Source organism: Haliotis asinina, chromosome 3 (assembly GCF_037392515.1).
Source record: "Haliotis asinina isolate JCU_RB_2024 chromosome 3, JCU_Hal_asi_v2, whole genome shotgun sequence".
Classification (NCBI taxonomy): domain Eukaryota; kingdom Metazoa; phylum Mollusca; class Gastropoda; order Lepetellida; family Haliotidae; genus Haliotis; species Haliotis asinina.
Window position 1 is genome coordinate 26,659,566 of NC_090282.1, and position 129,431 is coordinate 26,788,996.

The following is a 129,431-nucleotide window of genomic DNA, read 5'->3' on the forward strand; positions in this document are numbered from 1 at the left end:
ATCGTTTTACTGAGGTTACATGAAAGAGCACTAAGCGTTATGAAATATGAACTATTATTAGCGCATCCTTGGTTTGAAAACAAAGGTTTGTTTCGTTGGTAGGGAACATCTAAATCGATTGCTATGGGGCTTGTCAAGAATTTATGCATTTAACGATGGCAGACCATAACACCAAGATAGGAGAAAATGTGAGTCTTTTCCAAAAAAGAGACTTAGCTACACGTAAGGCGTGAGTTACATCGTCTTATCATTACAGAGACATGTATGCAGTTCTAGAACGTGCATGAAGAAATGGAAGTGTTATACAGAATGAAACAGCCTTTTACACGTATACAGCCTTTGAGCTTTTTCGTTATTTAATATTTTTTTCCATCTGATAGCTTTTACGAATTTGAGGAGAACATGTGTCCAGCTAAACAGTTGTACATCAATACCAGTTATTAAAAGAGATTTTAGGTTTGCTTAGGTTAAATTGAATTGACGCGTGAAAAGTTTTTGGACTTACAAAAATGAATATGCGTTCACTTAAGTTGTTGAACATTTAATGTCTCTTAAAGGTCACATGCAACGTAAAACACAATTTTGCACATTCTGATACCTTTCGGTATGCACTTACCGAAACCAATCATCAAAAATGCCAATTCAACCTATAAACTTGAAAAACCGCGATGAAAAAAGCCCGCGAAATCGGAGTTAAAACGATTCACAAATTTTCCACCAACGTTGGAGAAAAAGTGGTTTCAACAGCGATGCGCTCATAACGCTGGGAAGTGAATAGGTTTTCGGGGCTTGCAACAGTATGCCTGCCCAGGGTATGAGGTCGTGAGCACTAGTCTTGGTAGTGTACACAAACAAGTAAATACTCTACTCGTTAGATAAAAACACGTTGATTGTGAAAAGCAGACACTGTCACAGAAAAAAACTTAATGTCTGGTTTCTTGACACGCACATGTCTTTCTGTCTTTATGCAATGCACAGCTTCAATCACTGACCACATGCAATTTGAAATTAACACCTATCGCTCTTATAAGCCACAAACAAAGAGCCGGCAAATGAACCAGTGACCAATAAACAGGCTTCGTTACACTTGGGTGCACTCCCACTGGCTCTGACTGTGATCGGTATTGAGGCCGGTTCGTTTCGAGGGAGGTAAACCCAAGTACAAATTATTGCACTTTTCAGTTTCGATTATACCCATGTAATTTCATTTATTTGTTTTTTCTTAATCAGCAATTCATTTTATATATCACGAATAAGTGATAACTGTGTTTTAATTCTGTTTGAAGTTTTGCTTGCATATGACCATTAAGTAATGTTCAGCCTTAACACAATGGCTAGTAATAGATATTTATGTAGAAATAGGAAAAGAGACTTATTTCCCGTACAGTATCCAGTCACAGTATCCTCAACATTCACTGCGAGCACAAAACAAAACCTACACAGAAGGTAGTAGTAAGATTCTGAGGGAATCTGTTTGGTCGTCATGTATAGTGACTAAGGTTCAAATCTCGGATTCGAACTCGACGAAGGGATTATCGTGTTATTTTAGTTTGAATTACTAAACAGGATGGCAGAAAGTGTTTTTAAGAATGCATATTGCCACCTTGACAGTTTGCTTACATCAAATGAAAATCTTTCTATGCTTCAGTTGAAGGAACACGGTCCCAGCCCCTGTATGGCAGCTCGGAGGAACTTATCCCTGACTGTTATTGTACCGTGTGTTAAATTCGACGAATGGTGCCCAAATCCAAATCACTGTGTCATAAATTCGGGAAACATGGCCTAAATTTCAACATTTCTTTCTGATCCTGTGAAATAAGGGACCATGCTTCTGGACTGTAACCTACCACATGATATGATAATTGGAAAAAAGAAACAGTATGGCCGAAATCCGAATCACTGAGAGATAAATTCCACAAACGTGAGCTAAATTTCTACATTTCTTTATAATAACTTGAAATAAGGGTTACGTTTCTGGGTCGTATCTCCCTATATGACAATTGGAAGAAACACGGCCAAAATCAGTGGGATTAATTCTAGAAATATGGCATAAAACTTCAACATTTCTTTATGATCATTTGAAATATGAGACCATGCTTCTGGGCCGTATCTCCCCACATTATAATTGGAAGAAACATGGCCAAAATCAATATCACTGTTTGATGCATTCTAGAAACGTGGCCTAAATTTCAACATTTCAATACGAGGGCATGATTCTGAGCCGTATCTCTAACTAGAAGGAACATGATCCAAGTCCTTACACATCTATCTGTGTAAGATGGTATACATCTCCCTGCATGATAATCTGGAGGAAAATGCCCCAAACCACTGTCACTATGATATCGTGTGGGAGTTTCCACATGACAACTCATTTATACATCTAAGTGACAACCAAGAGGGACATGGTACAGACCCAGTCTCTCTCTCTGTGATAACTTGTAGGAACATAGCAGACTTCTACATGGTAATGTATGCACCGTTTTCTCAAAGAAAATGGCCCAAAACGCAATCCCCTTGGTTCCGTTTCACGAAGAGAACGTATTACCTTTGTAACTCCAAATGCATAGACCTGCTTCAGTCCAAGACTTTTATCTTGCAGGAACAGTTCCCATGGTCCCAGAACGCCTTACCAAGTAACTGGGAGACACAATTTACTACGTTGTAGGGGACTATGGTCATTTTCATCAAAGGTTGTGAGGCGCACAGGCTGGCCCTGTGTGTGCTTTGCCCAGTCAACGAGCATACCTAAATGGAGACCATAATATGTTATAGAAAGCAGAAGAAAATGATATCATTCACCACAAAGTTAAATGACATTTTCCTTTGATCGTCGCCATTTAAATTGATGGACGTTCCACAACCGTTAAAATCGGTGCATATTTGGAAGTCAGGCGTTAAACTTAGCCAGCTTTGAATCATTGACTAAATCTCGCTGCAGCCCTGGAAGTGTTATGTGTGATTTAGCACTTTCACAGATTTGAGTGTATTTGCCGCGTTAATTTATTTCACCGTAATTATCAATGCTTGTACAAGTTTTGTCGAATTTCCACAGTGAGATAAAGCAAATAGCGTCGATTGAAATATCAATATCATTTATTCATGTATATACAACACTTTATTCTACTTAATTAGCAAGGTGCAAGTTAAATGATGCGAATTCATCTATGTGCGCATAAACCTGCAATGATCGGACATCAGTGATTAAAATGGCTGGTGCAGAGAGATGTTTCGAAACATGATCACCTAGCAGTTACATTTCAAATCAGGTTACATGTCACACTATGAGCTGTTCTTCATATGTTGTGCAATGAATGAGGCAGATTGCTTTTCTCTCCATTTGTTTCAAATCGACCATAAATGTAACGGCAACATATATATTTTTAGGCCAAAGCACAGGTACACAATGATGGTAGTATAAGTGTGGCAATGTCGAGTGACAAGGACGTTTATATGTGACCATTAAGTACCGTTTGGCGAGTGCGTTCACTAGAAAGCTGAAGATCTTAGTTTAAGTCCGAATAATAAGTCATAAGTGGTATTTGACATTCATACTTGTGTTACCCAGCCTGATGTTTGACATAGAGGATTAAACCTGGTTTTGCTATCGTGGAATATACTGTGACTGAATAGGATGTCTTTGTTGAAGAATTGGGGTGGGTTAGGTTTTAAGCCGCACCCAGCAGTATTCCGGCGGTCTGTATGGCGGCTGTCTGTAAGTAATCGAGTCTGGACCAAACATTCCAGTGATCAATGTCATGAGCATCAACCTACGCAAATGGGATACGATAACATGTGTCAACCAAGTCAGCGAGCCAGACCACCCGATCTCTTTAGTCGCCTCTTACAAGCATGGGTTACTCTAGACCAATTCTAACCCCAGATCTCCGCGGGTCTTTATTGAGGAAGAAGGAAAAAGGTATACGTTACCTGGAATATAGACCACCATGTGGAACTTTTGTCCAGTACCCACTTGGATAAGACAGAGATCCTGTTATACATCAGATATGATAATATCTCCCACAAGACGTACAGATGTCTTTTGAAGTACAAGTGAGGTATAGTATTATCATGTCTTCTTAAGGTTACAAATGAGGTAGAATTTGGATGATATGCTGATATTCTCCTGGTGGGCATGAGATGACGAATGTCACCAAAACGTTACCATCAAGAATATCATCTAATGGCAGAATTCCTGGAAGCAAAACCAAATTAGAAACAAAATTAATAACACAACCGCAAAACAGATAACGAAATGGAAAATGAGTCTTGTACAATTATACCTAAACATCGATATATACCGAAATGCACAAGAACACACCAATCAATACATGACTGGAAGTTCGAGTACTTTTTCGAATCCAGCCTTATCAGGTTTCTCGAATTGGCCATGCTCGAGACTTTGACTGATCTGTGCCTGTGTCACTTCACAGTTTTATCTAATATCGACTTGCCACATCTTCATTTGGATGAAATACTGTTCCAAGAGCTTTTCAACGAAGAAGTGCATCATCATTTGAGAATTTCTTGCAAGCGAACCAAACGCTCTTGATATATAGCACGAATATTTCAAAGACATCAGAAGACCTGGATTCATTAAATAAACATGCACATTTTATGACTTATATCATAACAGATGTTTATTGTGAAAGGTGTAATTGTGTTATTCCCAAAGATAAAAGAGTACGTCTTAATTCCGGAGGCGCATAAACCGACGATAGAGACGCGTTACCCTACATATTTACAAACATCATGAGTACGTCTGAGTGTCTTGACAGTGTTCACACTGGGATATTTGTGTCCGTCTTTTGTAACTGGCGTTCCAACAAAAATATCCCTTGTCTCGTGTCCTTGTGTCTCTGACTGTATCGTCCAGTCGTTCTCCACACGTTGTCTTGATCTGCGTCCAGAATCAGGCGTTCCCCTGCATGATAGACATGTGATAATTCGCATTTACACCTGACATTTACGAGGCTTTTTTCAAAATATTGTATCTCAAACAAGTACTAGATGGCTATTGACCACCATGTTTTCTTTGTCGGCGCGGACCTGAGAGAAGCCAAGTCCTGCGGGCATTCTGATTGGATCCATAAACAAAATCCCGTGAACACTTGGTCGTTATGAGAAACTGCCCGCAGCCCCTGCGTCTTTGGTCAGTATGGATGGACATCACTCAGAGTTTCTTTACCAACACATACTGAATCAAGAATAGACCTACCTCGCGACTGATTTTGCTGTTTTAGGTCTTCAGACTTAGTTTCTATGCACACGTTTTAGTACGATTCTGCCTGGCAAAGGCGTTGTACAACAAACAGTCTACAGCTGGCTTAGAATGTCTAAGCATACATTATCAGGGATTACTAAATTTACCATGTAATTCAGAGGAGGCTGTATCGCTGTACTCAACAATTAGTACCATCTCCTCTTTCAGTCGTTCAGGACATTTTAGACAGCTTTTTCCATTCACTACGTCCTTGAGACCAAATTTAAACATCTCACGGATTACATTATCTGTATCCGAACCACAACGTAACCAGATCCTTGTTTGGGAGAAAATTGCGACAAAGTCGGAATGTTTTTCTAAATATTCCAGTATGTTTGATCGTAAGTGCCCAGCGATTCAGATCACACGTTGTACCACTCTGTCGCATTTCAAGTGATACAGAAGTTAAAGTTCACTTTGAAACTCGTCAGCTCTACATTTCCTTCAATATCATCACAGATGGTACACTGTTTCGCCATAGAATACTGCTTAAGTAAGACGACACTGTTCTAATGTTACTGCTTGATAATTTATCATTAAATGAACTTGTGCATCCCTGTTATTTTGGACCCTTGAGGGAAGTGACTGATTTGGGCATCCCTTCTCGTCCCGGTGGATGTGTCCTTTTCATGCTGCAATCTCCGATATATAATTTTCTGGCTTTAAAAAATGCCTCAATCACTTTTTTTCGTTTACTTTAAAAATGTCGCGACTCTTGAGGCTACACGGCTACCGCCGTCGTGATTCTTGGTCAACGTAGATAAACTGCGTTTAAATCACTACTGTATTTGCAGAGCTCTGGGTAAACCAGCCGCGAGAAGTGATTCGTCATTGGAAACAAGCAATTGATTCTTAACGAAAATCAGCTATTGTTTTTTGTAGTCGACCGTTGCGGTACAAATACATCGTTGTTGCAACAGCTGTGGCTGTTGCTATATCAGTATCGGTGACGCAAACACGAACTAAATCCACAGCCTTGGTTTTGCTTCGTTCCCAAGCACACGAGGAAGGGAAGTTCAGTTGAATGGAAGAACATTTCCTGACAATATAAGACCTGCGAAAGGTCATGTTGCTGTTGACTGTCCACATCGTTAATAATCACATTTTTTCTGTTACTTGTTTTATAGAAACTGATTTTATGTTGGAAATGCCGTTCTTTGTTGTTTAGCTTATGTGTGTGTTTAAGGTGTGTGTGTAAATGAACACTTTGGCCAATATGGAATATCCTTTGGGAGTACAAAGTTAACACACTGCTCATCACTGCTTGCTTCAAACAATGATGCACCCCTAATACAAACCGGACAATTCCTCTAGTTATGGACAAACGTTATGGATGAATAACTTCTTTATTCGGATGACGCGACAACGATACTAGAATCAGGATCGAAACTAAGCATCATCCGAAGAATTTTGTTTTTCGTCCTTGTCTGGTTCACCAACTTCGAAACATGCCACCAAAAAAGAGGACATTTCCCCAGTAGTCTTCCAGAGTAAAATATTCGTCTAAATTATATTTTTATATCTAGTTTCCCTGAAAGAGGTTTTGTTTTACTAATGAGTTGTTCCACCCTACGGAGTTACATTCCATTGCCTAAGGTCAAGTATCAAACAAACACGAAGTATAACCTTTGCTGCAAGTAAAGTTAGAGAGGTAAATGTCTTCACATTTTCTGTGTTCCGTTCACATACATTTCCTCTCTTTTATTTGGAATCTGTTTTGGTGGAAAGTCACGGCTTCCATATCAGGCGCTTAAATTTTCATGTGTAATACATATGGCTATCCCATTATTGAAATGTTGAGAGTAGTCATCTGGATTTTTAAAATGACCATGACTCAGAATGATTTTTTTATCAGAGAAGAATTAAATAGTGTAGATAACAAAAACTGCCAGATAGATGATACGTGTATCCTTCAATTAGTTCCGCCGAGTGCCAAGATGAAACGTGATATTATGACCTGCGTAACATTAAATCCATATTCGTTATTGTCAGTGTCATTTTTTATTCCACTGGTACCGAACCAACATCTGTAACTACAGATGGCAATGGGAACCGATAACTCTGTTAGATCTGTCTATATTCTATCGGACTGTTTTGTCAAGAGCAACCACTTGACTTTATCCACCAGAGACGACATGGCATGCAAATACGTGGCAAATATTGAAAACATGAAACCGAATTGTGGCTGTTTAATGGTGGTATTCCTTCTCGGAGAAGTGATTGACCGATTATATTATGTGTTGCACGCTGTCAGTCACACTTATCGTTAGATGTGTATTGATTACATATCTTCCTTATGCCGTTGTGATATTCCCCCTCTGAGCTCTGGCGGTATTATTTGACAGTCAAAGATATAGTTAACCAGGATAAGCTTTGAACTCATGTCAGTCGGGCCCCTTTAAGAAAATCAGGAATGAAGAAGGCGCACATCTATGACTCCAGTGGCCCTATGCATTGTTCATTAGATGGAATACTACATCCCAGCAGTCATTTAAACTTTTATCGCAAATCCGTTTGTTATTTACTATATGTAAAACTAAATATTCACTGTTGTATCGAAGTATATCCTTGGTCCTCCGTAATCTTTCTTTACTCGGTTGTGTCGAACTTCCGATAACTTGGAGTATGTCAATAGTTCCATTCAACTTCGACACGTCGTGTGTTTTACTGTATTATTAGTATCTTAGACGGTCTGTAAGAGTAAGTACCTGAATTCTATTCACGATTGACAATACTATCACAAAGCAAGACGTGACAGTAGCAAGATCCTAAAAAGATGTCAACAATATCACTGACGCGGCCTTTTAAGAGAACAAAGGATGAAATGAAACAAAGAAGCAATTGACAAAGGCGCCAAACGTGATGATTATCATACGATTCCCTACAGTGTAAAGTGACCTAAATTTTATGTGACAAAATGGGGTAAGCATATTAATCATATGGCATCTCTCTACTTCCATGACCTGTACCTTCCCACTATTAATTACTAGATGTACAAAGTTATGACCTCATAGTGCACAAGTTAAAGCGTAAGTGATTATTAAACTTCTCTTTAGCAACTGAACTTGTTTTTTGTGTTTATACGACAGGTCACTATAATGTGAATGAAGCTGTAATATTTCCTCCCACATGTGATTTTCTTTGTATTCGCTTCTGTCTTGATTCACAAAGCTTTTATCAACAACAACGGGTCGGTCTGTTTGAGACAATCATTTATAATGTAATATGCAAATGGATGTCATTTCATTGTCATTTGCCCATTCATCACAGAGTTAATCTGTCGTTTCATTACTAGAGTCATAAATACAATAACGATGGCCCCTTTAAGAAGACAAAGGGAGCGAGATTGTTCACAGGTACAGCACCACGGCTTATAAGTAAATCAGCCGACGCTCATTTGATATGTTCGGTGGAACCAATTCGGAACTGCCGCCGGCTAATGATACACATACACCAACAAAGCGTTTCGTCCACACACACAGGCCATTTGATCATGTTGTACGAGTGTTTGGGGGTTAATTTCCAGGTAGTAATGGTCAGGTGGGCACCACGTGTCGGAGGTGCTGCAGGCGAGGCTGAAGTAGCTCACACAGGAAACATGGCCGGGGATAAGGAGGCGTGACAGCAGCACATTCTGGAGAGAAGGAAATGTGTCTAGCAGTTGCCTTCATTCAAGGTGATGAATAAATCAGTGTTAGTTTAATGTAACGGATATTACAAGCTCAATTTTATGAAGAAAATTAATTTTGATTTAACCGTGTTGTGACAAAGTTATTCTGACATAAAACAGTGATTACCATTCCGGAATGTGTTTAGGCATGTATGGTGAAATATGGATACATTCAAGTGTATGGCGATTTGAATAAGTGTACACAAATGTCGAGGATAGTATGATAAGGAATAAGGAAATGAGTTGATCTTATGTGTAAATCTACTTTTGTAACCTGACTATGTTTCATGACAAATAACAATTATTTTTTTCTGTTTCTGTAAACATAAGATCGTCAGATTTTGAAAGAACGAGGATCTCAATGCATAGCTGCAACATCACCTGTATCTACCCGTTATATCTCTTACCGCCTATAACCTGTTCGGTTACAGACATTTAGATATTAGGAACATGTGTAGACCAAAAACATATTTAGGTTTCAGATGCAGATTCGGACATATTTATGACAGATAGCACATTCAGGCATTTAGGTATGAGATAAGGTATAGGTTTAGCTTTTTTATGTATAGGGTTTTATAGCCTTTGGTAAGGGTAACGGGCGTAACAATTCTCCCCACTACATGACGAATGCCAAATGAGACAGCAGAAAACACACGATAGCATATGTCTACTGTCTACATGCATTGGCTCCATAGTTAGAGATTACTTGACTTATTGCCACCTTATGGTGCCTAAAGGGGTCAGGTAGAACGGTTTTGCCTTTATACGTTTCTTTGACTATCACCGTGATATGTTACTTAAAAAGGTCCGTTACAACGGTTTTTGTCTTACCTCTTTGACTATCACCTTATGTTACTTAAAGGGGCTCGCTACAGCGCTTTTATCTTTAAAGAATTCTTTGATTATCACCATTTACTACTTGTGCCTATGACGCTGAAGGCCCGGGTTCGATCCCTGATGGAGGCACCCGAGGTGGGCACATAAGTTACGCAGTATCCTTTGACAAGATATTTAAATCCACATTGGTTCAGTTCATATAGCTGTAAAATGGCTACCCGTGAGAATGTACCGGCAATGAGAGTGTTCAGCGCCTAACAGGGTAGCATGGCTGTGTGATTCCCAGGGAGTTGAAAAGGTATCGGAATGTACCATAGTGTCCTATAGTACATAGATGTACATAGCGCCGTAAGCATGCAAGCAAATTGAATGGGTATAAGCGCCATATAAGCTTACTATTACTATCTAAACTATTACTATTGCCGTTGCAACGAGTCAATTCATAGTATCTTAATGGATTGTATGCTTTATCGGTCACAGTGCTGAATTGAAATATGATTAGCGTGTCTTTAAAAATATAAAAAGCTTTGACACTTGAAATAAATGTTTTCAACAGATGACCTACGTAAGTGTGTACAATCAAAGGACGCAACATAACATAGCGTAATGCGATGCCAAAACAAGCGAGCCTGTCACATAATATGGCCAAGTTTAATGTTTGCAGTATTTAACATTTACGGTGTCAGTTTTCTTCTGAAATTTGAAAAAAAATATGCTAAAACATGATTATATCTTCCCCTGCCCGTTGCAATTCAACGATGTTCTTGAACAAGTTCCATCTGAATTAATGAAAAAGTACCCGGAAAACCTTTCGAGATTCGACCAGAGCAAGACTCATTCTATAATCAGCAGGATATCGGAGTGAGTTTTTGCAATGGCAACGTTTCATGAAGTCTCTAAAACACTAGCCTAAGAAAATAAATATGTAATGGTATTATCACTAAGAAGAACTTGACTCTCAACAGCAGCCCGACATGCTGAAGGCATATGTCATTATTATTCGACCAACATGCGAGTGTTCATGAGCAGTTGCATTCCTAGTTCTCCAAGGAGAATGTGACCCAAGCTGCTAGTTACATTGCTAGTTTACACTGTCAGTGAGAAAACAATGTATCTACAGAAGCCATGTAATAAAGCCTGGTTATTCTTGACATGTGTAAAAACAGTCTGAGTGTTGGAGCATTCCAATTACTGTTGCATAATGTGCTGCTAGACATAAGGTTTCAGAAGGTACATCACAAAGAAGACTGAATGTACACTGAAGGACCAAGCAGACGCCTAATGAGCTTGATGATGTATCGTATATCTGTATCTCGTTGATGTTGTAATCGGCATTGTACTCATTGTAGATTTGGTCCTCAAATACAAACATTCATGTGCAAGGCAGTGTTGGAATGCTCAACAACATCTTATCAGGAGCAGCAGCTGCTGATAAGATGGCGTGAATCCACTTCCTGACCTTAAAATGCGATACTGCACATGACAATAACACGTTAATCATCATAAAATTCAAAATTGATACGACAGCTTTTACCAAGTAATTCTGAAGCAAGCCATAATGTTTGATGATGTTGATTATGCTGGGATTTGTTTCCTTTTCGTTTTGTTCGGTTAGTTGTTGGCTGTTTTTGTTGTTGTTTTGTTTGGTATTTCAATGTTCATTTATTGTTAATCACTCATTTAAGTATGTACTTATCTACCTATTTATTTATTTTTTTTATTTATGTGTGTGTGTGTGTGTGTGTGTGTGTGTGTGTGTGTGTGTGTGTGTGTGTGTGTGTGTGTGTGATTTACAAATACTTATGATGTAGACGGACGTTTAGTCGACCATAGCAATACATTTCGTGTGCATGTGGAAAGGCTTTCTGCAATTGCGTCACTTTATATTTGTTGTTCACTACATAAACAAAACAATGCGCGTTGTTGGGGTTGCGTTCGGGTACACTGAGTTATACACAACGTGTCTGGTATATGTGGGTTGAAATTCCAAAGTAAGGCCTCTTTATAACGAACAGATCTGGATTTTGTATCCATCCCACACAACGAAACAAAGGAGTCATTGTCCTGACCCCAATAACTGGCACGTCCATGAATTATCTGACCAAAGTTTCAAATTCAATATTTCACTTTCAAGTGCATGGATAATAAAATCAGTGCCTGAATGCATAGTATTACTCATTTCTATATTCGACCTCAGCGTAAACCTGCCTCTACAATGTCAGACAAACTGCAACAAATGTCTCAGATGTACATGTAATTTAATGTTTTGCGAGGAAAGGTATCTGAATAAGAAAAATGTTGAAACGAAACATTGATATTTCATATATTGAAAGCTCGTTGATCTGGTTCTGGCAGCTTGAGTTTCACTGGATTCGAAATTTATTAAATGTGCTTTCAGGCTGTGTCCGTTCATCCCAATAACACAGCACCCTTGCACCAACATCTGTTCATGGCGTGAAATAACGTTTACCGGACAACGTTCAAAGACGGAGGACACTTCATTCGATGTTCTATTAGTGTAGAATAATCACACGGACATTATTAATGAAATCAGACAGCCTGGACCTTTTGAAAGTGATAATCGGCTAGACACTGGTTGAAACCAGTGATTTGGGTAGCACAGAACAGTCATTAACCTATGTTGTTGTAGTGCATCAGCCTCGACTTTAGTAACACAATGTTAATTCTTGTTTCAGATGTAACACTCTTTAAAAGCTTGTCATCGAAACATTAATTATCATGTAATAACGGTAAACGTGGAAAATTATATAACCACAGGCCTGGTTCGTTTATTGGTTTGTTGTTTAACGCTGCACTCAACAATATTACAGTTATGTGGCGGCGGTCAGTAAACAATCGAGTCTGGACCAAACAATCCAGTGAACAACATCATGAGCATCGATGTGGGATGTGTCAACATATGTGTTAACCAAGTCAGCGAGCCTGACCATCCTATCCCGGTTGTCGCCTTTTGCGACAAGCATGGGTTACTGAAGATGAATTCGAACCCGGACCTCCACAATTACCACACTTATGCAAGTACACGGTACCGTATGAGTAATGGTGTTCTCTGGGTATTGGAGACCAAACACTTGGTTGATCATTTCAGATGTGGATAATGCTTTACTTGATCACTTTCAGTACGAGACTATTGTGCAAATCAAAACTAGTGTGACTTTCCATGCTGGTGCAATTAAATCAATTTCCAAACTAATTTGAAAATCGCTGATTTTTGTCGTAACATGGCCGTCGTAAAAATCCCAGCGTAAATCAATTAGAGCCTGGTAAGCCTGTATGTCACCTACACGAATCAATTTCTTCTGTGACAGACAGTTACTCAGATGTCGCACACACACATGTAATACATGTATCACCTGTTTTGTCTTTCAAATTTCCTGCGCATTATTTGCCTGATTTGAACTCCAGTGTGTGTGAACCGAAAAACAACATGTGATAAGGGTTCTCCTGCAATCTGGACAATCTCGAGCATGCGAAGAATTTACAGGCGTGATGTACATGCACGCCGACAAACTATTAGAAGGTAGTAGATGCACTCGACGTTCTAACGTGTCTTGTGAACAACATTATCTCTTCTCCCAAATCTATTATGTCGTCTATGACATTTCACATCGTTCTTCAGTCAAATCTAATGTTGAATTCCTAAGAGTTTATTCATACCTTTATGAGAATGGCCAAGGTTTAATAACGTGTTCGATATTTGATCGCTTCCAATACTGGAACCTTTCCCACTGATACATGCGTCACCGTTCTGCTCTTAACTATCCCTACATTTCAGTTACAGTTTCATTTTCCTGGGTTACTTTCAGGGTAAGATCTGTGAAGATCCGTGTTAGAATTGATCTTGAGGAACCCATGCTTGTCGTAAGATGCGACTAACCGGAAAGGTTTGCCAGACTAGTTGACTTGGCTGAAACGTGTCATAATATCCCAGCTGTGATAGATATTTTTTATGTTGATCACTGGATTGTCTAGTCCGGGCTTGATTATTTACAGTAATAATATTAATGAGGGGGGGGGGAGGGGGGGGGGGAGGCTTTAAACAACCAAACATTCAACCCTGCCACATAGTGGGCAGATAACGGAAAAATCGTTCACTTTGTGAGATAATCCACATAATTTACATTCGTGTTCACTTTGGTTCATTTACCGAAAAACGTAAAGACACCATTTATATTATTCTGTTTTGTTTCATGTAGCAGAATTTCTTTCTGATTTTCAACGTAATTGTGTTTCATTGTGTTAAATAAGATAATGTTAAAGCTATGTAGCAAATATGATTACTACCCAAATCCAAAATGGCCACCAGTTTTCCGAACGTTTTGATAATATTTCTTGAAATTTGATATCAAAATAGACAGAATCAAAAGTATTCTTCATATTTGCCTTTAATCATAACATCTCTAGAATGGATGATGTAATAGGCAAAAAAACATAATCATTTTGCTCATGAAAATCAAAGATGGCCGCCATGTTATGTGCTAAACAAATGTCAAATGAGGCAAATATGGTTGTTGGTATTCATGTTCATCAAATACACACGGTTAGCTTGGCCAGAAGAGGAGAGGTAGTATTTCAAAAGCAAATTAAAATGAATATATGACACGTTTTATGGGTAACAACGTCTTTAAACAACCTGTCATAAACGTGTCATGTATTCATGTTCGTCCAACTTTGAAATGCCTTTCAAAAATCTAAAAATGGGAGCCATTTTTCTTTCCACAGCTTTGATTATCAGATAATAATCAGTTAATAAAAGGGCATGATTTAGAAGACAAGATGAATGATAAACGATATATTTCTTTCTAAAGAAGAAACTTATTGTGCGTGTAAGGACATATAGACAAAATCATCTAAACCGTGCCTGTTTACCTGAGTCTTTTGATTGATTTGTATTACTTCTCCAAATGATCTGATAAGCGTAATGATCAAGAGTTCCATGTCCAGTGCCAGAGTCCAATGCTGAAGTTAAGGGATTTCTGACTTACGCTTCTCATTTTTCAGAAAAATGGCATTAAGGTTACTTTGGAATAGGCTATACAATATGCAGGTTTGTAGCGTAAATTTACTAGCATTTGTATATGTTTTTGTTTACTAAAATATTTTAACATAGGTCAACCATTTTACTTTCCTAAAGATGAGTTATACATGAATTTGTACCATATATTGTGCTGCAGTAATGCTCTTGTTATCTGCTATTTTCATTTCTCCTGGTACCGTTTTCATGGCAATTAATAATCATACCTAACAAGAATTTACTTAATATCAGTGTCTCAATACCTTTTCACAAAACATATTATACAGTTGTTTATTTATTTATCTATTTATTTATTTATTTATTTCACGTTTGACAGCTATGAAATAGTAAAAAAGCATCGTGAGTAAGTGAATAAGATCGGTTCTTCCACTGTATGAGATGGCTGCCCAAACCGTACCACTGCACCACCAAATGTATCCACACACTACATACGCCATTCAGGATGCCACCTGTACTTCCGCCAGGACGGTTGAACATAAACCGTGACTCATCACTGAACACGAGTGTTCTCCAGCTTTGTAATAGTCACTGGGTATGGTTTTGATACCAATGTCTACGTAGTTGAGATGATGTAATATGTAAGATGATGTAAGATCTCCTGGGACGAGGAAGTCGGTTGTCGGGAAGTCAGATGTTTAGAGGATGCGGTAGTGAGCCTGTACAGTAAATGTCGAAGACAGATAAACCTGTTCGCGTGTGGTCACCCGGGGTCTTCCTGACCGGACGATCATGTGTCGTTCCATGCTGCTGGTGCTGATGGCAAAACCTTGCAATGGTACCCTGGGACGTGTAAAACGTCACCCTCTGACCGAGACTCACAAGCATACACCCAAATGAGCGATCGCATTATTACGATGAGCCTCGGTAGGTCAAGGCATGACTTCACTTCTAGATTTACGTTTCTCAGCTGCCGCTAAAATAATCAGACCCGCTGGTTTTTATTGGGAATGTTGTGCAGAATGTACATGCAGAGGGAAGCGCATGAATTGCATCACATCCATACGTTATTACCTTTATAGAGAAAAACTAACGTTTTAGAGAAATATACCGACCATGCGTTTTTTTTCTTGGCGTTGTATACATTTGATTCAACATAACATACCAGTATCATAACGGCAGTACGGACATGAATATTTTTATGTATACCTTGATCACATGTATCTTATTCTATTTACATATGGATTATATTACTGCAATTTTTTCATATTGCGTTGAAGTATGTCTCTTTAAAACACATTTAGGAATAACTATCATAGAGAGGATAGTCCGCAAAAAACTTCTGAAGAAAACCAGAAATTGTGTTTGATCAGAAGCAGCCACCTTAAAAAATGGCGGCCATCTTAGATTGTTGAGTGGCCAACGCTGTTTTCTTTGAGATGAATCCTTACCAGGTTTGATCCTCGCTTACATTCACAAAACACTCCTGTTTTTTCTTAACTTTGCAGTTTCAGTAACGTTTTTTTCTCACGAATCTGTTCACTTACATATATTATTCTCGGTAGCATGGAATATGATCCTTGTGTCTATGTGTGGTAAAAGTTGACTATAGATTCTTCGTTCCTAATCAGCAGTTCCGTGCTCATCGCCGCTATCGCAAGTAAATGTCATGACACTAAGATAAGTCTTTATCACTTCTTAAATGACTTCGCTGACGCAAACAAAATAACCAAGTGTTTCAAATCAAGGCATTTGACGAAGTTTAACAACAGATATCTCAGCATATATAAGGGTTCATTCACAACAATTTCGCGCCAAATATGCTGAAATGTTTAAATCATGAATGTGACGATATCACCCAGTTATATAATGCTGCATATCATGAGATGAGGGGTTTATTTTGTGTATTCGTCACGTGTTAACTGTGCAACGAACTCTGAAAAAGTGACTGTGATCTTTGGTGTACTGAATCATGAATACGTAGCTGTATTCATTGTCTTGTCTCACCATCATAAACCGTCCATAGGGCCTGATTTTGAGGGTTCAAGGCTAAAGGTGTTGTTGATTTATACGCTTTACTAACCAACTGGCCTATAAGAGCTCCAAAATTGCTGATGCGGCTTAAAGCAACATTCACTCACTCGCCTGACCATAACCTTTCTAATACCAGGCACGAATCTTCCGACAGCCGAAACAATCACTGGACCTCGCGAAGATCATCCTCGTGTGTTATTGTAGTGGAATCACTTCTTCTCGTGCACCAATTAGGCATCCCTCTGATATGATCAGAGCTGTGCCATCCAATTGTGTTTTCTCATTCTGGAGATTGGATTTCACTTCACCTTAGTCAGCTGAGCATGAAATAGACAATTACAAACTGGAAGTTTTCTTGTGATCATTTTGCGATTCCAGCTGGGGTGGGCATTATGAAGTCATAATGTTTGGAGGAGATGTTGACTTTAGGAAAATTGCAAACTAAAACGAGAACCATCGCTGATCGGGTTGTTGTTTAGACATAATATTTTAATTCTCTTATTCTATGACGGGTTGCCTGGAATGGTGCTCTGGTGTTGATTAAATTCGAATGTTAGTGTATATAACATGTTTGTACCATAGCTGATGAACGTTAATGATGGTTTTATTGTAAGGTGAGATGAAGCGGAATTTAACGTGTGTACGTGTGTGTCCATGCGTATCGGGCTTGTGTCTGCTTGTTCTTGTATAGGCGTATGGTGTCTGTTGTAGCCCACTGATATTGCACGCCGCACGGAACCAATTTGACATATACTGACTCCAAACCAGTCCTTGTTCTAACCCATGTGTAAGACAGGGACCAACAAGTACTATATTTCAACCTTCTCATAGATGGGGTGGCTTGGGGGGCGAATCCATTCCAATTTCTGGGCAAAGGGGCCATCCACGGGACCACTCAGACGGTCTCTTCGGACGGAGACGTATCAGTCAATCATTAAAGGTAACTCCCTTATGTTGAACGTACGCTTGCAGCGAAGTAAAAGCTGGGTGCCTGCGTATTCTTTCATCATTACTGTGGCGAAACACTCTATGTGTTACGGTAGATTAGATACAATGGTGTTGACTGTATAATGATTGGCAGTAGAAAAAATTATTTCTTCTCAATTGATCCTGGCGTTACAGCAAATCAAGTTTGATGACTGGCTTAAAAGAAACACCGAGTACACGAGAAATTGGATTTCTGTTTTGTATTGGCAATTAATGGATGGGTGGAGGTAGGCTTACATTGTAGTTTTTCAGTTGTATTAAGACGTGATGACGGACCATGGATCATTGTCGGGATTAAAACAAGATTCGAACCTACTTCTCGGTCAATGTAAGGAACTCAAACTTGCATTGTTAATTATCTTGAATCAAAACACTGGGCTACCTCTGACCCACTCTGGCACCTCACCTCACCTCACCTCACCTCACCTCACCTCACCTCACCTCACCTCACCTCACCTCACCTCACCTCACCTCACCTCACCTCACCTCACCTCACCTCACCTCACCTCACCTCACCTCACCTCACCTCACCTCACCTCACCTCGATCATCTTCGGTCATCATGACCCACGAAGATCCGGGTGGCATCTTTCTTCAGCAACCCATGCTTGTCGTAAGCAGCGACTAATGGGATCGGGTGGTCAGGCTCACTGACTTGGAAGTCTCGATTGTTTAAAGACCGCCACCATACAGCTGGACTAATGCTGAGTACGCCGTAAAACTAAACTCACTCCGTCGGTCATCATGACTATTGCCATGACACTAACAAACACAATCTCCGTCACCATGTTTTACCTCACACGAACCAAACATCAAGATGGCTCAGTGAATAAAGCCACCGCAGCTGCTTGACGTCAGTTTCAAGCATTCATCGAGGGTGTGCTACATCCCAGATTCGATCCGATTATGTCTCCTGGTCTGCCTGGATTTACCGAGGACGTCAGCATCTTTTGACAGCGGCACCGTCGTCTCTTACCGTGAACAGCAGACACTCAGCGTTTTAACTGAAATACCGAAACAGTTCAAAGTCGCATCAACCCCACTTCACACAGACACTTTAGAGAAATTTCAACGAAAATTGATAGGTTGCTGACGAATATTGATAAATTGAGAATCATGATGAATAACATGTTCGTCTTCCCTTGTCACCCAGCTCGTTCATTTTGTCGAGCACTGCGGTAATATTTTTTTATTCATCCATTAATCAGGCATTTAATGAAAGGTTTTAGCTATGCAGCTAGTGTATGTATGTCGAGCTCAGTGACGCACTCCTGCAAGGTCACACAGACCTTCTTTTCTAGTCTTGATGTTAACATATTAACATTCATTGTCATCTCTGAAATGAGTGAAATTTGTAAACAGGTCTGCAAAGACGTTTATATATAGGCAACCGTAGCCCTCGAGCTCATGCATTACTCTAATACAAGAAGATCCAGGCATCAGGAATACCTTTCCTGTATTTTCCATTGTATTGGCTTTTTAAAATTCTAAATATAGAAACATGGCATGCTAGCACCGACTTCCTTCTCAAAACAACCAGACTTTATTGTTCAAACTTCACAATACTCTGTCAAGAAAAGCATGGTTTGTTTGCTTTACCTGACAGAATTCTCTGCACAAAAATATATTTTGAAATATTTCCTGTTTGAAAAATGCAAAACAAGGGTGTTCTGACTTTTGATCTGAAATACCGTTTCCAGTGTCGGCATGTGATCTGTTGAAAAACGCATGTCTTCAAATACAATAAAACAAAGTCAAGAGGCCATTTTTTCTATCCGTCTCTGTTCAGATTTTGCGTTCTGGGCCGTGGGGTAGCTTTGTGATGAAAGCGTTCGCTCGTCACGCCGAAGAACCAGGTTCGATTAACCACATGGGCACAATGTGTGAAGTCTGTTCTGGTGTCCCAGGTGGTGATATTCCTGGAATATTGCCAAAAGCTGCGTAAAACCATACTCACTCACTCACTCGCATTTCGTCCCTAAGGTGTTCCAGGAAGCAGTATGTATTTCGAAACCGTTGTACGTTTGTCGTTAGGTTTACAAAAGTGTCAAACATCTTGATGTATATATAAAACATTACTGCAAAAGATTATCAAGCACTGATTTTCCCCGGAAGCATGTTTCGTTAGATATAGAGAGAAATACCAATGAAATTCATATGAATGGATCACAGAGAATCAGTGATGACACCAATGTCCCCTTTCAGTTAATGCTATTTTGTTAAAAAATGGGATCGCAAACATCACAGTGTTCCTTCTGACAAATATATTTTTAAGTCCAGCTGCATGATGCCTGTGCCTAGATGATTGTTGTTGTTTGTTTGTTTTTTGTTTTTTGGGGGGTTTTTTGGGGGTTTTTTTTTTATAACAGAACCCAGTGACTGATGTTACGAACTCAGTAATGAAATCGGAATGTGATGAAATGCAGTACGCAGCAAGCAAATAAACGAGCCTGACCACCAATTACCTTAAGTCGAAAAGCGTAGGTCTCAGAAAACCACTTCTAAATCAGCTTTACGCCGGGTGAAAACTAAAATCGGACTTAAAGTTTGCACTGAATTCGTTCAGCGTATAGTTGACTTCCATTGATCCTTTAGGGAAGGTGACCCTTTATTTCCAGTGACTGTTTTTAGCATTCTCCATGAGGAACAGCTAATTTTTAGAGACCTTGAAAATCGATAACTTAAACATTATTATACATAAACCCGTGCAAAGCAAAGTTTGTAGTTGGAAGTTTCACTCTAATGAAATAAAAAAGCATTAACGGTGTAAAATCAATATAAAAATACAGCAGTTTTGAAATCAAAGATGGCCGCCGTAAAGGCATACGAAAAAAGTCTTGCGAACCTTGCGATTGGAAGAGAACGTCAAGCTGGGACACGAAAGTAACATCAGTTGAAAAACGTCACATTCTACCCTCTCCCTTAAGAGCCAGTTACAACATGAGAAACAGAAGGTAAATCGACAATTCAACAAAAAAAGCAACAAACCACTTCTGTGTAGCATAAAGTAAGATCATATGTGTTGAAAATGTCTTCACCAGTCATCGTGTATGACAGTGGGTTTGTTTTTACGCCGTTTTTGGAAATATTCCAGCAATATCACGGCACGGTTCACCAGAAATGGGCTTCACACAATGTACCCATGTGGCTGAATCGAACCCGAGGTGACGAGCGAACGCTTTAACCACTCCCCCAATATCCCATTACGTATGCGTAAGTTCGCGGAGCGCTACAGTTATAACAACACACACATACATAGGAAAAGGTTTTCATGGATTAACGAATTTAATCAGATCAGGTACACAGCTCAGCATTCAACAAATTTGAACACTGAATAAACTTTATATCTCGGAATTAAGAACCTCAACAGCAGTTGGAGTTATTAATATCATTCATGATAATGGCTATTTAATATTAAAATGAATTCGTTAAATCATTAGTATTCCAATGATTATAATTGGAACATAAAATGGACGTATCTAAACTGAGTACATGGTATTACGATTTGCATATTTGATAGAATCAATTTTAATTACACGAACACATTATAAATCCTTTTACAATTACGACAATTTGATTTCGACAGCTGCACTAATTGACTCTCTTTCAACAGAATGTGGTTATCGTAAATTCGTTGGAAAACAATTCCTGTGTATGACCATACGTGATAATATGATTCCGCCTCCCAAGCAATCTGTCACGTGCGATTCCATAGTCCATTGGGCATTTATTATGCATCATAGTATTGTTGTTAATTATTAATATGTAGTGACCGCCGGTCCTTTCATCATCCAGGAGCTTCGCTGAACTCAGCTACTAGGAAACAAAGGGGGTAATTTTCTCATGTTATTGCAATCTAAAATCAACTAATATAATTTCTGACTCATTATTATTATATAACCAGAATGACAGAGTATCAGCGGGTTTATCTGATAGACTGTGTTTCCAGTAATGAAATGTTTGTTCGGACTCTCCACGCAAAACAACCTTTCATGTAAAACGTATTCATCATTCCCTAGGAATCCGATATTTCCAACAGTCTGTGATCTATTTCATGTTTCAATTCACACGTTCTAAAGCCATCCAAAATTTTCGACCGAATCTTGTACTTTTCTTGAATTGTTCTTAATTAGCAATGACTCTTAGCATGGATTGTATGTTCAGTGATTGTTTCAAGACCAGGTGATTAAAGGCGACAAAGACTTCTTAAACTCACGCTAGAGATGAAGACTGTCATAAACTCATGGTAAGACATACTAGTTGTTCGGCCAAATGTCACGACCGCTTTGGTGAACGGTTCCTGGAATGAAAGCTTTTTTCTTGCAGTTCCAGGGTCCCTTGCAGTTGCTTCCTTTCATCTTTGGATCTATCCAGATTGAACATGGGAAGGAAGATGACAGTCCAAAAGTTGTATATTTTAGTTAACAAGTAAATAGTTCAGATTGACTGTGCCCAATTGATTACACGGTCCCTCCGACCTTACACCTTTGCACATTGCAATTATAGAGCAAAAAACACCCACTCGCCCGTTCTTTACATAGACTTCCAATAGTCGTTGCTCGCTGTCCACATTCCCCCTGCACAAGTTGACTCAAGTTGTGTGTAACATTTGCTGTTGCTCCCCTGTGTTCTGAAGGTTTCCACTTTTATGCTTTTGGTAGGACCTTTGACTGCACTGCTCGTTCGTTTAGCATGTCAGGGAGACATTTCCTCTGGTTACTGCGATCTGAAGCTAACGACGAACGTAAAACAGAAGCACCAACAATAACGCATCGATTTAGTCCTATGATTATAGTGTATACTAAGGGGATATGTGATAAACAACTGTATATGTCGACACAGTATACAACAAAAGATCAAGAGAAAGTATTCCCGTTGATGGAGGTTGTAGCTTATACCTGTATTAATCTCTGATGAAAGATATATACATGTACAAAGCTATGGGGGAATGATTAACTTCCCATATTGCCTGGCAATACCTTATTGATTCCATAGGATGGCTTTGGCATCCTGGATTTAAGATAACCCGGCTTATGAAATGACGAAAGGGCAGCATTGTGGACTATACGTTGATACTATAAATCTACATCCTTTAAAAATATTTGTTATCATAGGCGTTGCATGCTTGACATCTTGAAGTCTTCACGTGAAATGTTTCATTGACTCAAAATATCACGGAGTGAAATATTCAGCTGAAAGAAGTTAAGGATCAGCCGGTTATTTTATTCGTTCTGTTGTCAAGGGCTTAAAAGCTCACGTGGGCGACTGGGACGGTTTATCTGGTGTGTGGTGGTGTGTGGTCCTGTGCATAGAGCTCAGGTCACAAATCAGTTGAAATTACGCTGCGTTGGGTGTGGAGAGTTGTTAGATGGGTGACCGGGTCTGTCAACTTGACTGATAGTTTCTAGGACTTCGGTCTTGTCCCACAATGAAGCATGTGGTTTCACCTTAAGCGTTTGTTTCAAATTGCCTCTGGTCACCCATCAAAATATGGGTACCCGGCGGGATAGGTCATGCGACTGTAATTATTTCCTCTAGCGCTTTAGAGACAGCTAAGATGTGACGAGGTAATAATGAATTGTCTATTTGTATGCTCTTTGAGCATGCACCTGTTGTAAGGAGTTTTGTGCTATAGACGTACACATTATTATGATCATTATTATCATCTGTCAGGGCATGAAGTTCAGAACATCAGATTCTTTCTTGTAATAGAAGATTAACTCTCGCTATATGAAAGATAGTGTTTCTAAATTTCGCTTGTGTAATGTAAAAATATACTAACCCTGTTTTGAAAAAGTACTCGACAATGAGCTGATAATGATCCTTCCGTGACCGTCAACTTGAACCACATGACAGGTTAATGAAGTTCGATTTTGGGAGGTTCCACAGTACAGGAATCACTCCGATTCTGACGAAACATTACGTCATTATAAAGCAAATCTCCGATCTGTTTATCTATTGGTTGTTTGACAACACATTCATCAAAAGCGTTGGTCCTCAAATATCCATGTCTGGGTCAAACGAGCATGTGACTGACATCATGAGCATCGAACCAGGCATTTTGGTATACGAAGACCAACCAAGCCAATGACCATGGGCTGACCAGATAAAGGAATGACTAGTACTATACAAGCGATTGGGTTCGTACTCTAAGCCCACAAGAATATAAGCATTCGGGTTTTATCGTTGTAAACTCAACTGACATCTCCATCCTTTGACCCCCAAGCAAATGAATATAAAAAAACAGTGTAATCCTCAGATATCATCAGATATCTCAGTCAAGAGATGTCACCGCTGGCACTTATTCGTGTATATGACTGGCTGCATCGTATACGGCAACGAAACAAACAAATATAATCTGTAAGCAAGATATCGACATTCATCGATCTCCTTGTTATCTAAATCTCCCAAACAAATACTGCCCACAGTTATTAGAAGACAGATGGTGTTAATTGAATAATGATTACTTAGATCAAGTCAAACTCCTCAATAATTTAAACTGAATAATTTGCATGGCAATGCTGAGAGCGAAGGTGTTGATGGATATGTTTAGACACTGTAATCGCGATAACGTCCATGGTTTATCATCGACATGTGAAAAGCCAGACTAGACGGTCCTAACTGATCCCATTGTGGGTTTATCTAATCTTAAAGACTATTAACAGCGCGTCGGACGGCAAAATTTCCACCTTTGCCTATCGCCAGATCATAGGTCTACAGAATGTTTGGGAAAAACAGGTATCACGGCTAACAGAGATATCGGAGCTTTCTTGTTGTCTCGAACTGACAGTAAGCCGACGATATGCGAATTAGTGTAAGTCAGGTGACGGTGGTAGGTGACTGATGATAAAGCCCCAATTAGCGAGTAGACAATGCATGTTGCTGGAGAACGCTAGGTGGCTGTCTTTCAAGAACGGTTAAAGTCACGGCGTTCATCGTATGTTCCAAATCATTTCGTTGAATTGCAGGATAGATGCTTGTCTGATCGTAGATTGGGCTTGTAGTAATATCAAATTGTCACTCAAGAGGTAAATTAGAATGTCATTTTAATAATACTTCATAAACTCATTCACTCATTGTCTCGTAACCTGACGTCCGAGTTGGTACTCGCGTTGCATGATTGGAAGTGGACCACTGAAGTGGACAAGATAGAAACATCTTTATCACAATTACGGTACTATCTCCAGCTACAATCATAAGGCGTTCGTTCAGCACTGGATTCAGTGGACACTCGAAACGTCTTTGCAATATCCGAAAGTTCTTAAATTACATTCGCTGTATATCCGATCTTGTTAAAAGCGAAGTCGACTAACATCCTTCTAACGCACCACCACAGTCTCTCAATTTAGGAAACAGTTCTGCCGGGCATCGTTGTAAGACGGTCAACAATTATCCCACACGCAAACGGCCTGACACTTCATAATAGCCATCATGACAGTTTCCAGCAAATACATGCAAGCTCTAGAGAGCCCCGTTCCTCAGCGCTTAGGTTTCCAGGATGTTCCATCCATCGTGAGCTTTACCGATATGTAGTGTTGCTATGGTGTCAGGATTAGGAGCATCCACTGACATTTGCTTATTGCAAGTCTAGAGCATGAGAACCGTTGTAAATTATTATATTCCATAATGCATATAGCATGTTTGGTACACAGCTTTTGTAGAAATGAAATCAAATTCTACATTTTATGTCTCGTCGGTATTGTAATTTCGAATCTACTCTCTACCTACTTATTTTCCCGGGTGATATTTTCACACTATCGAAACGTACAGATATTTTATCGTTACCATAGCGAGAAACATATGCTACCAAAATGTTCGTATGGTGCTTAAATATTACATTAGGGTTCTCTCGAGATTGACAATCGGTGTACAACGTTCCCCAAACAGATACACACATACGCTTATCCATAGTGTCACTTTCCCATTTTCTGGAGATTAAATATTAATGCACTTAAATTCATTCTAACGTCGAATGAAAATACAAGGGAGTGATTAATTTACAGGCCGCGAGCCGTTATTGAATTTGGGGTGAATCTAGTCAATGCTTGGGGCTTTCTCCAATCAATTGGAGCTAAAGTTTTCATGCGGATGTTAGCATAGGAAAGACATTTACTACTCTTTCCGTGAAACAAATTTACAAACTTGTTGACGCATGAAAATTGGAATTTATTGCTTGTGTAAAGAACATGCTCTCGGTGAGAGTTTTGATTTTTCAATCTTGTTTATGTTTCTTTTATCATAGCTGTCCGAGTTGACGGGGATATATTGGAGTTTAATAGTTTATTTAATCAATTCCTTCGATCAACTTGTCTTTATCAAATAGAGACATAAATGCGTTCAATTCAAAATTAGTTTGTCTTCCAAATTCGAGCGTTCAGTGTTAAAACTGTTCGGGTTTTCATAATAGAGTGTTGCACTGAAGGGCGTAGCTTCAGTCAATTATCGCTTTTATCATGTAATGATTATCTATATCATGATGTTCATGATCTGACAATTACATCAGTTTAAATAACGCAAAAACAGGTGTCAGCTTCCTAACTGTGAGTGAGTGAATAACGTTTTCCGCCGCTTTTAGCAGTATTCCTGCGATGTCACGTGGGGGCGTCACACATTGTGCTTTGGTGGGGAATCGAACCAGGGTCTTCACCATGACGAATCAACGTTTTAACCACTAGGCTACCCCACCACCCGCTTCCCTGGATGTTCCCTTTCCATCAGCTATGAACACTGCTATGTTATTAATGACTTTCACAACAATGAAATGTAATGTTTAGTGCATTGATACTAGTGACAAAGTTAATTCATTCACAAGAGCTCTTAATATGCAGTTTAACAATATCTGATTTCTTCTTTATGAAATGCAACTTCAAACACGTTCTATCTATTAAGAGGTGCAATTTTAAACAGCATTACTAAATCGGTGAAAGGCGGTGGTCGCTTGGTGTTGAGGTTATTGTCCTTTTACACATCAGTAAACACGGAAGTTGAAATTAACAACATGCGAGCGATATCGTCCATGTCCGATCTCTCCCAATCAAGATTTCATTTGCCAAATTAAACGTCCACATAATCATAATTGGCCATATTATCACCCAAAGGGAGAAACCCACAGCCGTGGCCAGTTGTGTGGCTTTGAATGTCCTTTCAATTCATGGACGTGAACGCCAGATTAAATAACAACTGCAGCGAATTTAGTGGGCAGATGTGGATTATATAAATCACACTTCAGCCCGTCCCTAGGGAACCTACCCCCAGATTCCACTAGTTTTCCCTTCCTCTGCCCCTATCAATAACAAACTAGCGGGAGAGATACATACGCCACGCAGAGCCGCACAGCTCCGCCTCACGAATCGATCGCTTCCGCGGAACTTGACGGACGGGAGCCGGCGTTTGAAATAGATACAAGGCCAACGCGCGTGTAAGCGCGCAGACTTACTGTTGTGAGAGTTAAGGGGGCCACATGTTTGTCTTTCATTTTCTGTGCGATATGCCAAAGACGTAGGAGGACTATTTACAAACTCGGCTTCGTCCTCTGTTAGCATATTGCTAACCGTGGAACTATTTTGTGAAGGAAACTTTTGTCTTAATCCCCCGAAGTTTACACGAGGCCGAGCAGACGATACTAAGATGCAGAGCGAATTGATGTGAAATTTGTGACGGATTACCCTAACACCTCTCGTTATTGAAGTTATGAACAAGTCAACAAGGCGAGGCTTGAAACATGAGAGAACTTTTCCTTTTCTCCGCTTTGCTGCAATTAGGTAAGTCAATAGACGGGTATTCAATAAACTATCATCGCTTTGCTTAACCCCTTAAACGCTAACCATGACATTCATCTTTAACGTTTGTGCAGCCTTCTCGTTAAAGGAAATTAACCGTGGATCGTTTTGATTCCATGTTCATCATCAATAGTTTGCAATACTCTCACGTTATAGATCTCAGCTCCTATTAACTATTACTTAAGTAGAAATGAACTGCTTTAACATTGCATGATATTCTCCGACATTTCCAAAGCCAATTAAATAACAATGTTAATTGTCAGGTGAGGAGAATAAGGATATAAAACTGCCATAAACGCCGTTTTTTATATCAGTTATTATAATGTAAGATACTTCTTCCATTGCCTGTGTGTTCAAGTGCTATAAGGTTTAATACCGTAACCTTGAACTTAATGGAGTGGAATATCTTCCTGACAATAATCATGAGGAGAAGTGTTATAGATTTGGACATGTTGCCCATTCACTAAACCTTCTCAAAATCGATATATCATACGGAAGTCGCAAAACAGATGACAATGGCCCGCACAAGGGCAACTGGAAAAGGTATTAGTTCTCCACATTAATAATTATCACCACAATCTTGATTTGAGCATCGTGGAATCCAGAATGACGTTTTAATGGTAAATTTGGGAATGCTTTGTCTTACAATAGATAAGACATACTATTGAGATAATATCCAAACTACTGAGAAACGACTGAAAACATCTTGACTGTTCTTATCATTGAGGCGTTATTTTCATACACGGTTAATTAGAGTTGCCGATAAGAAAGATTCCTGATAACATGAAGTGGACACAGAAAGATATTAATATATTGATTACTATAGCATTGAATTAGCCGCGTCCGTCCTCCTCATGAAACAGACATGAATGAGACGATACCCCACGTACATAACAGAGACGATGGTCACGTGTATGAAGCTTGGTGGTGTATATGACACGTTAATGCATCGGTTATTGCAATGTACATGAAACATATGCTGACATATACGTCGAAACCTGTCATTCACATGACATGTTCTCATGTACATAACAAAGTGACTGCTACGAACACGACACAAATGACTGCATGTATCATTAATCATATCTTTTCCATGAAATAAACGAGTTGACTGCATCGTATGTTTATAACATTATCTCTTTGATCGACATTCAGTACATTTGTAGACAAGTCTTACATAGATATAAATCTGTATCGATTAGTGGCCGTGCTCATCTGTGCATATTAGTGGATAGAGGTGAATGATTTATCCTGTCTTTGGACACTTATCACCTCATATACACGTCTATATGAGCAGTATATAGGTCTTTGGACTGCATTTGTCAAACATAACTGACATTTAATTGTCTTACAGGACATACAATTATGTAATACATAATGCTTTGTCGATATACCCAATGAGAAATATTGTAGAAAATATACCTCTGAGGAAATATAGCCTAGTACAGCCTAGTATAATCATTGACTCAAATTTGTTATTATGTTCTGGTATGGTTTCGGCTCTCTCTCTCTCTCTCTCTCTCTCTCTCTCTCTCTCTCTCTCTCTCTCTCTCTCTCTCTCTCTCTCTCTCTCTCTCGATCTCGATCTCGATATTATAATTTATAATGTGACAGAGTACTGTATATATAGCTTAATGAAACTGATTTCACAAGGCTAATATAACCAAACTGCCTAATAAGACATTGTTAAATCAGGTATCCATTTCAATAAAGCGTCAATGTATCATCATTTAAGCAAGAAGCGTGTAACGCTTTATCGGTCACGTCGCATATTGTATTTCTCTTTCAAGCGTCTGGACGATCTGTTACTGACCAGTGGTCAGTCTGTGTTCGTGACATGTAATCCTTGCTGTATTTAGCAGTATTGTAGTCCTAAGTGGGCGACGGATCTTCAATTAAGTTGTCGTGCAGAAACGTGAAAAGTTCTAGTCAGCTCCGAATATATGTAATCAACGTGTCATTCAGGAACGTCTAACTTCTATACGTACAATTTTGTTCTCAGAAAGACATCAAGAACCTTTTCATGGAGAAACCTTCCACCACTGAACTTCTGTGAATGCATGAACCTTCTATAATTGTGTTCACTTAATATTAGAATATTTTGCCGCAATAAAACGCTGAATGTTAGTCATATTCAACAAAGATGCTATCCTTATTGTATATATTCCTATCAAATGAAAGCCTTTATTGTGTATATTCGTAAATCGGTTCAACGCTAAAGTGTAAAATCAATGACGTCAGATGGCAGTAGTGATCAAATTAGAAAAATGAAAACATATTTGGCACATTTTTCATTCAGTGTACTATGTTACATCACCCATATTCCACACTGGTTAGACACCTAAACGTTAACAACTTTACCACAAAACCGGTGACAAATTTGCCAGTGCATGTATAGAAAGGGTATGCTGTCGCTTTTTGTCCCTTCAGTTATCTGAGTATTTAAAGACATCAATGCCAATATTTCAGCAGTGATATCGTGATATCGAACATCCCTATTGACACAATGCTCTGATGCTCATTTGCGTGATGTACATGAACTCATCATAAGACTCTTAAAGTCCGTTTACCACACTTAGTCCGTTACTAACATGGACACAGTGACTATCAAACGGCGAAGGTGTTCCTGTGTACATACTCCACAAGGCAGGGTTTCCATACCTTTTCAAACCCCGAGGACCCGTTCCTCAGCCTCCGCCCATGCGAAAACAAAGATCTTCTATCACAGAATGTTTAAGGACGCTACGTCGAGGCTTGCAATAAGGTATCTGACCTTGCTATCTCAAAATTCCACCACTGACACAAGAATGTTTAACCTTTCCCCAAGAAAGATGTGGAAAAAGTAGCTTAAGAGTAATATCTCTCTGTCAGTTAGATAAACATTGCTTGCTTTCAATTTACACCAAATGTGCCTCACGTAGAGATAACCATGAGGTAATGGAAGACTTAAATAAGGAACATAGCCGCTTGTAGTTTATGTAACCTAATTACAAGTAAATGTTATCACATATATTGAACAGTTATGGTCAATATGCCTGAGTATGGTCTGATCAATCATGTTGACAATTCTGTATCGATTGTCAGACATGTTCATTGGTCATTAATGTCACTGTGAAAACAGACAATCAATCAATGCTGATTATTATAAGCTTGGACTGCGACTGTTATTAGCGTGCAGTGATTGCAACAATACCTTCAGAAAGACACCCGCTCAATGTTCAACAAAAGGTGTCTGGACCGGAATTGGCAATAAACCGTTTTATGGAAACACACATAGCCAAGCTCGCAGGGGATGTAGCCATTGCTCAAGCCTTCTCGAACATACAGAATGATCGCGATAAGGCTGGCATAAAATATATACTTATTGCTGGAACGATTTTGATTTTTTTACCTCTCTGTTTAGTTAATCTGAGACATTCCAGCGTTTTAGTTCTCATACGTAAGGTGATAATTCAAATAACTACTGTATCGGGCCAAAGATAAGGGATTTTTTCTTGGCACCGGATTGCTTGAAAGAAGCAGCTCGAACTATGAAGTCACGGTAGTAGAAAAATGTGATATCCCGATTTAGGTTCTCACTTTTCTTGCAACAAAAACTGAGTACATAAGAAACATCGACCCCATTGCTTCGTGTTGACTCCGCTCATGCTGAGATATGAAGGTTCAGGCACAAGCGTTGGAATTAAACCAACGTTAACCTTCTACATGCTGGGGTGAGATTCTAGATGGTATTTCAAGTAAGATTATGAATATATGCAATCTCTGCCAGTCGGGATCAAAACACCTGTCTCACAAGTGAGACCACTATCTTTCGATGGAAACATCATGTGGAAAAATGAGGTATTTTTCACCTACATTAGACGGATAACTTTCAATGTCCATTCCAACATCTGTGAAAAATATATTAAGGCTGAGACTGCTGTCAAGTATTGTTTTGGATTTTCAAGGCAGATAATGTGATCGTGAATTATTTATGCAACAGTGGCTGGTTAATATTTGTGTTGCTCTGTTGAACCGCTGCTTTTGATGGCATCATTAGTGTGATATATAACGAAGCCCTTTGGTTTTATGGACGGTGTAATATGAAATATTATTATGAATCCATTAAGATTTGATGTTGGAAAACCACTTTGGCAATGTGTTTTGTTCTCCAGTGTAGTGTTTATACGGAGTTCAAGGATAATTGAACGTGAGTGGCTGTTATATAGGCGAGATGGATTTCTGGTAGTTGTCACATTCCCTGAGTGCAGACAATGACATCTTGTCACATGACCAGTGCACCTACCACGTATTTTCTGACACCTTGATATATATACCACAACGTTTGACAAAGGTCATAGATACGGGGTCTTCTCCTATTGTTCAGAAGAAGAAATCACTGGGCAGTGAAAATTCCCTTAAAACACTTTTTTTCTCCCCCTGTGAAATAGTATCCGGGACCAAACGTGATGAACAACTATCCGCTACTTTTGACTCAACGCTGTCTATCTATCTGTTTATCTCTCTTACATTCTATCATCTATGTATCTCTCTCTCTCTCTCTCTGTATATATATATATATATATATATATATATATATATATATATAAACTCATGCAAATGAAGCGCGCACGCACGCACGCACGCACGCACGCACACACACACACTTTTTAAAAACTCTGTATTCGCCCCTGACAATTTATATAATTCTTTAAGTTGGGAAGGATACACCTTCTTATTTAAAAGTAATATGTTTCAAACTCTCAGAAGCATTATCGTTTTAACACAGTTACGCAGATGTGGTTTGGGTAGAATTTTGGAAATGTGCTCCTGGTATTTCTAATGTTTTGCTCGTTACCCTTGGGCCAGATTGATCCTCGTTTTGTTTTGACTGAGGCTGATGTGACTGATGGAGAAGGCTCCAGTGATGAATAGGTTTCATCAATAGGGAGATGCTCTGTAGACAGGCTTCATACTCCCTTGCATACCTGTGAGGACTTCATACATTCGTATACTTGCACAAACGCATATCAAACGTATCCTTGAACAAAGGGAAAGGAATAACCAAGGATGATTTCTGGGGATACTATCTCTCCCTCTGCATATCTGTCTTTCTCTCACCCACACTCTCTCTTTCCCTCTGTCTCCCCCTCTCTTTCTCTTACAGTCGATAAATCTCCCACCCCCACCCCCTACCTTTAAAACACATTCAATATCTCACTCCCTCTGTCTGTCTGTCTGTCTGTGTGTCTCCGTTGTTTGTCCTTATCACAATCACTCTATTCCCCGTCTACCTCCCACTTACAATATGTCATCCCCTCTTTCCATCAAGTCCATCCTCCATGTCCAGTGATAATGTCAACCAGACAACTTTCTCCCAACACGTACACACACAGGGACCATCAGCTTGTATCAACCAGCCATCCCGGCGTTAACGATCTCCAGAGGTGTGTACTCACTGTACGGGGAGTCAGTCAGGTATATGCCTCCAAAACGTACAACAATGGGATATGATAGGGCACTGACTGTAACGTTGAATACTGTACCCATGTGGATGTTGTAACAAGTGAACGCTGAAGCCGGTATGTCACACATCTACCTCTGAGACTTACCGCGTCAAATGAGTCTAGACTGCAATTGGTGCTATATTTCTGAGCATAGAAGCAGCCCTAATAGAAGGATGAGTAATGTTGACAATGAGCACCAAGCACTGTAGTACTGATCGATGAGGTACAGAGAGCAGATATCTTATTACAGACGGAATAGCAACAAAGCTACATCTATACTATTTATGTGGTTTTACACCGCTTTTAACAATATTCTAACAATGTCACAGCAAGTGACACCAGGAATTGGTTTAACGCATTGTACCCATGAGGGGAATCGAACCCGGTTCTTCAGCGTGACCAGCAGATGCTTTAACCATTAGCCTATCGGAGCACCCCTGTACTATACTGTACTTTTCAATTTATAGTAAATTATAAGTCTCTTTGGCAAATCCTATTCGGGCATTTGTGAAAATGCTGACAAATATATAGAAATGTTTCTTCCTCAGCTGCTGAAAGCGTGGGATAATATTTACTTTTTTTCATAACTTGAAACATCTTGGACATTTCATTGTTGATATCAGGTCGGAAGCAGCACTTTGCAAAAGAAGGCTTCAACAAATGGCAAATACGCCCCCTTGTTCTTAAAAACAACTGACTGATGTCAAAGGCACACCTGCCAAGAGAGCTCTATGTTAATCCTTGATTGTGTTTGATGAGATCCCGGGACGAACATTCCTTCATTGTTGTAATACATTCTCCAAACCGCCTCACACAAAATTCACATCGCCACGTTTGTAGAAATGGAAACAGATTGATTTAAATTAGGCGTTTTAAACCTTGGCAACGATTGCCAAATCGTATCCGTCTTGGCGTAATTACAAATCGACAACGTGCAATTGTTTCAGCATCATGTAGGTGTTCTTAAAGAGACGATGACGGAGAAAGTGCCTGAAAGAATTAGAAGTAATCGAAGCAACATTCTATGGGTTCTGGTTCCCCGTGTAGTTCAAAGCTCGTTTTACAGTAATGCGGGCAATAAAAACTCCCCCCAAATAGCTGGCCTTTTTCCATTAGACGCCATTCCGCTCGCAGTCAAACGGCGTATTGTTTAAATGTTTAAGTACTCCAGAGCAGGTTTCTTACGATAAATATTGTCTTGTTTAGTTGCTGTAGCGTCAGTCCAAAGGCACTTAATCTACGGATTTTTCTGTTGAAACAATTTGTCCTCTACTCAACGTACGGACTATCAGAGTATCGCCTGGTCAATTGACAAACCGTTTGTGTGAATAAACAGCTAGCAGGTACACACAGTGTTCAACAACTAAAGTCTATGTAAACTAGTTATTGGTCGTTAGTGTTCTAAGTGTTCAATCACGTCTCATTGATACGCTTACCATTTCTGTATATGTTAAAACCATTATAAAATGAACAAATGTCACGGGAAGTGATTTAGCAGTATAAGCACTGCTTCGATATTTACAGAACGTCAGTTGTAATGTTAATTACGTTATATTGCAATACAAGTATAAAATCGGATCTTTGTTCAGGTTTTCTTTGAAGGATGTTGTTTTTCATTTTCTACATCTCCTAAAATGTTTAACGACGCTGAAAGTAAATAGTCTCCTCCATCAGTCATTCGATGATAAGATCACCTGCCGTATACAGGCGCTAAAGCGGTTTGTACCTCTGAGTCAACACGCTGAGGTTTACAAGATGAGGTTTATGGTAAGCTGGCTGACATCTTCTACAGACGCATGGCACAGACGTGCTTATGTATTTAGTTGTTAGATCCCAAACGTTTCGTTATACCACAAATGTCTTTTGATTGTTGAGGTGCCTTGGCATTGCATGTACTTGTTCCTTTCAGCTGTAGTCGTTTTAGTAAGCTGTCAATTGCACATGTTGAAGTGGTCGGGTAGAAGGTGTAGCATCAGTTCGAGCGGTCAGGAGTAGAAAGACTTACTAGTACAGAAAGACTTACTATTACTACTGCTGCTAATACGCTTAGTATACGTAGCGCCAAATTGGCAGTAGATTTATGTGTTCGTTGTTTAACGCCGCAATAAGCACTATTCCATCTATCTGACGGCGGACTGAAAAACAATCGAGTCTGGACCAGAGAATCAAGTGACTGACAACAACAAATTGGCATGCAATGACATGCTTATCAAGACATCATGTTTGTCCACAAGATCTAATACGACGCCCCTTACCATGGGTGTTGAGTGTTGAAAACTAATTCTAACATTAGAAGTTGTAGCAGTAGTAGTATTTGTATCAGCAGCAGCAGCAACAGCAACAGCAGCAGCAGCTGCCGAAGTAGTAGTAGGGGTGATGGTGGTATTAGTAGCAGTATTAACAGTAGTAGTAGGAGGAGGGTCGATGGTAGTAGTAGTAGTAGTAGTAGTAGTAGTAGTAGTAGTAGTAGTAGTAGTAGTAGTAGTAGTAGTAGTAGTAGTAGTAGTAGTAGTAGTAGTAGTAGTTTTGTTGAAAGAAGCAGTACAATATATACCCCAGTTTCAAGTTGAGGTGAATTGCCAATACCATCATCATCAAGATGTGATGTCTGTATGTGGCTGTATAAGTCTCTGCCCATAACCGGAGAAGTATCTTCGTCGGTCACTCAACAAAGTACAAGCGACAAAAGCCTATCCGTGGTCTTAAGAAATCTGTTCAAAAAGGAAGTAAATAGCCCAACGCTGTATTACCCAAACTGTTCATAACGCGAAGGAACACACACCCACACCTCCATGAGGAAACCCGATATGCCAATATACCTTCCCGGAGTGATGTTGTTTGACAGGTCAAGATGTTAACAATTATCCCCCGCTTAAACCAATCGGGGAGGGAACCTGACGTCAAATGTAGCCGACAACACTCAATGCTACGTTTGGTGGTAAATCATTTGTCTGTTTAGTGCAGTGAATGAACGCACATGGGTATTGTTTATTTGGAGATACTTCAAACGACATGGCTATCGCCGAATAAACAAACTAAGTGACATTAAAGGCCCATTCAAATTAACCTAACCTTAACCGAACAAACGTCCGTAGCTTGAAAGGTATGAATTCGTCTATCAAGATGAATTTCAGCGAATAATGTTTCTTCAACATGTTAGATTTTATTCAAAAGGTTTGCTCATCTGTAACCTGCCGGATCAGTCTTTCCGCCCCTTTAACTGAAAATCAGTTATATAGATTCATGTTCATTTGGTAAAATAATATGAAAATGCGTACAGATGTCTTGTTAGCTTTTGTGCCCTACTGGTACAAATGTCGTAATGATCAATTTGTTATATTGCCATATAATATTTGTTCTCTGCTTCAGGCAATGTCGCTTCATGGTGTTTGTGTTTGTACTAGCTTAAATAAATACTCTGTTCATACGATAAACCTGGTTGCGATCAGACATCATTATTTTTCAATTAGATTAGCAGAAAATTGTATAAATGATTAGGAATTACGTTGTTGTCTAAATACACTTTAGAAGGAAAACAATCAAAAACATTTGTAGAAGAAACAAAGCTTTCTTCCTTTTTTCACGTGCTTTCGACTTTGGTATACTGTTTCGATGTTCCTATTTGGCCCTAGTAGTTTTGAAAAGCTTTGATAAAGTATTTTCATTTTGTTTAAACGAACCTGTAATAATCCCAGTATAGCTCACATCTGGCGCAATGCCCAGGAATGGCCTTACGTCATTCAGACAAGGTATGGCGTTGAATTAACGCTCCCACGTTCCAATGATGGCCCGGAAAAGCATATGCATCGTGTTAAACAACACCAGCTACATCCAATTTCATGTGTTGCAAGAATTTTTAGATAATGCACCATATTATATTTATGGTTCCTTTCCGATATTACCTTGGTTAAATTGCACCCAGTAACGTGTAACTGCCGCGTGTGGTTTGAAATCTGGTATACGCTGTGATCTCTACCATACCGTCACCAGTTGTATGCAGCCGGTCTATAGCTCACCCAAGATGATATCAACACAGTGTACATGTCACCCCCTAGTGTTATACAGTGTTGTGTCTGTACCCCCTCCCAGCATGAGTGTCTCTACCATCACCAGTTGCAGATAAGCAGGGACGATGTCCATATCACCCTGTAGGACCATGTCCTTGGTACATTGCCGTCAATCAAACGCCACTATGGCGACTCACGGGGGGTTGATTGGAGACTGGGTTCCGGTAATGAATGAAAATTAACCGCCATGTAGATTCGAATTGATTATTTTATTGCTTGATTGGATTAGATACTTGGAATTTGGAGTATTAAGCTTTCATGATGAAAGGTAATTTAGAATTAGCACTGGGAAAGTTAGGGTACTTGTTGAAAGTTCGATAGAGAATTATAGACGCGGACACAGTATCCCGTCTCTTCTCTCCAGACATGGGTAAGTCATTGCATAACCACAAACAATATATTCTCCACTCAGTCCAGAGGGAAAGAAAAACACATTATTATAAACGCATCGTTTAAAGTGTTATGATGAATGCGCTCGCGACCTTAGAATGCAGCAGCGTGCATTTTGTGTCACTGTTCAAATGGTATAATATTTACAATGTATAATATTGAACTATCATATAACATATACAAAGGTTCATTCCCATTGATGGCGCCCACCTTATTGTCCTTACAATTCGTTATGGCGTGCTGTAAATCCCTATTCTACATTATCGTGTCCAATTTTTTTACTCCTTATACTAAGATATAGTGTCCACTGTATATCCCCTATGTTACGGTATAGTGTCCTACATAAGATCCTTATACTAAGCTGTCGTGACGTCTGTAAATTTGATAGCACAGTGTCTTCCAATGGTCCTTCCGCCACATAACTGGAATATCGCTGTGAGAGGCGTAAAACTAACTCACTCAGACTCCAGTGGTCCATATGATACATTATGGCATGCTATGTAATGTCCGGTTGAAATGTTTAATGCGCTACAGATTTCTCAGTACATTCCACATGAAAGATTGCAGTGACATTTTTCCTGTAACATGACGAAAAGGTTGCCCAGACATATGAAGGTGCCACATTTCGCTTCTTTCTTGGGAGCAGCCGAGACCCATGACTGGTTTGAATTCATCTTTACCCGATTTAATTTCTAGGTTTGTTAGCTTCATTAAACTCTGAGGCCTGAGACCTATATCACTTTCTCTTAAATTAAGCTGACACAGCTAAACATTTGATCAAAATATATCCAATTAGTGGTTTACTTACTCCTTTCAATAAATTTAAGGTTCCAAGATGTCAAATGCACAACCCAACCTGAGGACCATTTTGGCTTGTCCTCCTTTGACCTTTCAGAACGCAAGACCACCACGACCCACAAATAATATTATTTAGACTGATTTCCTCCAGTTGAAAAGAAGACGTTTTCTGTCTAGAGAATCGGTGAATAGGCCAATCACTTTAGAATGACCTAATTTACGCCAATCTAATTGTGCAGTGACAGTACTCTCGTAAAGTGTGATGAGCGCTTGTGACGGATCTCTGCTGGCAATGTAACGATGTTGAGGTGTTCACAGGGGTCACCATCCCCATCACACCACTAGTTGAATAACGTTCCTAATTTTCTCACACCCTGAGATTGTTTCTCATAGAGGCTTGATATACTACGTGTTATCTGCCATATTTCAACTCTGACTGATGCCATTACTAAATTTGCGCAGCCGCAAACGTATGAGTGATAACGGCTGGGACTGAGCCAAGTCAAGGTTTTCGAATTTGACACAAGAACGATTTCGCAAATTCCGATAGACAAAACTGTAGATTAGATGGTGTACGGTAATGATCAAGGCCACAGACATGCCAAATTACTGTAGACACGTTGTACCCCAGCTGAAGTAGGCGTTGTATCATGTGACCAACGAATAGACTAAATTCACATACATGACTCCGTTGGGAGGGGTTACGCAGGATGTTAAGCTAGAGCGAGAGACATAACTTAATTGAGATGGGATGTACGAGTAATATAATAGCCAAAGCTGGGTAATCGTTATCTTAAACGTACAAAATATGTTCACGGTTGGGTACATTCCGATTGTTATCTCATTCGAAGCTTCCATAATGATAATCGTCATACTCGGACCTGCTGAGGTCTGGCGTCAGTTATACTAGGCCATCGTATTTAAGTCAGAGACAACACTTCCGTGTTGTTCATAATGACTGAAATGTGACTCTTCCTCACCCTGGCTCCAACGTAGGTGGCGCTATCAATATAAGTGACTGTTTCGATCTCACTTTCATTCCGCCATGTTTAAATATAAAATTTTGAATTGTACTATGAAACGAAACACAGGAGTGACGGAGATGAAGATTAGAGATGAGAGACAGTTGGCTTTCATTTCCACTGCCAAACATTACAAGCAACAGTTCTTGTCTCCATCTCCGACTCATTATTGATGGACACGGTCTCATCGTCTCGCTCTTTACAGCTAAAGTACACATCAACGATAACCAGCAGACTCAATTGTACTGGGGTAACGTCCCTTTAACCCGGCTCGTACATCACGCACCTCAACGGTGTTTCTATTCCTTATTCCCGACGGTAAAGGTACCTTTTGGAAATGGTCCCAGGAACTGGTGAATTCAATCTTGACTGAATCCAACATGTTTTCTATAATTCTTCAATTTCAATGTACTAGGTATCTTTTAGCCAACTGCCCCATAGATACTACAATATATTAATTCCACTTGAACTATTTTCAGGAACTGTTCAAAATATCTGCATAATATGATTTAAGCGTTAACCTCGCTTTAATCAGGACGGTTCAGCCTCATGGCGATGTTCATTTAGGGCAAAAGGACTGATGTAGTTACAGTCGCTTTGTAATCTATCAAGTTCTGTTCACCACTGGTTGCAGATGCGTCTTTGAACTAGGGGAATACTTGTATTCTCAGATAAGGATGCATTGTAAAGACCACAACCATATGGGAATTGCAGATTGGTTCACTTCATTATCAAATGTGATCCAGATGTACTGACTTCATTAAGCCATGTTCTGGAAGCGGAAATTGGTGATTGTGCTTTAAATTCCGTGTTCTTTTGGCTGGAAACAGGCATGGGGCAGCGAATTGGACATAAGGTGTTATCAAACAGTTGTGGCGTTCAGTTTAATGAGAACCCTGCTGATATTGATGCCGATTGCTCTTTCTACAAGCCTAACACACCTTATTTCCCTCAAACGCTAGTCCATTCTACATAATCTTATCATTCAATTTACCCAATATATTATTCAAGTGACTGCAATAGAAAAAACAAAGATCAAAGGCGACGTAGATAATTGATGACAATCGTACATTTTCTCTTATTTGAAGAAAGCTGCAAGTAAACAGCTCACGGTCGAATCACCAAGTGGTACTAAGTACCGCGTTGCCCTTGTTGATACAGTTGATGGGTCGACTGGACCTGACTGGGCTTCGTCTGGCAGGGTCCTCAGACTCCATGTTACAATGTCCGAGTAGGTGAAGTGGTTTTACCTCTGTCTAGCACAGTCCCTGTCATCCCACAAAGAAAGTGGAGTAAATTAAGTCGCGGACACTATCAATCTGAATCCAAGTTCATCAATTAGTCCATTGGCTTGCCATCACAACTCTGTCAGTCTTGTTTACATAGTCCGCAGTTTGTGCCACTTAATGAGTTTCCGGGTAGGCGATCTGATTTGTACGGGGATGGAGATCGATTGTTAAAATGGGAGCGAGCCGGTTTGATAATTTGTTTTCCGTGAGAGACAGGAGACCTCCGTGTTGAATCGTATTGACTTATCCCGTGCTTAAGACATCAGAGAGAATCCTACTTACACAAAGAACCACCAGCCACGTTGCACGACCCTGCTTAAGGTAATGCACGTGCATTCGCGTCACGGAGATTATACATGTGACAAGTGACATCTTTTGTGAACTACGGGTCAGCTGGAGTTGAAAGATGACGATGCTATTCATCTGGTGATGTTGGTTAGATCCGGAGGCTAAGGACGCCAAGATCGGTTTACATCAGTCGACACGCATGGCTGATGGATAAACACATGTTCTATCTGCGGTTTGACATAAGGCTTTTCTGGCCGGAAAGTGTTGACACATGTTGGTAATGTCTGTTAAGGCTGGAATTAAGTTGACGGGTTACTTCCGCATCTGCGATGACAAAGCCCGAACCCTTCAGCGTCACGACTACAGAGGGAATCTGTCACATTTACATGTTAGGTCAATAAACATGATGAGAATTATTCGACGAGCTGATGGGATACATTTGTGCATTACATAACAAATCTGATATCAGGTGAATGTTAATATTCATCATGTCCTCAAGGCTAATGTCTCTCAAGGATATTAATATATTATCCCTTCGATAAACATATAGTCTCTGAAATATATATATATAGTTGTGTATTAAGTGGAATAATTTGATTCTATGATGGGAAGTTATGTATTCAAGAATCATTAAATATCTCTAAATCAGGCAGTGGTAATGGTCGAAGAGATGTAAGTAGAATGGCGGGGATGTCTTACAAGGTACAATAGGCTATTGTTTACCACTAACTTTAGTAACTTATAACCGGATAGCCTAGTGGTAAAAGCGTTCGCTCGTCACGCCAAAGAGTTGAGTTCGATTCCCCTCATGGGTACCATGTGTGGCCCATTTCTGGTGTCCCCAGTCGTGATGGAATATGCGCAAATCATACTCACTCTCTCACACTAACCGTAGTTCTTTCGATTAAAATGTACAGAAAATAACCAGATGGTTGTTTCACAAAGCCCTCGTAAGCCTAGTATCTCGTAACTTTTCTCGTTACATTGGTACCTCCTGTGTTATGGTATATGAAGTAGTGATGCTAGGACGAAACTTATGAGATCTTAAACTTACGATAGCTTTGTGAAACGGGCCCCTGGACAGTTCAAACTGATCACCACAGCTTGCTTTATACGTAGCTAGATCCGGGTTAGTCTTGATCTTCAGTAACCATGCTTGTCATAACGGGATCGGGTGGTCAGACTTGCTTGACACATGTCATCGTATCCTAATTGCGTAGATCGACATTCTTGATGTTGATCACCGGAATGTCTGATAAAGACTCGATTATCTAGAGAAGACCACATATGGCTGGAATAGTGCTGAGTGCGGCGTAAAACTAAACTCACTCACTCTGAGGGAGGGAGTTTTAAGCCATTCTGAACGGTATTCTATACAACGGGTAGTTAGCTCGATGTTTGATGAAAATTCTGAAGTGCTGCAAGTCTTAGACATTTACCACTGTGGTGAGACCCAATACCACTGGTCTTGAAGCTGGAACCACATTTCGGAGCACACCGAGGCTCGAGCCAACCGACATAGATTTCTAGGGTGCCCAAGGGAGGCAACTGTGCGTAGCAAATTTTGCGGTCTTTATATGCCCGAGCCACCCATTTCTTGTGTCAATTCTACTGTTTACCGTCAGCACAGGGATAGCGGAATAGCCAGGTTCGATTCCGCACATGAGTACAGTGTGTGAAGCCCATTTCTGGCGTCCCCTTCACGTGGTATTGCTGTAATATTGCAAAAATCTGTAAAACCATATTCACTCACTAACTTCCACATACTGCAGCGAGTCAAACTGAAAGTCTTTTTGAACAGTATTTAGTTACAAAAAAGACGCAAATGAAACCCTCATTCACTTGTTGATATAGATAAACCAACCATGAAAATCTTGGATTCGAACAGACGGCTACTGGCATATCTACCTGGCCACGTTGATAGTTGTAGGTAAGTGCTGTCGTTATATAGCCATTCACGGAACACTGCGTCTAAGAAAAACAGAAAATAGTTCACTGTCATAGCGTATGATTTCAGTCCAAATATTGCATCGTGGTGAAAAACTTGGGATCTACTTCACAGTAACAGCAACTGCGTTGTAATAATGAAAGCATGGATTGTACAATTTGAAACAAATTCTCACGCTGTTTGTGTGTCGATCGCGACTAATAACCAGAGCTATCCGTCTGCAGATGTTTATGGCCAAGAGACCTCGACTGTCTCCCTACACATCCCAGCTTCATAAACAGGAATGTAACTTCACATGTGGCTACCATGTCGTATTGAACAAGAGCGCAGATCAAAATCTGTTTATTCAATTTCTTTACTTGCTTTTATAATGAATAATTTCAGTTTGAAACGGAGCGTAACAATTATGCCTTTATTACAGAGACCGTTTTTGTTATACAGTACTAGTGTTATCTGTTGTTATGAACTGGTTTTGAAATTGGACGAGTTTTATTTGATATGGTGCCTTGTAATACAAATCAGTGACTCAGTATGGGAGTTTTCTTTTGTTAAACACAAACTCCACCAGCTGGAGAGAGAATTTCCGAGTTAACGGTTGGATACTGACAAGAGAAAGGTTTTGTTAGTGAGACTCAAACAGTGTGCATAGTTTTATTTCCAGTTAGTTATCGAATCAGAAACAGTTATTGATTATTTAACTTAATTATCTCAGTGTCAACATGAGATAATCATGTTTGTTTTGTTAAAGTTTCGTTTATAGTGTCAAAATTCGATTACAAACAATCTATTTCCCATTAAAACTGGCGAGAGGCCGTCATGACGGAGATGACCTCACATACAGCTTTTTAGTGCCGCGCATCCTTCCAATCTATAACGCTCAGACAAGAAGATACTGTCTGTACAGGAAATAGTCATTCAAAATCAATAACAGCACTTTGCGAATCGTAATATTTTACATACATGGCATGTTTTGCAATAGACTAAGTATATTTTACCCTTAAAAAATTGTAACATCGGTATTAGTATAATTGAAGTTTTCTAAACCAAACCATACAGTAAGATGACATCATTCTAACCAGCTGTAACTTGTTCAGATTACCATTTGAAAAAAATCCATCGCATCCATGACAACTCAGAGGAATATATTTTGTATTTAATGATTTCACAGATTACACATAAGGTTTTGAAACAAAAACTGACCTGAAACAAAACTAAATATATATTACAAATTTTCTAAGTATCACAATTTAAATAAACTTTGAATATATAATGTCAACGCCCGTGAAAAGTAGCCTCTTTTATCTGCCCAAATATGTTCCGTTGTGTATAAAAAGCAGTATTGTGATTAAAATAGATGCAGTTGCATTTCAAACATTATAGTAAGAATGATGTATTGGCTAAATTACAAGATTCGAGTATTGCCATCTTGCCGTGTGGTAAACGAAGAGATAGCTTCAGCCCTAAGCGCCTCTCCCCCAGCACTTGAGTGTCACCCCCGGGGAGTCGCGGTGAGGGGCAGGGTATCGCTTGGTATTTACTTTACTATGTCAGGTTGAACAGATGGGCCGTGTTATGACAAATATTAGGGACGTTTGATAAGAAAATATTTTGACAAAGTTGATAAACGCCCAGCAATATACACTTCAAACTGTCTGAGAATCTAATCAAATTTGACGAGTTTAAGGAGAAAGGGGTAATTGATATGAACACTTAAGAAAATAGACAGCTGACGAAGTACGTGATAATGTTTGCCTTAATGTAAAAGATAGCATGTAATTACACTACTGTCTCGTTTACATTTTATATTCGTATTGGTGGAAAAAAACGTTTGTTTTAATGTAAGATCCCTCCGAAGGAATATGCCAAATAGGTTGAATTTTTGTAGAGCTGCGACACACAGCGAAACTTTAATGGCAAGAGGATTACATGTATTATAATTGTGCCTGATTTGTTTTCTATTTTTTATCAGCATTCATTTTTCGCATAGTTAAGCAGGTATGTTATGCCTGATTGTAAAACTACAGGCTTATTCCTTGTATTAGCACGAGATAAGATAGGAAGTAAACATATGTGCAAAATACCTACTGCATTATCAAATGGGGTGATTAGGCATCTGCGGGGAAATACAAAAAGTGGGATTTTGGAATTAAGGCAACCTTAAAGGAAAGCACTGGATGTTATTAAAGGAACATGTTCCCTGACTGGGGCAGGAAATGAGCTTGGCAAGCGTGACCTCTCTGCCTTGGATGTCTAATATGTTTATGCTAGCTTCGGCGTAAATGTTGTCTCAGCACATATTTGCTATTGGGTTAACGCCGATTTTTACACAAGATTAAAGTCAACCATATTGATTTTTAAAGTCACTCGGGAACAAATTAATTAAAAAGTGAACTTCGACAGAGGTAGCCCCCAGGCAACATCCACTAATTTCCGTATTTTCTTCATTCCAACTTTTAGTTGTTGGAATTCACCATTTCTACATTCCCCCTTTCGGTGACTCGCACGGCCCGTGTTTGTCATGCGATACACAGTCCGATACCGTCTGTCATGCCAATATTTCCTCCGCCCATATTTCATGTACACGTTTACAAACCGTCAAAATAAACTTTGGAATATTTAGCCTAATTTGTTGTTCCAAGATGGCGTCAGGATATGACCTTGCGGGACAGGTAGACGTATCAACCAAAGCGTCTAATTGTTGTTTATGGATAAATATTGTGACGTTAGCCTCCCAGCTAACCCAGCTCATTACAGTGTAACTTTGTTCTTCTCGTTACATTGAAATATAAACCTGTTCTGTGTTTGGAGGTCGGCTTATTTGTTGACAATTTGTTATCGAGGTTAAAGTTTACACAGGCATGTGTAGCCATGATTTACGTGTTTAATCTTTCGCGAGTGAACTTCGAACTTGACCCGATCCTCTCGTTACTGTAACATGTCAACTGAAAAATAATATATTCCGAGTTCGTTTTAGGGTCTTGAACAGGTTTGATTCTACCCTACGCGAACTTCAGTCTTGACCCAATCCTTTGATAACCATCGTTTCTGCCACCTGAAAAAAAATAGTTCGTGTTCGTGTTAGGGTCTTGCACAAGTTTTTGATTCGGCCCTACGTATTGCTATTTCGCTTGAGTGAAATGACAGATACATAGTGTGGGAATATATTCTGGACAGTGAATTGATTTCTAACACATGCATCGGCTGGAAACTTTTAGATAAGATATATCATCTTACAAGTCATATGGGCTTTTGTTCATAAAGTGAATTGCAAGTTTCAGTGTGATTGAAAAACGTCCATTTTAATATCATTATAAATGGATTTTTCTACAAGAATGAACAGATTTGTACAGCAATTTCGTCTAAATTAATCAAAGAATTCAACTGCAAACACAGCTCACTGTCGCAACTAGAAGACGTTCACAACAAAGATGAAGTCGACATCGTTAATCACGACGCTCATTGCCATTTAGAAGCTCGGGAGGGTGGAAGCCTGCCAAGGGAAGTAGGGGTCCACAATGGTCCTTGTGTGGCTTAAGAGGCGTGTCTCAACATGGCTCCTGGTCATTTGTCAACCGCACATCTCTCCAGGGTAAAGTCTCGATACTAGGAAACCAACAGGTCACTCACATATGTCATCCCTGGGGTCCCCGTTGGCATTTGTAGTTCTGTTCCCCTTCACATCATCCCCTGCCCCAGGGAGATGAGAGACTTGACTTAGACAAACCCTATCATTTCCTTTCTTCACCTCTTATCGCTGCGCTGATTGTGGAACGGGCGTAATTTCGTGTGGCGCTTTTGACTGTTTTATGTTTTAAGCATTTCTGTTTTTCTCTGTTGAAATTTATATTATTTGATCTTCTCTTACGTCTCCCTGAAGGTTTCAATTCATTACCAATTATTATCAAGAGAACATTCTGGAGGATACACTTCACATCAGGTATCTGCTCTAAAAAAAATACTTTTTTTTAAATTTTGAAACGTCTTCATGATTTTTTTTTCACTACAGATGTATGTTTTTCAAGCAGTACATTTCACCTTATCAAATTATGACTTGACGGGCAATGAGCGAAAAATCTCCATGGAAATAAACTCGTCGAAATATTCTTTTTTCCGTAAAACCTGCAGTGGAAATCAAAAGATCTATTACCTACATGTGCAAAAAAATTGACGTAACGTTGTGAATAAAAGAACTGTAAGTGCCTTTTAACCTTAACGTTTTTAGCTGTCATTTCTAGTGAGGTCTGCTTTGGGCTGCACTCGTAACACTGTTTATGCACTGTATCATGTGTATGAAATGCTTTATGTGTGTGCACGTTTCATGTGCATGAACTGTTTCATGTGTATGAGCTGTTTCATATGTATGAAGTGTTTCATGTGCATGAACTGTTTCATGTGCATGAACTGTTTCATGTGTCTGAACTGTTTCACGTGTTTCAACTGTTCAGTGTATGAACTGTTTCATGTGTTTGAACTGTTTCTGGGTATGAACTGTTCCATGTATCTGAACTGTTTCAGTGTATAAACTGTTCCATGTGTCTGAACTATTTCAGTGTATGAACTGTTTCTGTGTGTGAACTGTTCCTGTGTATGAACTGTTTCAGTGTATGAACTGTTTCTGTGTATGAACTGTTCCTGTGTATGAACTGTTTCATGTATATGAACTGTTTCATGTGTATGAACTGTTTCTGTGTATGAACTGTTTCAGTGTATGAACTATTTCATGTGCATGAACTGTTTCATGTGTATGAACTGTTTCTGTGTATGAACTGTTTCAGTGTATGAACTGTTTCATGTGCATGAACTGTTTCATGTGTATGAACTGTTTCATGTGTATGAACTGTTTCTGTGTATGAACTGTTTCAGTGTATGAACTGTTTCATGTGCATGAACTGTTTCAGTGTATGAACTGTTTCTGTGTATGAACTGTTTCAGTGTATGAACTGTTCCATGTGCATGAACTGTATCAGTGTCTGAACTCTTTCATGTGCATGCACTGTTTCGTGTGTATGAACCGTTTCATGTGCATGACCTGTTTCAGTGTATGAACTGTTTCATGTGTATGAACTGTTTCTGTGTATGAACTGTTTCTGTGTATGAACTGTTTCATGTGCATGAACTGTTTCATGTGTATGAACTATTTCAGTGTATGAACTGTTCCTGTGTATGAACTGTTTCATGTGTATGATCTGTTTCATGTGCATGAACTGTTTCAGTGTCTGAACTGTTTCATGTGCATGAACTGTTTCATGTGTATGAACTGTTTCATGTGTATGAACTGTTTCATGTGTATGAACTATTTCAGTGTATGAACTGTTCCTGTGTATGAACTGTTTCATGTGTATGAACTCTTTCATGTGCATGAACTGTTTCATGTGTATGAACTGTTTCATGTGCATGAACTGTTTCAGTGTCTGAACTCTTTCATGTGCATGAACTGTTTCAGTGTATGAACTGTTTCATGTGCATGAACTGTTTCATGTGTATGAACTGTTTCATGTGTATGAACTATTTCAGTGTATGAACTGTTTCATGTGTATGAACTGTTTCATGTGTATGAACTGTTTCATGTGCATGAACTGTTTCATGTGCATGAACTGTTTCGTGTGTATGCTTCATATGTATACTTCTCATATACTTGCGATTGACAGTATGATGTGACGTTAAGATTGACATCCAATGATCGAGGGAAACACATATCAGTGCCTTGAGCAAGCACTAGTTGCATGAATATATGCGCTATATATATATATATCAAATATATATATAAAACTGAACTCATTCCCACCACTACAACTACTTGTAGCAACGCCCCTGAAGATGGACGCTGATGCCTGGCCATGAGTGTGGTCACACTTGAGTCTGACCTTCCCAGGAGACAGACCGAAGCTCCCTTCCATTTCTACCTTACTGCAGTCTGCGTCGAATGTCCCAATCTAGAAAGTCAGACATCTTTCCGTGCCAGAAGTCGATTATACTACTGTAACTGCATTATTTGTCAATTATTATTATCAAATAGTTATAATACAAGGTGTTCGCGACAGGATCAGCTCTGTTGTCAGTCGGTCCGTACACGAAATCTACGGACATGGTGAGTTTGTCACCAACCTTGGGAGTTTGGAGATTCTAGACCATGGGGAAATCTAGACTTGCTTCTCTTTGAGCTTTACCATGGCAGGGAGAGGTAGACTTGCATGAAAAATAATGTGGTAAGTAAACAGGAAACAAACCAATCGAGAAACGTTTCAGTATATGAGGCAGCATTTGAGCTTGTGTCACAAACGTCATGTATTCTTTCAAACTGATATATATGAACCATATATTTCATGGATAGTCATAGGTACATGTACTGGCTCAAAAGAGTTCCGATGGTTGTTTAGCACTTGATGGTTCCAGTTAAGATTTGTTTCGATTGTACCAGATCATAACTTAATTCTGGGATAATGTGTTTTAGTGTACAATAACCTGTGTGCTCAGGCATGCTAAGAATCGGTGTTGAGGTACAGCCCCTAAAGGGAATACCCGTCAGTACCACATTGAAATACCCGTCAGTACCACATTGAAATACCCGTCAGTACCACATTGAAATACCCGTCAGGACCACATTGAAATACCCGTCAGTACCACATTTGATGTAAATGAAATGCTGTTCAAATTCACATTGCTTCGATGACAGAATCTCGTTATCAAATATTTATCACTTTTAGTATTTGAATTATTATTAAATAAAGTGAATATTTGCTTCGAGGTAATATAAGCCTCTGTTTCCTTATTAATGTAGAATTCCTGGTATATGGCCTCTTATATGAAAGCAAATTCCGTCGATACATGTTTGGATAAGCTGACGGTGTAATCTAGAAGTCACATTTAATTTGACACTGTCCATATTTCACATTCTTTGATATTTCAGTGTGTCATAGTGAATATTATAGTGTTGTACATATGATGCTCATGGTTTAATCTTTCTCGTCTATGCCGGAGCTGAATATCAAAGAAAAGTATTTTAGTCAGTCATATTTCGGAATAGTGTCGAGTATACCATATGTGTGTGTACAGATAAAAAGAAATATTGCTCAAATGGCAAATATAGCCTCCGTAATTAACCTCAGAGATGTCCTTCTCACTCGTATAAGATATCCTTGGGATGTTTACACTTCTGCTTCGTTTAAGCTGCACTTAAACCAAACTTAAGAGGGCGTATTGCCTTACTTAAGATGTCCTTTTACTTCACTTAAGATGTGCTTTCCTCAAAACTATGCGGTGTGGAGTGGGGGTGAAGGTGGGGAGGAGGGTGTAGGGTGATATTAACAACTTAAGGTTTGTTGTTTAACGCCGTACTCAGCAATATTCTTGTGGGTCTGTGAATAATCGATTTGAGACCTGGCAATCCGGTGATCAACAGCATGAGCATTAATCTACGCAAACGGGAAACGGTGACATGTGTCGACCAAGTCAGACAGCCTGATCAACTACATCGCTATATCTTATGACAAGGAGACGGTGGGGGACGTCTAGTGGTTAACGCGTACAAGACCCGGGTGCGGGTTCGATTCCCTATACGGGAACAATGTGTGAAGTCCATTCCTGGTATCAGTGGCCATGATATTGCTGAAATGTTGCTAAAAGCGGCGTAAAACCATATATGCTTACAACAAGCATGGTGACTGACGACCCGGGTCCTCACAAGTAGTAATAACATAAAGGAATATTTACTTACTTGTTCAACTCACTGAGAATTTTGGTTAAACCCTTACCGGAACACGTAAGATGAATCTATTGATAGAGTGACGTAATGAGACAGTCACTATTATCTCGCAGCTCCACGTCCATGAAACGTCCATTTTGTTTGTAAAACGTGGCATGTTTGTCCAACTTCTAAATGCTTCTCAAGAAGGGCACCATAGGTCTTTGGACAACATAAATATATCTGCGACCAAAAACAATGACTGTTTTCGAGTATTCTGGAGGTTATATTTACCGAAGCAGTTTTGATTCTTTAGACATTTTAATCATCTACTCGCTCAAGTTTAATAATGTCTATCCATCTAGCAGTAGACCGTTATCCCAATTACACGGTGACAGTGTCTCACTTAAGCACAAAACACCGATATGAGTGTCTACATCTATAACAGCAGCGTTGGCCCACACGTATTCAGTCCGTCAGGTTGTAACTGCGTTCATGCCGAAGACCTAGGTTCGGTTCCTCACATGGATACAATGTGTGATGCCTATATCTGGCGTCATCCGCCTTGATATTGCTGGAATATTGCTAAAAGCGGCTTAAAAATAAACTCACTCAGGTTATAACTAGGGTGATGGTTGGTTGCGAATGTCACAAATCTCACTGCCTTGTCTCTTGTTCTGTTACCCCGGGCGGTGGGATAGCCTGGTGTTTGAAGAGTTCACTCGTCAAGTCGAAGAGCCTTGTTCGATTCCCCACATGGGTACAAAGTGCGAAGTACATTTATGGTGTTACCAGCCGTGGTATTGTTGGAACATTACTAAACGCAGCTTAAACTCACTCACCCATAATCTCATAATCTGCAGTTATAACTCTCCAGCTCTACACAGTATACATCCAAGAAGCTTGGGTTACCTATTCCAGGCGTTTGTCGTTGTACTGTAAAGTATTCTACATTTTCTTCGACGGGTTTTGTTAGACAAGAAACGAGACAACAGGGTCACGGGGTCTTTTCCGCTGTTGAAGAGCAACGACCAGTCAAGACCTAGGTCAAAAGACATGGCAGCAGAAAAACCCTATAAATCATGTTTCTGATGAATGTGCCTGTGGGTTGATAGGTGTATGTATGAACACGCTATACATCCTGTTTCCCCATTCCCTCAACGGCGGTCAACATGGCGGTAACTCATTTATATGTCATCATCGCCGGCCGTGACCTCAACGTCTACGTTCTCCATGCCTTTCATTCCCACGCCTTGAGAGGACATTTAATGACCGCCATGCGCTTTAAACCGTCTTTGGTGAAAACCTTGTAAATAGCTGAAAACACGTGCCGAAAGATTAGAAGAAAAACTAAGTCGAAGAACGGAACACAGCGTTATTACCGAGAGAGCCGTCTTGATGTTCCATTGTCACTTCATAAACGAAGCATAACATGCCTTCATTTTCTACTACAAACAGTGATGCGTTTGGTAGAAGATTTCAGAACCCTATTCTTCTTTAATGGGGCTTGAAGGGGTGAATCCGAACACAAATCCTGAAGTCGATGACTGATCGGATCGAAGATGTTTGTGAGTGTGAACAAACCTGTTTTATTGGACGAAAGTTTGTGTTTGTGTTTGTGTAAGCGATAATGCAGCAGTGGTATATTTAGACTCAAAACATGAAAAGGAATACCATAACTACACAAGTTCAATTATTGAGCACAATTATCCCTTCACCTGCGAAGAGGAGATCGGGCATCCCTTTCGGTGCTCAGATATCGATTTTATAAACCAGCAATTATTGTCTTTGCACGCAAACGTTTGGAAAAACGGCGCATATCGTTTCAATTGAGCCAAAGAAACTAAGAGAAATCTTCACATCAAAGCTGCCGTAATTATGCTAATTACTGAGGCTATCTCGGAGATTGGCTTGGATTGTCTTAAAATGCCCCAAGCTGCCCAAACCGACTGTTGCAATTACAGTGATTAGCGGTAGACAGAGTGCCAGAATCAGACAAACATTAGCCCGGAGAGGGGAGTTATTATGTGATGGGAGCGGCGGAGGTCTGGGGGTCGGGGAATGAGGGGGTACCGTAAGATAAGGGGTGATTTATTACTTTGCACATGCCTATGATACCGTCGGCAGTGTGACGGTGTGTATCTGGACAGGTTATGTATGTAGTTGCTGATTGACTCGCGGTGGGGAAAGTACTGATCCATTGACAAATTGTGCTTCTGATGCAACATTCATTATACTTGGGATTACACGCTCTCATTAAAGTATAGTTTCTAGTACTTTTGTTGGGTTAAGCTGCGTCGGGGATTCGAACCCACACCCTCGGAGTCAAGTGATCTAATCGCCAGTACCTCAGCCGCCTAAGCTTTTCAGCCACATCGGCTTCCACTTCTAATGTTCAGTTCCTAACGTTCAGAAACGACCAGCCAATGTTTGATCAACTTTAGTATTAATGTTAAAATCTTTATGAATGTTAATCGTCCTTGAAACTTTACGCATTCAAAATGTCAACACTGTTATAATTTGTGTCAGAGCTCTGGAACCATTTTACCTAATAGGTGCGATCGGATGACAGTTACATGGACCGACATCACAATGGAAAGGATCCACCCACTCAGAGACGGCACGTATTTACTTAGTGACAACTTGTCATCAGTGATTTTCAAAGTTTCATTTCATATAATTTGCATCGCTATTTTACCCTTTGGAGTCTGTTTCGATGAATAATGGTGACTCTTGATCTCAGACACTGAGCTTTTGTGCTGGTGCCAAATTAATCAAGGCTTCATCTAACTTATAGATGACATTTGTTTTGTTGAAACAACAACCGAATGTAATTATATCATTCAAAAGGCACGAGGTCAAGTCCAGTTGTGCAATGAAATGTTCATAAATATTGATTAACACAGAGCTAGTTACTACATATGTGCTGATTCCAAAACGATTTGTTGTAATAATTATACTTAATAGTTTCTGGGATCAATTAAAGATCTATCAATGTTCTGCGGTAATCAGTACAGATGATTCCAATTGTTGAACCCGTCCAACGTCCAGACAACCGGCCTCCTTTGCTCTTTCAGACTATCTTAAGAGTCTTGACCATTGTCAGTACCGTGACATGCACTCTATCAAAGTGGTTCAGCGTCTGTTATCTAAGATAATTGCACTATTTGTGAATTTCGTCTCAACAGAACCATCGGTTAAGACACATCAATCACGACTCCCATCACGCATTTGCCCAGTGTAAATAATTCTGGCCCTAATTAAGAACACGAATTGGCTGGGACTGTTTGAGTCCATAAGCTAAACTGGAAACATACATGTTCGTGTTTATGTAAATTGCAATCTTCATCATCATTTAGTTAAACTAAACAATTTAATTTCTCCAAATGCGTTCGACTACCTACTGTATTTGGTTATCACTCAAACTACCTTTTCCTCTCACTGGGTATAGTTGAATGAAAACAATAAATAAACAATAAAATGGGGTAGTATAGTGTGTACGGTAATCTATATTTTCGAGAAAGACGTAACCAAACACATCCCTTCATGAATCATAAGAAGTCCCTGCAAAGAGTAAGTCAGTAATTCGATTTCTTTGGTTTATCAATCACTATTAAATAATAAAGCGATACCGGAAAATGATGATAAATCACATATACACACACCGGCACCTTAACTTATCTAAATGTAAATAGGAATTTCCGCCTCTAAATGTCACTTTCAAATGTCGACTGAACACGATGATATGGCTTCAGCTATTGCACCATTATGTTCATGGGCAGAGGCACAGTACAAGTTGGAACAATCATACAATCGTCACCATTGTGTGGTACTGTGTACTGATTACTTGTGTACAGCGAGAAGTAGCAACGGCGACCCAGCCTAATGCTTAGTCCCTGTATATATATATTTGATAGCAACAAACAAATCCATTTAAATTGAAAAGAAGCCCTAGAGAGTTGGGAGATTCCTGAACCTGAGGGAAGTCTAGACTTGCTTCATTTACATCTTTAGGAGTGTAGAGAGGACTGAGCATTAGGGGAAATAATGTGCTTCAGGGTTTGTCAGTAACGATGACCGAGTCATCCAAGGTATTCCCATTTGATCTACTCTCACTCACTCTCTCTCTCTCTCTCTCACTCACGTAAGGAGAAAGTTGCAAAATTTTAAAATATCAAGGAGAATGTCTACAAGCCACCCAAAGTAAGCATGTAATCTTGTATGTGTTTTATGTCGCGTTTGATCGACAGACGTTCGAAAAATGGCACTGCTTCAAGCTGTTAAGTATTTACAACTGACGAAATGTCTTTCGGATTTTCACTTTAAAATGAGAAATGCTGACTTTTTTCAAAATATCTCATACATCTCCATAGTAACATACTTTAAACAAGACTAGGATAAATTTTCCACCTTTTGATCAAACTATCTATATTGTATCCAACGATCACGCTATGGTTTCTCTTTCCACTGGTTAACAATTTACAGCTTTTCTTCACAAAGGATTCTGATTGATGTTAAGAAGATCTTAATCTTAACCAACCCTAAATAAAGTCTTTATTATGATTTAATGCCCCATATGGCCAAAAGATTTCCAAGCAGTCCTGGCGTTTTTCAACTCAGACTAATGGTTCGTGAAGGACTTCTTGAATCCACGATGAATGGTAGGGAAATCTCCCAAACCGAGCCGAAGAGGACTTCGTGCATTGATTTCATAATTTAATAGTCTGTTATCATTTCATAATCTGATATGGTGAATATTAGGGCGTCAATATGAGTATGGGCTTACATTTTGTGGGTCGCCCGCCCGTGCCCGTCCAAGGCATAACGACAGTAATTGCAACCCTGATGCCAGGACGACCTACATTGGGACGCTTTGCTTTAATTAGAACTAAATGATTTGTTAGACAACGTTGCAAATTTTCTTTCGTTTTTGAGTAAACCCATATGACTCAAAATTAGAGGCATTATTGATGAAAAAATGATTTACGCTCTGGGATGTAATTTTATTCAATTAACGGATCACCTGGGTGTAATTAGTTCGATCCAAGCATGCCACGGCTTTGATTTCATTACGAATGGAAATTATTTGAGTATTGATAAAACGGTGTTATGTTTGTCTGACTGTTTGCCTTACCAATTAACAATTAAAACATTTTGCGCCGGGACACGTCTTTTTGCTCCCATATTGGTGTCACAGCGCCGGCTAAAGCATTTTTGAGTACACTTTTCTCCATTATACATGATGTATAGGAAGACAGCGTCTGTCGGATAATAAACTCGTAATATTAAACGTCAGTTTCATGGAGTAATTATATTACACAGATGATACCCAATTATCTTTCAGATATTTAAAAAACCATCGTTAAGATTTGCGAAACACATAAAGACTTCGCAAGGAAAAAATCCGCTACATTAATCAAATCAAAACCAAGTATCTTCGATGATTTAAACAGTTCCCAATGCTTGGTCGACGGTTGCAAAGTTGGTACATTCGGCGCCGCAGGTCTCTGGCTTGCAACAGAAGAACCTCTATCTTCCACTAATTGTGGAATGCTTTCTCAAGGGAAATCACTTCCTCTGAGTTAAAATGGGGCAGGTGGCATCGAGTGAATTAATCATACAGACGGTCTTCAAGTCGCGGAGAGAGAAGGAAGGAGAAACGGGTGCTCCCCTCGCTAGTCAGACGGGTGAGGTCGAGCTGGGACCTGTCAGAGAAAGGGTTAACGCGGAAGTCTTTCGTGTCTGGCATCGAGTCTGTCAGTCATGTGAGAAGGATCTAGCTATGCATTGACCAGATGACATCTGAGTGATACACAAAAGACAAACCATTAATGGGAATAGCATGTAGCATAGTGTGAAATACTGGTACGTGTCCGTCAAAGCTGACGTTATACAACGTCCAAGGGATCCACGTTCGGAAACTGAGACACAGACTTTTGAACAAAGACATTGCTGCCTCCTAGACATCATAACAGAGGACAATTATTTCATGTCATTATATGCCGCCAGGGGGAAGATCATATGACGTTAATGACTGTAAATCAATCAGGTTAATATCTTAGATCAAAGGGTTAAACAGGAAATTCATCGCCCGTGTCATGTATATTTTGAAATACAAGGTTGTTTCCTTCTTGAACACAGGCTTAGTCATACAAGATATGTTTCGACACTGTCTTCATAACAAACAGGGTCACCTTACTGTATAGTTCCAGGAACATAGGCGTGGCAGTAATAATAGGAATGTGTAGAACAGACGAACTGTTTGCCATATAGTTCGTGCTGACTCTGAACTTCAGTGTTTGAAGTTCTGAGATTTCATCACCCCCCTGTTAGCCATATTGCACCTCAACATGGTGCCTGGAATGTTGATATTCGGTGGAAACATGCAGTTTTCTCTCACAACGATCTGGTTTTTACGTGAGAGGGTGTCCGTTAAGTATAACGTTGAGGATAGGGCGGGGCGATGATAACCGGTTGGAAGGAGACAGTGTTTTGAGGGAGTTTAAGATATGTGGCATTTACTTCAAAATGACATTGTTATTGTCCAAAGGTTTGAATCAAAACACTTGCAACATTTTGTCGTATATGGATGTGTGATGGGTCCATAATCAGTTTTACTGATGCGTCTTGTCAAACTCCACCGACACCTCCAGCATCCCAACCCAACTGACCCCACTTCACTCTCATCCCCACTCGACCAATACATCCCTCGTTATTGATTAGGCAATTTGTGGTATTAACACCGCGACAAGCAATCAGTGTTGATGAGCGTCTTGAACAGTCTCAATGAGCGCATTTTTACTTCAAATATTCTTAATCTTCTCCGGCACGTTCCAGAACAAATCTTGGCAGAAAAAAAACATAACATCGACATGATGGTCTGTTTATCAACATTCAGTTTTCGTACCATGTCGCTCCTTGATATTCTCTAGCACAGCATCCATCCCTCTGAAATATGGATGCGTGTTTTAAATAAACTATAATGTTTGGACACATGAGAGTCTCACTGACTGTCATCAAAAACCCCAATGAATCCATCACTTAACCCCAGGTCCGTACGTCTCAGTACATCATTACAAGTATTCAACCAAATCCAAATTAAAGACATTAGAAAGGCCAATGAATGGGTAATCGTACAACTATGGCGCCGAATAGTAGGTAATTAGTAGAACAGGGTCGTCGTATGATTCGTCGCTTCTGTTTCAAGATACATGCAATTATTATCTATAATGTATAATTGTATTCCCTACGAGTCTTATTAGTAGAGGCATCCGTAACTGGCTACTGAATAACCCCCGCATTTGTCGCTGTAAGATCATTACATTTCGATTATGCCAACAGCCAGCACAGCGGTCGAGACAGCTTTAAGTAAATATGATTTCAAGTATCTCTTCGGAGACAATCAAGACGCTCTGTTGCCAAAAGAAGAGGCTCGTCTTTTTATAACAAACGAATATGGCAGCACCGGGCACGGACTTGTCGTCACGTGACTAAAAAATACGTTTACACTGCTAACAGAAAAAAGATTAATTAGATTTCTTCTTGCTCTGGCTTAATTTGAAATTGTATGCCCTGTGGGCCATCAATGGCTTATCGAAAATAAATGTGATTTTTTAAATCTTGTAAGAAAGGCAAAGAAAAGATGCTTCCCAATATTCTGAACTGGATCGGATACATGGTAATATACATCGATAGAAATTAAATTCAAAGGTGAAAGTGGATGTTTGATGTGTAATTCAATTCTGAGTAATTATTACTATCAGCGTTACGGGGAACCTGTGTCAGTCGATGTTATCGGGAGACACCAGCTTAAGATGCTTTTGGCTTGTAATTTGACCAGTTTCAGGACCTTTTTTAACCCCCATTTCCATCCGAGTGGGTTATAGGACACTGACTTATTAAACCAACCTTTCTTTCACTGATACGGAAATATTGTGAAAGACATGATGGTATATCGACCATGTTTTGAAGATGGGTCAAAAGAAAAGGACTATCAAATCAATGGTTCTCTTCACCACAAAAGTACGAGTTGTTCAACTGTCGAAGTTGTACGGTTGTCATTAGTTTAGAGACTCAACGATCGAGCATACTAGCCAGTCTTTATAATACTGAAGGAGACTTTGTCTTCAGCAGCCCATGATTGTCCATGCTGGCTAACTAACGGGATTGGGTGGCCAAGCTCGCTGACTAGGTTGACACATGTCATATTCCAGTTGCGCAGACTGATTCTCATGGCTGATGTCTGATGTCCGTTGTCTGGTCTAGACTGATGCTCATGGCTGATGTCTGATGTCCTTGTCTGGTACAGACTGATGCTCATGGCTGATGTCTGATGTCCTTGTCTGGTCCAGACTGATGCTCATGGCTGATGTCTGATGTCCTTGTCTGGTACAGACTGATGCTCATGGCTGATGTCTGATGTCCTTGTCTGGTCCAGACTGATGCTCATGGCTGATGTCTGATGTCCTTGTCTGGTACAGACTGATGCTCATGGCTGATGTCTGATGTCCTTGTTTGGTCCAGACTGATGCTCATGGCTGATGTCTGATGTCCTTGTCTGGTCCAGACTGATGCTCATGGCTGATGTCTGATGTCCTTGTTTGGTCCAGACTGATGCTCATGGCTGATGTCTGATGTCCTTGTCTGGTCCAGACTGATGCTCATGGCTGATGTCTGATGTCCTTGTCTGGTCCAGACTGATGCTCATGGCTGATGTCTGATGTCCTTGTCTGGTCCAGACTGATGCTCATGGCTGATGTCTGATGTCCTTGTCTGGTCCAGACTGATGCTCATGGCTGATGTCTGATGTCCTTGTCTGGTCTAGACTGATGCTCATGGCTGATGTCTGATGTCCTTGTCTGGTCCAGACTGATGCTCATGGCTGATGTCTGATGTCCTTGTCTGGTCCAGACTGATGCTCATGGCTGATGTCTGATGTCCTTGTCTGGTCCAGACTGATGCTCATGGCTGATGTCTGATGTCCTTGTTTGGTCCAGACTGATGCTCATGGCTGATGTCTGATGTCCTTGTCTGGTCCAGACTGATGCTCATGGCTGATGTCTGATGTCCTTGTCTGGTCCAGACTGATGCTCATGGCTGATGTCTGATGTCCTTGTCTGGTCCAGACTGATGCTCATGGCTGATGTCTGATGTCCTTGTTTAGTCCAGACTGATGCCATTTGGCTGAAATGTTGCTGAGTTAAACAAGAACCAAACCAAAACAAACATTGAAGGAGTGTTCTGAAATTATTCTGAATGAGTCCGAATCAGACCTCAGCACATTTTATCTTCAACAACCAAAATAAAATCCATCGCATTTAACACATCAATTATCTTTTGAAATTGACCTTCACCTTTGCACTTGTTAGGTAGACGCAACACGTGTCGAAAGTCCCTAAGTGTGTGACGCTGCGAGAAGTCCACGTGTGACCTCACCCCGCGGAATTAAGGTTGCTTCAAAGACTAACCAATTAGTCCGTCTTTTTTGAGGCAATCCTTGCGTCCACTGTATGTATATTTAATAGTTTACCGTCTGTCGATACAGGCAAAAGCTTGCCCAGTAGACCCGCAAATACGCCTTGTAACCATCGGACGTAACGGGGGCTTAGGCCTCTTTCTTGAAGTGGTGGTGTGTTTGTGTGGACCTGGTGTGATTTGATAATGCATTTGTACACGCTGGGGCAAGGAATTGTTATTAGGTGAGAATATTAACTGAGTATTCACTACATGAAGTAGCTGTAGGCGACACAGTCATGTCCAGCATCATGATGTCTGTCTCAGTTATAATTGCATCAGAAATAACTTCACGAACAGGAATCATCTCTATGTGAAACATTCATGAGAAGCCCACATGACATGTCTCTATATTTGTTTGGGAAGGAAATAACTGTTAGAGATTCAGTGGGCTTAGTGATGCCCTGTTAACTCGAAGCCAATGAAGCTATGGAGTTTTGGAACTTCGAGACTAACGGAGCGATTTCTCGTTTACATTTGAGATTCCGAAGGTACCTAAAAGTTGAAAAAAAACAATCGAGCTGATCAATTATTGGCCTTTGTGATTTACATTAAAATACCCCTCGTATTATAAATGGTCAACCTTCTGATTTTGCTCTGTACTTGGTCAGAACATTTGATTTACGTTCTTGGTGGTTGGATTAAGGTTTCAGGTTCATGTAAATGTAACTTAAAGTCTGTTAGAGACTTTCCCAAACGTATAATAAACATATTGTTTAGGCTCCTGAAAACATGGACTTTATACAGTGAAAATGAAAGCTATTCAGAAGTCCATGGAGTAGGTCAACCTTGTTTCTGATAATCATTAGGGGAGATACATTTCATCATCAAAAATCTGAGCCCACCCTGACCTGTGTTGAAAACTTAATACGACGTAAATAATTTAACTTATTCTTTTGAAACCTATCACAGATGACCCTGCTACTTCATGTGGATGTTCTTGAAGTACCATCATCCTCGACTTCATCAACGCGCAAAATGCTGGACAAACTGTCATGACTAACTTTACATCCAGGCAAAACAACATCAAGATACAGTTAAGCCAGTTGCTCATAGCCAGTCTGCTTCTTTATGTCGGGGATCCTTACAGTATACTTATTTATGAGCACGGCATCGCTGGATGTCTTTAGGTTGTCTGCTGGAATCTTCCTTTGCTCACGATTGGACGCCAAGTGTTATTTATCGGACGGCAGTGTTTAATATCAATCCTTTTGGCAAACGAGCGATGCAGCTAAGAATCACTGTCAAAGATACCCTGTCTTATGCCAAATGATTTTATGGCAAGCTGTTTACTGATCACGAAACAGTTTCATTAACCCTTAATGGCCATGACAGTGACACCAGCAAATTGTATTCTCGTATGACGTCACTGAACTATCGCCTTTCATCGTGAATGAGTAGAATGGATAGTTACTTTACCTTTAACTATAAAATAATGTATAGAGATTATTACATTTCTGTCAAAGGGAAGTGTCAAAATGATTTGATATATCTGATTCTTAAATGCACACGTGGCGAATGGTTGAGGAATATAAATATGCCTGAAACGGGCGCCCAAACTTTCTCAATTAGTCACTCACTCATGCAGTGACACTGAAGAAATATTGCAAACCTCCACTAGCTCCTCAGGAGAACACTAACAAGAATACAGTGAAACTAGGCAAACACAACGTAACAACTCCCACATTGAATCTGAAATGTTCACGAACTCAAAAAGAACAAATGACTTCTCACAGAGATGTCCTCAAAGGTAGTAAATCTTCCTCTGAGATTCGTTACTCTATTTCGTTTCCACGGCTTCTAACCACAGTCGTTATGAGGGAATACAGCGAGACTGAAAATGGTGATTTCTATTCATGTACCAGAATATCAAATGTTCCTCAAGCACGGCGCAATCCCTCTACAGGCCTACCCGCCCAGACTGAACGCTCGAGTGGAAGACAAATCAATGTTATTTGTAATACAATAAATCAGTATGTTTGGCAAATTACCCGCGCCTCTGTAATGATAAAGCTAACACCTTAGAAGCTGAGAGGCTGCTTTTTCGATCACGAAAACCAAGACATAATTATTTGACAGATTCCCATTGATAATATAGAGCCGTTATCGATTGGCAACAATACTGATGATATAATGGAATTGCTCAAGAAACAAATGAGGAGTATTCGATTGTTCTTTCGTCTTGATTCATTGCCTTAGAGAAGAGCTCACCCTATTGTAAAACTTACCCAGTCAGGCAGCTAAACGACCATTGGCCGTCATTGTTTATTCATACATCGTGTTAACATGTCGTAGATGCTGACACGTGGGTGTTTGATAAATGCCAAATTATTACACGATTTCTCCAAATTAATCAAAATAATCTTGTGAAGGAATATCCGTTTTCCTCGACTTGACCCGTGAGATGTGACAGCTGTTCCCAGATATGAGCTGTTTCGTTAACCACTGCACGAACAGGGATCCTTAAGATTATGTTATTGCCTTCATAAATACAGTCGCACTTGGACGACCTAAAGTAGAATTTTAGGTGTGTGTTCATTAATTTTATAAGGTGAGCATTTGTTCTGCTGATAGAGATGTTTACCTCGGTGTTAATCTATGTTACATGATGACTGGTTGATAAGGTAAACCTGTCTAGTTAGATATTGTATGGCAGATATTGGTGTGATTTAGTATGTCTGTGAAATACTATTCGGTGTTCTCTACTGAAGTTGAGGAATTCGACCGTTACATGATGGACATATCTGTGGGTATGATTTTATGCAGCCCTTAGCAATCTTCCAGCAACATCATTAGAAAATACCGAACCCTGCCCGACGGTGTGACAAGCGAACGCTTTAATCGTGTACGTTAAACGATTACTGCTGAAGTAAGAGAAATATTAATGACATTTTCTAAACATCTTCTCAAGTATGGATGTAATACTTGCCTGGTGGATGACACTGGAATGGTATTCTATGCACTACATACAGTAAACGAAAGGTCACAATGAATTCATAATGTCTGACTGATCAGGATCATGCAGAATATGGGACATTAAATACAAGCGTTTCATAACACAAATATCCCAGGATCTTTCCGAACACTAATTAAAGACCTTGTATGGTTCTTGTCAACTTAAATTACTTCTTGACATGTATGCAGGTAGACCTAACACAATACATTACCGAGCAGGGTAAACATTGCTTATATCGTGTTGAGATAATGCTTCATTTCCAACAAGTGTGCCTGGAAGCTGACGAGATATTGATTACAATCATGGCTCATCACCAATCCCCTTTGTAGAATCGAGCATCAGACAGTAACCTTTCAGAACAAAGGTTCCCCTCAGTAATTAAGTTTGTATTATGTCCATACCAGTGTATGATTCAAAGCACGACCTCAGAGCTTCGACTCGGAGTGGGTAATCTACCCAATTTTACAATCCATTTCACTGTATCACTTACTTCCAATGCTCCGTCCTGCAGCCATTTGCTGAGCAACTGTCTCGTCTTTAATGGCCCAGTAACGCGGCAGTTTTACCATCTTAACACACAATTAACTTAATTGGGTAGTTATTGACTACATTTTATCACCCAAGCCTCCAAGGCAACCCCCGAGCACAGTCAGTATAAAGCAGCTAGTGAGATTTCAAGCGCAAGAAGAAATCTCTCCCAATCAGACCACGCTTCTGAAAAGAAGGTGTAATGGGCCCTCTGTCTCTACCCGTCTTCCACAAAGCCGATATGGAGTCTCTCAATGTCGTGTTAGAAGGAAGAAGTGTTTTAATGACAGTATCATCTGTCTGTGGTTGTTTAAGAAAATAAACATCTACACGAGTATTGCCGAAGAGTTGGCGCTTCGTGAATACTTCATGTCAGTACAAACTAATATGTGCCGTTAAAATGACTTCGTGTTTAATACAGTACCTTTACGGATATGTGATGCTAAACAATGGAAGCTATATCTTCCAAGTATTCAGCTGTTAATCATGTCGAAGGAATAAGTTAGACTACATTACATCTCGGCTTTCTTCGTGGATATAATGACACAATATGCACATCAAAGCGGAATTGCGATGATGAAGTCTCATAAACCAAATAGGATGAGAATAAGATATATATTTACGTTTGTTTACGCGCTCGACAACATTCTGTAAGAAAAGGGCAACTGTTGCTTTCCAAATGAGTCTCTTCTCAAAGGAGTAATAAAAGTCAGGTCTATTAATGCAATGTACTTACGTAGTCAGTTCAAAGCAACCGTAGGAAGATAAGATCGTGAAGTTCTTAGTCCAGGACTTGGAGATTTGGGGGCTTGTGGATTGAGAAATGTTATGTTTTCTAACGAATGCGCGATTAACTATCGTCTCCATAACACCCTCTCCCCATTCTTCCGACCTTAATGCTAGTAACAGTTCGTTGTCCATGATGTAATATACTTAGGCTCGTAGTATCTTAGTTTTGGGAAAGAACATACCAGATAAGATAATCTAGATGTCTATTTGTAACAGAAGTAACAGACAAACGTCCTTGGACCACAGGCTCATAAGTGTACTTTTTAAAAAACCCTGCACCTCTGTTCTCTTTAAAACCGCATTACAGAATTAATACAATCGTGTTTTTCGATTTTTATCAGGGATTGCAGTTTGATTCATGTGGCTAAAGTGATAGCGCATTTTCATGGATGTTATGCTGAAAATGACGAACATCAATGTATGCTGCATTCGGAAGGACTCGGTATAACCGAACAACGAGAGGTGATGATGTTGCCCCTAAATGTAATATCTGTTGCTGATGGAGTTGCTGTTGAAGCTGCCGTTTTCATAGAAGATGCAGTTTCCATACATCTTTGCAAACGGATATTCAAACTGACGCTGCTGGTGTTCGTTAACACATACACGATTCAGAATCTATATTATCCCTACGCCCACCCTAAATCTGTCCACCCACAGCCACAGGTCCATCATTGTCAATATCATGCCCACACAGCTGTCGTTCATGTACATTGTAAAGATCACAGCCGATCTACAGTTACCTTCAATGTGTGTTATGCAATATAATCAATGTTATCCTAAACGAAGTCTCTTGGTGGATACGTCCGAAAGCATGGTATTTAAACAAAGGAGACACGATGTTTCCTCCCTGTTATCCCCACCAAATCTCTCCATCTCTGTGTGAACTGCAAAGATCCACGTAATCTCAACAAGACGGCTGTTGATGGCTCGCAGCTAGACAAGGAAGATCCACACTCGCGTTTGTTTTCATATCCAGCGAAAATTACCCTGGATGTTTGAGGTGAAAAATAGGTCGTTTTACCTACCAGTTTATATTTGTTGACTTTGCTAGCCGTTGCTTATTGTCTCAGCCACTGTGTTGATTTATATAGAAAGGGTTCAAGCCCCGGAGAACGCTTGATTTTGTTTGTAAGAGTTTAACGCGAGGTTAAATTGATAGTTAACTTTATCATGTATCATTTAGTTACTGCAACAAAGTGCATGCGAACTTTGCAAATAACATGTTCTTTTAACAAAGTATTACTTTGAATGATGAATGACAGTTGTGATGAGTGAACCTTTGGTCGATACGATCCCTAATTCCTACAATTGGACCCTTTCCCCATGTCATTAAGACGTTCGATTGGCCAAAGGGACTGAATGATTATTATGAATACGTAACAACAAAGAGTAACACGATTTCATTCTGGAGAATGTTCTTGTAGATTTCTCGATATTTGGGTCATTAACTATTTCATTATCTAAGCAAACCCCCTCTGAAAACTAGGTCACATGAATCATTGGCGTCATATGGAACCAGAATGCTGCTTGTAAAATCACGTGATGTTATGGATTAGCCAATGAAAGGTCGGAAATGTGATGTCAGACAAAGACTTCGGCTAGGAACTGTGATGGCCGATACAAACCTGACACCCTTGAACTAAGTACTAGATTCCAGTGGACAGAGGTATTGCAGCTTGACCACTCGACCTCTCCGCGTTATTAACGCCAGCACGGAGCGCTTACAATCCGAGGCGACAGACAGCAAGAAAACACCCATTATTCTCCTCTCATCCGATTGTCATGGATGCCAATCTCGTAGAATCACACGGGAACTGGTTCGTACTGAAAGACGAAATGGGAATAAGCGTCGAGGCGAAACATTTGTAGAAAAGAACAGAATCAAGGATGTTGAGCCGAATTGATGTTCTCTTATATGATAAAGGGTTAATTACGATAATAATGTTATAGCTAACAGTGTTCGACTGGGGTCACTTCCCATCCTGGTCCGATCAAAATTATTGACAGTGGGAGAACTACCCATATATTCTGTAGTGACCAGAGTCGATCCGAATTACCTGCTACAAAAGCTGATTCCCAAATGATTACAAGGCGATAATCCTCTCAGGTCTGGCAATAATCTTCAAGCGATTGATAGCAAATACTCTTAATGAAACAAAAATAATTAGAATCGTAATTAATTATTGATGTTGTTGACACGTTCACGCCAAAGGTGCATTAAGTTAGTTTATTATTGATGTTTGTCATGTATCCCTTGATGCCACTGGTGAAAATGACGGTATGGATTATTCATTTGTGTTAACCGACCAGAGCGGAATAAACGATCTTTATCACCAGCTAGAGAGTTAACATTTGTTTACAAGTTGTTAGACAAAGCACACAGAGATTCTTGCGTCTTTTGTTGTGAAATGTTCCTTATTACTGGTCAGTGTGAACATCTGACGAAAGTCACGTTTTCTAAACAAATGTCAAATCACCATCATTGTTGTGTTCTTTAGAATAATTGATGTCCTTCAAAATTTCATAAATATAACTTTGTACTTTCCCATGCAATGATGGCAGAGTGCACTTTCCCCTGTATTAAAGACGTAGTGCATTTGTTAAATTTCAATTGTCGTCTTTGTATTGCTAATTCATTTTCAAAACAAAATGTCTACAATTATAAGCTTTGGGTCTGAACTGTTCAAATAACGATTTTCCAAATATTTAAATGTAGCAATACAATGGAAATGCACCAGATGACCACACTATCCCCAACTCAATTCACAGACTCGGCTGTTTTCATTCACAAAAATAAATCGGCAATTCGATTGCTACAAATTCTATTTAGACATTATTGAAATGTTCCAGAAGTGGCTTAGTAGGGATTTTCTTCAGCTCAAACAATCAGCACTGGTAGCGCATGGGTGTTATAATGGTCAATGACTCATTGGGTGACCCAGCCAAGTTGCAAGTCGACTACACATCACCGTTTTACATCATTAAGAGATGTTTTGTTGTGGGATTGGTCTAAGACAGCCTAGCAGACAGACACAGGCCTCAAATTTACAAGGGTATTAGTCCTTACATGTTGATAGTGAGCCACAGGGATGTCGTGGATGATGGCAATCTCGTCATAACATACAATTTACTACCAATCTAGAGGCGGTGGTTTTCAATATTCGACGATGAGGACCTGTGAAAATTGAAACCTTTTGGAATTAAATGATCTGTTACGGATGTAATTGGGTGAATGGGATTTAACATAGAAATATTAAAGTGTCAATTAAAGGTTATGTAGCTCAAAATAGATACCGGTGCAGCTGGAATAGAACTAACGACTTTAATTAAGGATTAATAACATTGCTATTTTGAAATTAAGGAGCTTGCAGTTTCTCAATAATGACTGGGCATGCACCATTGGTTTAGAACAACGCAAACTATATAAAAAAGGGATAATCATAACGCAATCTTTTAAATATGAGGAATATATATATAAATATATCAGTTATATATGAGGTATCAGTTCAGGAATACATTCAAACACGATGGTGAACTATGAAGGTAGATGCTGGGACGACCAATGGTCTCAAAAGGCGATGTAGCTGCAATATTGATGAGGGTGACATAAAACTAAACTCACTCACTCAGTGGGCGAAAATTGACGTTTTGGGGATTAGTAGTGCGTGATACGGCCACAATATTTTAAACATTTATTCCCTCGTTGACGCTCATTTTTTGAGAATTCCAATATCGTTTTGAGAAAGTCCGACCCATTCTAGCAGCGCCTGGCCAACTTCAGCCAACTTGGTTCGAGCCTATGAAGCACACGTCTCTTTAGTATGTCCCAGAGGAGTTCAGAGGGGATGGCCTTGTCTCTGGCAGCTATTCCATTTTTTGGATGTTGTGCTGCTGCAGGGAGCTTTGACAATTCATAGACAGGGAGTACTGGTATTCCTGAAAGACAAGTCGTCAACCCGCACGCCTTTGCAAAAAGAACAACTATTTGTGTCCGTACTATCCAGTGACCCTTACTCGCATAACTTGAAGTGGCGTTCATTCCATCCCACATAGCCATTCCACCACAGAATCGGTCATGAGGCTTGACGTCCATTTTGACATTGCCAGACACACCCCAAATGTAATGGTTAATCGTGACTAATCTCCAGAGATAACCAGTGACCCGCGGCGTTGACCACAGTATCGACGCTGTACACGCCATTGACTTCAACGGGAAATATGACGATTTGTGAGGGGCGGGAAATGAAACCAGTCAAGCCTTCGCTACGTGTAGATGGTTTCTAATCGTCTGACCCATTATTCGTTCTCCAGTATCCCTGTGAAAGTTGGCAGCAATTAAGTAGCGTTTTGACCTTGATTTCGCTGTGCCTGTTTTTGATCAATCGATTCTGGGACCTGATCCACAAAGCGTTCGTAATGTTAGCAGCTATTGTAGCTCTATATTTGCCAGCAGCTTACGAACAGTGTAGAACTACGTAGAACTCTTTGTGGGTCGGATTCTCCTACCTCTGTCGTTGACTTGGGACGCCGTGAACGAGTTCAGTCGTTGATAATTTGGGTTTGTTGGTACCTGTCTCTGGACTGACTGTGAGACCTTGAACGCAGGCTGACTTCTGTCAGTATCCACCACCAAGACACTCCACTTGTTGTTGACGTCAAAAAGCTAGTTCAAACACAAACAATGGATGAAATGACAAGTCACTGTATATTGTACATAAACAACAACATTGACAGAAATATTGTACTGCAGAGATTAATCAGCCTATAAAGTTAAATGTCAAAACTAGGAATGGAGCACCAACGTTCTTGTATATGAGGTTTTCAACTCTTGTCTTTGTTAAAGAAAGGGTATCAGGTATACTTTCTGATCCCATACAGACAGCACAAACTAAGTGGTGAAAAGGGCCTGTGAGTATCGCAAGGCGCTACTTCCGGTAGTAAACTGGTTCCCGACTCCCTTTGCGCACGCCAGCTTGCTATAGCGAGACGGGCCCAGCTTACTTCCAGTACTAGATTTTCGGTCACAAGAGTATATTCAAAAACCAGTTCTACTTCCAAATTGCGAGGCCGTCACATCGTGGAAAGTCATTCTTGGAGGTCACAGCTATTGACAATCGTAATAGTTGGCTAATTTGGGGATAGTTGGAAAATTTGTTACTCCTTAAGGCTTATGGGTTCCCTTCTGTCATCTGACTATCATGAGACCATTAGAAAAGGCATACTCGCAAAGTGTTCTGACCTTATTTGTGAGTTCTGTTTGATGTTCGACTTGTTGAGTGTAAACTATATTTCTGGTGTAGTTTGCGTCAGGAAGGAGAAAGTAGCATGTAATACAATTACTGTTTGGCTACTGTGGCATTTTGGAACAGCTCATGTTTATTGTCATCTATGAAACCGTAGACTCTGCAGGCTGGAAACCCGTTATGCTTTACATTATTGTCGTAATAAACACAAATCTGGTGACATTTCCTTTGTTGTGGTTTCTTATGCTTTCCATTTATAGCATCCTGATATCATGTTTATAGTGGTGCCGCACTTCGTTGATCAAAGTTAGTCCCTGTGGCAAACTAGAAACTGCAGATCGTCGGTTCGTGATCGAGGGAGTGATCACATTTACATGTAATCGTAATCTTGTAATGATTTCTACGTTTAAGTGGGTGAGTGAGTACAGTTTTACGCCGCACTCAGTAATATTCCAGCTATATGACGGTCGTCTGTAAATAATCGAGTCACGACAAGACAACCCAGTGATCAACAGCATACGCATCGATCTGCGCAGTTGGGAACCGATGACGTGTGTCAACCAAGTCGCCTCTTACGACAAGCATGGGTTGCTGAAGGCCAATATTCTAACCCGGCACCTCACGGGTTGATCGAGAGGGTCAGGAAAGGGTGTAGTTTTATGTCGCCTTTAGCAATACCATACCTCGTGGGTTCGAATCCTAGGTAACTCCGATTATCTTTCGAGGTTTGTCTGCACAGCACCCTTGATATAGCGGTATAATTTCCGCGACTTAAGGCTTTAACAATCACATTACGATAACACTCCGTTATGTAACTTCAATACCTTAAAAGCGACGTTAAACTCAACTCACTCCCTCACCTATGTTTATATGTAGCATAAATATTCCAATAATATTTCAAGTCATTTATAACTGTATTTTATTGACTGTGTCCAAAATTACCACAGACAGGCTTAGAAAACAATTTACAATAGAACGTTGATATTAACAAGCCACAAAACGCCAACCCCGGACAAACAATACAGTTAGCCTCGGGATACAATCTCTTAATGGTACAGTATAGCGGCTCTCAGTATTAATTGTGATGGGAATATACATTTATTGGTGCTGTAACGTTTTTATCGACAAAATGCTTTCAAGTTATTATTCCTTAAATATGCCACACAGAGCGTAATTTAGGTCAGTTAATGGCCTGATGTCTGACGTAAAAGCTGGATAGTATCTGTCTGAAGCGCGAGGAGACTCAGGGACTGACCGTAGTTCGAACGGTCAAGTACAAGCTATATGGCCAGGGTTACGTCAAAATGTGTTAAGGGTATTATCAGTGGGTCATATTTTACCTGACTGCTGTCCAAAACAGAGCATTTTGTTTGTTGTATGATGACACACTCAGTAATACTCCAGCTATACTCCGACGGCGGTCGGTAAACAATCGAATCAGGATCAGTCAATCCGGTGATCAACAGCATGAGCACTGATCTACTGTATGTGTATAGATGTGCTTGATAAATACACCAATAAGTTAAATATTTGACCAGTTCTCAAAAACGGTTGGTTGGTTTGTTGTTTAACGCCGCACTCTGCAATACGCCAGCTATACGGCGGTGATCTGCAAGTAATCTGAACCAGACAATCCAGTGATCAACATTATGATCAACATCCAGTGACATCTATCTACGCATCTACAAAAGGATTATGAGAACATGCTGGGGATAACTGAGGTTGAAAAGTAGGAAATGCTGTGGGGATAATAACATTTCACCAACTATCACGAACTGGATCATATAGCATCCGTTCAACATGCTCATACATATTGAAATACTATCTTCCGCACAACCTATATCTAATAATGAATAATTTGAATACTGTAGTTGTTGAATATTTCAATGGGATTACCGCTCATCAATTTTAAAACTGTTGCTGTATCCATCTCACTTGATCTATACGGGGGCATGCTCAGTGAATTTCAGATCGGGAAATGAACAATGAATGTCGGAAGTTTCCTGACCTGTGCCGGTTTATTGTTTGCAGGCGTCGTTTATTAAGTGCCAGTAATACAGACATCTGCACAGAAACCGTAATAAATATATGATTTGCACCCTCCCGGACCATGTATACAAGTCACACCACTGTCACCAGCAGGGCTGCTTTGTGAACGTCATTCAGCCTAACACTGCCAGCTCTCCCACCGCTAGAAGACTTTCAAACATGTCTTGGGCGTAAGCGCTCCAAAATGAACCTGAACCTACTCACACACTTCTATGCATATTTGAACTAATTATGTATGAAATTACCCACACATTTGTTCCATTTAGACTAAAAGCTACTCTTTATGTTTCTGTGCCCAACAACCGTCAGTCCACCTACCCTCCACCCTACCCCCACCCTATTTGTAATCTGAGTGACCCAAAACGAAAGTAAAGATTGTTCATGATACACAATGTATATATCACTTCCGTGCAGACACTGCATGATGTTAATGATGTTAACCCTTTCCTCTGAAACCTTCAGAAAGGGAATTCTAATACGACAGACACCTTTTTGATGATATATGTCATGAATACCGTTGGTAAGTCCCAAAATGTGAGACATCAAAAGATCAGAGTATAATATTTTCTTCACGACATTATCATTCATGTTTCGATCCTTGATGCAGTCGACATTCCACTATGAAGTATCAGTTTGGCTGACGGGTGAAGAAAATGACGTTAACCATGGCTTTGTATTACCAAGATGAATGCAGTTCCATAACACGTCTCTGATTGGGCCTTGCCCTCGCGTTAAGCCCCTCTCCGGAAAGAAGTCGGACTCAATTCTATTTGATCATGTTTGAAATCGATGTTAGGATGTTTTTGTAGGTTCACGTTAACTGCAGAATCCGTTCAGCGATCCATTACATGTTGACATGATATTCACACTTCGTCCCCTCTCTTCCTGAACCTTGAAAGCATGCAATATAACAGATTGACATTATAAATACTGATGTAGGGGAACATGCGTTCCCCATAACGCCCAAACCATGTATATCAAAATAGGATATGTCAATCACATAAAATGTTTCAAAACCATTTGCTTCCGGATGACAGTTTTTTGGTAATAAAATGTATGTTACGTTGCCAAGTTTGTGAGTGATCAATCAGTAATAACTAAATCAAATGATTAGATTTCATATAGACACAATGACTGAGTATTTTAAAAACTTAAATGTTATACGGAATATAAAACAAATTGTTATAAGCTGTCATGTCATCATAACCAGAAGTTGCTGTCTTAAAAGCAGGGACATTATATGCCCCGGATAACGATAAACAGATATTGGATAAACGCTTATTTATCTTCTGTCTTTCAGCGTATCAGGAAGTATAAATAGATGCTTGCATCTTTGAAAAACTAAAAAATGTAATCATGATCTGGATGAACAGAGTGTCGAAAATATGAACAGCGGATCCTGTCTCAGTTCATCATACTCCTTTTCTGATATGGTGTTAAACACGAGAAGTGACATGTCGATCCCAGCATATACGTTTCATTTTTATTCTTTGTTCTTTATAAAATTATATTCTTCAGGTATTGATTTCAAAATAGTTGAACTAAATGTTTTAATTTTCGTACAAGATTTTCTTGTCGTCAAATGTTCTCATTCACGGTAATTTTGTCCATTTCCCCAATAATCGCTTTCTGAGTAGAATCTAATTACAAACAAAAATCAATAGTCTGTGATGAAATAAGCATACGTTTCTTTCAAAATGCTTTATTGTATTAATCGATGTGTACTTTAAATGTCACATTCTTTTCATAATCTGCTCTTTAAATAACATCTTCAATTTGTTCAATTTCAGTTGTCAAAGCGCTCTCATCTTGACCCTCATTCTATGATAACCGATTCCATTTGACGTGGTGTTTTTACCAATATCAGACTGTTTTGGTAGGGTGGCTTTGTGTCATACATTTCAAAGTTATCAATCAACTGTTGACAGCTCGTGACCATCACCGATATCGTCATAACTTTTTGGAAATGGTGATTTTAACTTGTGTCTTGCTCGGTCCGTCACATTAAGCCTGACTCTTGGAATCTGAAAGTGTCTGTGGCAGCGCGAGGCATCCTTATATGTTCACAAGCTCCAGACGATCGATAGACTGTAAGATATCTAATGTTGGCCAGACCATCTGTCTTAAACACTATAGTGAATCTACGTTCTAGAGTTACCTCCCGTGTGTTATATTCCTGTCTAATGGAATGTGGTTGCAGGCGGATTTGATTAATGGTTCTATTTGTACCGCAACATTTCTGGAATATATCAACGAACCCTTACAGAATCTTTCAAACTTAATAAATAGGGTTAACAACGTTCTTAAAATATTATCTAAAACCCAGAAAACAGAAAGAGACGTGATGTCATCACATTCATATGTTTCACCTTTTGTATCATATGAATTCATTTGCGCATTGAGACTTACAAGATAATTGACTGTATGGCATTATGTGCAAGAACCCTCAAAGGTGTACAAATTGGTCACTCATCCACCTGCACTTAAGTTTTAACGTGATATTCACCAGTTATATTCTCCATGAGCTAAATTGTATCTGTATTAGGTTCTTCCCGGGCCAAGTCGTCTCTGGAGGTGCAATTCGTACAGAGTTGCGTCCCTTAGGAAAATCTGTCATATGAAGATCTGTAAAATAATTGAGTTGGAACAGACAATCCAGTGATTAACATTTGAACAGCGATCTAAAGAGGTGAGATATAATGACCTCCGTCAGTTAAGTCAGAGACTCTAACAATCAGATCTTTGCCTTTTATGGCAAGCACGATATTTGCGGAATACATTCTCTTTAGACGCCCACCCCACCACCTCACCCCCAAGCCCTTCACGAGGGGGACAACGTTTAGCTGTATGGGATACATCACACCCTGCCTTTTCAATCACAGTGGTTAAGTGTTAACTCGTTACGCCGAAGACCAGGGTTCGATTCCCCATGATGTCGATGGTTGGTGTCACCAGCCATGATATTTGCTTGAATATTGCCAAAAGCTGCGTAAAACTTTCTTCATTCACTCCTGAAAACACACTTGGTTCTTGTAAGACCTACCACGCGTGGTCATAACACCCGCTTAATATTTACAGTCAGTCCTTGGGTCACTGGACAGATTTAAGTGTCAATAATAGATTGATTTGTCTTCCTTACATATTAAAGAATGTTATCTATAGCGGTTTTCCATTGATTCCGTGATACACGCCGCCCTGGAACGAGTGCGTCCGCTGTATATTGGCGGACCTCCAACGGACCACTCGCTACAGTCATCACCTTTCACCTAACCTCAACCTGAGGCGTGATCCCGAAGTGATTTTTGTTTCAGGAGTTAGTAAAGGGTGTGTTGGTCAAATATTGGTGTCTGTTGTAGTCCTGTAACACTGTCTATAATTCACACGTGGACGATCCTACCAACCTAACTCAAAGTGTCTGAATATCCTGTAAGCGACAAGTTCGTAGTGAGAACTTGACAACGACCAGTCTGGACTCTTAGTCTGCAAGAATACGATTAGTTCTGCTGAAGTTACAATTCATGTCGAATAATTTGGAATGGCAAACTTACAGAGATAAACCCCTTTGGGATTGCATGTACTTGTCACTGGTACCACCGGCTTTTCACGAATATCTCACACCGTCATGATCTGATAGTTCTTTATCAGATTTACATGCCATCGGAATCTTGCAGTGGCTTCTACGTTCTAGTGAGTGAGTGAGATTAGGTTTACGCCGCAGTCGGCATTTTATTCCAGCTATATGGCGGCTGTTTGCAAATAGTCGATTCTGGACCGGGTTCCCCATTACATGTGTGACTATGAGTTCGAAATTTACGATGAACAAAAATCCGAACATCTACAGCAAGTGTTGTTGGATGGCCAATGTCTATCATCAACAAAAATGATTCTTTCACTTCCTACAAACATTGTTTCAACATCCTTTGTTTCGTTTTAACGTCATTTGGCGTTTTTCAGTTCCTGAATTTAAAGACTCTCCCAATTATTGTTTCTTTACGCAAACAGCGAAACAGCTGAGGCAAGGAAAAAGTCGTCCGATGGTCCCTTGACATTTGTCCCATTGTTATTCTTAGTTCCATACGATGTTCATTAAAATTCTCAACTCGAGTTTTATGTATACATTCAGGGTTTATGCAAACCATTTCAAATAGAATTTAAGGCATACGTATATGCTGTTTTTAGCCTTTTTTTCCAAGCGTGGTACAACCTGCCAATGTTCAACAAACGCAGATCAAATTTCAAGGAATTTTTATTTACCCAAATACATAAGCATGGAAAGTAAGGTTACTGTAAATTCTAATTCTATCTGACAGTTATTCGTGAATATATACATACGGCTGGGGTTTTCAAGGAATTTTTATTTACCCAAATACTTAAGCATGGAAAGTAAGGTTACTGTAAATTCTAATTCTATCTGACAGTTATTCGTGAATATATACATACAGCTGGGGTTCTATCGCTGTGACGACATTAACACGTATTCAGTTATTTCCATGAACTCGTATTCAATCATTTCAGAGTTATATCAAATGAGATTAGATACCGGTAGAGTTATGATCCCGTGTTTATTGTATTCTCAGCGTTATACTTACGTACGTGCGTCAGAGCATGCGTGATACATACGTTTTAAACAGTCCACATACAAAGAATGCTGCAGGTTGCCACGAAAAGACGATGCATCATTGCAGGCAGTGCTCGGTACCTTAATCAACTTAGCTTACCGTTAATCACTAGCAGTAGTCAGTTAATTAACACTGTCTTTGTAACGCAAGGGAAATCCTGGTTACACTGAGCTCGACAACTGATGGTTGTTTTCAGTATGCCATTCAAAGAATAGTTAAAAACACGAAAATTGACAGCTTTGCGGTTCGTGTTGTTAAATTACATTTAAATGTCTTAGTTTAATGCCCGAATGTTTAAAATAAACGCCCATGTGCCGAACTTGAAGGGACATAAATATTTCCATCTCTCGGTCTCATTTTGTTTTGTCGCCACTTAAGCTCACCACCCCTCCCCCGCTCTTAACAGTGATCATTATCTCATATTTCGCCACCCACTTCCTCATTTCCCTGTGTCCAGCAACCCTTTGAAATGTGCATGTTGTATCCGTTTAAATTTAGTGTTATTCTGTTTGTACACACGATCAAAGATATTCTGGTATTTCACCATTTCATAGATTCGAAGAAGCTGTAGTTCTTTGATGTACTGGTATCTGTAATGCTGTTGAGACATGTCCTTTACTCTCCTTTATATGGGGCACTGTGGAAGGTGACATATAAGTGAGTGAGTGAGTTTAGTTTAGTTTTACGCCGCACTCAGCAATATTCCAGCCGTATGGCGATGTTCTCTAAATAATCGAGTCTGGACCAGACAATCCAGCGATCAACAGCATGAGCATCGGTCTGCGCATTTGGGCACACGATGTCATATGTCAGCCAAGTCAGCAAGCCTGACCACCCGATCCCGTTAGTCGCCTAATCAAGCATAGTCGCCTTTTACGGCAAGCATGGGCTGCTGAAGGCTTATTCTACCCTGGGACCTTCACAGGTCAGGTGACATATAAGAGGTTTATATTTCAAATATTACCAATCTGCTTACAGCAGCATCTCTCTATTTGTCTGCATCGTGTTCCGCCACCGAGCACTTAATACCGAGTTCAGAGAGACGCGGACCTGGGAGAAGACAACCACTACAAAGGCATCCGATTGGTCCGGACCGTGGCTGTCAATTAAGGGCTTCAGCAAGCTTGAGTGCTTCCCAATTTCAATAGCCGATATTTATGATTGATGCTGCACAAAAGTCGATTGGGATTTGAAATGTAGACTCATAGTTATCACACTGTGTGCAGTGTCAAATTATTGATGAATCAGACATAGTCAAAGGTCATTGCGAGAAATTGCTTGTTCTGTTTGGAGTGGCGGCGTTCGTCTTGCGTCATGCTGTTAAACTGGGCAAGCGTTGTTAGACATGACTCCCCTGTGTAAACTTGCCCTTTTGATTATTGACATGGCTTTTTGATTGAAAACCAAATATAAACAACTGACGCACGTTCGTATTTAATGGGACTAAGGTTAATGTACTGTTCAAACTTTGAAATCATATTGTTTTCATCAAACTGCTAATCCCTTTAGCTAACAGTTCTGTTGTACGGGGATTGGTACATGTGTATCATTACAAATCATTGCCTTTCTTGTAGCAGAACAGAAAGATGGTGGGTTAAGAAGTGTCACCAAAGACAGGCGATTAAACGTTGTGCATCTTCCAATAGCTTAACATTCTGCATGAATAATTGATACCAATTTCACACCGGTTTGGGGAAACGTGATTCCAACACGGCGGGCTCAGACAGACAAGCCTAAGTCTAGACTAATTAGAAAAAATAGCTTAAACCTATGTAATAAAACAAGCTTACCTAACAACATGTCAGCTTCTCACAGAAAGACCTTGTTAACTAGCTAACTGTTGCTAATAACCCGCATAATATGCTTCACTATTTATGTTTTCAGCTCTGTGTGAACTCGAGCCTCAGTTTAACAGTACGCCTGAGCACCTGAGGATAAAGCAGGGATCCCGAGCCGTCCTACCTTGTTCCGTGGTTTACATAGGAGGCCATCAGGTAACAAACTCGGGGAAGACACGTGAAGACAGTTCTACCAGTGTAACGGACGTGTGTGTGGCTGCATGCAGACATAGAATGGTTCCGATGGACGGATGCTATCATATTTGTGTGCCAGTTCAAATGAACAAATTTCATCACTTAGCTTTAATAATAACAGAAAGATGATTTTGATATGATTTTCAATTAATATATGTACATCATGTGTTTCTGAAATGTGATAAGCGTAAGTAATGCATTGTCCTACTACTTCAAGGCAGGGAAACCTGTCAACACAACCAAAGGTGTTGTCAGTGTTTATGAGTAAACATATTTCTCGACGGTAGTGGATAAACCCAGATCTTCCATTCAGTATGTAAAAAACACTCAAAATGTACATATATTCACCCGTTTTGATTAATTATTCTCATAAAAATGATCAAAATGTAAACGTTAAAATTAACACGAACCATTGATACGCTATTTATAAACTAGCCATGATTACAATGCGGCCGTGATGATGTACATGCCCCTTTTCTTGATGTAATCACATAAGTGTCTATTCGTCATTCGCTTATGACACAGACGAGTGTCTGGATGTACTGCGGTAGAAATATTACAAACAATTCTCACCATTTAAATTACCCCCTCCCCAACGACCCTCAAAACAAAACAAGCAAAAACGGCTAAGTTTATATTATATAACAGACAGTCAAACACCCGACCAAAAACCGACCATGTTAGATGGACACAAGGCCCCACAATGTCCCTCTTCACAAAACCTTCTTAAGCGCTGCAGATGTTGTACATTCAGCAGATAATCAATAGCACATCCTCCAGGTGTATGCAAATAGAATTTCTAAAAACGGTTCCAAAGCTCTTCGTACAATGACCGTCAGTTCTTTACAGCACAGCACGTGAGAGAAAAAAATTAATCATGTTTTAGATAACTGTAACATGAATCTCAATCATTGGTTTTCACTTGAGGGTATGCTGACTTGTTTAAAAATAAAAGAAAACATTTTTAGGAAAGTGTGCATTTGACAAGCCAAATTAATAATGTTAACTAACATTTCGGAGACGTTGTCATTAAGGAGTGTTTTACGTCTCAATGGACACGGACTTGCCACCAGTTTTAATTTCTCTCTCGACATGCCGCTAATTGTGTTTCTATTTTGCCCTTTTCGTATCGATCTCTGTGTTAACAAAACCCAACTTTGGCTAATTTAATGTGTGACACAAACGCAACTGTGATAATTACTTTAGATAGTTTTTCCCTTCCTCGATATTCTGTTTGTCCAGCATTACATTGTAATATTAGATATTTGATATTATAATTTGATTATTTTGTCTGCTTTGGGCCTATTGGTGCAGCTGAAATTTGTCAAGTTGTATCTGGGTAGTTTTTCTGAAACGACATTGGGCAGCTAATGCTTCATCTGTTCAACTGTTCTTGTCTAAACAAAATATTTCATTTTTGCTCGTATCAACGATAATACCGTGTCTAAGCCGATGACGTTGTAACAGTAGATGTAGTAGTTGTAGCAGTAGATGTAGTAGAAGTAACAGTAGATGTAGTAGTAGTAGTAGTAGTAGTAGTAACAGTAGATGTAGTAGTAGTAGTAGTAGAAGTAAGAGTAGATGTAGTAGTAGTAGTAGTAACAGTAGATGTAGTAGTTGTAACAGTAGATGTAGTAGAAGTAACAGTAGATGTAGTAGTAGTAGTAGTAGAAGTATAAGAAGATTGCGAGACAGACAATAGCAGTAAACGTAGATGTAGAATTAGTAATAGTAGCAGAAGTAGTATTGATATCAGTTACAATAGCAACAGCAGCAACAGTAGTAATAACAGCAGATGTAGTAGTATCAGAACAAGTAGCAGTAGCAATAGTAGCGGAAGTACTATAAATAACAGTTACAGCAGCAGCAACAACAGCAGCAGCAGCAGCAGCAGCAGCAGCAGTAGTAGTAGTAGTAGTAGTAGTAGTAACAGTAGATGTAGTAGTTGTAACAGTAGATGTAGTAGAAGTAACAGGAGATGTAGTAGTAGTAGTAGTATCAGAAGATTGCGAGACAGACAATAGCAGTAAAAGTAGATGTAGAATTAGTAATAGTAGCAGAAGTAGTATTGATATCAGTTACAATAGCAACAGCAGCAACAGTAGTAATAACAGCAGATGTAGTAGTATCAGAACAAGTAGCAGTAGCAATAGTAGCGGAAGTACTATAAATAACAGTTACAGCAGCAGCAGCAACAACAGCAGCAGCAGCAGCAGCAGCAGTAGTAGTAGTAGTAGTAGTAGCTGTCGTGTTGTGATAGTGGTAGTGGTAGTGGCAGTAGTCCAGGAGTGATGGTGGTAGTAGTAGTGACACAAATCATTTAACCTCTAGCACCTGTTATGATAGTACTTTATCAGTTGTAGCAATCAGAGTTTGTTTGAGTATTGGTAACGAGTAACATGCAGGTTATATCAGATACCATAAGTTATGATCAATATTACCGGTGCTAATAAATATTTCATATTATCCAAATGCTAAACGTTTGGGGGGGGGGGGGGGTTATTTCATTTTTGTTCCAAGTAATTTAGTTAACATAAACATTACAAACATAAAGTAGAATATGTGTACCTTGGTATAAAAAACAGGTTGTGGGCTCATACATTAAATATATATATATCGGCGGCAATATGTTTGGGTTAAATAATTATCCAGGATTAAATACTGAGAAGAGAGGAACCCATTTGGTTGAGAAGCTTTCAGAATTATTATTTCTTCTGGAAATGCATTTTTCAGTGGTGAATATGTCTTTTAATATCCCGTAGTAATTATCAACTTTTTGAATTGTCTTTTTTAAAGGGCAAGTATAAATATATCTCTAAGCAGAAAAGGTTATGTGATTCTGTAATGACTTCTTATCTAAAATGCCAAAGTAAATCAAAGTTTTTGTCAAATTAACTTGCTGAATACTTCCTGTAATCCACTGTTTCTTCCAATAACTTTCCTCCTTACATCGAATCCCCAGTATACATGGTATAAAGTCTCACTGGCAACATTAGGTCAACAAGGTCATAGATATGTATGTAAACATATTCCTTTGTAGTCTTTTTCCAAGGTTCATGTAAAATATACTGTAACATATCCAAGATCTAATTTTTTACCTCTCATATCAAATTTAAGCTTCAAATCTTCAAAGGATATCAATGAAACTTATGTTCATCACAAAAATCCTTGACTGAAAGGAAAGCTGCATGGATTACTGGGATTTTTTAAAAAAAATATATATAGTTTGAGTGTAGATATTTCCATGGGCTTAACAAAGGTCTTAACATCAATCATTCTTAGACGCCGCGTTTCATAATCTTATTTTGAAGTACCCCGTTTGATTTTGTAAATCCACTAGTCAATAAGTGGAACAGTTATGTAAATATTTATAAAAATAGGTTAAGTTACATAATTGACGGTCAAGACTAATGATGAAATACAAAAGGCCAATGCCAGAGAATACCCAGTCTCGATTATCCACGGGAATAGATATCACTTTTGGAAAACAGTTGTGACTGAATGGATCTTTGAAAATCAGCGATGGCACCAGGTGTTCGAGGTTACGTAACGGTACAAGTGTTGTAAGATATGTTCATTGCAACGAATAGTAGAAACAGTTAAATAAGTGGCAGTCAAGCTTAAGTATAATACTACAATATATAAACAGAGTTACGAGTCTCGAGCATCCGATGATACAGATATTTCTGTGCTTAAATGGTGAGTGACTGAGTTTAGTTTTACGCTACCCTCAGCAAACTTCCGGCTCTATCGCGGTCGGTCTGTGAATAATCGAGTGATCAACAGCATGAGTATCGATCTACGCAAGTGGGATACGATGTCATGTGTCAACTATATCAGCGAACCTGACCACACTGTGCGTAAATGGGAAAACAACACTACAAATACATAAATCACACCTGGTGTGTGGAAAAGTACGGTGTTTTTGCCGATCGGTGAAAGCAGTTACTACAGTGTGACTGCATGGTACCAGCACCACGCACTACTACAGTGTGACCGCATGGTACCAGCACCACCTACTACTACAGTGTGACCGCATGGTACCAGCACCACGTACTACTACAGTGTGACCGCATGGTACCAGCACCACCTACTACTACAGTGTGACCGCATGGTACCAGCACCACGTACTACCTCAGTGTGACCGCATGGTACGAGCACCACGCACTACTACAGTGTGACCGCATGGTGTGACCAGCACCACGTACTACTACAGTGTGACCGCATGGTACCAGCACCACGTACTACTACAGTGTGACCGCATGGTGTGACCAGCACCACCTACTACTACAGTGTGACCGCATGGTACCAGCACCACGTACTACTACAGTGTGACCGCATGGTGTGACCAGCACCACCTACTACTACAGTGTGACCGCATGGTACGAGCACCACGTACTACTACAGTGTGACCGCATGGTGTGGCCAGCACCACGTACTACTACAGTGTGACCGCATGGTACCAGCACCACGTACTACGACAGTGAGACCGCATGGTGTGGCCAGCACCACGTACTACTACAGTGTGACCGCATGGTGTGGCCAGCACCACGTACTACTACAGTGAGACCGCATGGTGTGGCCAGCACCACGTACTACTACAGTGTGACCGCGTGACGTGACCAGCACCACGCACTACTACAGTGTGACCGCATGGTGTGAGCAGCACCACCTACTACTACAGTGTGACCGCATGGTGTGAGCAGCACCACGTACTACTACAGTGTGACCGCATGGTGTGGCCAGCACCACGCACTACTACAGTGTGACTGCATGGTGTGGCCAGCACCATGCACTACTACAGTGTGACCGCATGGTACCAGCACCACGTACTACTACAGTGTGACCGCATGGTGTGACCAGCACCACATACTACTACAGTGTGACCGCATGGTGTGGCCAGCACCACGCACTACTACAGTGTGACCGCATGGTACCAGCACCATGCACTACTACAGTGTGACGGCATGGTGTGACCAGCACCACCTACTACTACAGTGAGACCGCATGGTGTGGCCAGCACCACGCACTACTACAGTATGACCGCATGGTGTGGCCAGCACCACCTACTACTACAGTGTGACCGCATGGTGTGACCAGCACCACGTACTACTACAGTGTGACCGCATGGTACCAGCACCACGTACTACTACAGTGTGACCGCATGGTACCAGCACCACGTACTACTACAGTGTGACCGCGTGGTACCAGCACCACGTACTACTACAGTGTGACCGCATGGTACCAGCACCACCTACTACCTCAGTGTGACCGCATGGTACCAACACCACGCACTACTACAGTGTGACCGCATGGTACCAGCACCACGCACTACTACAGTGTGACCGCATGGTGTGGCCAGCACCACGTACTACTACAGTGTGACCGCATGGTGTGACCAGCACCACGCGCTACTACAGTGTGACCGCATGGTACCAGCACCACGCACTACTACAGTGTGACCGCATGGTACCAGCACCACATACTACTACAGTGTGACCGCATGGTGTGACCAGCACCACCTACTACTACAGTGTAACCGCACGGTGTGACCAGCACCACATACTACTACAGAATTTCTCACGTGTAAAAACTTTGATGGACAGATGCAAACTGTCCATATAGGTTGAACTCATGGCCATTCGTTATGTTATATGGGCATGTTCGTCATACATAACGCATCGTTTTACCCACCGCCTCAGGCTGCTTAATGTATTCCCCAAGATATGCCCATATTATTTCACCCCCATTGCTGATGGAATGTACAATTAATTCATCACAGGATGTTTATGTCAGTGAATGTGTTTTGCACCGTCATGGCAAATAGATTACGAGTAGGTTTTGCTGAGTGAGTTTTCACCTAATGCATTTTCTTATAGCCTACATACCTCCTTCTCCTGAACCTTTGTAGCTACTGCTGTGGTATTCGCGTCACCTCAGATATCGAGGTTCTGTGTTCGGAAGGCAATAAACATGCTGCCATGTTTCCACAGTTAGTCATCCGATGACATCAGTGCTGTGATATCCAAACGATCAAGACATTATCTTGATTTATATTCAGATAACAGAACAGATTGCTGCTACGTGCAATGATACGGCGTTATGGGGCACAAACAATCCCTTGGACTAATTGTATCTAACTGGCGTGGTGATGCCCCTGATTTATCAAACATTTGTTTTAGTTTGTTTTTGTTGAGCGTAAAATAAGTTGCTGAAGACCTATCCCTAGCCCGGAAAACCCACATAGTTTATTTTCAGTATTTTGTGGAGTATGTTTAAGAATAAATAGGAAAATGGATGTTCTGAAGTTTACTATAATTATGATGTTATGTGCACTGTTAATAGTATATACAAGCAACAAACATAGCTTGATGAAGGGGTTATTGGTGTTGTGCAAATTAAAACCGTGGCTTGATGAACGGGTTATGGTTTGGTGTAGTGAACAAGTAACGCCGTGGCTTCATGAAAGGGTTTTGGCTTGATGAAAGGGTTTTGCCTTGATGAAAGGGTTTTGGCTTGGAGTAGTGAACAAGTAACGCCGTGGCTTCATGAAAGGGTTATGGCTGTTTTGTAGGGTACAAGTAACACTGTATGTGGCCTGATGAAAGGGTTTTGGCTTGGAGTAGTGAACAAGTAACGCCGTGGCTTGATGAAAGGGTTGTGGCTTTATGTAGTGTACAAGCAACACCGTGGCTTGATGAAAGGGGTTATGGCTTGGGGTAGCGTTCAAGTAACACTGTAACTTGACGAAAGGGTTTATGCCTGTTGTGTAATGAACAACTACTATACTTTATCATCACAATTAATGGTCGTGTTTCGATATTTGAGTGCTGATTGTGATGCATTGTACGTTGGACTTCCAGGTCGTGTGGTCCAGTCCACGGAAGACACTTATAAGCCTGGAGGACCGGCGTTTGATAGATGATCAGAGGATCAGCGTAGAGCGACCCTATATCAAGGAATGGAATCTCCACATCAGAAACGTCCGTTATAATGACAGCGGTACATACAAGTGTGAGATCAACACAGACCCCATACAGTTTAAGGAAGTGACACTGGCAGTTGTAGGTGAGTTGTGCATGCGAATCCCTTGTCAAAGAGATCTCACCTTGACTTGTAGCTGAGTAAACAGCTGATACCTTTGTCACATGGATCCCACCGTACGTTGTGACTGAGTAAACGGGTAAAACCCTTGCCACATAACTGCACCTAAAATTTCAGTAAATAGCACGGATGTACGAACACGGACGCCCATTGGGACTTGTCTTGTTCCAGAGGTTGTTACGACAAGCGCGGTAGAGTCGAGCTTGAAAATGATAAATTAAAACAAAATACCCATTAAAAAATAGAAACGACAGAACATAACTAATCCCCTTCGAATGAACACGTGTCATCTATTATTGCTTTTCTCGTTGAGTGAGTGAGTGAATGATGCGTGTTCCATCATTCTCTTTATCAACCCCTTAACAGTAAATCAATAAACGGCCTGAAGAACGCCAGGGGTAATCAATTTGAGCGTGTAACCACCGCTTCATCTTCATTGAGGGGAACATATAATGCGGTTAGTACACCAACCGGAAACATATGTTTCCTTTACTGTGGGAAAACTGAAAAAAACTCTGACATTTATTTGAATGATTTAGGAAGGCATCAGTTATGCGTTTGCTACAAATTATCTCCCTTTAACAGTTCCGCCCACCATCATCAGCAAACTTTCCTCAGACAACCTGAAACTGAGGGAATCAGAGACGGCAGAGCTGGTGTGCAACGTCACAGGGGTGCCACACCCAAATGTCACGTGGTTCAAGCGGAATTTCAGACACGGACGAGGTCATAAAGAACGTACGTACATTAGGACAGGGACATTCACAACTGTTTTGTTTGTTTTAACGTCACATTCAGCAATAGTCCACGGCCGTCTGTAAATAATCCAGTCTGGACTGGAATGATAGTCCAGAGATTGATATCATAAGAGGCGGTCTCCGTAGCTTAGATACGATGACATTACTCAAGCTAGCCTCACCACCGCCTCTTATGGCAAGCAATGGTCCGAGAAATACTCACTCCTGTGCCAGCAAGATTTTCCTTAAGATCTTCCCAAGGCCTTCCCATAGTGTATTATAATTTCTTATACTGTGGTTGTCAGCAAAGTTGAACCCGGAGAAACATATTTTTTTTCAAGTATATCTGAAATATTTCTAATTAATTCTTTTTGATAATCCGGACCTCAAGGGAGAGTGCATGTTGATTGGTGCACGAATTGGCAATTTGGAGGGGAGCATGTTCAGACAATATATCAGTGATATCACATCTAAGTCTGGGAGGGCTCTGTCGTCCAGGGTGGATAATTAACTGTAGGGAGTAGTTTCCGTCACCCACACCAGAATCCAAATATGATTTAATTACTTACCAAGTAACGGATTTGACCTGCCTCTGATACCTAGTTTGCCATACATATCCGCACTCCTGTATCTTCGTAACTTGCTACGCTAGACCAGGTGCCTCACCTCTAATGAAATGCCACTGAATTCATAACAGAAATACCGTTCCAGGCGGAATAGATCCCATCTCAAACACACTCGACGTGAAAACTACAATTCGGTGCTGACATGGAGTTGTATACAGACATGTCAGTTGCGACATACCTTTAATCACGAAATATTCCATTCAGTGTTACGTACATGGAATGTTGACCTATCAGAATATGGCATATCAATGTGTAATAGAATTTCCAAAACATACATCTACACCAAACTGTGTTCTGTGTCAGTATGTTGTGGATAGGTTTGTGTAGACGTAACATTTCATCCCAAGCCTTTTAAGGAAACATAGTTCGTTGGGCAACATAGTTCCAAGAGGACATACAGGCGAATTCCTAAATTTATCTAATAAAGAAACACTATAACCGTCTTCAGTCTCAGCGAACACGTTAATATACTTGGAGTTCGTTACATCTTTGAAAGATAAAGGTTAAGTACAGTTCTTCAATCACCAAATACCTGACGGTCCCTTCTCACTGATTGCTGTATCTTAGACATTTTTCGCAAACTGGATGAAAAAAATAGATTGTCTTTTCCTAAGCGAAAGCGCAGTTGACTGTCGATAAACAGAGGCTTTTTGTCTCATCAGAGCACAGTTCCACGGTCAAACAACACAAAAATAGTTTTTGGTTTTGCAAGAAGTGCATCCGTTTGTGGAATTATTTCCTGCTGTGGTTCTGTGTACTTTCAGTGGTACCAGCATAGTTTGATTGGTATTTGTGTCGATAAAAGTCCCGAACTTTGACTATACGGTCGAGATAATTTTAGCATGATGCAGAGATTTTATTTCCTGCCAAACTCGTGTAAATTTAATTGGAGGTCTTTTTTGGTCGTACCCTCAAAGATTAACGGCTTCACGTAAAACTCAAGGATTTGGCCTCGCCTCATGGGAGAGAAGACACATTCCCTCCAGCAACGATCATTTATTGTCTTAAAATGTGCGCCGGTCTTATCACTCGAGTGGCCGCACAGCGATCTTTAACCGAAAATCTATCGGGATCCCATTTGACTCGAGCCGCAGAACGAACTGATAAAATCATCCTCACTCACTTTTCTGATTTTATTTCCCCTTTACTCTGATCTTTGGCGGCGCTATCAGCGAGTTCATGGGTAGCCACATGTACGATGGGAGTGAGACTAGATTGGGGTGGTGATTGGACTGAGAAGTCGACTTTTAATGAGGATACACGGAAGTACGTATATGTCAGTGACGGTCAGAGATAAGAAAGCCCTCGGGTCGCGGTCCAGGCCACTTCACTCTGTCGGACAGAAGCCCATAACGGACGTACTACTGTCTATTGTTTGTCCTGAGTCTTCAGAGATGGGAAGGGAGATGGATTACATTGAGAGAGTATTTTGTTTGGGAAATGCTTTCATCGAAACATGTTTTAAAAGGGAAGCGTAATGTTTATAATGTGTTGATTATCTTATGAATATCATTTTCCTGTAGGCTTTTGAAGACAGGTAAAACAGGCTGATTCTTTTTGGATAAAAGGTGTTAGATTTATATATATATATGTTTGAACTGGTAATCGTTTGGTGTTCTGTCGCTTCATTTGTAACGTGTTTTTAAATGAAGTTATGCACTCTGGCACTGAAACAATGCTTTTGCGGATGTTATTGTTAGCTTATTCAAATACAACCGGTCAGATACATGACACTATGAAAGATTATATACCCAATATATTAATGCATGTTATTGCATTGAGTGTATTTAGGATTCAGAATAAGAATGGGTTTCCAAGGTGTCTAAGGCACCTAGAGTGGTTCTACAGAGTTTGGTTCCTTATGCGTGACTGGAATTTATGACCTTGGGTTCGAATACCAGATTCACCTTGAAACTTTCACGTTTGTCAGCCCTGTGTCCCAAAGATGAAGGGGGAAAGTTGCAAACATCCAAAACCAGCCTCACGTCTAGAGTTTCTTAAGTTTAACCAGGCACCCATAACGAACAGGGTTAGAATTGGTGTTCAGCAACGTATGCTTGTCGTAAGAGGAGGACAGTTTCCCTGACTTGGTTGACACATGTCACGGTATCGCAGTTTGTAGACCACTTATGCTGTTGATCACTGAATTGTTTTGTCCAGACTCAAGTACTTACAGACCTCTCTCATATAGCTGGAGTATTGCTGAGGTCAGCGTTATACAACAAAAAACAAATAAATATAATGAGTGTGTATGAATCTATATCGAGACAATATATGAAAAACTGAAAGATTGTTAAGCGATGCTTAATAAAAACAATGTTAATATGTCAGTGGACTGTGTTTCAGGAATCGGACTAGAAGGCGAAGTGTTGATAATCCACAATGTCACCCGGTACTGTGACGACATCTACGAATGCTACGTTGACAACGGCATCCCCCCAGCTGTCAGCAAAGCCATCAGAGTGGTTGTGGAATGTAAGTCATATATCGGCATGCGCTTTGCCAGCTGGTTTGCCACAGCGAAGTCATTTCTTGTAAAAACGCCAGTCATGCACAAGGTCACAAAAGCATGTCCTGAAAATTAGATTAGATATACTAAACAGTTTCCATTCCCATAAAAGAAACAGCTCAGTGATACATTACGGTTTTTGTCACCTCTGTCACTTTATCTTTAGCTGTGAAGGTCAGGGCGTCTTGAGAACGTACACTGTAGGCTCTGTAGCTCACCTGACAACATTAGTGAGTGAGTGAATGAGTACGGTTTGCGCCGCGTTTAGTAATATTCCGGCAACACCACGACAGGGGACACCAGAATATGGCTTCACACATTGTAGCCATGAATCGAATCCATTCCTTCGGCCTGACGAGCGAAACCTCTTGGCTACCCTTTCGCCCACTAACCACACTGCATTTGTAAAGTACAAATTACGTTTGTAACGAAATGGCTTATAAGGAACTGACAGATGTAACGAATGATTTTTACCTTTTCAGTTTGTGTCTATTTCAGTCTAAATTCGTATAACGAAATCTGTATATAACGAACTGAATAAGTGGTCCTCTTGGGTTCAGTATAACCATTGTTTACTGTTAATCGGGATGGTAGCCTAGTGGTTAATGCGTTCGCCAGTTACACCGACCTCCCGGGTTCGGTTCTCCACATGGGTACAGTGTGTGAAGCCCATTGGTGTGATATTGCTGACATATTTCTAAGAGTGGCATAAGATTAAACTCACTAACACACTCATATTGTAAATCGGAAGACAATGTCAAAACCTCCTTTTCTCTTTCTCTCCAATGACTGGTGGATGTCACGATCATAACTTTTGTACGTTTGCAATGAATCCGAAATTCAATGTCAAAACCTCCTTTTCTCTTTCTCTTTGCATAACCAATGACTGGTGGATGTCACGATCATAACTTTTGGACGTTTGCAATGAATCCGAAATTCTTTGTAGCGTTTCGTAAGAAAACGACCAGGTGTCACATACTCCACACATCATCGACATATCGAAGATATAAATTAATACCTCAGTGATGTTCATTACTAACAGCAAGTTACATGTACTATCCATCTAAATGGCTCATAAATAAAAAAAATAGCTTTTCACCGATAGCCACTGAATTATCATTCTGATAGAAAGAATCTAAATTAATCTCAAACAGACAACACTGTATTCTATCACGCAGTGTTGCGTGAGTGATTTCTGAAAAGATATAGAAATGTGGAAAGTGCCACATTTTTCTGACGTTTCGAGGACAATTTTCTAAAATCGATATAACGAACAATGAGATCTCTGTTATCCATTCGTTAAAGAAGGAACTACATGATTTCAATAGCAGTAGCAAGACTCCTTCCGGAAATGAATGTCACGGCGACCCGCATCAATGATGTCTGGGAATCCACGGAACTCTATACAGCCCAGTGCTATGTGACCGACCATGTTTATATAGACTCCCATGACATTATGTTGCATGTATATCAGTGCTCGGGTTTTATTCTGCGCGGTGCTATTGTATTGCCTGCTGGTCCAGATCCTGACGAGGAACACGCAATATGTGGTAAGACACTGTGAATGGACCCATTCCGTGGTAACGCGAACATACCAGACATCGCTATATAATGCAAGTATGACTTGTGTCAATATATACATTCGTTAAAAAAACATAATTATGGTTCGCAAACTCTCAAACTTTGTGTTGTGGCTTCTCCCGAGCCAACAGCATGATCAAACATTTCAAGGTTCATTAGAGAGTCATTATTTCTATTCTAGTCTTGATTTGTAAATTGTTCCTCCAAGTACTGACTTGAAATGATGTAGGAACATCAGTGCGAGGTTGTGATGAGCTGGAAGGGGTCTTTTATGGGCCATACTAAAACCCTCCGCAACAATAGGGAATGTCTCTTCGCCATGTTTACATAATATGAAGTCTGCATGTTGTAATTACACCACTGAGATGCTCCTGTAAACCAGATGTCCACGTTCACAAGTCAGTGTGTGCCAAATTAGTTCATAAACTAACGCAGAACAGGCTTTCTGTAGTTTTTATCCAGCGCCGAGTCTGCAGTGGGGGTTTTGTAAAGGAGTTTTCAAAAAACACCCATCAGGACTGTCAGTCTTGACGAAGGCAAGAGTCGTTCTGTAAATATTGCTAAATGAATACTACGAATTAGGACAAAAGGGAAATGTACCGAAGTGAACTTAATTGTTTTAACTCCCGTCTCGGATTTCTTGAATCCACATAAACAGGTTGTTCAACCTATGAACCTGTAATTGTATCGTTCGCATCTCAACACTCATCCACCTACACATCTCGCAAGGCACAACTGCCATCAACATCTGACACAGCAACAGTTGAGGAATTCACAGTATCACTCATTCTGTCTCCATCTAACATGCGCTCATCTGCCATTTCCCCATCACTTGCGACTTCTACATTATCTCCCTACATTCATTCCATCCACGACTCCGCACTTGCCTTTACCTTATCTATGTCTGGAAACCTCACAGGTCTTTGAAATGTGATACACATGTGCACACAGTGAAGAAACGAAGTTTTTAGCCACACGTGTCATCACAACTTAATAATTTGATTGTATGGCATCTAAAAGTTCCTTCGTATCATAAACCGTCCGGTGATGAGTCTGTTAGACGAACATGGGGGGTTTAGGTTTGCCCCGGAATGACGCGAGAAATCCGACTGATAAATGTCACGTTCTGTTGCAGTTCCACCAGAAGTGGTGATGCCCAATAAGCGTATTGGACAACGTATTGGACGTGAGACCATTCTAGAATGCATTGTAAATGGCAACCCTCAAGGACTGACGTTCTGGAAGAAGAATGGGCGCCAGATAATAACTGACGAACGTTTCACGGTGGAGGCGTACGAGGACATTGAGAACAGGATAGTGACTCTCAGTCTCCGGATAAACCCTCTGGAGAAGCAGGATTTTGGCAGATACGTTTGTGAAGGAAGCAACCATCTAGGGATGGACAGGGAAGAAATGGTCTTATATGGCAAGTGATTTGTTTACCTAAAGTTCATTTAACGCAGTTTCTCAATGTACGCATTTTTTGCTTTATGTATTACTACTCAAAAGAACCCAGTGACCACCTAAGTCTTTTATGAAAAAGAAAATACGCTTGATTGGATAAAAGCAAATTTTTACTGGTGGTTATGGTCAATTCTCTGCAGAAACAAAATCACATGAATTCAGATCAAACACAATCAGTGTATGGACACCATGCACCTTCGACTGTCACTTGCAAAGATCACAGGTACTAGAGTTCTCTAGTACCGAGTATGTCACCTTCTCCACTCAGAGCAGGCGAGGGACCGTCGTCTCGCTGATGTAACAAGATTCCTCAGAGTGTCATGAGGAAATAGCTGACCACGCCTGTTGCAGGAATCGCAACAACTGTGTGGCGTCACGTCAGTGGGGCGAGATTGGGTGAATATAATGCCACCGTATTGTTTTGTTGCAGGAAGTACCACCCCCACCTCCCATCCCCATGCTGTCCCACACCCACACCCACACCCACACCCACACCCACACCCACACCCACACCCACACCCACACCCACACCCACACCCAACACCGCTACACAGAGGGTATAACTCACCCTCAGCCAAACCTGTGTCGTTACCAACGTTTACGTCAGAAAACCTCTGAGCGGACTGCTCGCAAAATCTAGATTCGTCGGTTCCATATGGTCCTGTCTGAGACACTGACGTCTGCATTTAGGAGGAGACAACTAAGGGTGTTTGCAGTGACATTTTTGTCGTAACTCTGTGATGACGATGTATCTGTTTTGTCGACGAGTTGTTATTCTTGGGCGACCATGGCAGTGTTGTTCATGGGCTTCTTCAGTAGTTTGGAAACGAACTCATAGTCTGTGAATAACCGAGGATGAAACATAAAGTCTTCTCGTCATCTCACGTATGGTAGTACCCTCCCCGAAGTTCAGGGAATCTAGACTTGCCACATTTTCTAGACTTGCATGGGCTTTCTTGGTTATATTTGCTTCAGAGTCTGTACGACAGACTAGTACCCTTCTAGATCAACCCAAAATCACTCCCCGTCAGCAAGGTTTCGACGGCGACGATGAGACATTGTTTCCAACATGTTATTGATCTGTGTTCCGAACGTTTTGCACGATGTTCAGGGAGATGTGCACTACCACGTGCACCAGCAGATCTAGATGTATTCGGGAGAATACGACCTACGGAGGGTTCAACTTGCAACACAAAAATGCGGGAAAATGTATTTCCATCTTCACACCCTTCAAATTTCCATTAATTTATCGTCCTAACATAACGTTACCATTTCGCCAATCGTCGATCAAATGAATCATTATTATATAAACAATTCTGTCAAACAACCCACTGCTCCTTGGATTCTTTTGAGCAGCGTATGTTATCATCAGAAGCTAGCAATTACGTCTGGATCTAACAAAAAAAATTTGGTGAAGAGTCTGAGCACGCAACCTATTTAGTCGCCATATGCAGCAGGCATAAGATGTTTTTGTATGGTACGTCTTCATACCACTATGACACTTTGGGGCCCACACCACAGCTGAATATAGCAGTTGAATGTACTATACGTTAACAAAACACTTGTCAGGATGATGGTTCACCTCAAATATTGTCAAAGAAATAGTTGCTGAAAAGGCTATCAAATACATGGTTGTTCTTGCATTTGCTTGGCTGTTAGTTTTCTTTTTGTTTTGTTTTATGTTGTTATGGGGGTCTTCTGTTTGGTTGGTTAGTTGTTTGTTTGTTTGTATGAGTAGGCGTTATTTTCAGTATTTTCCCATTTTACACATTACTACGCAAATATCAAATTATTAGTTGAATAATTATTTGTTTATTTATGTTTTAGAATTTGAGCCGGAAATCACAACAACGCCTTCGACCACACAGAGGCCATTTTACGAATTAATACCGCACATCCCCGACGAAGATGATGAAGACTTTGACGACCGCACGGACGAGGAGAGCAGTTACGTCTCCGACAGGCAACGCCCTGGGCAGGCCTCCACTGTATACCCGGATCACCACCAAGGAAGATACCCCGACAGACAGCAGCCCACCAAATCCCCAACTAGTAGATATAGTGGAGAGACGGGCAGTACGTATATGTTTATACACATAGGTCTAGCATGTGGAAGTTAGTAGATTGTCACTATGGAACATTGTATTTTTGTGTATCATAGTATCTCAGCTTTACGCTGGGGCTCTGATGCACTGTTCAATGCCTAGTACGATCATGGATACGAATAAGCGAGTGGGTGAGTGAGTTTTGTTTTACGCCGCACTCAACAGCTGTATGGTTGCGCTCTTTAACTAATTGAATCTGGACCAGACAATCCAGTGACAAAGAGCAAAGGCATCTATCAACGCAATTGTGATACGATGAGTCAGCCAAGTCAGCGAGCCTGCCCACCCGATCCCGTTAGTCAACCATGAGCAACTGAAGATCAGTTTCTAACCCGGATATTCCAGCGTAGGGACAAACCTCATGGTCATGAATTTCTGGCGAGCCTAACGGAACTCCACGCGTGCACCCGAGTGATAACGAAGAAAAGTGTGTTGATATTCTTCTAAGTGCCCATTGCTATTACCATTTAGCACCACTTGACTACTGACTTTCTTTGTTAAGTGGCCGCCATTGGCATCTTATCCCTGTTGTTGTTAAATTGGTACTTATATGGCTAACTGCTTCTTACTGTTTATCATAAAGGAGTAAGACTATACTCAGTTGACATCCATAACGTTTCACCGCGTATACTTATCTCATACAAATTCATTAAAGGCCGGGGTACAAACCACCAAAACCCTATGGGGTTCTATTTCCTCTCCCATTAGCTACTCTCCGGCAGTGCAGATGTTTTCTGCCCTGAGTGACAGGGATAGGATTGTCGAAGCTCTCTAAGCACTATATTAATGTTAAAGTATGTCACTTACGTCACTTACGTTGTTTTTATGGAAACCTACCTCATCTGGGAACCAGACTGACACAGCGGGAAATTCAGATCTGGATTTCAGATTGAGAAATCTGTTTTCAAAATGTATGTTTTGTAGACTCTGTGCGTCAATGTGTTTTTGCGGTAAGTTTTCATTACACATTTCTTTGTACTAAGATTTAATATCAGCCTGAACCAGTAAGTCAGTTTTGTGATATTTCATTGAATGTACTTTTATACTGCTTTGCATCAAAAGACAGTTTTGGCAGGAAGGAGGCCACATCCCACAGTAAAGGTTTGAACCCCGACCATGACGTCATAAATGTATCCAAGAACTCTGCAAATGCAGTTCTGACCTCTGAAACGTGGTCAGATGTGTGAATAGAACATTAGTGTTCAAACAATCAGCTCTTTTAAAGCCAGATCAGATCAGGTCATTTAACGCATTAACATCAGTATCTTAGTGATTTTTAGAACAAATATATATTGACATTTGTGCATCTTGCTAACGTTTGTGTAATTATTATACTTATCGTATTGTATTAAAACAAAATGTATATTGACATTTATGAATCTTGGTAACGTGTGTGTAAGTATTATATTTATCTTAGTGTGTTAAAATCAAATGTATATTGTCACCTTTAAATTAATCTTGGTAATGGCTTTTTGTGTCATGGATTTATATGAGATCGTATGAAGACTTTCTCATGATGTACAGAATAGGTGAACATGGAATTGCTCATATTTACAACAATATCAGATGTTTATGATGTACAGTAATAACACACACGTTGAAACGGATTTTATTCCACATATTCAAATGACAGTTTAAAGTGATAAATTCCAAATCTATTGACTTGATTACATTGTAATGTCTCTCGCTAATATTTGTATTGCAATTAAATCGATAGCACAAAATACGTAAAAGGTTAATACCTGTATATCATGCATTCTTTATTATCTAATCTCATCCGGGAAATGGCCATATCAGTCCTCAAAGATATTTCTGGCAGCAACGATCTCAAGAAATCTAATCAGTGTTTGAACTGAATACCTCATTGTTCTTTTTTCTAATTTTCAGATGATCCTAGATCCATTCTTCGTCAAGGAAACTGTGCCTCGGATGAAAAATATACTTTTATTGCATCCATATTGACTGTGATGAATATTTGGTTGATTTCTTGACCTCAACATACTTAATCATAGCTGACACCAAAGTGAAGGTCACATGACGTCACATCCGGCGGGTATATGATCAAATGAGAACTCTGATTATGAAAAGGCTTGCAGTGTTTAGAATTTGAAAGATTCGGTTGAAGATGGACCCTGTGCGTGTGATTTGAACAAGTGGTGTCTAGTATTTAAGGAAAGATATTATCAGGCAGTATTACTGATTGGAAACCCCATGCTCGTTGCCATGATGCATCTCGCGGATCTCCAAAACTGAGAAGAAATGCATGCACTCCCAGGAAGCAAATGAATTCAGTGATGACGAGCATACTTCTTCACACAGTTAGGAGATGTGTGTGAAAGCAAAGACAGTGTTTTAATGGTTACTAATTGTAATGAAACTGGTTCATACCAGATAACTGAGTTCAAATCAATATGTTTGTATATGCTACTTCTGTGACATGTCCATGTTCTGTACAAAGATATTTAAAGTAGTTCAAACGTGTACAATACACTGCTCTCTTGTGCTGTGTGAAATCAATGACTGTATGCATAGTTGTGTATGCAAGTGAATCGTTCAACATATCCAAATTCCTTCTTTGATCAACGAAGCCATCATTCCGATTTATATGTATCTTTTACGAATGTTTCAAAAGGTGAGATTAATATTCTGAATAGACCATTAGTGTGGATGAGGAAAATATTTCTTCATAAAACAAAGTTTGAAAGATGACGTAAAATCGGGTATTGATTAATAATGCATTTAAATTCAGTCTTAATTTATGCGAAAACATAATCGTATACTACGACACATTCTTTAAATAATAGAAAGATCTCATAGTATTGATTAACATTAACCAATATCTTGTATTCAAAATTCCATTATGCCATTATACTAAATATGTAGAACACATTGCAGACAACTGATTCTCCTAACGGGAGAGTTATTTAGATTTTCTATGCACCTTCACTGTTGAAGTCCACCCTTTATGACCAAAGGTTATATATATAACCTTGATCCCTTGATCATTTCTTAAATAGGTGTTATTACTTGAGATTAGGTCGTTTACATGGAAACTCGAGTTCACACCCTTGATATAAACATAATATGTGTTGTTGCATAAGCCACGTTGGGCCAAATTCTTGCATATTTAATCGTCTTAATTTGTATCCGGTATAAATGACAATGCGTTTTTTAAATAAGTGTTATCCTTTTAATCAAAGTCATTAAGTTACTTTAATGCAAAACTACACAAAGCATTCTCCATCTCATCAAGTTCCACTTTTTCGTTATTTGTTTTTGATTGCCATTTCTCAAATATTTAATGTTAGGTACTAATCGAAGCAGTTGTAATTATTATACCAGATGTGAAATGATTTTGTTTCTCCATCTTTAATGGATCATAGACTCAATTTGCCCACCCCTCCCTTCATGCACCGCATAACGGAGCATATTGCACACCCTCTGTACATAAGACTGTGTAGGTATTGATTGAACGAACTCTAGCTGTGTGTATCAATGATGTACATATTTATGGGAGATTGCTATGGTGCTATCAAGCTAAGTTAGTTAGTGTACTTAATTATTAAACGGGGGGTCGTCGCCCTCAAAATAACGAACACGCTGCATTGATTATGGCTATCGAAAACACACTCTTCTAGTCAGTAAACCAATTTTAATAATCTAATTCATTCTGAAATAGCCGGTTGCTATAGTAAGTAAGCGGCAACGTCCTAATCTCAAAAGGAGTTCCCCTGATAGAATGTCACAATTACGTGGAGATGTGTGTTTTTCTACACATTGTGGAACTGGGGTCCCGGATGCAAATATAATTGCTGGGTCAAGGCCAGGCAACAATTCTATATATGAATATCAATTTAGGTAAAATATTGGAAAATTGGTTGTGCGATTATCATGATAATATAGGCTAGAAATTGCATACATGTGTCAGGTTTACCGTTTTTAGTGGATTTTTACACAGACAAGATTCAAATTTTGTTTAAAATGTGCACAGTATGGCATGTTTTAACATTGCAAAACACCCTAAACATTATTTGAGAATTTATGTGAAAATGTAACTTTAAGCTCTATAGTTGGCTCAGGAGTTCGACATTAGAAGAGGTTGAAACAAACTGATGTGTTTAGATATTGCTTCGATTTCTTACCGTGGCGTGATGAGAGAAACACATTGTTGTACCTAGTGTTTGAATACGTGCCTGCTGGGCAGCGTTCCAGGATACAATGCTAGTCCTCGTTGGCAACTTGAGTGTACGTGTGACTTCCATACTGTCGTCTCAATCCTCACCTGTATTGTAGGTCTACCTAGCAGCACTCCTTACATCTTCTCATGAAGCACTACACAGTCAACTAGCTAAACGGTTCAATGTTCAGTATCTAGTACAGAGTATACTTGATTTGTGATAAGAACGAACGCCAAACAAAGAGCGCAACTTGTACTTTTAGATGTTACATATTTCTGAACTTATGATTTGGCCATTTTGATTAATATTATATTATTAATATATTCTGAAAAATAAAGCTGAGAATCGTTTACCTGGGCGTGTTTACTATGTTGTGTGCAATATCGTCAAAAAAAGAATATCCCTCAAATATTCCGATACCCTTTTGTCGGTTTGTTTTAATTTTGGGTAAATTCCGGCTACTGCACAAAATCACAGCTTTGGCAAACAATATTAAGTGATGTTTGTATGGTAGTTTTTAATTTGTCTCGGAATATTTTTGTTTTGGTAACTACCATGCGTGTATTATATGCTCTGTGATGTTGTTGGACAAGCCTGTCCTTCAATACTCTTCATTATTTATTTCTTCATCAGTTGAAACTGATCTCTGTGTATATTCCCACCATCTTTCACTGTCTTGTTGAAATCATCCATGGCAAATTGTAGATAATAAACTGTGTATATTTAATCTGTAGGCGTTTTCTTTAACATATATCGAGATGATCGCAACAAAGCTTTTTCACAATTTCCTGTGACCTCATTCCCACCTTATTTGACTCAAGATTTGAAATGACGTCAACTGTGGTTTCTGAATGACATAACAATACACTATTGCTCATTAAGTCATTTGCACATATGGTTTTATTAACTTTAATTAACAAATATATCACTTTTCTTTGACCGCGTCGACAACTTATGAATGCAAAGTTATTAATATTTTGTCAAGATTGCACAATATACATCTCTCCTCTTCAAGATCAGAGATGGGACTGGACGGTCAAGATCGCCGATTCAGCCGATGCATGTCATCATATATCGGATGTTCATGATGTCTGTCACAGGATTGCCTGGTCCAGGATTAACTTTTTAGAGACTGTCGTCATACGTCTTTTATCTATATTTAATTGCGATGCTCTCCAGAACACGCAGTGGCTGTTGGGGTATGTAGTGTCCTTGACTTTGTTGTCTGCATACAAGTGCAAGGACGCATGATCGACACATGTTCCCCTGCACACACATTCATCCAATCTCTTCAACGTCGGTGAATGTTTAAGATGATGAGTATGCACACTGGCATATTTTGAACGTGCAGAGAGGCAGTCTCGAACACAGAACACATTGCCTGTATGTATAGTGTACGCACTCACCTCTCTATCTCTGCAGCCCATACGATAGTGTATATCAGAGTTGACCTTGGCCTTGACCATCATAGGGTACCGTCTTCATTTACATATGTGTTTCACACTTTAAAATACACATATCATTTCAGTATGTCATCATGTGATATCATCTGACAACCGGCACTACACACAACTCACTGTGGACCTATCTCTGGTCCATTAAAATCACATCTGTTTTACTCCGATGCGACTGTTGCTTGCGTCAAGATATGAAGATGCCAGCCTTCTAAAAAGATTCCTCATTCAATTTTTGCTTCATTCGGAAACTGACAAGGAAATAAGCCACAGGCTACTGCCATGTTCCACGTGGAACCGCATTTGAGCGCATATGTACTTGTTCCTGATTTTGAACGTGATATATAAAAAGCCAAACAACTCATGGATTTGGGTGGTTAAATCTCCGGTAGCGTAATACCTTAAACGTGATACTTATTGTTGCTGTGCTCGGCAGTTCGAGGATAAACGAATTTGTCAGTTCATAGACGATTTAGCGAGTGAAGCTTTTGTGTTGTGACTTTAACCCCATCGCAACATTGTAATAGCTTGGAAGTGTATTCTGCAAATATATCTGGTCACCTGATACATAAAAAAGGATGTTTGTTTGGATGCTTTGCTCGCAGATCGAATTAGGCTCGCCTTCGAAAGTTCAGCTCACTCCACGTATGGAGATATCTTAAAACTCCATGCAAAACGATATCGGGTAAAATATATCACATATCGCCATTACACCATTGAAAAGATCAAACATCATTGCCATATGTGGTTCTGTAATTAATGATAATGATAATGATTTTCTCTTAACACTGAAACCTTTAAGCACACATTCACAGATTAACATCCTTCAAAGATACTGTTTCTCTACGTTCTTACTGCACAGTGGAAATGACGAATCATAGAATAAGGCTAGGTCTGGTCATTACATTATAGTTCTAAGTATCCTTGTGTAATCAACGTAAGACGAGTCAACAACAGCAGCGGTATCTCAAATTCTGTTTCTTCTGTTACGTTCACAGGCAAGTCACAACACTGGACTATTGAGCAAGGCTAGCACACACCAATATATACACGCATATATCATATATCTCCAACCATGAATATTTAGAATGATCACCTTATACACTTGACCTAGCATGTCTCACAGTCCCTGAACCACATCATCTTCCCTACAGGCTATAGCTGTCCTTGCAATGCTAAAACCCAGCATGAAGCAAGACTCATGCAAGATTTCTCCAGGTTCAGAATTTCTGGTCTCCCTTGGGCTCATTTTCAATTTATTACAGTCAAATATATTACATATTCAGAGACTAAGCCTCCGTCTAATACCTCACCCTGACCCTCCCCATGGCTCAAAACCTCACATAGAATTATGTGTTAAAAATGTCTCCGAAATTCTAATCACGACAAACGGATATTTATGGGTGCTATGTTTTAACGCCTTTCTATATATCTCTCGCCGACCTGGCCTGCAAATTCCATTTGTTCGGCCTCTGACTCAATTAGACCAATGACTCAGCCCTCTAACCAAGGCATGTTAAACCCATGTATCAACAGAGTTTCCTCTCAAGTCTCTATCGCCGAATCGAGGAGGACACTATTGATAAGCGTGAAAACCTCTTAATATTCTGTCCAATAATAAAATCGGGCTGACTTATCAAATAATAGAGAAATATAATCCCAGGGCGGATGTCGTATTGGTCTAATTTTAGAAAAGGTCATTATACAGTATGAAGGAGATTAGTCGGAGGAAGAAAGGATCATTGGAGGTTATGGCCTCCGTGTTTTGTGTTGATGTTAATTTGGAATAGCCCGTAGTTGCTTTCAGAATTAATTATTTTGATTCACGGCGATGAGTGTTAAACCTTCAAACAACACTTCAACCCTCAGATATTTACTTCACCAGCTTTCCTGTATATCAGTAGGTACACAAACGAATGTTTTCATTGTGATTAGGTAAGGTATGAAAGTAAACATGAATGTATATGTACTAAGCAAAAAGTTCAGGTATTATGGAAATATGTTTTAGAATATTTTTCTTTAAAAAAGTATTTAGTCCCACGCAAATTTTTGTATTCATTAGGGACTCCGGTGCTGAGTTGTTTCAGAACAAGACCCGGGGTCGAATCCCCACACTACATTGGTACAAAGTGTGAAGCCCATTCCTGGTGTCCCCCACCATGACATTGCTGTAATGTTGTTAAAGTAAAGCCATACACAGTCACTGGTTTAAACATATTTTATTCCTTTCAAGATGAAAGAAAAAAGATTGGCAAACGTGCCTTATTGGCTTATACAATAAATACCACTCCATAATACTTGTGTATTATGCATACTGTTGTACATATTTATAACAAGACATCTCTGATCAATCTTGGATAGATTTACTTTGGTTTTGTCACGTGGACAGTTGATACAAATAGGAAACTTATGGGAACAACAAAATCTTTTATGAATCAAGTCGTGTTGATGTAACTGTAAAATGATGGGCTGACCGAAGGATGTCCATATTCGCCTGCTGCGGTATTGCCGATTTGACTTTGAATATTAACTCACTCACTCACCCATATTCGTCTGACGTGATACTGAGTTATTGCCATGTGGCACATCCAGCAGGGAGAAACCTTTAACATAGAAATATCATTCGCATTGAATGCTATCATGTTTAGGACACATGAAAAAATAGTGGAATACATCCTCAGGGTCTTATGAGAAAGTATTATCTTAGATGAAGCCATTATACTTACTACTATTTAAGTCATTGCATCCTAATCTTAGGCGGCAGTGTACTATTTGACAGATTCGACTACCTAAATTTAGATCGAACATTGTGTTAATTTTGGTAGTCTATTCTGTTCAACATAGCGTCACCATGCAATTTAACAAGACTGAAAAAATGAAGCATATCAACGGCGTCAAGAAAACGCAGTCACAAGTTTTTTGTCAGTCTTTGCTCTGAAATATCAAATTTGTTAAAATTGTTATTTTACGCGCAGGAAACATGATATGTCTATAATGATATCTGCTCACTTTCAGGAATGAAACCAACACGTTTGTAAGTGATCTATGTGTATAAAATGTCAGGACAACACTTAAATTTCGTCTATTTGAAATGTTTTTAAATATCCCAAATATTTTATCCAGGCGCTAAGTAAGCATCAAGATAGCACTAAATATAACTGTGAAAGGGTCATGGCTTTGAAAACAAAGCGCCAGATGTTTTTTGTCCTTGTGAGTTTGAGTGAAGTTTTAAATCAGAAACGGCTAACATGCTCTCGGCGACTAGCATCTAGTTACAACACAAGATAACGGAGCCGTATACAGAACTATTTAATCTTGGTATCTGTAAGATTTCTTTAAAATCGGTCAGGTTTAGTAAACTGATTTAAGATTGCTTGATTTTCATCAAGATGCGTGTACTATTGATGTGAAACTGAGCTGCTAACGTTTTGAAAATGTACTCGCAACCTGGCCTTACAGGTATTTAGGTGGCACCAGCATCATACTAATATCTGTATAGTAGAAATTTCCATTTCCGCTGCTCAAGGTCGCTTTTGTCTTCCTTCGATGATTGAATGTTAATCTCAGTGGCTCATCGTATGTTCCGTTTCATTTCTCTGGGGATCAAACAGCTCTTCCAGTCATTTAGGCGCACCAAGTTAATGGCCTTTCTCATCAGGTGTTTTAAAGATAAATATCATGTACGAGAGTTTTATTATAAGCCGCTTATGACATTGATCCAGTTGTATAATGGCCATACATACAACAATATTGTTTCCTGTTTCCACAGTGTGTATATAATGGCAAGAATACTCCATATTCTTCATATCTTAAGACTGCCTGAATCATGTAAGAATGTTCCCCATGCTACATTCTTTCATAACTTCACAATAATATTTAAAGTCACTGCTATAATTAATGATTTGAAGCATCACAAATCTTATCGAGCATGGGTCTCATGTAGGATGATGGCCCGGATCTTCGTTATGACACGCTGTCGCTTGAACATCAGGATACCCAACCAGTGTTACCCAGAGCGGATAAAGAGCGATCTGCTGTGAAGCAAAAGCAAAACGCGCCGAGGGAGCTCTTTGACCAGAAGCACATTGATGGCATGTTTCTCTAGAAACTGCATCTCATCGTTGTGATGGTAGTTAAGGCGACGCGGATTTGATATTTTGCTGAAAACGCGGTTGCGTCCCTTCCATCAAAACGACAGCCTTACAGCGTTGACATTATGACTGTTCAATCCTGTTATTAGCACTAATTGGTTTTAATATGTGTAGTTGTATTAAAATACTATTTATTGAATTGTTTACATGTACTTTTCGTCATATATGTGAAATGATGTTCTCAACTCATGTCTTGTTTTATTGACAAACACATTCCACAGAATACCGTTGGCGACACCAAATCACACTAAAATGTACGTACCATTCCCACATAGGATGCAGTGTCAATAAAGATCGCCAGTCGTCCAAAATACACCAGCATCTGCAGAAACTCCAGGAAAAGAACAGTCTGCTAGTAGACGCGGTGTTTCTAAAACACCTTAATATCTCAAGAGCAGGAATTTATTTTCATTTCCCACTTCTGTCAACGTATTTAAATTGAACAACGCTTTTCTTGTCAGTTTGGCAGTTAAATGTGCTTAAGTGTAGAAGTAATGGCTGGGATTTGACTGTTGTGGCCGGTCATGTCAGCTAACTCAATTGTACTGGCACTTGTCTTGGGGTGTTATTGATCTGAGGCTAAACTAGCAGCTTTATTGCACGGGAGACAGGGGGATAAATGCCCTTGTTCAAGGCGTGTTGGAGAGGAGTAGTGATTTATTTTCGCTTTCGTTGTTTTATTTACCATTGCTTAAGTGGTGCAGGAACGCATTATAACGCTGAATGGCTAATTTCCTTTAGTAAGAACATAATGGCAAAGGAGGTGGGATGTAAAAACAGACAGTTTTTAAGCTACATAAAACGTAATGTATTATTTTCAAATCAACGTTGTTGTTTCACTGTCAGATGAGATAAGTACAGACATCATTTATTTCGAACATGTGGAGATAAATACACCACTTCCAGATGGATTTTATCATTTATGCCGTTATGGTATCTTGATGCATGTGACAAAAGGCATGTATACAGGCGTGTTTGTAGGCAGTTGAAAGAAATATACGAGCTCTTGGGTCTCCCGAGTCTTGTTGGACTGACAGACAGAATCAATCACGTAAAATGCAAACATTGTTATCAATTTACTGATACAAGAGCTTTTGCTGGAGGATTATCCTGAGAACTTCTACGTTGATGCATGACATTTCAGAAAGAAGTATGATGTGTCAAAATAATATCACGTCCACAAAAGACAAGCACCACGTCCAACTGTCAAACATTGTAGGCAGTTTGATCGATGAGGCCAGGCTGGTCATTTATTACAGAGAAGGATGGTGTTTGTTGGGTGGGGAGGGAATGGGTTTGTGGGTGGGCTAAAGAGTCCCGTTATCACCATAACCATCCTCATCATCACCATAACCATCTTTATCACCATAACCCATCATTACCATCACCAGTCCAACAAAATCTATCCCAAGATCCAGGTTCTCAATTCATAATCCAGTTAAGCCATGCTGTTTCCAAAATCATGTCAATCTCTATCTGTAAGACAATATTTTCCAAAACCCTGTCAGATATGAAAGAATGGTTATTGTCACAGAGCCCATTAATGCAAATCTCAAAAGCCAATTACCCCCAGTTTCTAACGCTCCGGGACACGGCAAATAGGTGCTGACATGCGCTCGAGCATTCAATACCACATCAACATCTAAATCACTGTGTGTATTTATATCCCCCCTGTGCCAACAAACCAGTGTCTATCGCCCCTGGATTACCAACATCTTACCAAAATTCTGGCCCGGTTAATTCCACTGACATTATCGGGCTTCACTCAACAACGTCTGGAACACCTCGTCTTTCACTTCCCAAAACAGCTCCTCTCTATCAGCGTGCTGGCTGTACATTTACAGGAAGATTCCTGCCACCTGTCTCAACCTAAACTTATACTGAACACATTTCTTACACCTACTCTACACATGGCTAGTGTTGTAAAGCATATAAGCTTTCTTTAATAAACGTTTTTCTAACTTTACAACTGTCTTCTTTCACAGAGAACATATCAGGTGAAGGAAAAGGTGTTTTTCACGGTTTTGTCGTAATTACCGGAAGTACATCTCATTTACCTCCCTTTGACTTGCGCAAGGTTGAATAAACAACCACATGAGACTTACATGACATGCATTAGCTGGATTGAATAAGAATGAGCTCTACTGGAAGTGGTGTGTTGTGTGAAAGGTTTGTCATGCGAGACCTTCAGAACTGTTTTCTCAGCATGGGGCAGCCATGGGCCCAGGGAGGGACGTGGGGCGTCTTTAAATACTGACTGGTGTTTGACAGACGCCCCACTAGCTGACTGAATAAACATCAGTAGAAGTAGATTCTATACCCAACAATGTACATAGAAGAAAGATATGTTATCTCTGACACAATGTTGATGTAAGATGTTTTTTGTCAGTGAAGGATACATTTCCTGAAATACTTACTTGCTGAATGCATCTAATATCCTTAATGTGGGTTTGTGATATTGAATTACTGCCAAATATGTTTCAGAAAAGAATAACTGAGTCCGGTTATTTGTGTTAAGTTGTATACAAATCAACCTCTCTAAAAGAGAAATTTTATTGTAATGTTACATTTTTACGGTAAGTTGTATAGGTATTCTGCATAAGTAAACCTAACCATTACATGTAACGTCACTAAATTACACCTTACTCAAACTGATAAAAATAACTTTATTTTTCTATAACGACAATATCTCAAAAACAACAACCGAACTGCACGGACTGACAAAATCAATAATATGGAATGAGAGATATGAATTAACCTTCAGGTTTAGCTTTGATCTGATAATGGAATAAATACGAAATTGGTCAAGAGTTTTAACTTGACCTTCAAGTTTCGCGTCAATCTGATAACGGAAAAAATACGTAGTATGGTCAAGAGGTTTAACTTCACCTTCAGGTTTAGCGCAGATCTGGTATACCGCGCTGGGTTTTGTTACCCCGATGAAGCCTTGGTTCGATTCCCAACATGAGTAGTATGTGTGGAGCCAAGTTCTGCTGTCCTCTGATATCGCTTGAACATTGCATAAAGCGATATAAAGCAATACTCACTCATCCTCTTGGAACCACTTATTACACCACACAAGACACGTGGCTATGACTGTACAACACAAATTCAACAGTTGTTTTGATCTTAAGAGATCGGAAAGCATCACGAAGAAGGTTAGTCACGAAGATACGTCTACTCCATGTGTGGCGGTCGCACTGTAGGTGAACTATCTATTCAGCTGAATTGGTAATCAGGGGGATTATTGGCGCTTGACTTGATGTAAGTTTAGCACTGGATCAACATCGCTGTTGTCGAACCAAAGGATGAAAGAAATATTACCTGTTGAGCTGCAAACACACAAATATCAAACTGTTGCGCACAATGAATGTTATAGTAGACAGTTGTCATGGAATCTTTGTTTGGATTGTGAGAGTGGGTTTGATTTTAGCACCGCTTTAAACAGAATTCCAGTAGTGTAATAGCATGTCAGCTTCCTGTGGGAGGAAATGATGCAGGTTTTTATGTCTTCGATGGAACCCAAGAACAACGTATATATGCTGCTGGCTGCCCTGAAAGAGGATCTGGACGCACAGGGATTCGACCATTGCCTAAAGCCATCGAGCATTACTCACAAGGTAAATGTCAAAACTGAAGACGTTTTGCAATCCGAGGACCAAATTCCATCTATAGATTCTCACAGGAAATAATGGACCTTTCTAAAATTGTTTGTAATCGACATTTGGTGTTTCGTTGTGGTTAATGTCGCAATCAATGTTACATAAATATACATAAGAAATTTTTTAAAAATATGTCAGCCATTGATTAATCGTTAAACTACCAATTGAAAGAACTGTTGCAACATCCTGTGAGTGAGTGAGTGAGTGAGTATGGTTTGCGCCACCTTTAATAATGTTCCAGCAATATCACGGTGACACCAGAAATGAGCTTCATTCATTGAACCCATGTGGGGAACCGAACCCGGCCTCCTGCGTGACGAGCGAACGCTTTAACCACCAGACTATCCCATCGTCCGTGTTGCAACATACATAGAATGGGCGTGTGGTGTAAAATTGGAGAAATGGTGGTTATTCATGTGCAGATGTTTTCAAATTGTACCTAATGAAATGTTGTCGTTCTCAGCAGAGTAATCACAATGCGCTAAATTTCGAGAGTAATAAGACCACCATGTGGAATTGGTTATTGTACTTGTTTATATGGTATTGTACATGTACCCCTATATGTCATGTCCATGCACGCCAATATGGTATTGTACAAATACGCCTTCATGATATTGTGCGTGCACGCCTGTATGTTAGATATTGCATTGTACAAGTACGCCTATATGGTATTGCACACGTAAGCCTATATTGTTTTGTACAAGTGCACCTCAATGATAGGTACAAGTACGCCTAAATGATATATAAAAATCATTTGTACAAGTACGCCTACATGATATGTACAAGTACACCTATATGGTATTGTTCAAGTATGCCTATATGGTATTCTACATTCACGTCCAACAATCTCATCGCCGCTCTATCATGCTGCAACCCTTCATCATGCTGAATATAGATTCAAATTTGTCAATACTATCAGATGAACAGGGGAAATACTGAAGGAGCGCTAACATCCCGAATCTATTCACTAGGATCCCTAATGTAATGTTTTATTAAAACATGAGATTCCTCGTCTGTATACCATAATGAAAACCATTCACAGACCTAAATCAAACTGCAGTTGTGATAATCCTCATGTGGACCTTCGACCTTTCCATCAGCAGCGAAGACAGCACTTTGACGGTCAATCGTTAGCAGAATTCGGCTTGAACTGTTTGCGTTTGCTCTTCTGCATCTTTACGGAAGTGAAGGACACAAGAACGCCCATAATTCCATCTTGACCTGCGTGCTAATGCTACACTCCAAGATGAAGAGATTACCTCTATACAGCCTTGTCAAACATGCGGAGAAGCAAAGGGGAGACGAGTATGCCGAGTCATGTCTTCTTTATCTGCATCAAATGTACAGAGATGGATCTTGCCATGTTCCAGATGGTTTCATGATATACCACTCTGTAGAGCAGTACTGGGGTGTGCCCACACATTTTGTTAGTGGTCATTGGGCTTGTTCTGAATTTATTGATTTTTTCTTTGATATGCACTTTTATGTTTTTAAGTTTGTTTCAGTTTTACTATTGTTATATGGCTTATTGGTGGTGTGATTGTTGTTTCATTTGGCCGGTCAGAAGTTTGCCAGTACGTTTGTACTGGAGTTTAATCACTGGATGTGTACAGCTCTTTGGTTATGGGTTTAGTATTTTCCTATTGACATGTACAGTTGTAGTGATTGTTCATTTTAATCAATATGGTGACCACTATAATTATTCCGAATTTAGTTTTCATTAGTTTCTCGTTTCCGATACACAATGGTTACACATTATTCGTTGCTACTGCCTTTGATTGAAATACCGCATGAATGTGATTACTCTCAAATATGGAATGGTTCGCAGGTTGTTCAATCGGATCAATATTCTAAGAATGGTACAAGTGTTCCATTTGTTAGTTCTGTGATGTTATCATTCACTGATTATTGATTAACTTTGTGATTCAAACTCTTCGGTTATAGAGTGTTTCAAGTTGTCATGTGGTCATATTTTTAATAAAAATCGAATCCTTAGAACAACACAAGCAGAAAGTACTAAGATCACAATGACACGAATACTTTTGCATTAAGTCAGCCCAATACTGCATCTATATCAAAACCAGACATGATGCAAAGAGGTGGGACAGACTCCAATAAGGATCTAAAAACGTTCGACATCAAAGTTCGGAAGTCCTACTTTTTCATTTACGAAACCTCGGGAGGAATAATAATAAGATTAGCATCTTGAAACTTTTTTATGAAGCAATGTGGTGTTTTGCCAGTGTGGCGTGGCATGCAATCTTTAGTCCGGGGCAAGACCCACTCTAGGAGTCCTTGCCTCCAATACCGCACGGAGACGCCGGGCAAAATCAACACAGAGACTTTTAACTTTTCCTTTGCAAACACTTCCAATATCGGGAGAGTCTCCCAAAAACGTCAATATAGCCACAGTCCAATCGAAGGGAAGTAAATCTTATAATTCTCATCTCCTTTGAGTTCAATTTCGTCGCTTGATAGTCAAGTAGGATATGAAGCGCAACGCTGGATATTTCCTTTGCTGGGTCCTTGATTTCAATTACCGTCAAAGAGTTGGTCTAATGTGATCACAGGTTTTCTTCAAGACGTATTTGCAGTGAAAAACAGACTGCCGAAACGGTCAAAGTATATGTGTAGACACTGTCCCGCAGGTAGTAGTATTTTCTTTCCGTTTTCACTGATGAGTGCCCGTACCTTTCGCAAAGAAAATATTTAACGTCCTACGTTTTCTTTGATATGCTTTCTCTCGACCTGCACATATTTATAGTCTAATGGAAACGTGGCATTGGTATCCATCCAAATCACGGATAGGACAGTTTCTAATATTACGGGAAATATCTTCAAATGGACGTGTTACGACACACAGTTATGTGTTTTGTGAATGGTAATTGATGCAAAGGTGAAAAAAATCACGAGGAGTGTTCGTGACCTCAATTTCATTGATAGCTGATGTAAAATCATATTTGATGAATTACTGTTTTCAGTGGATTTCGTTGTTATTGGAGGACATTCAATTGGGATGTTTTCCTTCATGAGGAATACGAGGCTAATAGGTTAAACGTGGATCACATTCAACTCAGTGCTGACTCAGGCTTGTTAGCTGATGTCAATTGACAAACATCATTTTTATATTAACCCACTACCATCCGGTCAACGCAACCTATTTCATGTATGGGTTGCTTGAGTTTAATTTTACATCTGGTCTGAAAATGTGGTTGAAGAAGGATCCGTTATCTGTGTAAAATAACGTAATGTGAAATGGATGGGTGGACGAATATTCTTTGTGCTACATTCCACAATAATACTGTTATATTACAACGAGAAACTGGAGACTATCACATCGCTGATGTGAACAGGGATAACACTTAAAAGCTTTAATGAAGCTTTAAAAAGGTTTTAAGTGTTGATTTGGAGGATATTTCCAACTTTGACGAGCGTATGTGAAAATAAGGTCCAATACAGTATTCTATTTCTAATTGTATTTTGTCATTTCTTTATTTTCGTGTTTTGATTTGAAGTTTGGTTTCTTGTATATTGTTGGATTTAGCTTTCTGGTTCTAGTGTAAACTGACTTGTCTTTTGTGTGTTTGTGACGGGTCAGGAACGTTTGAAAATGATTCATAAGTACACGCTAACAGAATCGTTAAATGGTTCTGCTTTAAGCAGAGACGCCTTGATATCATGGAAATGGATAATGTCGCTTTACAGAACACGCAGCATCCGACCAATCTGTTTCAGAATCTTCGTGTCTAGACAACAGAACGAAGTCCAAGTTCACACAGACATCGTTTATGATATGAAAAGAACATGCTCTAACATGACACCCGCTGTCAAAATTATCGTGATATTCAGAAGGCTTGCTGCTTTGAGTTTTTTCGGGGTAATTAAATACTTGAAATCTCATTTTGAAATCTCGTGTTACTCTCTCTCTCACACACACACACACACACACACACACACATACACACACACACACACACACACATCTATCATCTATCTAATAGTATATTGTTTTATTCCATCTGGCACCTTGCTCAAAACAGTCCTGAAACCTACATGTTACAGATTTATTCCTGCCAGCCTCAGACATGGAAAAGGTTACCCTTTCACCAGTTGTTTACATTATTCCAGTATTCTTTGATTTCCCTGACCACGTCCAAACACTACTGAATTCATTCAGCTGTATGATAGCATTATCAACGAGACGACGCTTTACAGTGCAATCACAACCATACGTAACAATGCCATATATCCCATGACTGATCTCGGAAGCAGATACACACAGTTTAAAAGACATTGTGCCGCCATAATGATGAAAATCATCTGTAAATCCAACAAAACATTTTAGGAATACTGATAACATGTCATTCGATCTGTTTTTGAAGCCTACATCACGATGAAGTGTAACCCCCTGCTGCCATCCAACGGGCATGTTGTTGCCATAACACTAATATCTCACCCAAGACATTTACCTGAGTGTTAAACATTCCACCAAGAGGAACCCTATTCTCTCAGGTAATGCATTGTGTGTTATTACAGAAAATGCTCCCCTTTCAGTCAATAAACCCCCTAATTTATTCCACATTCGAGGCTCCACTGCGATGGTTGAAATCGGTATCAGGCACGCAAGAACGGCATGAGGAATTTGGATCCTCGTCTCTGGACCATTTGTGTTGCACTGGGAAAATAAATAGAGATATTTGTGTTTATTATACCAGTGTGGTGTCTGATATAACTTATTACTGAATGTGTACTAAAACAATAATCATATTAGTTGCACATACTGTATCGTTGGAAAAAGCAAACTGTTTACGTTACCCCGTCTCTAATGTGGTTTCATGTATATGTCATATACAAAACATCTCTTTAATATGCCGTATCGTCGTTTCACTATGAACGAATAAACAAAAATATGTAGACATTGGTTTCAGCTGTTATAGACAACACACAGTTTTATGGATTGCCCGTTAAAGTTGATAAGAGTATAACTGAGTAATGGTGTAACCAATTATAACAGAAGTAAGACCATACAGCTCACAGCTCACAGCTCACAGCTCACAGCTCACAGCTCACAGCTCAGACCATACAGACATCTGTGGTCTACTGCAATTGTACATCATCATATCCAAACTGCATGAGAATTTGCTGGCAATATCGACCACTGGTTTGTATGGCTAAGACTCGAATATATTTACAGACCATCATTATAGAAATGGGTTTTGAGAGTTACTGATTTTCAGATATTCATTTTGGTACTCAGAACAGTTGTCAGCTACTTTAAATGTCACGCCAAACAGACTTGAAGATAACTGATATTTTCTCAGCTGTTGAAGGGTATATCATTTACCACCTTTCGTCTAAGAAATGGACTTAGGTCTAGCCATTACTTCCACAAATTCTTAATTAAATATATATTTCTAAGTCGTCTAATATTACCTTAACATTTATTTTATTATGTAGATGTTTTTTGTATTGATTTGTGTCTGAATATGTTTTCCTACACTCAGATTACGAACAAGTGCTCAAAGTAAGATATCTGTGTACTTATTAAGTACAGTAAAAGTCGTTTTTCACTTATTGAAATCCTGATCCTATGCTCCTGATGGGTTATTGCTGAAATAAACCAAGATGTGAATCGCTTGAGATTGTTTGTGTTACAGTATTACAAGCAATCCAATCAGCTTGGTGGAGACTGAGTGAGTTTATTTTTACGCCGCTTTTAGCAGTATTCTAGGAAATATCACGGCGTCGGACACCAGAAATGGGCTCCCCACAAGGTACACATGTGTAGAATCGAACCCGGGTCTTCGGCGTGACGAGCGAACGGTTTAACTACTAGGCTACTCCACCGCTCCTCTCGATCTTTTATTTCTCTTTTCTATTACTTATCCTGTGTCGTCTGTAAGATGGGGCGGACGAATTCACCCGCTCCGTGTATCCCTACACCATGTTCTCCATGCTATCGTGTAAATACACGTCAGTTTGGAAATACAGGTATGCTTTGTGTCTCATATGCGTTCCAGACCCGCGAAGGTCCCGGGTAGAATAGGCCTTCAGCAAACCATGCTTGCCAAGACGACTATGCTTGACGTAAGAGTTGACTAACGGGATCGGATAGTCAGGCTCGCTGACTTGGTTGGCACATCGGTTCCCAATTGCGCAGATCGATGCTCATGTTGTTGATCACTGGATTGTCTGGTCCAGACTCGATTATTGACAGACCGCTGCCATATAGCTGGAATATGGCTGAGTGCGGCGTAAAACTAAACTCACTCACTCATATGTGCTCCAGGGCCCACGGAAATGGTGATCGGCCAGTCAGGATTTCTCATTCATATCATTGCAACTACGTTTTAACCTGACGATGTCTGGTACACTGTTACGTTTCGCACCAATGATCCGCCTCGCTGCGGGCAGTCATTGCATGCTCCTTCTATACACCCGATCAACCAGGATGAACACGTTCGGGTACCCATAACGCATCAATTGATCAATTTGTGTCAAGTAGAGTTGCATCGCTCATGTGTGTCAGAATAATCAACCTGGGTTAGAACTGATCTTCAGGAACCCATGGTTGTCGTAAGAGGCGACTAACGGGATCGGGTGATCAGGCTCGCTGACTTGGCAGACACATGTCGTCATATCCCAGTTGTGTGGATCGATACTGATGCTGTTTATCACTGGATTGGCTCGGGTACTACTGAGTGCGGCGTAAAACTAAATTCGCTCACTCACACTCTACAGAATTATCTTGGCTTTGAATCCCCCATACGTCCAGATAATATCTTTGGGTCGGCATCGTAACAGTGAACATGAGTTCATGAGTTTCTAGGATCTGTATCATTCTAGGTCATCAGCCGCATCAAACATATACGCTGCGATGTCATTGAAATACTATTAAAGGTGGAGAACACAAGTCACTCACTTTGCTTTTGTGATGAATCCTGCCTTGTATCTACACAATACACTTTTGTAATATTTGTTAACGTTTTTGATACGTGTTAAATAGTACGATAGAATATAAACGAAACACATTACAGTTTGATTCGCGCTTGAGTCCAGTTTATGTGCTGATCATTAAATGGATTTAAAAATACCCATTTTCATTTCATGGTCATACATATCAAAGACAGTTATATCATTTAAAATGTACAAAACTACTGTTACCTTTATTTTGATAAATGATCTGCTCATAACGATTTTCTGTTCTTTTCATTTCCCCAAAAAATGTTTAGAGGTTAATTTCCTCTCTGTTTGTATTGGACAGGGGAGTTATTGAGATTAGTAAGGAAAAGATTGACATTTTATTGTCACTTCACTCACTTTGTATAACGTGTTATGGTCGGAGCTCAAAGCACAACGGCGAGTGTGGCCTCTTAACGGGCAGGATCGATGTTTACAATAAAGCCAGGGTTTTCGTCTTGTGATCTGCTTAGGATAAGGGTGATATCGACGTGTAAGGTTATTGGATGCTTGTGGGTTTGTGGACAAACAAAGCCCCTCATAGTGCATCAGTGTGTCTTTACCAAGACCTCCCTATTCCGATCTTCGGACACGTGAATAACATTATTTACTCTTCAGTCAGGGCACGTCTTAATGGACATGGTGATGGTACCGCATCAGGCCATACTGAATAATCATGACATCGCGTCAGATTTGCAATATATCCGAAGAAAATATACGCAGGGTCCTTTGGAAACTAAACCATGAATCGTTTAAGCTTGTATCTGTTTTTTATGTTTTTCATACCCTTTACAGTCGGTGAGTGGTTTCTTCCAAGTGAACAGTGACATTTTAGCTGAAAATATAACCGTCACTTCACCTGAGTGTGAGTGAATTTGGGTTTGCGCCGCTGATAGCAATATCAAAAGTGACCAGCCCTTGCTTGTATTTGTGACTGACAGGTGCCATCAGTTGGTCAGGGCACGCTTACTTCATTCTTAACACCTGGTAAAAAAGACTAATAATAGTGAATCATAAACACATGCTTGATGTTGTCGGTGTGGACTGTGGAGTGGGCTTCAAGTAGAGTGCATTAAGCAGAGCTTTTTCTGTATTATGGAAAGGCTTTTGTCGCCGAAGACTGATGTGATTGTGTTTGTATACGTACAACGCTACAGTTCGGAACTACAGCAAAGCAATCAGACCAGAGCAATATTCAAGCAAATCTTTATCAACTGACGTGATTGCTAATGGTTTTGGTCTCGGATCTGAAGACGACACCAGCTGTTTTTCTTACCTCATTATATGTGACATTTAAAGACGTGCTTTAATCAATAAGAAACTGTTTGAACAAAGTAATGCCATCACAAAGCAGGACATCGCAGTTTAACGGATGCAAATGTTACTGACAACATCTAATGAACATTCAGATTGATCCAATTTCGTTGCACAAATAATATTCTTTAAAAGCTCAAAACTGAAGCCGAAAACAGCCTGTCGTTTATGAAGTTAATGTTCAAGTCAAGTAAAAGTGTACAGTTCCGTCCCATGTGTACGGATGCTGAATAATGTTATGCCAAAATGGAAATTGACAATCATACTTTTTTGTAAGTTTGAAATATTCTGTTTCAAAAATTGAAGTTTGAATAGTTTGCGTGGTTTCTGAAGGAATTCTTTTTACCGAGCAGTAAACGTAACCACGTGATGTCAATGGCTGCCAACACTACGGGAAGTTGGCAGGGTCGGAATCCAGCAATCACTTCGCTGTTCTTTGAATATCTACTTATATATGCTTATCATATTGACCATTGGTTTCTGGTTGTATAATTCACAAACGCGCAGATTGTCACGTCTTGCAAGATTTAACTCATAGAACTATTCTACTTTTGTGACAAGTATTATGTCAATATGTAGATTTCATTTAGTTTCATCTCATAATTACGGTAGACACCAGTCGACTCCATGAATACCCTATGGTAATATTATCTCAAGTCTGATTTAAGTAATAGGTTTGGGAAAAAAGGTCTGACAATTCGGTGACTTCCATTACGAGCAACGGTCCATCCATTGCCCGCGTCACAAAACATTTCCTCATCTTATGCAAATGCTCATCTAATGTTCTGGATTGCCTCTCTTCACCCAGCAGTAAATGGGTACCCAGTGGGCTGACATGCTCTTATGTTACTGTTAACCTTCAAGCGTCTACCAGACAAGCTGGCTTTTAGTTCACACTGTTCCATTGACCAGCATACGAGTTCATAATTTGATTGTTGTCATGCTGTAGGGCCTCTGGTACAGCCTAGAGTATAACTGGTGCTCACTGGTATATTGTATCAAATATGTGCGAGTGTGTGTATGCGTGCGGGTGTGTGCGCGCGTGCTTGCTGCGCATATATTTTATTCGCATAAAAGGCAATATTCATTCTTTCTTGTGATATTAACATCGTATGTATAATTCGACACCAATATGAAAAACAAACAAATGACATCATATTAAGTAGTAAATTGGTTATGGCACAATGACATAAAATTTGCGAAAACGATTTTGGAGCTAAAAAATATCAGTATTTAAAAAATGACAACATTTGTTGAGTTCCTGTTGCAAGAACTGGAACGTTTTTATGGGTTTTGTAGACTTTTCATTAACACTATATGTCTATATTTTATATGAAGATTACGTAAACAGGATAATTAATTCTGTGACAATTCCAAGAAGAATATGTTGTCTAAAGAGGACGAGTCTTGTATCAGTTCTCAGAGCCAACCTTGTAGCTGTTTCCAAACGAGTGTTACCTTGCTACAGTCTGTGTCGATGGACTTGAAGATGGAGAGCAACTACAGATATTCTGGTCATAGTAAACTATTTTATAAAGTCTACTGTTTGTAGGTAAAATATGATGTTGGAATCTATTAATGGATTTGTGTTGTTTAAACACCGAAATGATATATAATTGTAAACCTGTCAACCTATAATGTGTAAATAATGTTGTTATTTTGGTCCCGTCCTCGCCAGTGTATACATGATAATATTCAGACACGTAGTTGAACTGATTTTCTTCACTTTCAGTAATAAGTTGAAATTATAATGTTATAATGTCTAAGACATACATCATTCCTTTTTTTCTTTTTTCTTTTTGTTTTTGTTTCGTTTTGTTCTGATTTTGGGGTTTGTATATTTTGTTTTCCTTCTTCTTCTTCTTCTTCTTCTTCTTCTTCTTCTTGTTTTGGGGGATGTTTTTCTGCAACTTCCTTGCTTATTCCGCTGATACAAAGGAAAATAACGACAATCTTACACACGATCGTTTTACAACGACCATTTCATACAGGGGATATCTTCTGAAACTCGTGATTTCCTCTGACAAAAAATCACCAGAGAATGCTAAAGAAGTCAAAGAAGTTGGACCAATCTCAGTACATCAGTTACCGCAACAAAGGCATCCTTCGCACTTCAGAACATTTATCTGGGCAGATTGGAGACAATCGATATCCTGATGCGTCACAGTTACCGATAAAACCACAAAAACAAAAAACAACCAACACGTCTTTGATTATGAGGCTTGTTGATAAGCGGCACTAAAACCCCGTGGGGAAATAATAAATAAGTTGTCACAAATAAATTTCTTGTTCTCCTGACAATCTTGACTCGTGTTTTGGTATTTTTGAAAACCACGTACTTACGTTTATTAACTCTTATTTTCAGTAGCTGAGCTCCGCATCGTCAATATTATGTGGCACTATAATACCTATTCTGTACGAAAGCCTCTGTTGGTTATATGTCACAATTTTAGGAGGCAGTCTTACGAGTTATGAATACCTCTGCGTTCCTAATATTGATGACACTTTGTTTTTATTGTCACAAATTTAATACGTTTCCTGCGTAAATCATCCTTCACTGTCACAATAGTCCTCAGAAAGGTTATCGTTATTGACTGGTGCAAGCCTAGATTAGAATTATCATACAGATTTAAACCGATACGGATAGTCGTTCGTCAACAAGTAAGCTCTGATATCAATACCGAATTCCTCCAATCTTGTCTTACAAGACACTCTGTCGTCATACGACAGATATCACACTAATACAATCTCTGTGCAGGTTGTATTAATAAAATTATTTTAACATACAGCTTTTTGTACGGGGACTGTGGGCAGCCTAGTGGTCAAAGTCCACTAAAATGTGTGAAGCCCGTCGTTATGTTCAATATCCGGGCTAGTGCTGGAATATTGCTAAATCTCTGTAATGCTTTCTAAGCATTGTTGTTCTCTTCCACGTACACCTTTGATTTGTATGAGGGGAGTATACCATCAGGGGAAAGGTGTTTGCAAGTATTAGTGCTGTGACAGGTTCACAATTTTTAAATCATTGTTAGGGTGTATTTGAGGTGTATGAAAAATGTGACATATAGCCGATCTGATCTCATCCGCCCCGGAAATACTACAGGTCGATGTTTTAGAGTTCCTAGATATTATTCTACAAACCTCTTTCACATACACCTGTAATTTTTATGAGGGGAATACACCATCAGGTGAAAGTGTTTGCAAGTAACAGTGATAGTTTCACAATTTAAACAAATTGCTAGGGTGTATGTGATGTTTGTGTAAAATATGACTGATTGTAATGCCTCTGCCTGAACATACCTGGGTCCAACTGCACAAAGAGATCTTAGCACTACGCTTATCTTAGCCAATGTTGGAGAATGGGAGTTACAATCATTGTAGCGTTAAGATCGCTTTATGCAAGTGTGCCCTGATTGTAATGCCTCTACCTCAACAAAGCCGATTGTAATGACTCTATCTCAGCAACCCTGGTTGTCATGACTGTATCTCTTCAACGCAGATTGTAATGCTCCTACCTTAACAAACCTGACTGTAATCACTCTATCTCAACAAAATTGATTGTAATGCCTCTACCTCAACGTAAGTGGTTGTAATGCCTCTGCCTCAACAGACCTGACTGTAATGCCTCTGCCTCTACAGACCTGACTGTAATGCCTCTACCTCTAGAAGCCTGGTTGTAATGCCTCTACCACAAGAAGCCTGATTGTAATACCTCTACCACAAGAAGCCTGGTTGTAATACCTCTACCACAAGAAGCCTGGTTGTAATGCCTCTACCACAAGAAGCCTGGTTGTAATACCTCTACCACAAGAAGCCTGGTTGTAATACCTCTACCACAAGAAGCCTGGTTGTGATGCCTCTACCACAAGAAGCCTGGTTGTGATGCCTCTACCACAAGAAGCCTGGTTGTAATACCTCTACCACAAGAAGCCTGGTTGTAATACCTCTACCACAAGAAGCCTGGTTGTAATGCCTCTACCACAAGAAGCCTGGTTGTAATGCCTCTGCCTCAACAAACCTGACTGTAATGTCTCTACCTCTACAGAGTTGATTGTAATGACTCTACCTCAACAAACCTGATTGTAAAGGTGAATCAGAGAGACAGGATTCGTTCATCTGAAAGAAAAGGGCATGGTTTGCGGCAAGTCAACACGTCAACAACGAAGACTTGCCATCCGGATTCCTGGCTGAGTCTAAGCAACAGAACGGGTCCCCGCACCGGGAGCTTCTGCTACTTTGTCCCGATGTGCGTTCTGTCGCTTAATTACAAACGTGTCCCCTTTGGACTTACATACCCATCAACAAGAAACATGACTGCGGCCTTACAAAACCTCACCCACAGTATTGTCTTCCGTCATCCAAGGGAGCATTCCACCCGAGGGCGAAACGTACACACTTACACATAAACAAGGACAGGAATGATTAACCATCGACTGTCAAAAATAAGTGGGCATATTCTGTTCTTCCGAAATATATCCTTCCTAAGGGATTACTTCGATTAGGTTTGATCGTGTCGGTGTTTGTGAGAGATAAAACCTTACGACAAGTCCGAAGACGCTTCATTTGTCAAACTCAGAACGAGGCAAATCCCAAAACTCGAAACGGAAACTTTCCGGAATGCCATACTCCCTCGATGACAGATAACCCAATCAACACCCGAGATTTGTGCTACCAAGAGGTTTGGCTAAACCGGGGCTGACGCCTACTGAGGATGAAATCCGTATTTTACAGACAAACGGTGCCAGGCGATGCTGATCTTTATCCGATTGTCTTGTGACGCCTGCTCCAATCTCTGCCGCTGTGTGTCTGTTTTATATCGGTTGGTATTTATGTCTGGATATAGTTTGATGACTATCGCTTAAGTCCGTTGTTTCTTGAAGAAACAGGTTGTTGTATCATGTAACTGAGAACTTGTCCTGTCTATTGTTTGCGTTGACCTTTATTGTTTATGGCTGAAACGTAAACCACCATTTAATCAAACAATATGCTGACAGGAATAATCATGCTTCATATTTGTAGATGAAATGTGATAATGACAGTTGCAAAAATAATTCAAGCTCATATAACCTAATGTCGGTTCTGTTTTATGATGTAGTGGTCTGCTTTATTCTTTGGGGGGAATAAATCATTTATCAGGTAAACTCATATATCACAGACCACGAATGCCAATGCGATATTTTTGTGGCAGATGTGGCATTACTCACGAGGGAAAACTATGATCGTACATTATTTTAATTTTCCCCACGTTTCCTGTTTACGTCATTTGGAGATGGGATTGATGGTCGTTTATAAGAGGATCGATCATGTCCGTCTTCGGAATAATTATGATACATGGAAGTCACATTATTAGCATATTATACAGAAATTCGTATATGAATAAAATTATAAAGCAGGTAATACAGTGCACACATCCACGCAACTAGTGCATGCGCCAGGCGCCAAAGTAATCCCTAGATCAACGGATGTCTCTTTTGGCAGGGAGAGTATAGTAATCGGAAAGGACGGGTTACTGTTATTCACGTAACGGAATTGCAGCTGTGTGAGTGAGTTACTTGGGTTTAACTCCTCTCTGCAAAGTTTCCAGTTATAACATGACATGGAAAAAGATACCCCAATGGTTGCAAGGTTTAACAAATCGTACTTAAGAAGAAACGTTGTGATCCTGTAAACGTAGTGTTTTTGAAAAGAAAATATCGTTTGTGCATTTCGGTGAAAACATGTCCGTAAATGTCGAATGAATAATGATATGGACAAACCGCAATCTCTTGTGTCATGATAAGGAAGGAACTGAATGCTCTCCGCTCGTGTCTTTACTTAAATAATGTATCAGACCTCTGGTTAATGAATGTCACTTTAAAATCATTTCACATCCGACCAGTCCATTACCTTCTGAAACCGGGCCTTAAAGACAGTTTCCCAAGCCACTGGGAACAGACCTTCAGTTAAGGGAGATAACTCCCTCAGTCACAGTCAAAGCCTTGTTTGAGTTAAGATGTAAGAGCGAGCTGCTGAGGAGACAGGTGATTCCGGGAACTCCTGAAGGAGCAGGTGCTGCTAGCACCATGCAGCTATTGACGTGCCGAACCAAAAATAGTTCTCATTCTGTGTATCCGTTGTAACGCCGGGCACAGGCACTAGCCTACAGTGCAGAATGGACTTTTTACGTTCTCTAATTCGACGTAAAAACCAAACGCCGTAGGACACTCGGTGGCATATGCTGTTAGTGTCTGACGGTTAAATTAACGGATTTCCGGATTAGGAGAAATGCATGATGCATCAGCGATTCTGCAGTTGTTAGACTTACATTATATAGAATCTCATCGTGCACTCCTTTGTATTAATATGGTTGCTCATTATATGGAGGGTTCATTACATGTTTCGGTTTCACTCCGGAGACCATAACTCAACCCTAAGTGAATGAGTTAAGTTTTACGCCGCTTTCAGCAATACGCCAGCAATATCACGGCGGGAGACACAAGAAGTGGGCTTCACACATTGTACCCAATAGGGATTCGAGCCCGAGTGTTCGGCTTGACGAACTAACGCTTTAATTTAACCACTAGGTTACCCCACTGCCCCAGCCCAAGTACCAGTAAAACTATTGTCATTGCAAAGACGCCACTAATTTCAGTACGTTATGTAGAACAGGTTTTCAGCAACAAATGCTTGCGGCAAAAGGTGACTATGACTAACGCGATCGGATGGTCAGGCTCGCTGACTTGGTTGACATGTCATCTGTTCCCAAATGCGAAAATCATGCTGTTGATCACTGGATTGTCTGGTCTAGACTCGAGTATTTACAAACCGTCGCAATATAGTTGGAATATTGCCGAGTGCGGCGCAAAATTAAACTCACTCACTCACACGTTAATACCGTACTTCCTGAGGGTGCTCGTTATAAACGTAGCTCACAACACTGCGTTTTGGTTCACTCGTGTTCAACACTGCAATGAGAGAGTCTTGGTTGTCATCTGAACTGTATGATCACGTTTTGTAGACATGTTCGAGCCACATCACGCCTCGGGAAACCAGAATTTTTTCCCGCAAGATAATTCGAAACCCGCAACTTAGACGTGATAAGCAAACGGTTAGACCACTAGGTTATCCAGCTGTCTCTGAAATAAACCGCGTCATGATTTTTCGTAATGACCGTTAATGGCGCCATGTGCCATTTTAAATGCACATTCAGAAAGGGTTATCGACTTTCCGATTCACGGTAAACCACCACAAATATAGCTTGGCGTCATGCATTATAACTGCCATGACAGTCGAAGATGGTGATTGGCACAGCTATGTTTATGCCCACGTAATGAGGTTTCATACGGTTTTCATCTTACACTTGCGTAATTAATTGGTTGGTTTGTTATTTAAGGCGCACTCAGAAACATACCAACTATATGACAGCGGTGTATAAATAATCGAGTCTGGAGCAAGCAATCCAAAGATCAAAAGCATGATCATCGATCTACGTGGTTAGGATACGATGACATGCGTCAACCAAGTCAGCGAGTCTGACCACCTGATCCCGTTAGTTGCCGCTTACGACAAGCATCAGTTGCCTTACTCATACCTTAACGGGTTGTCATCTTACAACACCATATCTTGCCTTCGCATGCGAGTTAGAAGGCATATTCAACGTGTTTTGAAATTTGAGTAATACACGTTACTAACGTTTTAAAACCGATCTGTATCACATCTGACTTAATGATATTGTAAATCATCAACATATGCTGGACATGTGTGTTGCATATGAATGTCTCTTCACGTTGTCATTTTTTGGTAGCTTTTTTGCAAACATATAAGAAAAGATGTCATTCATTGATGTTCCGAAGATAAAACAGTGCTGCTTAGTGCAGTGTGATGCTTCATCGATGTTCTTTCACGTTGTAGAATACATTCATAAACAACAAAATGTTGGAAGACTTCAAATGGCAAGGCTCATTCGAAGGATTTCGAGTCTTGTGATGGACAATACAAAAACATTATTCTTTTCAGTTGTCACACATATAGACATATATGTGTGACTGAAAAGGGACTTCCTTATCTACAACTTCATGATCTTTGTTCATGATCCCGTGATTACGTGAAAATACACTTCAAACCTTGATATTACTTGTCACAATAACAAAATTTGTTGCGATGGAAACGATTTCGAGAGGAAAACGTCGCTAATATGTGAACATCGATAACTGTCATCTTGAGCTGCGACAGCCAGCTGTTGGTTAAGTTTGTGTCTCCTCATCTCTTGTCTTTTATGAATATTAACCTTAATGTATTCAGATTTTATCGTGTGAGTGTCATATCTTCATGTAAAGTAAACGTACAGTGAATGGTTACAACGACCTGAATTCGACATTTATTTAGTTAGTTAAAATCGTCGTTAGTAGTCTCATTCGGTCGGAAAAATGAAACATATTGTTACGAGTGTGTATTTTCTGTATATTTTTTTGTCAATTAAGTAATGGTTGTTGTTGTTGTCATAACATTTGGTGTTTTGAATATAAAATATGATGGGTCACATTTCGTTTTAATAGCTGGTCAACACTTTTAGCATTCTGGTTTTTCGGAATTTATCTGCTCCTAGTTTTCTGTGTATGTACTTCCGGGAGACTTATTCGAGTGCATTCTACAGTATTGACGATGTTCGTTTGTGCCCGAACTTTCGGGAAATGACTTAGTAAATATATAAAAAGGCTGGTTGCCGTGCTCGCCGTGCCGTGCGAGACTCACATTCATTCACATTTGCTGGAGTTACTGCCACGCTTTCCCGTCAACGCCAGACCTACATTATCTGCTGTCGCACCGATCGCTGTGTTGACATTCTGCCATAGTTGATTCTCTCTCAAACCAAGACTTTGGTGAGTTTGCTATATTGTATTTTGTGACCCATTGACTTAGATTATGCCTCTCTTGAATTGTACCTGAAATCTGCATTGTTATGTTGACTTGTGACTTTGTATACCTTGCTCTCGTTGCATAATAATAGAGTTTGAACGTGAACGACTTGTCTTTGTTCTGTTTTGCTGGTTTACAAGGGGATTTCTTAAATTGTTGTGACGGTAAATTCCTAACCGTAACAAAATGCATCGATTCGTTTTAGGCATGTTCATTTTAACGTATTTTAGACCAAGTGTATCTTGCACTTCCATACTGTATGCTCACAGAATGTGAACTTTGTGACAGGATGATGTAGAACCCCTCCACAATGTACATCGCATATGATGTCTTTACGCGTTTTAAGCTACAAACAGCACGAGTCATCCGCACGCAATACACGTCTTTATTAAACCATAACTCCCAAGAAAGCAATTATCATGATTAACAAAACCAATTGTCCAACACAAATGGCGATTGTATTTTTTCAAAGTGTCAAGTACTCAATAAACAGCGAAATAAAAAGCTGTATTTACTCTCCGTTTGTGTGTGCATGTTATTGTCCTAGACCACTGAAAACTGAATTACCCTTTTCGGTTTAATTAGACCTTCGTTTTTACAACCTCAGATAGGATGTCTTTCCCAAGACGCATTTTTGAAAGCCAATAAATCCGCCTACCTTGCAAATGTATAACTCAGAACACCTTTTTGTATGATTATGCATGTTTTACACCAGCTAACTTAAAAGGTCTCTTGAACGTTTGTAAATGGCAGTGTGTTTTTGAAACCACTGAACCGTAATGTCAAAACAATTGGCTTGCTAATTTAAAACAACCCCTGAAAACAGCCGATTCTTTCAGTTCATTCTCCTTGAGAGCCATGGACGTTCTAATAGGTCTGGCCAAGCACTATAGTCCCTCTGTTGTGCATGCTATCCGTCTTTCTTCTGTTCATGTTCTCAGGCGTATTCCATCCCTCTTTTGTGCACGTTATCAAGCGCATTCAGTGTCTCTGTTTTGCATGTTAGCAGATGCAGTTAATACCCATGATAATCTGTTGATGTTTTTGCATTGTTGGTTTATGGCTTGTCTAAATGTTGCGTGAATATTAATTCTGGCGTGTTGGTTTTGGTTTATTATCGAGGTACGTAGATATTATGCATGTTCATGTCTCTGTACTTACTTTTATTTCCTATTTAACATTCTCGTGGAACACATGAAATACAAGTGTTCCTTTATTCGTTTCTCCGTTTCTTCACAAGGTAGTTATTGCACCGTGGGTGAAATTTGGGAAACAAATAAAGGAACATTTGTATTTTCATGGGTTCCCTTGTTTGTTTCCATGAGTATATATACTTTATTCAAACATGCCGAATTAAGGTCAGCTTTATTATATCGTCATAATCTTCACGAATATGTCGTGCAAAATGCTAGTCTGACCATTTGACATACACATAACTCGAAAACAAGTACGAAAATACTTTTATTGAAACGCTGTAGCCAAACGACATGAGCCTAAAACGAAACGTACACCAATGATTGCTACAATGTGCAATAGTGGAGTGTCACATTGTCCATGGACTTACGAATCAGTAACAAAGCTACACCTGGTCTCACGAAAGATGATCGCAATCAGCACTTGAAAGTACTTCTACTGGTGTCACATACATAAACAGTACTGTCTCCAGTTTTCACATATGCCCATCATTCATTTGGGCATTCGCACATATGATGTCGTATGATAATGCATATTATGCTAATAAACCAATAAGGTCTGATTATGTCTCAGTAAGTACAATACTTGAGTGGTATAAAATGTGCCTCAAGGAATCTGTGATGAATAATCGATATAAGAAGGTTATGTTTATAATTGTTAGAATTCTGTGTTACGAACAACCGAAGAATTTGGATATCTAGTACGTCAATGTCAGCCTGACTTCTACATCCTATTATCAGGATTATGTTGATATGTTGTGCATTAACAATTTGTTCTTCGAAACAACAACCATTGGTTTTCCATTTGAATTCACTTTGGTTCCATCAGAGACCATATACCGATATGGTCTCTGGTTCGATAAAACATTGCCTAATATGTACACGAGGGAACTTCTAACGATATGTATCTTGCGATCATTTTTCCAACCAGTATTAACGTATGTGAAAAAGCACATCAAAACAACTAATACCTACATATATACATTCACTAGGCTTATCGTATACATGTAACGTCAGAGCATACCAAGCTATCCATGAAATGAATGTACATATAATGACGAGCAAAGATGAAATGTTAACATATAGAAACTGGGGAATGAATTGATCATTGCCACCAAGGCTGCAGCCAAATGATGGGTTTTTTACAGTTACAGTGAGAGTAGTGTGGGACACATATTGAATACACGCACAGACCACGGCAAGTCTGGTAGCCATGGTTACACCAAAGGGCATCATTCACATAGACTATAAACATCTTGTCCATCGAAGTGTTCTGTTGTCTGAATATGCATAAAATGACTTGGAGTGGGGCAAATGGGTTCGGGGAATCATGTAAATGTTTCGGTGTTGGCGAACACCTGGTGTTATCACTGATTTTTCAATGGACTATTCCCATATTTTTCACCGCCATTTTGCCTTTTATTCGACATGGAACCTGATTAGAGGAGAGTGTTTACTCGCATGTACTGACGTTTTATATAAGACACATTTTCCATTACTGGTCATTTTTGACAGAAAGGTTCAGAAAAGGGTTAAATTAGGCGCCGGTGTTCTGATGTTATCCTTCTTACTGAATAATGGCGCTTCGTAAAGGAATGTCACGAACATACGAGATCCGGAGCTAGAGGGCTCTGAAGTATTCGTTTCCTATTTAACATATCCTGTGTGATTGTCATCACAGTGTTTGGGAAAAGGAGCCAGAAAAGTATGAAATTAGTTTTTGTAAAAGCCTGGGGGTAACGTGTGTACAGCGATACAGTTATACTCTGCTGATGGTCAGCAAGGCGAAATACAGCTGCTCGTTATACAAAATGTAACCCTTACTTGGAAACTAGTTTTGTTGATTATTAGTTTGGACTCTGTATGGACACTTCCATATTGATTTTTTGGCGCATTTGAAGTTTTTTTGTTTGCTGTCGTGATTTCATACTTATGTTTCCAATGAATGGAAATGTTTTGATAAAACAAGTAGTTTCACGGCCTATTTGGGAAGTATGGTATTCCCGGTCACGTGCATCTCGTTTGGAAATCAAAACCAATGTGCTCTTTTCTATGCACAGCTCAAAACGAGGAGTAAATTAACATTAAATTCAATATGATATCATTATTTCACCTTGTACTCGTGAAAAATCTAATCAGTGGAATATCTCTCTGAGAACAAACCTAAGCTGTAATTGAATTGGGACAGTGTTTGATACAACATCCATTATTGGCATCACTTTTTGTCCTGTACTTTATTCGATAATTTGTCCATACAAGTTAGGAAAACACTCAACAGATCATAAGTGCTGACACACAAATAGAAGTCAATAAAATTGCGTTGCTGAAATGAAAACAGAAACTACATGTCAGCAGTAGATTTCAACAATACTTCATCCAAGGTAATCGACAAAGTCTCAGTAACTAGAACATGATGGCGGCATTCAACTGTATGTAATTTACAGACTTGAATGTGATTGGTAACAAACATATCATATGTCTACATACTGTCTTTCTTCTTTGCGTATCAATATTGACATTAAGACCCAGGTCGAAGACAACTGTGAAAAAACAATGTATGCCATTTCTTGTACATAATGCAAAGTTGGGGCACAATAGCAGACATCATAATAATTGTAACAACCGTTGACAGTTGATTAATGTTTTGCATACCCGTGAAGATCTGGATTAGAATCGATCTTCATTAACCCTTGCTTGTCGTAAGAGGCAAGTAACGGGATCGGGTGTTCAGGCTCGCTGACGTGGTTGACCCACGTCATCGTATTCCAGTTGCGTACATTGATGCCCATGCTGTTGATCACGATATAGTATGGACCGCACCGATTATTTACAGACCGCCGCCATATAGCTGGAATATTGTTGAGCGCGTCGTTAAACAACAACCAACCCAAACCTAATGTTTTGTTTAGTCATAAACTAACCGGGATGGGTGTTTGTTATTTTGTTACAAAATAACTTAGTGTCCATTACATAGAAGCAGGATGACACCTTAAGTTACTGGGTGAATGTGTGAGTGACTGATCTGGGTTTCATGCAGCGTATAGTACACCAGTTATATCACGATGGTCAGTTTCACATGGGAAGAAAGCCCGGAATGATACAAATCGTGCATGTTTACCACTTGGGTGAAGACAGAAGCACGTGTATGGTGCTGACAGATCATTGCGAGTCGGGAATCAAACCCACAATCAAAGGATTCTGACGTTCCCAAGGGACGCAGCTCTACACAGCGGATGATAG

General features: G+C 39.8%; 1 protein-coding gene across 1 annotated transcript; it reads left to right on the forward strand.

Moving 5' to 3' along the window:
• Positions 1-27,136: 27,136 nt before the first annotated feature.
• LOC137277745 (lachesin-like) lies at positions 27,137-99,289 on the forward strand. Its single transcript, XM_067809657.1, has 8 exons — positions 27,137-27,541; positions 78,110-78,219; positions 85,122-85,326; positions 85,948-86,100; positions 89,072-89,200; positions 91,951-92,241; positions 94,107-94,355; positions 96,272-99,289. Exons 1-8 carry the CDS (start codon positions 27,502-27,504, stop codon positions 96,373-96,375), a joined length of 1,281 nt encoding a protein of 426 aa, XP_067665758.1. The 5' UTR covers positions 27,137-27,501; the 3' UTR covers positions 96,376-99,289.
• Positions 99,290-129,431: the final 30,142 nt, after the last annotated feature.

What these genes read in the sequence shown, in the direction of transcription:
- LOC137277745 (XM_067809657.1), top strand. Translation starts at nt 27,502, where the DNA reads ATGAGAGAACTTTTCCTTTTCTCCGCTTTGCTGCAATTAG. An exon ending in CTCCGCTTTGCTGCAATTAG is followed by an intron (nt 27,542 to 78,109) that starts GTAAGTCAATAG and finishes TTATGTTTTCAG; the next exon opens with CTCTGTGTGAACTCGAGCCT. An exon ending in CGGACGAGGTCATAAAGAAC is followed by an intron (nt 86,101 to 89,071) that starts GTACGTACATTA and finishes ACTGTGTTTCAG; the next exon opens with GAATCGGACTAGAAGGCGAA.